The sequence below is a fragment of the Platalea leucorodia genome, assembly GCF_965183815.1.
Source record: "Platalea leucorodia genome assembly, chromosome: 9".
In the NCBI taxonomy this organism is placed as follows: Eukaryota; Metazoa; Chordata; class Aves; order Pelecaniformes; family Threskiornithidae; genus Platalea; species Platalea leucorodia.
The window spans coordinates 36,434,148-36,578,326 of NC_138831.1; the positions used below are offsets into that span (position 1 = coordinate 36,434,148).

General features: G+C 38.1%; 3 protein-coding genes across 21 annotated transcripts; 2 read left to right on the forward strand and 1 right to left on the reverse strand.

Moving 5' to 3' along the window:
* The first annotated feature begins 4,710 nt into the window (after window positions 1-4,710).
* ZNF280D (zinc finger protein 280D) lies at window positions 4,711-59,779 on the forward strand. Of its 14 annotated transcripts, XM_082322629.1 has the most exons (21): window positions 4,738-4,854; window positions 10,099-10,244; window positions 14,074-14,139; window positions 14,248-14,618; window positions 20,553-20,670; window positions 25,210-25,377; window positions 27,793-27,902; window positions 29,452-29,681; window positions 32,154-32,311; window positions 32,748-32,848; window positions 32,945-33,091; window positions 33,699-33,833; window positions 35,318-35,562; window positions 36,761-36,901; window positions 38,472-38,534; window positions 39,099-39,217; window positions 39,409-39,445; window positions 47,743-47,788; window positions 50,414-50,469; window positions 55,712-56,383; window positions 58,068-59,779. In XM_082322629.1, the coding sequence occupies exons 2-20, from the start codon at window positions 10,106-10,108 to the stop codon at window positions 56,346-56,348; spliced, it is 3,087 nt and encodes a 1,028-aa protein (XP_082178755.1). In that variant the 5' UTR covers window positions 4,738-4,854; window positions 10,099-10,105; the 3' UTR covers window positions 56,349-56,383; window positions 58,068-59,779. The 14 variants fall into 14 exon arrangements, 10 of the variants coding, with proteins under 10 accessions (XP_082178762.1, XP_082178756.1, XP_082178755.1 ...); XM_082322636.1 differs by having other exon boundaries at window positions 4,711-4,854; window positions 55,712-59,779; XR_014229289.1 differs by lacking the exons at window positions 55,712-56,383; window positions 58,068-59,779 and adding an exon at window positions 42,139-42,236 and having other exon boundaries at window positions 50,414-50,454.
* A 34,061-nt stretch (window positions 59,780-93,840) lies between these two features.
* MNS1 (meiosis specific nuclear structural 1) lies at window positions 93,841-102,663 on the forward strand (the record flags this gene model as incomplete). The annotated part of the gene is made up of 9 exons (XM_082322049.1): window positions 93,841-94,056; window positions 94,284-94,411; window positions 95,289-95,391; window positions 96,250-96,479; window positions 97,233-97,449; window positions 97,528-97,635; window positions 99,156-99,413; window positions 100,351-100,476; window positions 102,142-102,663. The coding sequence occupies 9 exons, from the start codon at window positions 93,841-93,843 to the stop codon at window positions 102,211-102,213; spliced, it is 1,458 nt and encodes a 485-aa protein (XP_082178175.1). The 3' UTR covers window positions 102,214-102,663.
* Window positions 102,664-103,420: 757 nt separating this feature from the next.
* TEX9 (testis expressed 9) lies at window positions 103,421-128,864 on the reverse strand. Of its 6 annotated transcripts, XR_014229293.1 has the most exons (13): window positions 128,553-128,864; window positions 128,349-128,440; window positions 127,323-127,386; window positions 125,678-125,748; window positions 121,890-121,938; window positions 120,743-120,828; window positions 119,054-119,220; window positions 115,086-115,168; window positions 112,555-112,728; window positions 108,129-108,263; window positions 107,519-107,653; window positions 107,223-107,350; window positions 103,767-103,834 (listed from the first exon to the last, which is right to left on the reverse strand). XR_014229293.1 is itself a non-coding variant. In XM_082322648.1 (12 exons), the coding sequence occupies exons 1-12, from the start codon at window positions 128,601-128,603 to the stop codon at window positions 103,757-103,759; spliced, it is 1,185 nt and encodes a 394-aa protein (XP_082178774.1). In that variant the 5' UTR covers window positions 128,604-128,863; the 3' UTR covers window positions 103,421-103,756. The 6 variants fall into 6 exon arrangements, 4 of the variants coding, with proteins under 4 accessions (XP_082178774.1, XP_082178776.1, XP_082178777.1 ...); XM_082322648.1 differs by lacking the exon at window positions 107,223-107,350 and having other exon boundaries at window positions 103,421-103,834; window positions 128,553-128,863; XR_014229292.1 differs by lacking the exon at window positions 107,519-107,653.
* Window positions 128,865-144,179: the final 15,315 nt, after the last annotated feature.

The following is a 144,179-nucleotide window of genomic DNA, read 5'->3' on the forward strand; positions in this document are numbered from 1 at the left end:
CGCCTCTGTTGTTTGTGGAGAGAGTTGGGGAAGTGAAGACTCTTTCAATCTATCTAGTGACACTGGTTAGGTCATAATAGCAACAAAATGGATTTCCTAAGATGAATGTCAATAGCAATAGTTCTAAGAATTTCTTTATAAATTCTTAATCCAAAGATAATGTAATTTGTAATGTATATCTGATTTTGTGAATCTTTAATGGCATAGTTAAAGGTTTTCCAAATTATCCTGTAACTACAGATGAATAAAACATTAGCTTGTTTTATGATTTCATGGTAAGAGGTATGGTGGTTTATATGCTTTAAGCACTCATTTTGCTGTTCTTGCATAGCAAGGTTTCTGAAGTATCAACTACATTTCCTGGTTTCCCACTATCTAGCTCTTTGGTCTTCATCTGGAAATATAAAGCAGTTCAACCAAACTATTTGTGTTGCTAAAAACCTTGATGGAATGTTTGCCTTTTAGCTACATATGGGTGGGATGGCTGTAGTTAAAAATCAAAAGGATCAATAAGTTGAAAAATATGGTGCCAGGGTGAAAAGTAATCATCCAGCTTTTGCAGGCATTGATGCATTGTTTAAAGATCTGCTAATTGATATAAAGAGTATGAGGATCTTTTTTTCCCAGTCCCAAGCTTTTTTCCCTGTAAGAGAAAAATGGATTACCATCTTGAGAATTATTATACTGGGCCTTTTGGTTACAGAAATCAATAACAGATAGACATTTGCTTGCCTAATTCTTTTCTAGTCTCTATGAATCAATATGAGGATTTTTTTTTTGTTAACATTTGAGCTGAAGCAATCGAGAGCAACTGCTGTCTTGCAACTTGCTTGTATCTAGTTATTAATTACTACTTGAGAAGACATGCTTTGGTTTCCAATTTGCCTCCCCTTTGCCTATCTCAACTGCAAAATCCTCATGCTTAGCTGACTGACACTCTTGCCTCAAAATGCCTGAACATGATAAGTAAAATAAGAACAATATGAACAACTGCTGGTTGATATGCAGAATAAAGCTGATAGTTGTATTCATAATTTCTCACTTATTGCACTTGTCCCTCTACCTGCATAAAGTCAGAGGAGTCAAGACAGGAAGTAAGTTATACCCCCCGATGTTGTGAGCAAAGCAGCTACCAGTTTCTGCCATTTCTTAACAAACTTCTGTATGCCTTGTCAAAATGAGACTGTTCAGTGGTTGATACAGGGTGATGTGGGGGAATAGACCCCTGGGATAGAACAAATGATAGTTTTGTGGGCAATTTACAACGAAGAAACAGCAGTAAAAGACCTACAGAGCAGAAGGGGCAGATCACAGTAACAATATAGCGAATCTACACTTAGAATGAATCTATGAATCTATCACTGCAATTTTTTTGCTGAGGGGAAAGAAAAAGAATGGCAGTGGAAAAACAAAATACAAACAGCTAACAGACTTTGTTTTTTGATTGGACTGGCAGGTCTTACAGCTGCCAGAGCTGACAGTATCAATGTAGTCTAGTTGCCTCCATCCATGAGTCCATGTTAGCAAGGGTCTTCAGTTTACAAATGCAACTCACTTTTATTTGTGGTTGTTTTGTTTTGTTTTGTTTTGTTTTTAACCTGCAGCAAGCAATAGGAATATTTTGGACCATTGAGGGATATTGCAATCAATTGATTTCTCTGGCACAGACAATGCTTTTGAGACAAAAAATAGAAACTGATGAGAGATTACCGTCAATAACTCTCAGAAGGGAAAGGAATGCCTCTTTAGTAATTCAGTTACAGGCCAGTAGATCTAAGACAAAGTAATTCAGACATGCTAGATTTCAAGCTCAGCTTTACCACTGCAGCCAACAGCGCATGCATGCTGCCCAACTGCATGAAATACAATTGTTCTCTGTAATCAGCTTCTGCTAAGTTTCTCTTTCAGAGTATATCTTATGTTTAGAGTTTTCTCTGTAAGTTTTCGGGCATGGTCCTCCTAAAACCTCTTGTTAGCTTATCAGTACCTCCTTTGACACATAACGCAGCCTTCCTTCATGGTACTTAATTCTGGCTGGCATCTCCAGAACTTGCAGTTTTTTAGACCGCATTTTAAAGTACAGCATGTCTTCCACCATACTGGCCTCTCCTATAGGAGATACAAATCTTCCTGTGTGGTACAGCTGCCTATGCCTTTCTTATTGCAAGGACACCATGGAAGAGCATGTTCTTTAATCGCCTGGATCTGCTGGCTCACTGCAATGATAACTGCCAAAGACTATTACTAAATGTGGAGGGTAGAATCATAGAATTGTTAAGGTTGGAAAAGACCCTTAAGATCATCGAGTCCAACTGAAATAGGTAGGAATCCCTGTTTTTATTTCCCCCTACCTCAGCAACTCCTATGTCATTTCCATGGCTGATGAGGAACATTAGAAGGGCACCTTCATTGTTGATGCAGTCTATGAAGTCTCACATCTTAACGTCAAGGAGACACAGCTCACCTATATCACAGTACACTGACTTTTCAGTATCTTCTTTATAAGGAGCTTTTTTAGATCTCATTAAACTTTCTAATTTTTTCTTTATTCACCAATTATTCTTTGCAACACAAAGTTTTACAGCTTTTTCATTAACTATCTACTAAGCTTAGCCAAGATGCTCATCTATAAACTGAGGGAGCCCTGGAAATAACTATTTTTTCTGTCATTATGGGGGCTATTTACTATCCTTCATTCATTTGTGAGTTTCAAAGTTGTGAACCTATTAATTCTCACTTGATAAACTTGTTTTGCTCCTATGGCTTTGTAGGATAATGTAAAAACATGATATTCAAATAAGTTTGTCCAAGGACTTAGGCAGGGGTCTTGCAGAACAGACTATGCAATTGTGCACCTTCAGAATGCACAAATTTAATAACTTAAATATGCAAAGTTGATCTTAATTCTGTTATTTCACACTTTTTCAATGTTTTACTTTATAATCTTAATATTCTCTTTATACTTATCCTGCTTTAGAAAGAACATAAACACCCACAACGATTTCTCAGTAGGTAAATGAGTAGTTGAAAATACATGTTTCAAACAACTGGACTATACCTCTCTCTTCCCAGGCACTTTGTCTAAAGTAAGTTCCCCTCTCTAGTTCCCATTCTTTTTCTCCATTTTCTGCCAAATATCTAGAATATTTCTTTCTCTCTTTCTTTTTTCCTCCTACTTTGGCAGGATGGCATAGTTTAATAATTGTTTAATTACTGAACTGTAATAACCAAATGATTTAATGGCATAATCACTAGGCAGCAATTATTTAATTACTCATGTTGTTTAATTTTTTCTTCACTTCTCTGAGGTTCCAAAGTACTCTGGAAGCATCTCAAGGCTAAAGATAAAAGTGAAAACGAACAGATTATTTTCCAGGCTAAACACAGTAGTCAAATCTTTAGAGCTTAAGTTCACAAAGAGAAGGACACCTCACTTATTCTTCTGAAAAATACCTATATTTCAGAGAGAGTTTACACTAAATAAATTGAGGATGTCTGAAGGCAGCTATGGCAGATGTCACCAACAATAAGTTGTGAGAAGTATGGGCTGAAAAAGTTGAGAGATACAGATTACATTTGGTTAAGTTCTTTCCCATTATTTATCTTCAAAATTCACCAGAAATATTTTCATATTTTATTAAAGGAAGAATCACAGTTTCTTTTTGATTAGGGTAGAATGGACAGCAAAACTGAGAAAAAAAGAAAATCTAAACTTGGGAGCATTCTTAAGACAGATGTTGCCCAGGGTGAGAGAGCACTATAGACAAAAAGGCATGAGAAAAACGAATTTCTTAGTCTCCTTTTGATCCAGAGATTTTCATATGCAAATTCTGAGGTGAGTGAAAACACAGCTCTTTGCGGTACTGTGCTCCAGGACTGTTTTCCCTAGCGACCGTGGCTCCACTGCCCAATTAGGGCCTTGCCTAGCAGTTTTGCCATGTCCCACTGAAAGTAATAGGAATGCTTTGTTCAGTAAAGATTTGGAACAGTTGATCATACGTTCGATTATGTTATTTAATCTGCTGGGTAAATGGCTATTAAAAAAAACAATGAAAACAGGTGCACAACGAACCTGCAGTCTGAAGAGCATCCAGTTTAGTATCTTACGTTTCACTGACTCCAGCGACATACTCCGCATTATATTCTCAGTTGTTCGTATGTAACGTTAACTTTGGGTAGAGCTTTCCCTAGCTTTTGTTTGGCCGTACGGCTGTGTGGAGTTACTGGTGTTTGTGATCGACTGTACCGCAAGGGAAAGGCCTGGCCGCCTGTCAGGGCCTACCAAGGGCCGCGCCCGCCGTCCCTGCACGCAGAACTGACAGCGAGCGGGGCCTACTTACGGGGCACCGAGGAGGTGAAGGCTGCTGGCGGGGCCCGCCGCGGATCTGGCGGGGTCGCGGCTGGCCCTGGCAGCGCTCGCCAAGGCGGCGGAGGGCAGGCGGGGCCGGGCCGGGCGACGGCGGCTGCTGAGGGGGCGCGAGGCGGGCGGCGCGCGCCACGCCGCTGCCCGCCGCCGGCCGCGGGGTGTGAGGCCCGGCACATGGCGCGTGGCACCGCCCCCGCGCGGCCCCGGCCCGGCCCCGCCCCGCGGCTGCCGGAAAGCAGGCGCCGCTGTGGGGCTGACCCGCGCTCTACCCGTCAGGCAGCGCGCCGGGCGCCGCGCGGCCACCCCCGCCTCCCTCCCTCCCTCCCCCCTCGCCCGCCCTCCCTCCCCCGGCGGCGGCGGCTGAGGTGGGGCGCCGCGGTTCGGCGATGTGAGGCGCCTCCGCCAGCGCGGCTGCCTCCCATCCCCCCGCCAGCCCGGGAGGAAGGGAGCGGGGCGGCCTGCCGCGGCCTCTCCGGACGCGCAGCACGGTAAGCCAGCCCGCTGCTTCCCCCCGGCCCTCCCCGCCGGCGCGGCCTGCCGCCTCCCCGGGAGGAGGGAGCCGCCGCTCGGCGGCGGGCGGGCCGCGGGGGGATTGTCGCCTGCGAGACCGACGCCATCTTAGGTCGGAGCGCGGCCTTGCACTCCCCCCTCCCCCCGCGTCTGTAGAGCGGGGGCCGCGGGCCGTGAGGGCCTCCTCGGGCCGCCCGCGGGGCCCCGCTGGGAACCGGGGGGTCTCCCCGCAGGGGCGTCCCGGGCAGGGCTCGCTCCGCCCTGCCTCCGCCGTCCAGGGGCCGGCCGCGGCAAGGGCCACCGGCAATTGGCAGCGGATGCCGGGCTTGCCGCCGGGCCTCCTCCCCTCCCGCCGCGGCTGTGGTATGCGGGCCTCGTCCAAACGCGAACCTGCGGCCTCAGTCCAGTCCTTGCGGTCACCCGGCGCGGGGGAGGCGGGACGCCGGGCGGTCAGGCTGCGGCAGAGCCGGCGGCGCCAGGGGCGCTGCGGGCGGAGCGGCAGCTGCTCGGCTGCCCGCGGGGACTTGGCTTCCTCCCGCGGCCTCGCACCCATCGCAGCTCGGGGGTGTGAACTTCTGACTGGTTTGCGAAGGCAATATTGGCCTTCCCGAGGCGGAGCTTATACCATCTCGGGGCAGAGAGGGTAGCGTTGGCTGGTTTACTTTGGTTTTGAAGGAAGTGGGTTTATACTTTGGCTTTTTAAAACTTTCAGGTTCAGTTTCAGCTTGGTTATCGTTTCTTCGCTGCTGAAACAAATGCAGCATTCAATAAAAATGTAACTGCTCACAGTCCTGATGAAGCTGTGGGTTGCACGCTCTTCTACAGCTAACATGAGGCAAAGTTATGTACATGTATGGGAATTCATCTGAAAAATACAATGTGGGTGCTCTGTGTGGTCTGTGTTGTAAATAATATAATTTCCTTGTTTATTTCAAGTGCAGCTATTCAACTGGAGAAAATAATGTTTGAATAATTCACTGACAATACTATTATTGGAAAGATGACAAACAAGGCTAGTCTGAGAACTTTCTGGTTAACGTAGATGTCTTCACTCTTTGCGCTCACTACCAATTTCGTACTAGTGATTTGATTTCAGTTATTTTAAGCCAATCCAAAGAAGTATTGAGTATTGGAAAGCTCACTTGACTTTGAGCGGAACAGGTGAATTGCATCTAAAGTAATAAATGGGTTTTCAGTAACTCTAAATCTTACTGCAGCTACATTTGCCACGATTTCCTATAGTATTGATTTCTGTGTCTTTAAGATGCACTTCTACAGATCACTTTCTGCTGTTTTCACCTCAGCTGTTACATTCTTGTTACATTTACTAATGTTTGTATCATTTTTGTTCATGTGAGTGCTTTTAAATGCTAACAGTATAAAAACAGGTTATGAATACAACTGGCTTCTAACAATCTTTAAACATAATTGTCATGATAAATAAAGATGTCCAAACTAGTGCTTTTAAAACACTTATTTCATCAGAAGCTTATTGCTCTTTTGTGCAATTAGTTAAATTTTTTTTCTGTCTTGTATCAGGTTTTTAGTTCGTTGCTTGTCTAGTAACTATAATAGTGTTCCATGGACTTCTGTCTTTGCAGGTTGTTGATTATCTGTGCCTGCCTAATGGACTTCATGACTAGCCTTAGCTTTTGCTGGGCAGTTGCCTTTTAAAGTGATATCCTGATATAGTCTAATGATATTTTTTTTAAAGTTTTTAAGAACTTGTTCAGAATTTTGACGCTTTTTAGCCTAGAACAATGGTTTAAACACTTTCTGTGATTATATGCATATAGCATTTTGTTGGAGTTTGCATATAGCATTTTATTGGAGTTTTGTACCTCTCAGATGCATGGACTACCTTTAAGGAGATGTGCGTATGAATGTGTATATATGTTTATATGTATTAAAAAATTAGGAAAATAAAGTCTATTGTCAATAGGTTTACCTTTCTTATACTGGCATCTGCACCTCCACTGGGGAATATTTGGTGAGAGTGGGGGAAGGATTCACTGTTGGTTTTGGCTTTGAGAGCAACCACCAGCAGGACTCCTGGAATGCATTTTCTGCATTAATGTAGTTAAAAAAGCTGAAAACTTGGAAGCTAGTTGTACTCTAAAAATGGATTTAGATGTTTCCTTTGGCAATGGAGACCATTTGAGCAGTTCCTGCACACCTCCTGTAATCAAATCCATTCTCCCTTACTGCAACTCTGATTGTTCAGGCCACAGATTTTTTGACCTCTCAGTCGTGACGGTAAAACTGTTAGTGGGCCAGGTTATTTTTAACCTGCCCTGGTTCATGTCATAGTTCCACGAAAAGTTGCACTAGCACAGCTGAGGGAGCAGTGCAGGAGCGGGGTGGGAACTCATTAGGCTGGCTTTGTTGCCAGGAAATAAGTCAGTGAAAGCTTGGCTTCAAATCATGGCACTGAAATACAAAAAAAATAGATTAAAAGATTTTAAATAATCTTGATACTTGCCTTTTAAAAGCTGCCATATGTTTTGAGTCACCTTTTGAGAATACCTTAGTATGTACATCCTGATTCATAAAATGAAACGTCCATAAGAGGTGTCATCAGTTGGTGTAACTTTCTAAAAGTTGTTATCAAATTACTTTTAACTGTATTAAAAAAAAAAATCAGCTGCATTATAGTGTAGCTGAGGTTATCACATGTATTTGATTTAGAATTCTGCTAACATATAGATTGCTTGTGTCTATTTTGTGTTTTTAATATCAATTACACGTGCTCTCATTTGCATTCTCTGAGCACATTTTGTAATTGATTTACTTTTTTCCCTGAGGTCAAATAAAACTTTTTTTTTTTTTAATTAAAGAAAAACAACTCATGTTTATGTTGTCAGTTTAATGAAAAAAGTCTCTGACAGAAGTCTTTCATTTTGCCTTGAAGTCTAATAAACTTTGACTCTGTGTTATAAAGAAAAGGCGTTCTAGAGAATGTCCTTCTACAGAGGAGAGTCAGGCTTCTATTTCCAAGACCTGGCACATGGCCCTTGTTGTCTGTCAAATGGAAATTGGCTTCATACTCTTCCTCTTTTCCCGCAACAAGAATCTAGTTTAGTGTCTTATTCTCTTCTTTCCTAGCACCATGTTTAACTTCAGCACCTTAAGCTGAGGAAGGAAGGAAGGAGTATAGCTTTGCTACTTTATATTATCCCCAAGGCTTAGCGTGTAACACCAGCAGCGTCATCCTCATGCACTTTAATAAAGGTAGGGGCACGATTCTGTCTGCTCCCCTGTGATAAGCTATTACAGACTAATTACTTCTACAGTCCATCACCAAATCTAGCAGCTCATTACTCCTGTCCTGAAATTGTCTTCTCTTATTAGATATTAGAGAGTTTCTCACTGCGTCTGTGCTGAAGACTTCCATTTCAAACACTGTTGATAGATAATGAGGGGTATTCTTAGTTTTGCAGAATTATACTTTCAAAAAAGCAACTTGACCCAATATTTAATGCATATGTTGCTCTCGAAATATTTTTGGAAAGGAGAAAATCATGGGAAATTGTACAGAAAAATGTGTTGAATAAACACCCTCTTCATCTTACAAGATAAATAATTTAGTTTAAGAAATATTAGTTTATCATTATGAATGTAATTGTGATTTTGTCACCTTCTGTATAAGGCGTGATAGTCTTTAATGGCATAATCATATATGTTAGTGCTTGTGTGTTGTCCTGGCTATTAGGTTTAGGGAGTTAAACTGTCAGAGAACTATCACTGCATAATAGTGGGAAGTCAAGCTTCCTTAACTAGTTTGCTTTGTCAGGTAAGTGTTGCATCAGCACAAGAATAAGAGAAGTATTGGTAATGTTTTTTGTTGGCAGTGGCCTGGTAATAAGACTAGAAATATTCTTTTGTTGATTGTGGCCTTCATGAAAGAAACTGTTGCTCAGATATCCTTCACTTTTTGTCAAAGCAGTCCAATGATAAATTGAATTTCATGTGCTTAACTGCTCATTAATTTCAAGGAATTCCTGTATTGACTGGAGTTACTATTGGGTTCCTCATCCAAAATTGTATTGTTTCCCCTCTGATTTACCAAAAAATGGAGACATTGGATTTTGTGAAGCTCTGTGTCTTAGGCAAAGCAAACACTGTTGTTTTGGGATCCTGATCCTGGTTATTGCTGAGACAGCCCTGTAGTTTTATGAAATTACTGGTCTTGGTACAAATTAGATTATTGGTAGTGTGTGTAAAGAAATATAAAAGTTTCTTATTTCCTGTGTTGTTCAGAAATACTTTCAAGATTATGTTAGAAGATGTGAAAAGAAGGAGGAAAACTTCATTGGCCATCACCATTTATTTAAAAAACAAATAAAACCAGTTGTGATTAGAGATGCTGATTGTAATTTGGTTAATTCCAAAAGCTACATATTTTCATACATGACTTTTTTTTTCCTTACTGCAAGAGCAAGTCTCCAAGCATGAGGGACATCTATGCAAAAATTTTATCAAGTCCTAACTGATAATGAAAACACTATGCAATGTGTTGTGGGTATGGTTTTGGGTGGTTGTTGTGGGGTTTTTTTGTTTGAGTGTTTTTTGTTGGTGGTTAGGTTTTTTGTTGTGTGAGTATTGGGGAATTTTGGTTTGGTTTGGTTTTGTTGGATTTTAAAGAGAATGTGACTATATGGGAAGCCCTGGCAAAATCTTACAAAATGTGTGGGGCTGTGGTAGGTTGTGGGTTTGGGTGGGGTTTTATTTGGTTTGGGATTTTTTAGATGGAAAGAGAATAAAGCTGTAACTAGTGTTTCAGTAACTCAGTTGTGCCAGGTATATTACACACTTCATAGTAGGGTCTTCACATTTCTTGTGAATCACTTACCTGGAATAGGAGTATTTTTTTAAAGATACCTTCCACTGTCATGTCAGAGGCTTCCTGTGATAGTTACTGGTGGATTATACAAAAATAGTTTAAATTATGTGGAGGATATCTTTGGTCTTTTATCATCTTTAATAGCAAAGATGAGAATTCAAATAATTATCAGAAAGGTGATGTGGTGTCAATCTTTGAAAATCTTCTATATCAGATAGATAGAACCTGTATAGAACGTGGCGGGGGGGGAGGGGCAGGGAAGGAAGACTGTTCTAGGGGAACTATCATCAAGTGCAGTAACCTTTACTGAATGGTGAAACATCTTTTTCATGAAAGTATTGAATGTTTTGGTATGTGTGTTTTGTTTTTTACTGTCTAGTCTCAAGATGGCAGAATTATTTATGGAATGTGAAGAAGAGGAGCTAGAACCATGGCAAAAGAGAGTGAAAGAAGTGGAGGAGGATGATGACGATGATGAGCCAATCTTTGTTGGAGAAATATCAAGCTCAAAGCCGGCTAGTACATGTAAGATAACATTTTCCATAATTTAAAACAGGTATTTCAAGGTGTAAAGCTTTAAACTTACTTTGAAAATATAGAATTTTTAACAGTAACACTTAAGAAATTCTACATCTTGAAGCGGTTCTGTAGTTTGCTGTCATACTGAAAATGGGAATTCTTAAGAAATTCTGTCCTAAAACCCAGGTTATGCACAGCTGTGTCTACCTTTAACATTAAATCTCTGAAGTCAAAACGACGACGTTTGAAGGTTTTAGCAGTAACAATACGGTTAAAAAGCCAATATATACAGTGCTGAAACCATGCATGCAGTTGCTCATAATATAGTTGATATTTAGTTAGATACTTGGAAGTGTCTCCCCACTGAAGTAATGTGCATGAATTCAAGTCTTCATGTTACAGTCCCTCTTTTTTCTCCACCCCACATTTCATGTGTTGGTGGACAGTCTGAATGGGTGGACATCATTCTGACAAAACCAAGGTAACTGTCTTAAGTGTCTATAATAAAAACACAATCAGGAAAAGTGATTAATGTAGAAGCTTCTCTGTTAAGTAAGAGATTTCTATTAATAAATTCACTCATCCCCTGTAAAATAAAGAGTTTTTTTTCATCAAGTTCTGTAGTTTTCTCCTAATGCAGGCAGTGCAGGGAGTGAGGTTAGGTGGTTGTGATGACAGCAGATGTGTCAGGATTCCATGTTTGTCCTGTGCTTGGGATTTGGCAGGTAAGTAAAGGAGAACATTATTTTTGTTACTTAAATTAATTTTAGTAATGAAACTTTTTGATTTCTGTATGCAGCCATCTTGTCAATTGTTAAGAGGGATGGCCTAAGGTTTCTCTAGCTATCAAATATACAAGACTTTGCCTGGTGAGGTTTACTGCTTTCAGTTTCTGCCTCATCTCTGCTATGCTTGTACCCAAGATTTCCATAGTCATTTTCTGAAGGTGTATAGTTTGCAGTGAAGAATCTCAAGACAAAATGTTAAACTAGGCTCTCTGTCACGCTCTGCTGCATGGACTTTGGAGCTATTATTAGCCGTTCAGTCATTTTAGTTCACAATACTTTCATCTTGCATCTGAACTCTATTTTATTTTGTTACTCACTGGGATAGTAAGTCTAGTGCTTCTTACACTAGCTTAAAAAAGTTGAAAGTTATGTTTTAAATATTAAAGAAACACTGAAGCTGATGTTAAAATTCTCTCACCTGAAAATAGTTCTTAAGGGTTAATCTTTTTTAATATTTTAAAAATATTCTAGAGCCTCTTGAAAATTTGAAGAATATTTTAAAATTACTCTAAGAAGTTTTCTGCAGTTACAAACTTCTAGAAGGACTGAAAAATACCCTTACTGTCTTCTGGAAGGTCCAGAGACCTCTGGGTTGCTCTTGGTCTTTGGCAGTAGGTCATGGCATAGAACAACTATTAAAGCACTAGGCATGTGTTGAAACAACAAATATGCCAAGTTTCATTGCAGTTGTTGTAGTCTCAAGATTTTTTTGTAGTCATAAAGGATAGAAATAGTTCAGGTGAAAACTATAATTTTGGTATGATTCAGCAACTTCAAGAAGTTTGTTAAAAGATAGGGACTTGCAATGTATGCATCTTACTCTAGTGCTGTCCATACTCGGTCCTGACACAAGTAAAATCACTTATTGTATAACTTTTTACTTTATCTCTTTTCCTTCCCTTTCCTCAACTTTTCTCTTTGTAATCTTCTACTTCACTATCAAAAACAGCTATGGGAGAATGACCTCAGTTCTTCTCTGGCTTGTAAGTAGTACTACCTGGCAGTAGTCAGGCTTCAGTTTGTTATTGGTGATAGGCAAGACACAGTGAATTCAACTTTGCTTATCACTGTTGTTTAGTTTTTACCTGAGAAAATTCCTGTCTGATCAGATGAAAAATTAGATGACAAATGGAGACTCGCATGTAGTTCTTAATTTTTCTGAGAGGTATATTTTCTGTAATACATAGCAATTTTTTAACCTTTTTCTGACAATGCAATTATCAGTTTTTATACAGACTGGTGTGGAAAACTTGAAGGAAATAGTTAAAAACCCAACTTTGACCTGCTGGCACAGTGTCATGCACAATAAAGTGCCTCTTCTGATGTTCTGGAGGATTAATTTGACTGGGATGAAAAGTAATTCACACTTTGTTCCCTTTACCATTTCCTGCAACTGCTCATTTTTTGTACAGTTACTGCTCATTTTTCTTGCTTCCTTTTTCATGATACAAACCTGTAATTTGTTACTGCTTTAAAATGTTGTTCTGCATGTTAGCTTTCTTATACTTCAGTGCTGTTTGACCTAAACAGGACAAATAACGCTTTGATGGGGGAGGGGAAAGGGCACATCAAGTCTATGATGGATCAGCTGAGTCATGTAAATCTAGTTTACAATTTCAAATCACTGCCTTCTTGAAATGTTCTTTTTAAAAAAAGTAAAATCTATCTTTGTATTTTAGGATGTGAATTGTGCGCGCATCAGACTGTCTGAAGCTGAATATGCTTTGTGAGACGTAACTTTTAGGATAGCTTTTTTTTTTGTAGGTAAATGAAGGCTTTAGTTCCATTTCACTCTGGAATTCAAATGTGAGGTCTAGATTTACTAACAAACACAAAGTATGTGTTCAGCATAATCCTGAATTAAGTTAATCCTTGCTCTTAGTGTTGTGTTCAAGTAAAAATAGTATTTCTATTACAGGACAAAATTTCATCATATCTTAAAAAATGCAAACCTGTTTGAATCTGTTGGTTGCAGCTGCTTTTTTATTAGTATGATCTAAATGCAGGTGACAGGTTGAAAGCTGTGATCTTCTGAGCTCTACTGCTATTAGATTTATTTATCAACCTGAGTAGTGTATACTAATGAGCCATTGCTGGTGGAAACAGCCTTAAGGTTGTTAAACACAATGTGTAGATACTCTAAGCGCTATTGTTTGAGATCCTGATGTAATTTGACCCTGGTTTGAGAAGGTACTTTAAATCTCGTTGGTTAGATATTGGAGGATCTATCTAATTTCATATGCATATTTTCACATGTCAGAGCAAGAAACTTGACAGCAATGTTAACAGAATTGAGAATCTGGTAGTAGAAAAATATTTTGATTTGATGAATATTTTTGTAAGATTCTGCAATGATCAGAAACTCCAGACTAAGACACAAAAAGTCAGGGAATGTCGGTGGCATTGGTTAGAGAGTAAACATAAAATCTAAGAAATTCCATGTATTTCTGATGAGCTAGAACTCTGGTCATAGACTACCACATAGGATATGTAAGAAAATCAGTCCTCTTGTAATGCAATTCCAGCACAGCTCCTTTGATTGCTGGTCTGTTGATTTTTCTTTCACATTGGAAAATGGAGTTCATGAAGTCTAAAAACAAGGTTGTAAGTGCTGTGTTTTCCTGTAATACAGAAGCAAATCGCATAGTTACTGGTTTAGAGAAAATGCTTCCTTTAGTGTGGAGCAGTTCTAGTATTTGGGGAACTTACTATGTATATGAGAAACAAGTGAATAAATGCATTATAATCAGCAAAGCTAAATATTTATGAAATGTTCTTTTTTTGTTTGCACTCTTATTTGTGTGGTAATCTATCTCCGAGAAAATAAAAACTGAGATTCTTAGGTGAGCTTGCTTAACCTAAGAGGAGAGGAGTAGAACATATCTTAATTTGCTTTGTTTTGCCAGGTATTTATTTTAGAAATAATATTCTAATTTGTAAGTCAAATCCTAATTGGCTTAATTAGTGGATATGAATGCTACTTTTAATTTGAAAAGCAATTAAACTATTAATTTAACTGCAATTAAGATAAATGTAACTTTTGACAGATATATTGAACAGAGTCAACCTCAGCTCATCACGAAGGGGGATACAGAATGGTGCACCCAGTAGAGGTACTTTATTGTCCTAATATGGTAATTAAAAACAAAAAATCCACAACACTTATGAAACATCTGACTGCAAAATTTATATAAAGGTAACTTTGGAATCCTTTGCAACAGGTACAGTTACTGCATTCAAGCCTGACAGTCACCATTATGCGACACCTGCCTCCAGCCCCAGTGCCATGCCTGTGTCATCAGTCTTTCAGTCTGTATCCAGACCTACAACTAGCTCTGTAGCAGTTCAGCCATTGTCTATACCAGTGAATGTTTCAGGAACTTCACAAACACTGCAGAGACCAGTTGCTGGATGTTTATCAACACAGCAGATGCCGGGGTCAAGTTCTGGAATATCACAGCCTGTTAGCAGAGCTGTAACCATTCCAGTGACGACACAGCCAGTATCAAGAAATACCACGGTTCCTGTAGTGGCTCAACCTGTATCCAGGCCAGTGACTACTGTAACAGCACAGCCTGTAATGCTTGATCAGGTAAATTTTTATTCCCTTAAACTGTAAAATACTCGGGTGCGATTACTTTTGAATAAATTAATGAGGAACATACTGACTCAGTCTAGTAATTTGAAGACCTGGACTAGATTATAGACTAACATTATATAAACTGTAAAGATTCTAGGACCATAATGTTGCACTGGTGAATTAAGATATATATTTAAAAATAGTGATTTGGAAGAGTCAAAGATGATAGCTTTAGTAACATTGGAATTACATTAAATGAAAATCTTAAGCATAAGAGAAATCAGTACTGTTTAGGTTGTGTGGAGAAACGATGGAAATTCTCATTCTCTAAATTTTGCAGATTTCTCTGCTCAGAGACAGATCCTCTGTATTGATAAATTAATTTAATTTTTAAATAGCTTGCATTTGGTGTTTAAAGTAACTTTGTGGTTTTCCCACCTGATTTTTACAGCGCCTCTCTTGGGATTTTTCACTTCTCAAGAGAATGCTGTAGTGGTAGCTCCTTAGGTGTTCTTGCTTTTTGGTTTATGTGTCAATTGTAGTGAAACAATAGTATGGTAAGGAGGACTTAAGCAACCAAAAATTGCAGGGTCAGTAGATGAAACAATTCGGCAACATACTTGTTTTGCTTGAAAAGCCCAAGGGAATTATGCACATAGATCATGTATCATAGATCTTCCTGAATTGCCACAGAACCTCAGAATGTTAACTTTAGGGAGTCAAGTTAGATGCTGGTTTTATTGCCTTAGCTGTTGGACATTTGTGAGAGAGAAAGAATTAAGATTAAAATTTCATATTTGTATGAGGTAAACTATGATGTGATACCTTTATTGAAAATAACTTAAGCTGGAACTGTTTAGACAGCGTGCCTATAATGTTAGCTACTACTCTCAGGTTAAAATGAAGACTAAGAGTAGGCACCATCTCCACCATCCATGCAAATATACACACCTGCAGTTGTCCCAGCTGTCAGTCTTCTGGTATAAATACAAATCACGCAGCCTAATGTATTCTGCATTTGCTGAACAGCGGTGTTAGTCTGAATCAACATAGTTAATAAGGCCATTAAAACATGAGAATTAGATGTTCTTGTGAAGACTTGTGGCTAAATCATTGCGGATGGAGGGTTGTATTTTAAGAAAAACAATGCAATGGAATCATTGCCTATCAACTGGGTAGCTGAATCTGGCAGATTCATTAGGAAAGTACTCATACTTTCCAATTTTGAGTCTTCAGCAGTTGATAGTTTGCAGAGAGAAATTGTGGGCATGTCTGGTGAAGCAGGTTAGCTAAATCAGTCTGTCACTGTATCTAAGGCGGCCTAAAAAATGATACAATCAAAAGTCCAGATATCGGTAGGATATCTAGATTGCCTCTGGAGTTCTCTTAAATCTGTCTTTATACGGCAGGACAGTTTAATACAGAAACGTCTGCTCCTGCACATAATGTACACACATATTTCAAGTCTGTGAATTTTATTTTTATAAATGTTTACTTATGACATAGTATGCTTTATTAAATCCTTCAAAGGAGTCCTAGGACGTCTTGCAGAATCTTTACTGCAAAAGAAAGTCCCCTCCTTTGCTTCCCTCACCCATACATATTTTTGTTCTGATAGACAAAGCTGCTAGTGGCCTGTACATTGTTTTTACTAGAAAATCTTAAAACAGACCTAGGAAAGCTGAACTTCTCCAAAAGGTATGTGTAAGCTGGACATAACTCATCAAGACAGCGATCTCCTTTAAAGACACTATACACACAGCGCTTCTTTTTGTGAGAGTTCTTTTTCATTCATTGAGTTTACTTTCAACAGGAATGTTACAGATGAGACTTAAAGTTTTATAGTCTTATTTAGCCAAAACCTGCAAGTTGTTGTTCTTCCCTGTCAGAGTAGAGAAACAGCTATTTGAAGAAGTTGCAGCCTGAAATATGACTTTCAAGGTACACGGCATGGAAAGGATCTCTAACCATGTATTAGTCACTTCTGTCTGTTCCAAGTTAGGCTGACATGCTTTAGAAAGTAATGCATCCTTTTCTGGGATATCCAGTGCATAGATACTCCACTGTTGAAATTATCATATATTATATGGTTGCTTTACAGTGTTGACATTTTGATCATGGCTTTCATGAGCTCTTAATTTTTTTAAGTTATCCTAAATGTAACATCCTATTCTTTGCATGTTAAGAAATTCTTGAGTACCTTTAGGAAGGTTTTTCTGGTTTTTTTTCCTTGCTTAAGACATGCTGAAAGTGAATTGTCCATCTCTTCAACTTAACTTTTCTAGATTCAGAATTTTATTTCGAATTTTAGCCTTATCTATAATAATTTGTTTTCTTGGTTTTGTATTGTTCCTGTCACTTTATTATGTTATTTTTTTATGGGGAAAGAGGCTTGTTTGGTGTGCTTTTTTTCAGTGAGGTACTATAGTTCAGCTTCTTGGGCAAAGTTCTGTGACTTTTTTAAAATCACTCCTGCCACATTATGTCATTTGCTGTTCTTAGTGTCATATGTATACTACCTGTATTTTGGTTCATGTCCTTGGTTTGAATTGTCTTCATTCAAGAAGAGCTCCTTAGGTTTTTTGTACTTATTTTTCCCCCCTTTATCTAGTCTTCATTTCACTTGAGACCACTGTTTTATATTGATGATTTTCTGCCTTGGGCTTTCTGTGACATTTTCATTCACGCATTTTTTGTTTCGTCCCAACTTGATTTTCTTCTGTGGCAAGGGCTTCAAATAAGTTTTTCTGGGAAATGCTTGATGTTTGGATTTTCAGCTTCCAGATGTTGAAACTTGCCTTTGAAATTAAAATATTGTGATGTGAAGATGACTGTGAGGTATGACCGGACACTGTGGCAGGACCCTTCTTTAGCTGAACATCCTTCAGAGAGCCTTTGCATTCCTAATATGGTGCAATATTTTTTAATCTCAGGATGTCAGAGTTTTTCTGTGGGAACTGATTGCTTTTGACTACCAACTGGGTTGAAACACACACTTCCTCAATTTCATAACATGTAGGTCTATAATTTACCTTTTGTCAATGTTTGGTATTCCAGTTTTATCATTGAAATACCCCTTTCCAATCACAGGCTTGATTCACTGACTTCCTGTAAAAGTCTAGCTTTTGTGTTCTTTTTACTGCACTACATTAATGCAGTTCCAAAAACTGAGTTGAATTTGGCTTAAGTCGTACTGTTTACAGCAATTCTAATTCAGTCAGAGCTACTGCTGTTGTGTATGATAGCATAGGGCTATCTGCTTCTTTACGAAAGATTTGTTCTTAGCGGTTAAGTTCTTCTATAGTTCAGTGCTCAGAATGCTCTCCAATAAGCCTCAGCCAATTCTGTCCATATCTTTCCCCTACTTAATGGGCACTTTCCTCAGTCTGAGTGTGATTCAGGTTCCAGTTCCTACTTAATTTTGGGAGAGCAAAGGTCTGATACCATACATTGTAATTCCTTTGTGTGGATTTGGTTAGCAATTATCACGTTGGTTTCCACAGTTAGGAAATCTAGGATGGATAGTATGAACCCAGTATTTTCACTAGTTTCCTGGAAAACTAAAAGTGGTGGTGGGTTTTTGGGGTTTTTTTTGTTGTTTTGTTTTTGTTTTTTTTTTTCCACTTGAGCCCTAGGAACTTAATTTATAAAGGTGTTGGGTTTTGCCTTTCTGCATGTGAGAGCATATTTTTTTTTCATTGATGTGGTAAAGCTGTTTTGTTTTTTTTCTTTAAAACGTTTTTGCTTTCTAAAGCATAGGAAGATACTGGTTTTTTTCTGTATGTAAAATGGCAGAGCCAAACTGTATGAAAGGAGTAATTGTAAACAGAAAAGGATACTTTGAAAATTATGAGGCTTTGAATTTCCAGGATATCTGTTTTTACTAGCTTACTTGCCAGATATGTTTAGTGTATATACTAGGGAGATGTACATATGCCATCAAAATACCCAGGCTATTATTTTGAAGAAAGTTAAAATGTTAGCAGCAGTTAAAAACAAGCCAACCACAGAGTAGTCAGAGAAGCAGATTTTATGTGCAGCTGTTGTATTGGTCATATTTCAAATGTAGGTGGTGTGTGTAGTCCTTGACAGTAAGAGCCTACCACAGGCTTACCACCTGAGCATTAGTTGTGCTTGACGTGGGGTTTGCAGGCTAAGCTGCTTTGCTTCTAATTTCACTGGCTAGTCTGAAACAATTGTGGCTACAGCAACACCTGCTCTGTTGTGACTGTAGCTCATGTGGCTGTTACTCATAACACATAGAGCGGAGAAATTTAGTAACTATTTCCACAACTACTCTTGAACATTTATGTTTAATTTGGTTAGATTGGATTGGGTCACTCACCAGAAGAAAGAACGGCTCTTCGTTATCATTAAGGTCCTGTAGGATCTTCATTTAAGAGATGTACAACAAAAAGGCAGGATGGGGAGAAGCATCTTCCTTTGTGTTCAAATCTTTTCTGATACTTAGGAGTCCTGAAATAGATTATCATACTTGTGCTCTTCTTTAGACTTCTTACCATCACGTTGCCTAAACTTGATGGAAGTTATAAATGCAGTGACTTCCACAGGGATGTTTTCCAATAAGCACCACGATTGTGAATGGGAGCCATTTTGTGAGATTGATCTTTAAAGCAAGAAGTGTTTTGGCCTTTGTCTCATGGATACACTGATGATGAAGCCTGTATGTGTGTATTGGATGATTTTTTTTTTTTTTTGAAAATGGAGCTACTTTTGTCAAGTTTTTTTTCACAATACAGCTTGATGAAGTGTAACCAATTGAATTATTTCAGAGTAGAAAGATCAAGTGCCAATATTTTGCTGTTCATACCTTAATGTTGAAATTAAACCTAACTCTATTATAAGTTTTCTTAACTCCTTATTGCTATTGCTGAAAATATTTCATGTTCCAGATTGTGTTAGGATGAATGGCCTATTAAGATGTGAGCAGTATTGATGAATCTTGGAAAGTGTGTTTCTCCTACCTCACCCCCAAACCTTGAATATCTGTAAAGAGAATTAAATTTCATGTTTCTTTTCCCTCCAAATTTTACCTGTTGAGTGATCAGTGATGGTGTTTAGTTTTAACAGTTTTCAGTGTTGGAGCCAAGAAATGTGGACTATTTAATTTTTTAGGTTATATGTAGTACTAAAGGGCAAACCTTTTAAACTGAAGGGTAAGAGAATACCTGTGCTTGGAGGCGCTCAAAACTTAATGTAACAAGACACTGAGAAACATGAACCAACTTTCGGGTTAGCTGTGCTTTGAAAAGAGGGTTTGACTATACTATTTCTGGAAGTCCTTATGAAATTACTCTGCATGAAAGAAAAAAAATCTTCAGTGATATAATGAACTTGAGTGCCATTCCCAGTCAACATGCTGTAGATACTTTTTTCATTAAAGCTTGACCACTTAGTAGAATTTGATTGATTTAATATCATCTTGCTTTGAGAAGGCTTCTGCTTGCTGCAAGTTTGTGCTACTTTTGACTTTGGTTTTCTGATCAGCAGAATGCAGCTAGCTGTTATGCAAGAGTAACAGGCAAATGCCTGAGTTTGAGTTGAAGGAAGAAAGTATTAGAGTTTTTTGAAAAAACAATTCAAGTATTTGAAACGTCATCAGACTTTTGAACAAAAGCAGTTATAATTAGCAATTCAAACAGGTTTAGTAATATTTCATAAAATGGACTTTCCCAGGTCTTACCGTTGCTTTTACTATTCTGATACGCAGCTATGAATAACTTAACCACCACTGAAAAGAGTTGCAAACTTATCAAAATGTCAAAAGAAACTATTTTGGGGAGATTGTAATTAACTTGATTTACAGCTGAGTACTTATTAGTACTTTTAAGCAATCATATGTTTTTAAAATAAACCCTTTGAAGCCTGCAAGTAAAAAAATGTTAAACCTCAAATTTCTTTTCCCTCTTGAAAATATCTTATTAGGATTATATTATGGATTCTCCACCAGCTGCACCAGATAATACATCTGGTATACTGTTTGGTGTGAGACAGAACTCGGGAGTTCCACAGTACCAGACTGGGCCAGCAGTGAATGTAACAGGTGGGTATAACTGTAGTAGTTGATAAGAGAAAGAAACAGCCTAATGTCATTTAACTGTAGTGCAGATCTTTGGGTTATAACTTTAAATAGGCTTTCTAGAACATAGTATAGCTACTTTTTTCTTCCCCCTGTACATAATGCTGTATAATGTTGAATGAAATAAACTTTGGAGCCTTTTGTTGTCAGACTTTGCTTTTCAGCACATTAGACTGACTGTAATATCAACTGATGTCTTCTTATGATGCTCATTTAGATGGAAAAAAATATTGCCAGATCCACTGTAATTTTTTTTGACTGATAAAGGCTCATTTTCAGTATATCCATCACTCATTGACTAACATGAACAGGAATGGCTGTTAGCAAGAGAGGGGCTGTGAACAGTACCAGAAGAACTTCCCGAGTCTGCTGAGTTGATTCCCTGTGATGATGATCCTGGTTTCCTGACTGCTATATATATAGGAGTTGGAGTAGCTGGGATCAAAAGGATTCTGTCTGAAAAGGAGGGGAAGAGAAAGAATGTGTAGTTTGGGACAAATAAAACATTTTTTTTGATCTAGGTAAATTGTATTTCAGCAGAAACTTTAACCTACTTAAAAACAAACAAAAAAGTGCTTTTTTTTGTGTCACAAAAATGTGATGAAGTAGATCTGAAGCATGCAGTGCATTCAGTCTTAAAGAGGCTGTAGCATGGGACTTCCCTTCTCTTTTGTGAAGGATTACACTTTTGTAATAACTGTCCAGAATCCTGTCCTTCAATCTGTAACTTACAGATGACAATCACTTCTGATTCTTCCATGAGATAACAGGTTATGTACAACAAATAGCCTAGCTAGTCATACTAACTAGTTACGTAGAACAGAGTGATTGCTAGTTTATTCTGCTTGATGTGATGATTTTGCCTCTCTAAGCATTCGCTCCAGATACTTATCAGTGAAGGGTTGGTAGTGTATTTCCTTGCATGTGTCCGACTATTCTGTGATCTCATTCTTGTCTTATCGGGTTAAAAAGCTTTTTGTAAAGTAAGCAAAGCTTTTATTTCTTGCAAATGGTTCAGTATTCCAGCCTTGTTCTCCAAAGAACAGGTATTAAAGTTTAATAGTTTGTAGGTTTTGGTTTTGTTTAATTTAGGAGACTGGCTTGCATATTTAAAAATTACTTGTATTAGTCTCTTATCCAGAAAAATTAAATACTTAGAAGCATCAAGGATTGTAATTCAAAGCGTCTTAAATTTACCGTACTCTAGTCTATGTTTATTTATGTAAGATGGCAATAGGGTTTAGACATTAAAAGGTTTATAATTGTGGGTTGAAACACAAGTATCTCTATGATACAGAAGGCAAATTTAAGATACATTTAACTTCACAAAAGGAAGTGTCTGCGTATTTTGTGGTTTGGCTTGCATGGTGAGGTCACATAATGTGCTTATGTTCGTGTTGTTCCTATGTGCCAATACCTACTTGCCTGTGTTGGTGCTATGCTTCCTCTAATTCATGTGCAGCACTGGGCACAAGACATTCCGGAATATGGTATTTAAAAGCAGAATCCTTTTGGGAACTGGCCTGTGATACTCTGCAGGACAACTTAACTTCTCTATGTGGATCATTAAAGACATTTTTTAGCTCAATATAGCATAAGTTTTTATTTCTGAGGTCTAAGCAGGGAAACAACAAGCTGTTAACGGACACTAACAAACCATTTTGTTAGGTTGCTAGATAGATAGGCAGTGGTGTTAATTTAAACACCATTGATAACTCTTAACCTGCAGGTTGGATGGGCACTGGGGATGTATGTAAAACTGTAGTTTGCTTTCTGAGACTATTTTGGATTCATTCTCCCACACACTTTACCCACTTGGAGGAACCAGAAAATGTCATAACCAATAGAAGAACTGTTCTGTGGTATTTAGGAGTTGACTGGACTGTATATGTGCATTCATAGCACTAGATTAATGGGAGATCTTGGTGAGGGACAATGCACTAGAGGCCTGAAATAAATTGGCTTTCATGTCCCTGTTCTGGTAATTTGATCTGGCTGTTACCACAGTGCATTTGGTGCTTTTATTCTAGGTTACCATTTCTAATGTCTCTTGCCATCATTCATAAAATCAGGCCCAGCAAGCACAAATGCACGTAAGTGTTAAGGATTTTATAGTAGTGTTGTAGTGTGTGTTTAGAAAGCTGTTGGCAAGGTGGTACTGCATCCAGTATACTTTGCTCCTTCTTGCAATCATTTTAGATATTGTACACAATAATACTGTGTGTATGAGTATAGCCAACTCTTTCGTAATAGCTACACAATATTTACAAAAGTATTCACTAATAGCATGAAGTGAAAGTAATAGACTCCTGAGCAGCCTGAAAACCAAACAAGAATTGTTTGGCTTCTGCTTTTCTCTGCTCTGTTGAGTACGTGGAGTCCCTGACAGTTTTGGCGGTGTGATCTGCTGGGTAGAGGATTGGACAAACTAGTCTAGAACATGGGCAATCCAAGGAATCCTTGTGTCCATGCACCAGCTGAGAGAGGCTCTTTGATGAAAAGAGGAGTCAATCTAATTTATACCGGCTAGATATTAAATAATACTTGGAATTGGTTTGATTATTTTTTCAAAATAGCCTTTATTTTTTTTAAATGAACAAAAAACAGAATTCAAATGCAAACCTATCTATATTCTCCTAGTATTATTATAATTCTTCTGAAAGATGAAATTTATTATATCAGAGTTGTATAAACTGAGTTAAGAATTCTCACCTTTATAAATGTATAAAATAGTCTTCAAATTTTTTGTCACAGACGTGTCAGGCTTTTTTAATTGAAATTATTACCAGTTTTGTTAACACATAAGTCCTTTTTTCCAAAACAGGTTTTCTACAGTAAAATAAAATACTGAAGATTCTTGTAAAATCAGTCAGACCTTCTGTCTTTTCCCTGGCCCTCATTACACAACTACACATAATTAAATATATAGCAGCAGTTCCTGCTGTAGGTTGATGGCCTGATGCTCGAATAGCCACAGTGGTACAGAAGAACGCTAAAGTCATACCAGCTCTATAGAAGCCTTTGCTGATCAAGACGCATGTGTCAATATAAGCAGCTCATATACCTAACAGTGCAAGTATAACTAAATTAAAAAACCATAGGAAGTGGTAGTATCCAATGAATAACCTGTTTATTTTGTGAATGTGTTCATTACCTTAGGCAAACAATGCATAGAGTGAGACATTTGAGCTTAATATGTTCATTTATCTCAGAAAGAAGGAAAGGTGTGCTACAAAGGAGAACATGAGGATGATTAACTACATATATAACAAGTGAATTATGTTTTCCTGTATATGAGGCATAGTGTGCTAAATTCTCCAAGATGCTCAAATACCAGCATTCCCTCCTGGGATTCTTTACCTCTGTGGATTGAATGGGGAGACTATCCAGACTGTTTGCTAGGTGTAGATAGTTATCACTAAGTAAACACAACTTGGATGTGGGAGGGAGTTGCTTTGTTTCTTCTCAGAAGTTTGGATAATTTTACATGACACAAGTTATCTCTGCTTGTTGAGAAGACTTTTGAAGATATTAATTCAGTTTCTTATTAAACCCGAAGAAATCATTTGAGCAGCTAGACTGTTGGGAGGGGAATATACAAGAATGTCCTTAGTTCAGATCATTGTGTCCGGAACTAAAGTCTAGTCCTTGTCATAGTTTATCATAGTCTTACAGCTATTTGCAGTCTGTGATTGTGAGAGATTTACAAGGCCTGTGCTGGCACTTCAGACTTCTTGGTATGTAGCTGTGCTCTTTCAGGTCTACTTGAGGATTGATCTCTGTATTGAGATTACATTGTCAAGGGTAATCTTATGGTGACAGAGACATGGGTTTCAGGACAAGATGGAGCCAAGTATTGATGGGCACGTTAATCAGGCACCAAACCTCCGAATTTCCTAGTTATTTTTTAGTGATTTTCTTTTTTTAGAAGAAATATTGCAAACAATAAGTGAATCAACTGTTCTTTCAGAAGAGAGCAAGTAGGTGTGCTGTGATTGGTCATTAGAAGTTACAACACTTTTCATTTTGCCTACAAACTAAAGTCTCAAATGTTTTACAGAATGAAATAACAAACTAAACCAGCATTAACATAGGACCAAAAAAAAGAGAGATGTTTTTCAGCTGAAGGGCAGAGGTTGTTCCAAATAGTGGGCATTGCAGAAACCAGCTGCTTAGCTTAACTTTATTACTGTGAACTCACCTTGTCTCAGTGTGGGTCAAGATGTGAAAAGCAGGCCAAAAATTCACGTGCTCATAGTATGATTTACTGGCATTGAGGGATGGGGCTGTATCTCTTTGCATTTACCTTTTCCTTCTCCACTGGCCTTAGAGTATTCAGTCTGAGTTGGATATTGTTTTCTTAACTTTTGTATGGCTTATTATTTTAGGGAAATTTTAACTGCTTTATGTAGACTTGTCCATCTGTTGAAGTATAGGCATCAGTAATGTGTTCATAATATACTATGGAAAAAAACTGAGGTTCTTTAATTTAAACCACTGTAGGTCGGAATGAGAGTGTTTTTGTATCTAAGCGTCCTGCTACTTCTGAAGGCAACAGTGTAACTCCAAAAAAGGCCAAGCCTAATGAGGTTGGTGCTGGAAGCAATTCAGCTGTTTCACCTACAGTTAACTCTCCAACAGTAACACCATCACAAAATGTATCTTCAAAAGGTAGGGTAGATCACATGGTCTAGCTGTCAATCCATGCATCTGTTTCATGGAAAAAGCTAGCACTCCTGTAATGTTTAAGTTGATCGGTATTATTAATGCTATTAAGGCAATGTAAGTAAGTAAACTCTGGTTTTATGCCTTAAAATAAGAAAAAACTTTCTATGCAAGGATTTATATACCTTTACAAATTAATACATCCTAGGTTATTACCTATTCAAATTTTAGACCTTTGTTGTTTGCTAGGTATGTTTGAATTCTGTAAAGCAATGATTAGTTAAGTCATTTAGTGGCTGTGAAGACAGATGGTCAAAATAAATACCCCTAACCTCATACTCTTAGTTCAGATTTTCTATGTCAAAGAACTGAATAGAGAGTTGAAACTTTAAAGAACACCCAACCAGAAAATCAAGATTGAAAGAATTCTGTGACTGCTGAATTTATCAACTAATTCTGCTTAGATAAAAGGAAGAAAAAAAAAAATCATTGTAGGAATGTCAGGCAAGGCAGCAAGGACTCAGGTTGTAGAATCTCCATCCTTGGAGATATTCAGAAGTTGACTGGACACAGAGCTCTGAGCATCCTGATAAGGTTGGACTTGCTTTGAGTGGGAGGTTGGACAAAAACACCTCCACAGGTCCAACTTAAATTATTCCATGATTCTGTACTTCGACTAACTATTGCAAAGTGTGTTTTGCATTTTCCCCCTTTCTTTTGTAGCAGTGTTTTTGATACAGTTTTAAATAGTAGTGGTAAAGGAGGAGGGGGATCTAAGTTTCAAAGAGAGGATGTTCTTTGAAAGACCTTTCCTTCCATACAAGAAGAGAGGTAGTCTAGCTGATTCAGCGTATTAATAATTAGGTGCATTTTCCTCCTGAGCCAAAAGGTGCTTTCCAGCTGATGGTAATGGATGAGGATTTATTCTTGACTTTGAGATATTTCTAACCACATACTCTCTCCTATAATGGTAAAATGAGGAGCTACCTACAGTGTGATTCTGTGTTTGGAATAATTTCATATTTGGGTTTTTTGCATGTCTTGTTTGCAGCTGGTTTGCTATCAGACTCTTCCTCAGCAACCAGAAGGAAGTGGCTATAACATGAAACATTGCAGAAAAATTTTCTTCCACCCTATGTTGGGTAAAACAGATACTGTGCTGCAGCCTATAACATACAAAAGATAACTGGAGGATCTTACTAAATGCAGTAACAAAGGAGTAGATTATATTCACTGAGAACCATATTTTTATGAGTTTGTCTCTAAGCTGTCCCATGCTAGCATAGCGGTTTCTAATCTGTCACAGAATCCAGCACTGAAGCACCGCAGAACACTAGGTCTTGCTGCAGAACCTGTTTTCTTCCAACTCAGCTTGCACTTTGCTGTGACGTGTCAAAATGTCTTACAAACTGTAATAGGGAAGACTTGCAGCACTGTTTTGCAGTACGTCTCTTGCATGGCCATCCACTCATGTGAAGGACTTTCTGCTTAGTTATGGTTCTTAGCAATACTGTTATCTTCAGGGAAAAATACTGTTTGATCCATGTCTACCTCATGGACTATGCAAGACTATTTCTGCGAAAAAATGTATAAAGCTATTGCATGGTCATCTCTTAACTCATATACTTACTCATTCCCTTGTTATAAGGTGGATGCGTTTGTGTGTTTATTTTTATTACATTTTTTTCTTAGCCCTGGCAGGGTACAGTTGACTCTACAGTTGAGATGTTACTTAAAACTCTTCCTGTGTTTAACCGCTTCTTCTAAACTAATTACTTAGCATAGAGTCCTCCAGATCTGTGAATGACTTGAGAATGCAAGAGAACTTCATCTGGAAAAGTAGCTCTTGCTCTGATATTTTTTTGGCAGTTTTGAGAAAACAGGAAGCCTGGGTTTATTCATTAAAGTTTAAGCTAATGCAAAGCGGTTTTGGTTTTGCTCAAAAGGTATTAATCATCCTATGTTGATGAGAGAAATACTATTTCCTTTCAGTACTGGGAGTAATTATTTGGAGGATTTATTCTCCAGGTTCTCCAAAGACACCTTTGCTCAACAGGAATGAGGCATCTGAATAGGCCTAGGTTCCAGCTGTCCAGAGAGAAATATTCTCATCATTGAGAACCAGATGGTGAAATTCCTTTCCAAAAACAGTTATCTGAACCTTATTGTGATGATGATCAGGTCATGGCATAAAACAAGTTTTACATGTTCATTTGAGAATTAAAGTTCTTAAAACACAAACATCAAAAATCCATCCTGTGGGGGGGTGGAGTGGGGTGGGGGATGGTGGTGCACAGAATCAATGTTTTGTATTATAATAAAATAATAATAAATTCATAATAATAATAAATTCAGAAATAATAATAAATTCAGAATTCACAAACAGAATACTCAATCTTAAACATGTTTTAAATTTTACAGGTACAAATGCTGCATCAAGCACCATTAAAAATGGAGGACCTTTTCCACGAGCTTGCCCGAAGTGCAATATTCATTTCAATCTTATGGATCCTCTAAAAAATCATATGAAGGTAAAGTATTTTGGGGTGGTAAACATTATAAAGTTATGTGGGCTTCTGTTTGGTTGTGAGAGTGCCATGTTTTGATATGAAGGTAGTCTGGCTTCTGGCTATGATCAACCAGACCCCAAATGCTCGATGTCTTGCAGTCATGGAGAGGAAGAAAGGAGCAGGGGAGCTCTAAATCTTGCCACTTTTTGCCTTATTTTCCCAATGAATTGAGGCATCTTTGCTGTCTCTATATGATTTCTCTCTGCCACAGATTCAGGTGAATTTGATGAAGGTAAGTGCCTATGATAATAGGCAGCTAGTTGACCCGCATCTGTTAGATTGCTACTGAGACAAAGATGACAGTGTAAACTTACATTTTTATCTTGATATATCATTTGATAGCTAAAAAAGTTGTTAAGCTGAGGGGAAAAATTTAATTTGTAGTTCATACTCCAACACTGTGAGAAACAAAGCTTTCAGAAACTAAGCATCACTTAGTCTGCTTATGAAACTACTTGTTATTGTTTCTGGAAACACTGTTTCCTGCAAAGCATTTATTATTATTTGGCAAAGATTCGTGCAATTCTCAGGCATATGTGTTCCACTTCAGGGAGTGGAGAAATGGCTTTACACTCTATATACAATGTGAATAACCCATGCAAAAAGGAGTATGAACTACTGTGTAATAGAAGTCTGTGAGGCTCTGAGTTACTGTTAACACAGATCATTCTGATTTACTGCACTTAAGATACCCTAAATGGTAGCTACTGTCCTCTTCAGCGTCAAAACACAATTAAGAAACATACATAACAGTGGAAAAAAAAAGGGTGTTATTTTTCTTTAATCATTATTTGTAGAGAATAGCTTTTGCACTGAGTACATCAACCGAATGAAAGAACTATAGAAGAAATGGGTTTACTTAGTATTCTTTAATTAAATTTTTAGTTAAACTACATGGAATAAATATACGGAGTTACACTTCCACAGTAGGAAATGAACTCCTTACTGGTAGGCTTATAGAAAGCACTCCTGCACAATAAGAACATTATTCAGCAGTAGAAAGATCTGTCCTCTGAAACATGCTAATTTTGTTCACTGTTGGAAACTTCATAGCATCTTCTGTATGAAGTATTTCATACTTTTTAGGCGCTAAGTTTCATATTATAGCTATTGGGTTAAGCATTCATTACGTACACTTTGACATAAAGAAGCTTGAATACTGTGTGTTGTGTGACTTAGAATTTCTGAATTTTTCTAATGAGTAAGGCAACACTGGGATTCTGATTTCTAGCTTAAATTTATCTTACATGAACCTATGAGAATAATCCCTTTTCAGCTTTTATAATAGATAGTGTTTTATTAGCTAAACACTACCTAAAGATCAGTTACTGTTCAAAATCCATATGTGAATATGAATGAAGTCAGTGTGTCAGAGAATTGAGCTTTGCATCTAACTCTAGTTAGTGAGCGGCTTCAGTTTTTAAAATGCTGCTGTTATTGATGCGGTTTTGGTAAGAGAGACTGATACCTTTGTCTCTGTCTGTCTCATCTCCTCCCCCTTTCCATCCAGTATTGTTGTCCAGATATGGTAAATAACTTTTTCCTGGGAATGACCAAAACAGAATGTTCGAGCACAGCAAGCAAGACTGCTGAATCTGAGAAAGGAAAATTGATTATGTTAGTTAACGACTTTTATTATGGGAAACATGAAGGTGACACCCAGCAGGTACAACAGGAGCAGAAGACTCATACAACATTTAAGTGCTTCAGTTGTCTGAAAGTTCTTAAAAATAACATAAGGTATTTGAACTCACTTCCTTACCTGTTTGTTAATCACTTACAGCCCATAGCACTGTCTCATGCATTAAAAATTTGTCTCTCTGGAATAGAATTTTTTTTCTTATTGAAAACTGATAATATTGGGTGACTGAACAGAAATTGGGTTAATTTTTACTATGCATGTATGGCCGTAACTTAAACTTCTTACAGATTAGAGTACAAATTTTAATGATGTAGAGTTTTAATGAGAGCAGTTGTAGGACTTTGGGGTTAGAAAGGGCAACAGAAACTATTTTACAATTTGCCATCTGGATTGATGGTGATATCAGTAGATGCGAGTGTTAATTCCCTTTAGGGACGCACAATGACTAATAGTTGGTGCTTTACTTATGTAACATCTGTTATTTTGATGCAATAATTTTACTTCCAAATGCTGCAAAAAAACTTCAGTAAGCTGTTTTAATAGGTAGATGAGTTCATGTCATTGTTCCTTTGGAAGTTAAGGTCATTGAACTCTTTCACATGCATTCTTCAAAAGAAGCTGAAGTAGCAGAATGTAAAACTGAAAAATGAACTATTCCTTCAAAGGGCACAGTCTGCAAATTAAAATGCACAGGTTTATGCTAACATTAAACCCATATTATTGAACAAAATAAAAGTTTCATGTAATTACAGACATTAAATTTGCTATTAATCATTAAGTATTTGTAAATCCTAACTAAAGATGCCAGTAATTTATCTTGTGTGTTGTTAGAGTTTAAAAGAATTTATTCTCATGATTTTATAGTTCCTGTGAATTATAGCATTTCAGAGTGTTTAAAAGTTAAACCTTTTTAACACTGAAACCTTTTTAACACATTGCTCTCTTTAAGAGCAATAAACAATGTTTGATATGGGCCGAGAGGTTTTTCTTCTGGTTTTGTATGCATAATACTTTTCAAATAAGCCTTTTTTGCAGTATCATGAAAAGTAGTCCACAGAAAGAATACTTTATTAAGATACTGGGTTCATTTTAAAAAGTATTTTTCAGGCACTATTTTCTACTCAACATGATATTGTAAGCTATTGGTGCTGTGGTCCTTGTGTTCCACAGCAAGTCATTAAAAATGAACACTTAATTTTTTTCTTTTAATTTCTCTAGAGTCAACTTTCAGCCATATTAATTTTTGCTGTAACTTTGTAGCTGTATTCCATAGTTCTGTAACTTCAGAATTGTTATTCCAAGGTATATTTTACACCTTTAACCATTTATAGTGGGCAAAATAAATCCATAGTACCTCTCTACTTGTAGTGGAAGTTTTCTGGACCATAATTCAGAAAAGCACAAAGTGATTAATCAGGGTAACCCCCTGCTTCCTTTAAAAGATCTGTGGTTGAACACACCATTGAAATAATGTTCTGTTAAGGTAATATGCAGTAGTAGTGTCAAGTCCTTTCTTCTGCTTAGGTACCTGGATATCTTCATTTAGGGCTTTTTTTTTTTTTTCTTTTTTTAAGCAACTGCATGATATTAGAAGCTTGAGTTCAAGAGACTATTCTCCTTGCTCATTTGTTTTTTCCAATTCCAAGGTCACCACTTTGAGAACCACATTCCTTTTGTGAGTGTGACCTACATTTAATAGTTCCACTGGCTGTACTGAAATGAAGCACATTTGAAACAGAACAGTTTTTGAAGTTTAACAGTAGTGGGTTGTGCAACTAACCTGTCCTTGTGCTGCTCCACCAGTAACTGTGGCCCGCCAACGTTGTCATGGGTGCCTAGACTTCTCAGCCAGAATAGGTTCCTACTACAGATAGGTGGACATATTAATGAGAAAAAGGTGGTAACTTGAAGTAGTAGCGTACCGCCAAGTTTCTCATACTCTTTTGATTGTCAGCTGCACAGTGGCATTCTTTGATAACTGTCCTTCGTAATTCAACTTCAGTCCTAAATGTTTTATACAAAGAAAGCTCCTGGAACCTTGCCAGTTTTGAATGGAGGTGGTTTCAGAAAAAGCTGTAATTTCCTAATTGCAGATATGTTCTTGCTACTTAATAGTTTTCAGCACAGCTAAAGTTATATTTGCTTCAGAATGTGGCTTTGAGACTCCAGTGGCGGTGGTGAAGTGTGAACAACTGACATGTTTCGTTGCTGTTGCCTTTGCTAATTTCCCTTTATTTCAAGGCAAGATTTTTGTCTAAGCAAACATGAAAAATGCAGCAGACTGCTTAGTCCTAGAACACATTTCGGATATGTTGCACAGTCCTTGTAATAGTCAAGATTTCTTTTTAAGCTTTGAAAGATGACTTCTGGCATAGTCAGCTTGCTTAACTTTGTTGCCTTTTGGGTTTTTTTTAATGAACACTTATTCCTTAGATTTTTTTTTTTTTTTTAAATTGAGAAGTCCTTACAGAGTAAAGTTTGTAAAGAATCCTGTACGTCTTTCATGTGCTATGTAATGTACAGCGAATGTTAAAATGTAGGTTTTTGCACCTGTTCACTGTCATTTAAAGGTTTATGAACCACATGAAACATCACTTGGAGCTTGAGAAGCAGAGCAGTGAAAGCTGGGAAAGCCACACCACCTGCCAGCACTGTTACCGTCAGTTTCCCACCCCATTCCAGCTGCAGTGCCACATTGAAAGCACACACACGCCTTATGAGTCATCTAGTAAGTTGGATTGTATCACGTTGAATCTTTTTGTGACCTAAAATTTTTAGATATTTTCTGACTTGTACTTTGCTGGTTTGTAACTTCAGAATAAAGCTATTGTACTTTAAGAGCAATAATTGAGATTTAATATAGAAGCTGAGCACTCATTCAATTTATATTAGAGCAATGTGTGTAGAAAAAAATATTTTTAAAAGCCTTTTTTTTTTTTTTTTTTTTAATTGGAGGCTTGATTGCAAGAATTCATGTTGTTTAAGGGCCGTGCACTGCTGGCTTCCTGAAATTGTACAGGGAATTTCTTCTGAAGAGTAGAATAATGGTTAGATTGCTTTACCTTTGTAGGTTTATACAGTTCACATATACATACTTCTTATAATTTATCTACTTATGACCCCAAATGAATTTTTACTTTATTCTTGTTTTTCACTTTTCCTAGCAATTTGCAAAATCTGTGAATTATCCTTTGAAACAGAGCAAGTTCTTTTGCAACATATGAAGGACAATCATAAGCCAGGTGAAATGCCGTATGTTTGCCAGGTATCTCAGACTGACTGTTTTGTATTTAGATTACACCACCCCTCTGTCTTTACTGTCAATAAACTTTTAACAAGAAAGTCAACCTTTTTGTTTTAGGTATGCAACTACAGATCCTCAGCTTTTTCAGACGTAGAAACACATTTTAGAACAGTTCATGAAAATACAAAACATTTGCTATGCCCATTTTGCCTCAAAGTAATTAAAATTGGAGCACCGTATATGCATCATTACATGAGGCATCAGGTAAGCAGGTATTTTCAATCCTTAATGCTAGAAAAATGCTAAATATATGTCCTGAATATCTCTCTGGAAAAAAAAAAAGTGTAACTGATTTGTATGGTTGTTGCTGGATAAGAATAGTTAATAAAATATGGTAGAAGAATGATGACTGGGTCTTTTGAAAAGTCTTTAAGGGAATTGTTAGAATTTGTCATGTTTTTGTGTGACAGCAGCTCCCTGTTTAAAAAAAAAAAATCTCTGAATATCCTTGAAAGAATATCTCTGCTATTTGGTTTCGTCATTAAGTTGTAGTGATGTGTTCTGCTTTTCTTGAGGTTACTAGCAAACCTTTCACTAGTTCAAGCAGAGAAAAAGATTATGAAGTACTGTGTTGTTTTGTAACTGGTAACCTGATCCCTCGTCCTCTTAGTAATGATACTGCCTTGCGTTTTCAAGTATTTAGATATTCTGCCTTTAATTACTACACAGTATCTTGGCTTTGTACAATATCAGGAGTTTGTCCGGTTGATGTTTTAGAAACTGGATGACCATTGCTTGAGACAAGCTAGGGTTGGAGTTTTGTTTATCATGACATTCATGCTTACTATAGATTGTCTTCCATTTTTAAAAGAAAAAAGGAATATACCGTTGCACTAAGTGCAGACTGCAATTTTTGACATGCAAAGAAAAAATGGATCACAAGACTCAGCATCACCGAACATTTAGGAAACCCAAACAGTTAGAAGGATTGCCTCCTGGAACAAAGGTAAATGTTCATATGGGAAAATTAGAGGGGACAAAGGAAAAAAGGTAAAAAGGTATTGGTAGAGAAAGGGGTGGAATAGAAAGAAGTGCTTTTCTCTTTTTCCAAAGCAAAGTTTTTTGGGGGCTTGGTTTTGCTTTGGGTTTTTTGGTTTTTTGTTTTGGTTTTTTGCCTCTAAAACGAAAACTCTAAAAAATACTCCTGTTGCAAGAATTGCCAGGCACAGTTTATGGTTTCTTCCTGGTGATCTGTGGTGGTGCTCTCTGTCCCATTCTTCCATACAGGCATATGTCCAGTCAGTGCTCCTGCTTTCTTGAGCTGTTAGTTAATATAGAGTGCGAGACCTACTTCTCCATAGACAATATGTGCCTAAAACTGAGTTCACCAGGTCTTTTTTAGCTCCAGCATTTGAAGGGGAAAAAGCTCCCACAATTTTCTGCTAAGTGTTTTATGAAGTAAACTTGGGTCCCCTCAGAACACTTAAGCTATCTTTAAATCCTTCTTCCATTTCTTGAGAAGGAACCACTTAAGACTAAGATTTTCCTGTGGATTTCAGGACTTTTTCCTACAGTTTTTTAATGAAGTGTGAAGTTATATGTCCTTTCAGTTGAAAGGAAGAAGAAAATTAACATTTTGATCAGCTCTTCACAGTTCATCTGCTGTAGAATCAGGAAGGGAAAATGACTGAAGTTGTTGTTGATTGTGTTGCTTGGCAGAATGTAAAGCACTGATTCTCTATTCTGTGACAATACCTCAGTTTTGTAAAGATTTCAAGGTCTTAATGATCTAATAAAAGCTTAGATTATGTTAAAATGTTGGCGTTAGTAGAACTTGACAGGATGTAGATGATGTGACTGAAGAGCTTGGAACCAGGTTTAGAAGGTTATGTGCTTCTAAACTATGAGTATGGGCAAGAAGTATAATTAGGAGTCATGCTGCAAGTGAAAACTGGAGAACCAAATTTAAGGGCAAGACAAGGGAGTGTGATAATGCCAGATGAGATGTCAGAAGTCAGAATTAGTCCTTGGGGGTCTAGGATGAGGAGCAAAAATATCTGAAGGAAGTAGATTGGCTAATCATGAGGCAACGAGACACAGGGCTTTTGTTAAATCCACGCACTGATGAGATTGTTTGATATTCTTCTTAGTGGGGCTAATTGGCCTGACCTTTCTGTTTCTTTTCTACAGCTACATTTTTTTTTTTTTGTTTTAAGAAAGCAGGATGTAGCCAGTTGCAGGTCTGAAAAGAGAGCAGTGTGTTTTGTAATGGCTATTTCCACCAAAACAAGAGCTTTTTAAGCATCCAATAGACTATTGAGGCTAGGTTTACTCTAGTCAACATTATTTCATATTTTTCAAAGCAGTTTTTACTGAGAAGTGTTTCTCATGCTATGATTTTTGTCCTAAAGTGGCTTAAATTTTAAGACAAATAGAAATGGGAACTTAGCTTAAATCTAAATAGAAAAATTTTTAATTTCATACTTGTAGGTGACTATTCGAGCATCTGTTGGATCTCTTCAATCAGGATCATCAGCTACATCTTCTGTTAGTACAAGCACTTCCACATTTCAGTTATCACCTAAAGCTAAAAATACAACCACTAAAAATCATAACAGATCTAATACAAGTAAGTCAAAAGCAAAGTCAAAACCGACTACATCAAAGAAGCAAAATGCATGGACCAACAGCAAAAAAAAAAAAGAAGTTACAAATACAGCATTGCATAATCTAAGGTAAAATATTAGCATTAAAAATATTTTTAAGTATACTTTGAATATAAATAACAGATCATTTAATTATCTTTTGATAACTTCTAATACGGCAGTGCAGAAGACTTTACACTCTTTACACTTCAGCTTTGCAGAAAAAGCAGGCACATAAACTTTCCACAGACTGGTACTGTGATTATAATTATGAATCTTCACTCACCAATTTTGTTGGTGGTAGACTACTTTATGATGGAAGAATGGATGTTCTGGAAACTTTTCTAAATTTAGAATTTGTCTCTGCACAGAGCCACAGACTCTTGAAATACTGACTCATTAGGCAGATTTATGTTTAAAAGTGACCTGTGGAGGGGAATACATCTGCCTGGGTGTTCTTTGCAAGTTTTCTTATGGAGGGAAAAGTATTTTCCTCCTTCAATTTTTTAAGGGCTTTATTTGAACCCGTTATTTAAAAGGTTAAGTCTTGTCTGCCTTAGGAGATACCTTAATTTGGGGAGCTACTGAAAAAAAAAAAAATCAAGAAAGTAAAAGCAAGCTGTTGGGAGAATGCTCTCCTTATATTTACAATTTACTGGGGTTTGCTATCCTTATATTAATAATTTAATGGGTGTTTTATGGACTAGAATATAATTTCATTGGCTAAGATGAGTTAGCAGTTTTCTTTGTCAAAGATTGTAGATGTCTCCCTTCTGATAAGGTGCTAATGCTCACAGTGTGTAGCTCTCCAAGACATCCAAAACCAGCCAGCAAAACTGGGGAAGAGCAGGATTACATTCTTGCTTTATAGATATTTTGGAGCTCGTGGGGGATATCAGGGGTGTCAGGAAGACCAAAGGGTTTTTTCTGTGCATCGTGGTGGATGAAGCATTTCTTTGAAATGCTTCTCAAATACATAGAGACAACAGCAGCAGCTGAAGTTGGAGGATCTCATCTACTGCAGTATCTTGTTTCCAGGAGTGGCCAATAACAGATGCTTACATTAACTTTCACTTTTTGATTAAGGTTATAATGACAGTGTAATTCAAGAAAAAAACCAAAGTTTTCTTCATGTGTGCTAACATAACCTATAATAAGTATTTAACTGATACATTTTTAAGTTCCTCATTTTTTCCCTAATGTAGGCAAGCTTGCTACAAAAGTTTGAAATAGTCATCTCATCTTAAAGTGTTGATGTTACCTATTAATTTTTTCATATTACTGTTAGGTATCGTTTGGGAGCTCACAAATGCATTGAGTGTTACTCGGAAATAAAAGATTTTGCAAGCCATTTTCCTGCTTATGTGCACTGTAGCTTATGCAGATACAACACTAGCTGTAGCAAAGCCTATGTGAATCACATGATGAGGTAAGAACTCTTAAAAAATTTTATTGGGTTATCAAATATTTCCTAAATTTATATAAGGTGTGTTAAGTGTTTCTGTTAGCTGAATTTTGAACTGGCTCGTAGGACTGTGGTAGGGAAATGTGTAAGGTTGGTTCCAGAATCATTTCAGCCAGACTTAACAAATAATGATCAAGTTGCATGTTCTCTGGGTTTCAGATTGAATACCTCATCTGATTTTCCAATTGCTGAATGCATACAGCCACAGCTATTGCTAGTGAAACTTGTTCTCGGAATACCATGTAAAGAATGTCCCAAATGGCATGCTCAAGTGGATACTTTTTCTTAGCTACTTCTGGTCATCCGTAAAAATAACATCTCATTTTGCAGGAGGTTTGCCGCTGATTGTGAGGCAGTGTAGGGTATTAATGATGACAGCTGTAAAAAAAAAAAAAAAAAACAACTGTTAAGAAAACAAATGCATTAGTTTCCAGAGCAATAGAATTATACTATGCAATAATTAGACAGAGATCACGAAGCAGTGATGGTAAAACAAAATTAAGGTTAGTCCTGTGCCCTGAACAAGCCAAATGTATTGCGGAAAAATACAGAAAGCAGTTCTCTTTTTAAATACGTGTATGCATAAAATGCCTTGGCATTTTTGAATGCTAGTATTCTTGAATTTATGACACAAGTTTTTGTATATATTTTATATGTTGGCCTATTCATATTAATTTCAATGCTCATGTAAGTCCTAGGCTGAAATAGTTTACATGCTTTTATACATATCATCTATTGGCTGCATGCTTAAAAAAATAATAAAAATTAATATGCTTGATTCTCATTGTACAAGAGAAAGTTTACTCCAGAAGGGGAGAGGGGAATCTAAGGTAAACTGTTCCTACTGTTGCCCATGTTCTGGGTGTTGTCAAATTTACCAATGCAGTAAAATAGCCAGTCTTTTGTTCCTTGTGTCCTTGATGCACTAATGCTCCCCCTACTTTGACCCCTTGCAGCACCTATCATCACCTTTCTTGGTGAGCATAAGGAACAAGGGATGGTGAGGAGGAAGGCTGTTACAGGGAGGGTGTTTCTGCAGTAGCAGCCCCTGTACTCAGCTGCTCGCTTTTTGTTTCATATGGGAGTACAGTGTTGGCACATACTTAACCTGCATATGAGAGAACTTACAGGTTGTCTGAAAATGTGATTTATCTCATTTAAAGCCATCTCTGTAGGAAGCATGAGTTCAGCAAAGCTTCACTTCTTTTGTGGAGTGCTGTATAGCCACAGCCATGGAGGCTTCAACTGTTCTTGAAGCAGTGTAACTGTTCTTGCAGTACTGTGCTGACAAAGTTAAGCCTTGCCTCTCCCAAACTCATTACTTAGAGAGCCAGTGTTTTAAACTACAGCTGAGATTCACAAGCCTGTAAGCTTTCAGCAATTTAATGTTTTAGAATAATACCAGTCAGTAATTGAGCCTTCTATTTTCATGCCTTGTCATAAGCAAATTACAGTACCATGTACAGTGTAGGGGATATGTGGAGTAATGTACTCAAGAAAACCAGTCTAAGTGGTGATGTTTTCTTATATTTAGTTTTCACAGTGCTCGTCCCAGTAGAAGATTTTGGATCTATAAGAAACATTCGGAAGAGCTGCGGTAATTCAGCTTTTTTCAGTTACAGATCATTGTTTTCACTTTCTGATAGTGAACTGATTAGTGAAATGAGATTAGAGCCTCTTGAATTTCCAGGCTTCCGCAATTTAGAAAGAGCAGGGAAATAAAAACATTAGCCCTTCCACTAGCAGTGTTCTGTTCGGTGGCAAATATTTGTTATTTGTCCACATTTATTAACTTCGTTCTTAATCCTGAGCAGTTTTTAAAAACATTTCTGTGTCTTTATTTTCCAGTTATTCATAATGTGCAAAATGGAGGGCAGGGAGAGAAACAAAACAAACAAACAAAACTGAGAAACTCGCGCTTTACAGCTAAATTTCTGTCTAAAGTGGTATTCTTGGTACTACATCCAGCATGGAGATGCCCTGCCATTGATTGGGATTTCCAGGTGCTAGCTGCAGTATAAAAAGTAACAAAGTGTTTTTGTGAGTCATCTAAAGTTGAAGGAAACTTTTTTTATATAATCTGTCCAGTTGCTGTAAGTTAAGAAAACTGTTTTCACAACCATGTTGTATTTATACTTCCTTTTTACTTTCTCTTCTCTAGAGGTGTGACTGTAGTATGTCTTAACTGTGATTTCCTGACTGATGTTTCTGGCTTAGATAGCATGGCCACACATCTGAGTGAAAGCCACACTCATACTTGTCAAGTTATCATAGAGAAAGGTGAGTACGTATAGTGTCTTTTTCACATAGTATGCGTACATAAATACTTACATGTGGATGTCTCTGTGTTATTGCAGTCCTTTTTTCAGTTGTATTATCGTTATTTCTGTGTACTTGGATTTGAAAGTGAGTACTTCTGTATTTCTGTGTTTTAAAATATTTTTAATTAAATCCTTTATTTTTATTTTCAGTTTCTGTAGATATCCCAGCTGCTGAACAAGTATCTGAGTAAGTTTTGTTTTACTGCTCAATGTTTATTTCTATTAATTTAGTGACAGATGGCCAACATTTGCACTTTGAACTTGGGTTTCTTTTGAATCTCATAGAATTTGAAATGTATGGATGAACACAGACCCTTACTTTCCTAGTGCTTTTTGCTCTTACCATGTCCACAATTACAAGAATGGGGAGATAAAATAATTACCTACTGCAGCCCAAATCAAAACCAGGTTTTTGTTCAGTTTGGCTAAAGAGACATAAATAATTCTTGCAGTATTAGAACTTCTCAATCCTGATATCTAAGTCTAGACATAGTGAGACTGTTACTTCAACTTGCTTTTCATACTAGCTTTATTAAATGAGTGGTTTATGTTCTTTAAATAATATTAATGTGAATTTTTAAAAGTTACCTTTATTGAAGTAGGACAAACTCAGTCTTAATCTTCTATAAATATTTACAAATTAATCTTCAAAATGATGCTATTTATATGACAAAGGTATACTGTTTTGTATTGACTTTTTAATTCTAACTTTTAAAGAAAAATTAATATGAGAATTTTGGCTTTTAATTTTTTTAAGGATTTGAAAAAGAACCTGCAGTATTGTGGAGATTGTGTTACAGGGTTTGCCTGGCATTGTTTTTTAACCTTAGAAGAATCAGACATGCCAAGCCATCCCCGATTATCCTGGAATAGTACCTGAGGCTTTACAGTGTAGCTTGTGAGCCTACTTGTGCCTTAATTGAAGGTTCAGAGGCGTGTCGGTTGAATCAGACATTTGAGTTCTCTCTAAACCGTTTCAGAACACAGGAACAAAAATGTCAATTAGACTGCGAAGAAAGATATTTTAGAAGATGGAAGAAAATAGTTTAATTTAACAACAAAGTATCACTGAGTCCATCTAGCCCATAGCAGGATTCTAAAAGAGATTACATATTCTCATGCATGATGAGAACTCTTCCAACAGAGCAAGAAGTTCTTAGGCCTTTAAGCCTCAATCACCCTTCACTAAGTGTTGGCAATATCCCCAATAGGTTATTTCCTAACTATTAAGTATTTTCTTTCTTAGTTTCCATAAAGTGGCCAGTAAGAGGGGATACTGGAATAATCTGTCATCTGATCCAAACATGGAAATACGTATCTTTGGCTATGAGTAATAGTTGAGCAAAATATATGCTATAAACTTCAAAGCTCTACTAGTAACTGTTTAGCATGTGATGCAGTTGAATAAAACTGGTGGTCTGATGGGATGACTAATAGGCATTATTAAAAAGAATTGAAGATATTCTGGCAGGAATGAACAGGGGAAGGAAGTTAATTTGGGAAGGCATTCCAAAAAGCCATTTGAAAAATGAAATTCTGGTTTTGGAGCACAGAATATTGAAATTGGACAAAACACTGGAAAGAGTCATCTAGGAGGGTGAGCTATACTCCCTTCATTATTCCAGGGTAGCTTGTGTCCTTTAATAGTTTAGATTTCAGTGAAACTCAAACAATGATAAAATGAAGTGTTGAGCTGTGATACAACCTTAGCTTTTCTACTTGGAACTGGCATTAGGTGTTGGGAATTAATACTTGCTGAACAATATATAAGGAAAGGTTATAGATGTATTGAATGGTGGGGAAAGAGGTACAGTTGTGGGAGGCTCTTGTCAGTACTGCACAAGGATCTTGCTGTCTTGAATATATTACAGAGATGTCATAAAAATATTTAAGAATGTTGGATGTACCAAGTATGTATTACTCGGAAACAGAGGGGTGGGCGCTGAAAAGATTTGAAGTAGAGTCAAGAATATGTGCAGATGTGTTTCTGTAAGCTGTTAGGACAGATGCAGATAGCCATTTTTTGAGAGTTCTGATGTTGGCATAAGATTATTTATTGGTACTACATGAGGTGATATAATCTGTGATGGTGCTTTTTGAACCTGTCATGCTCGTAGACTTCATTAATTTCAGTAAATCTTGTCCTGTACCATATACTAATTCTCTGACACTTTGGACAAGAATATATCATTGCTAAACCTAAGAGCATGAATATACCCGTGTAGTAGATTTTAAAATTCATTATTTGCAGTACAGAGTACACACAAAAATGTTCATCTCTTTGCGGGATGGTTCTTCACGGTACTCTGTGGTTTGCTTTGGAAGAAGAGGAACTGGCAGACAATATTCATAACTTTTGCTGTGTAGTTTCTCCATGATCTGTGAATGTTTCTTCCCATTCTTTGACCTATAATTCAATGAGGTATGACTTGTTTATGGGGCTCTTCAGAATCACTTCATCGTCAGAAACAATGACTCACAGTTACAATCTTCAACACTTTTGGATCTTCTCTTGCATCCCTCAGATGGTATCTTTTGGTATCTTTTATTATGTATCAGACTGTCTGTATGTGTTGTACAACTCATCTTTATTGCTAATGACCAGACGTGTTCTATGAGCTCTGTGTAGTGTTGCTGAGACTCTTTGGACCAGAATCCTGCCATTAGTAATACAGATAACCTAGCTGGAGATGTTCCAGCAGGAACTGCTTTTTAAATTGTTACTCTACATAAAGTTGCCTTGTTTGTTTAGTGATCCACCTTGTGCTGAGGGAATAAGGCTTAATAATGATGTCAGTACTCTTCTAATGCTCAACTCTCTGCTTTGCGCAACAATTAATATATTTTTAAATGAACTGACAGCAGACATTTTTGTTGCAGGGGAGTTGAAAGTGAGCAGGTATCCTATACTGCCTTGGCTCACTGATACATCATTGTGGACCAGAAAATTGAACCCAGTCCAGCTTGGGATTATTTTGGTATGTAAGCAAACAAGGATCTGACCAGACCTTTTCCTTTTTCTTCATACATTGAAGCTGTGGTATTCTCTTCTTGCATCTTTTAGGCAGCAGGTCTGGTCTTCTCTCCCAATATTGTAGTCTGGCAAAGGCCCTTCTGTGATAATGTTCTCTGCTTTGCAGCATTGACTTGCAGCTTTTTGGGGGCTATACTCCTTTGAAGAGAGGCTTACCAGGAGTTTCACTTATGTGATGCACTGTTTCTTTGCTGATCATTTGCAGTGTTTCTTTGCTGCTCAAGTCTATCAATATCATCCCAAGCTAGAGTAGTGTATAAATGGTGACGTACATGTGTTGACATCAAAGCCCATTTTGTTCTGAACTCAATCCTAGCTTCTGAAACTAAAGGGCTTTGTCATTCTCTTTGGGTGTTCACTAAAACATACAAGTCCTGATCTATTTAATATTCAAGTAAGTTGCATTTTTGTCTGCCAATGACTTTACAGTATATGGTGGCAAAATATGCTTTGAATGACTTCTGTCGCATGTAACTGCATAAACTGAATCTTGGCCAAAGGAATTTTTTAGCTGCTTTGCTCTGGTAGCTAAGCTTCTTTTTGTTCCTAAATACTGTAGGAGGAAAGCATGTGATGGAAGCAGATACATTTATTGAGCCTTGATTCTGAGGGTGGAGCAGCCACAGTTCATTCACACCTTGTTCTTTTGGTATCATCTCTCATCTTCAAGGATGCTCTACTCAAGCTGCTGAGACATCTGCTGCTTTTGATTTCACTGCTTCTGACTTCATCTTTAGTTCTAGATTGTCTATGGCAAGTTTATCCATCAACAGGTTGTCTGGATATATGATGGGCTTTCCTTTTGTTGTGGTAACCATCTAGTGTTCCTCCAAACTCAGCCTCCTGCTTACAGTGGAAATGTGTCTTAGGTGAATCTCTAATTTACTTGCTTCCAAGCAACCTAATAGATAGAGCTAATCTTACTCTGAGATCAGTCACTGTTATAACCTCCTAGTTATAAGAGATTATTTCTAATGAATGCAAGCTGTTCTTGATTTGCAGCACTTTCTTTTTCTGCATAATCAAATTCTCTGAGATTAATCCATTTTTACCAGTATTTTGTCCTCTTTACTGTTAGTATTCAAACAGTAGCAGTTTTGGTGATAGTGAGCTTCTACAACCACTGGGGTATTGCTAATAATAGCAAGGATCCTGTCATCCATTGTCTCTTATGCATATTTTGTGATTGAGCATCTGCACGCTTACTCGGTACTCTAAATTCTCGTTGTTCTTTGCTACTTTTTTTTCTTCTGACAGAAGCTATGTTCCATCTTGAATGCTGCTGTTCAAGCATCAGTTACCTACTACAGGTTTTTCTTGCAGGACTTACTTCTGTTTCGACACAGCAGCATTCAAAAAAGCATAGTGGGTTTGTGTTTTCATTGTGAACATGCTGTTGCATTTCAGAGGAAGTTGAATCTGCGATATTTCACTTTCATTCAGGTTTCCGGCAACAACAAAACTGGAATATGATTGCAGATTTTTGTGACTTTCAGAAATGTTCTCTAAGAATTTCCCAAAAATTACACTAGATTGACACTTCGATTTGAAGTTATGTGAATTATACCTCATTTGAATGCTCATTTGGAATATTATAATTTCGTTCTTTTACAACTTTGCTATGGAAATTTTTTAAGTTTCAGGCTTGCAGTTAAAACATTTGAAAGCTACATTCAGATTTGCCAGCTTTGTGTAAATAGTTCTCGTAGAATCAATTGGCATTGTGGCATCCTGTTTCCATTTGTGTGAGGATCTCGGAAAAGTTACTTATGTGGAAAACTCGTAACGTAAAAACAGTACTAAACCATGCAAGTAAACCTGCCTGACTCGATATTAAATATCCCTGATGGTCCCAACAGCTACCAAGTTACATGAATAATGCAACATATTGGACCACATCTGCAAGGACAGAGCATGAATATGCGTGGTATAACCAGATTAGCATATGGTCAAAGAACTACGATTTCATTTGTATGTACCTTAACCCGTCTCTTTTTTGTTATTTTTAGGACGTTGAGTGTCACTGCATTATGGGCTCTTAAAAGACATGTAGTTGCAGGGCAACCTTGCTTGATTAGCAAATTCTATATTACCTTTGTTTTGAAAGTCTTTCTGACAAGAAAGTAAACGTTTGTTTCTGTTATTCTGTTAAATGTTTGTAACCGCAGCTTTATGTGTAATAACAACTGCTCACAATAATAGTTATTATGTAGCTGTCTTCATTGCTAACCCCATCTTACAGGTGAGAAACTGGAGACAGTGTCAAGTAACATGAATGTCACCATCTTTCCTTTCCCATTCAGTCATTAACAGCGTAAAACACCATAGCGTAGAAGCAGCTTTTTCTTCTCTCTAACTGTGTATTCACATGTACATTCCCAGTAAATGCTCATACAATCAGATATTTGGGGTAGAATTGTGCTTTATGAATCATTTGCTCTACTTAGAGTTAAAATTTTCAAAATGGGGAATTTCTGCTAAAAGCTGGAGTTCTTAAAAAAACAACAACAAAAAAAAAACAACAAACAAAAAAAGACCTTTCCATTCTTTTGGTTGTAAAATAGATTTATATTTATAATGCTGAGTATGGTTCAGTTGAGTGGGTGGAAGGTACCTTGAGCCACTTAAATAACATAAAGTTGTTTTCTAGAATTTCTTGAAGCTATAGTCGTCCTAGAAAAGGTTACTTTTGGTAAGGGATGTTTGGCAAAAGATTCTAGCTGAGTTTCTGCTTGCCCAAAGAAGCTGTGGGAGTAACTCTTTCGTTGTAAGAAAACATGACAAATCGCTGGACAGACAGTTGCTCATGATTTCAGCTCTGTGTGTGTGTGTGCAAATATACATAATTTCATAAGTAAGAGCAGGGGAAGCAATGAGACTGTATGAATTTCAGAAATGAGAATACTTCCATCTGTGCTTGGACTGTGCATTTTAGAGTCTACTTGTTTCACTGATTCCAAATCTCTTCCATTAGTTCTGGGTGACTCCTCATGTATCAAATAAAGTTTTAGATCAACCTGAATTTAGACTTTAAGGTGTCTAAATTAATGTTCTTACTTACCTGGCTTTTATTCTGAGTCTCTTTGGTTTTATGGCCAGTCCATTCTATTGAGTATCTCAGTCAAGCTGAAATTTTGTGCTCAGCTGCTACATTTTGGGGCCTTTTTTTTTTTTTAAGGGATTGACAATTAAGGGGTATTTTTTCATTGTTCTTAACTAGAAGTTTATTTTTATGTAGAATAAAGAATCTTTGGAGAGTTCTAGAGATATTTCAAAATTGCTCGAAATTGTGGACCAATAGGCTGTACTTATGGTTTTTGTTTTATTGTCATAATGTTCTTTCCAGAAGCACTGTAGCTCAACAGATGTAAGGAAGTACATTGCCTTTGTTGCTGTTTGACAACTATGGGATTTAAGATATCTTAGATCATAAAAGTGTTGGGAACATCACAAGGTGATAGTTGTCTGTGGTTTCATATCCATTTATGAAACTTCTGCTAATTACAAATTAGAAGGAACTACTTCGTAAAACCTATTCCTAAACAGAATGAAGATTGAGAATATATGTCAGGAATCCAAGGTAAACCATATTAACAAAGATGTGGTTATCACAAAATATTATAAACCCTGTTCAGTTCCAAAACAGCATAAATTAGCCAGTTTGAATCTGTTGTATAAGCTATAAAACATGACCACAGAAATCTGTTAGAATTTGATGATGTAAAATAACATTTATAATGTATTTAAAACAATCTACAGATATTGGATACAATTTGTACCCATTTATTTTGATGGTAAAACTTACATTGATTCAGACAAGAAGAACTATGTTTTGTCCTTGGATATATAATATCTGATTTATTTGTGTCTAAATTGTTCTGCTCTTTCAAGAGTGACTGTTTTTAGACAAATTACTATTTCCAACATATTTAAGTTCTTGCATAGAAATCATTAAAGCAGTGAAGCTAAGCTAAATATTTGGTGTTGCATCATCTTTTACTGGTGTTGCTACTCATGATTAAATACTTCAGAGTATTTCACGTCCCTGACCCAAAAAATGTGTTGTCATTTGATTTACCCTGATAATTTTTCTTTGTTAATTAGATCAGCATTGTTACAGTGCTATCATAGCAATGTTATTTTAAAACAATCCTTTTTTTGAGGTTATTTTTGCCATCTTTTATTGCAAATTAAGATATAATAATTAAAGTAGTTATAAATGGTTGCTTATACTACAGTCCAAGTTGTTGGTTACCTGCTACAACATTAGTGTTAGAAGGTGTTTATGGTGTATTGAAAGTGTGTGCTAAAATGATTTAAAAGGTCTGGTTTTAGCACTGCTTTCTTGGATTAAATTAGGAAAATACATGTGGTAGATACCAATCTAATATTAGTATACATTTTTCATAAAATTTAAGTTGATAAAGCTGTTTCTTTTGTCAAGTATTTTGTACCTTGTAGACAGCCATTAAGACTCGCTGAGGTCGTGAATCATTTAATTTATGATTAATAACATTATTTAAATATAACAGAGGCAGCACCATACTTCAGCAGATTAAATTTGCCTTTAATGCAGCATCAACAAAGAAGATACAGGCATAAGCAATTTTGACGGTTTTGTTCAGTTTTTCTTTTTTTAATAGGAAACGTTTGAAAGGTTAGATTTTGTATTAGAACTGATGACTTCAAGGTTTTGTAGGAGACATACTTCTTGCTATCTCTGCGATAGCATTTTCTTATATAAACACAGAAAATCAATTTTAGTGATGTTGTGATAAGCTCTTTAATTAATGTGGTTTTAAAAGTCAATAAATTTAAATAATTTATAGCTCATCTAATGTATGGACTGTGCCTGTGAAAGTATTTTGAGGGAAGTATCTCCTCCAAATAGAAGTTAGAGGTCAGCTGTAATGTTTTACAGTTGCCCTAAAGTAAACTACAGCTGTGTTCTGGGTATTTGGGTTATGGTAGACAATTAAAAGAAAACTGAGGTTTTTTGCCGAATGTTTTTGTTGGGTCGTAATGTAGCTTTAGGCACTTTTAAAAAGTGTGTTTCAGCAAATTTATTTCAGATCTTAAATACTGCAGTCATGGTTTAAAAGGCCTTTATGATGAGGAGGTTATTTCTCATGTAGAGTTGCAGTAAGCGCTAGAATAAAAGTATTGCTAGCTTAAAACTGTTGCTTCCTGATTTTCATGAGGTGAGATAAACTTGTTTCATGTAACCCATTCCAGTTATCTTATAATTTCTGTATACCCAATAAAACATTTTAAAATCCTGAAATGCTCTTCTGGAATTCTGAAGTATGTTTAAGCTGAAATTAAGTATCAACTTTAAAAATTGATTTCGGATTACCAAGCTGCTTTCTTACTGTAAGTATCTTCATCCTTATCTCTATTTAAACCATACAGTATTTTAAAACATTGAATCTTAATTCATTATCCACTAGGTTAAAGACCGAAATCTCCATTAGAGAGAGAGAAGCTAAGTTGGAGGTAATGTCTTTTCTTTTCTCCACACAGTCTAACAATATCTCTGAACTTCATAACTAGTTTGAAGATCGAAGACAGTTATTTTTTTAACTACACATATACTACTGGGTCGTGGTGTTCAGAAGATATGCATAGTGCAAAAATCTAGCTTTCTGTGTTTTACTACAAAAAGATATGGCAGTGTTGGAGGGACACCTTTAGTATGTCTACCACACCCAAAAATTTCCAGTCTGTAGTCAGTCCATTCTGGTTGGTTTGTATGCCAGGCTCCAGGGAAGGAATGGTTTAGTTGCCTTATGTATCTTCATCTTCAGGGAACCTGTAAATTGACCTGGAATATAACCTGACATCTGGCTAAATATTGACTCTGAACTGTAACTTTTTTTTAGGTTGTGTTGTGGTTTTTTTTTTTTTTTTACCTCTTTAAAGAGGAAAATCTTTGGAAATGCCTCTTCAGGCCTGATTTTTTTTTTTTTTTTTCCTAGGCACATGTACAAATTTCCCTCTGCTTTCTGCCTGTCAGGAAGATAAATAATCTCACAGTACATCTTCTTAACTTTTTTCAAAAATATAATCTTTGGATTCTGATTTTACAGAATTTTCTTCTGTAAGAAGTTGTCTTTCTGTTGCCCTTCAAAAAGGGCAAACTGTTACAGAAATCCCAGCTGGAAAGAGAATGGGAGAAGTCCTCAGACCTAGTAAAGATTTTTTTGTAACACTGCCTACTTTCTGAAACACAATTAAGCAAGATTCTCAAACATTCTCAAAACACAATTAAGCAAGATTCTCAAACACACACAGTAACACCTTTTCATAGACTCCATTACCACTTCAGGCGTGTTTTCTCTTAGTTTTTCATTTCTTTTTCATCCCATATTGTGTTTCAGCATTATAGAAGATGTGGAATTTGCATTTTTTGCTCCACAAAGTTGTGTTCCGTAATATTTGCTTTCATTTAAAAATAAAACAAAAAATGCAATATCCCTATCCGTCCCGTGTCCGTTCCCCCCCCCCCCGATAAAAACGAAACAAAAAAGCAACCCACACACCCTAGCCCTTACGGTTGGAAAAGATGGAGAATACAGACAGAATAGACTACTTTGGTGTTAGCTGTCTGAGCTTACAGGACATCTGAACCAAGACCTTTCAGAACAGTCAGCTGCCGTTCAGCATGGTCTGGGCCATGTGGAACTTCTGGTTGTTTTTTCCAAGGTGCCATGGAATGCCTGTTATTTCGCTGCAGCCAGATGCTTGACATTTTGGCTGTTTGTTGAAATACACAGCAGGAGGTCAAAGAACAGACCTCAGTAGGGTGCTGAAGAACCAAAAATATGAATCAGGTTGTTTATGATATATATTTATACATAGCATTTAAAACTTGGAGAGATAAGTCAGGACGTCTTCCTTTCCTGAGGATTCCCAGGGGAGAATATGGTCAGCCAGGGCAGAGGAGGATGGTGGATAGGGAAGGAGGTTCTGTAGTAGGAAGTAAAGTGCAGCAATTTTAAGTCAGAAAGTGTTTCTTAGCATGGGTCATATGTGTATGGGTTTTGTATGACGGAAAAATAACAGTGTAATTGAAGTATAGCAAAGGGTATTTTAGAAGATAGAATAAGCTTAACTTTACCACACAGTTTTAAAATACTTACTGCATGATTTGGCCTCATTGAAACAAAATATACCACCTCTGGGGGGGAAAAAAATACTATGCTAAGAGTATGTAACATTGTTTACGCCATTTTAAATATTAAAGAGGTGGCAATACAAATAATCATTTAAAATGTTCATCTTTATGTGCAGTGATCAAAATTAACTTACAGTTGTATTCAGACAGGAAAAAAAAGTTTAATTTCTTAATTTTGTCACTTAGGCACTTACAATTTCCTAAGTGAGAATAAGATTATATGGGCAAGATGCCCTGTAGCATAGGAGACTCTTTTAGAAGATGGGTGTGGTTGTTTCCAAATGGCAGTTTTCAGTCACTTGCTTTCCTACTGTTCTAAAAACTCGGTGGGGGGTGGGGGTGTGTGTGAATTGCCTTTGTTCATGTTGTTTAGAGTTAAAAAGTTATTTCACTGGGTAAGTTTTAATAGACTCAAGAGTTTCTTCTGTAGCAAGCATTTTGTTAAGAATCTTCCTTATGCTTACACTTAATGTAATAGCATCTGTAGGGCTAAAGCACTGTGTAATGCTTAAAAAATATATTCACCTCAACTTTCTTTCTTAACTTTCCTTTGCTTTTTTTTGGCCCTTTTTTTTTTTGCTAGCAAAACACAAGTTTAGTTCAGATTTTTTTCCCCTCCAAATAAAAACCTGTCCAGACTTTGCTTCCTATTCAATAAGGCATAATTGAATTATATATGTGAAAAAGACTACAAGAGTTGCTTTAAAGTTTTGCTTTGTTTCTGGGTGTTTTTTTTTTTGTTTGGTTTGTTTTTTTGTTTTTTTTGTTTTGTTTTTTTTTTTAAACTTGGAAGACTATTTGCAAATGTCAGTACTAAGATCCATGTTCAATCTCTGCTACATAGCAGATTTATGGGAATGTCAGTGTGAAAATATTTCTACAACTTTATATTGTATCAGTTGCTCATGAATGTAAAATAAAAGAAATATCATTGATTATTACAGAAAATTTCCAGACCTAGTATATCTGAAGGAAAAACAGAAACACCAACTTTTGAAAGGTAAATACAATGATCAGCTGCATCTTGAAATCAGGTACATAAAATAACACATGCTGTGTTATTTCTTAGGTAATTGGGCAAAAGTATTGCATTATATTTTCATAAAGTGTACTTTCTATGATAGAAAATTTTGAATGGTGGTTGTAATGTACTTACTCAACAAGACATGTAGAATTTAGGCTCCAAGTGTCAAAACACATTCTTAGTAATGCTTAAACTGCAAATTAGTCAAGATTCATAAGACATTAAATAAATTGTACAGATTGTTAAAAGAAGCATTTTTTAGTAATATTGCGTATGAGTTAACAGTATTACTGGCACAATTGGGAAACAGTTTTAAAATACAGTATAAAATGTTAATTCTTGGCAAATATGTGAAATTGTTGGGTAACTAACAGTTACAGCCCTACACTTAAAAAAAAAAAAAAAAAAAAAAAAGGCAAAATTGTGGAATTTTTTATGTTAGTCTGGGGAAATAATTGAAATCTTACACATTTTGTTTGACGCATATTGTGGGCAGACTTATACTTCACATAATTCATCTAAATAATTACTCCAGATCCCACAGCCTGAAATGTCTTATTCCAGTTAGTGATCTTTCACAATTGTTGGTGTAAATTTAACCTTTCAAAGCTTAGTCAAAACATAATTGTAGTTATTTGTTATATATGCATTTATAGTGCTAAAAAAAAAAAAAGGCAAACTGATTTCAGAGTCTCTTTGTAGGTTATTTTTCTTCTTAGAAATGGTTCTGCTTTCTCTCTTTATTCTAGTCATATGCAGTGTGGGCCAAATAATTTGAAATTTTACTTTCACTTAAAATGCTTGCTTAAGAATTGAGACTAAATGGTTCAGGTATTAGAGGCTAACACTATCTTTAAGCTGCGGATTAGTAAACAGTCACTGTAATGTTGATGAATATGATGTACTAGTTTCTCCTATCCTTGTGTTTAAGTAGACAAAAATAATTTTAATATATAAATCTGTTCTGTGTTTTCTGTTAAAATTTTGTTTGATAGTACTTTATGGGCTTTAAGACAGACATGTGGAGTATCATAGCTCTAGCACCAGAGATTCTCAGTCCTCAAACACTTTTCTCTGTTATTAAGCCAAGGTGGCTATTTTGATATTAGCAAATAATCAGTGCTGCAGGAGCAGATCAGTAGATGAAAGCAGTTGATTCTGAGAATCCTGCATGTTCACTGCACTGTGGTTCGGAGATGTTTTTAGACCAGACTTGTGTTCCCTGGACAGAATGCCCATCCTGTGCACATATTGAGAGCTGTGTGGAACATCCATTGTTGGTTTGGACTCTTGAGAACCCAGCTGCGTTAGGAGCTGGAGCACTTGTGGATCAGAGCTTCCAGTTCTTTCTCCTCAAAAAGAAATCTAGTTTGCATACCCCAGGACTGCTCTGTAAACCAAACCAGTATGTGGGAACAATCAAGGAATGCGCCTCAAAACCATGGTGGTGTTTCACACCAAACTGTTAATGTAAATGCAGCTGCAATACAAGTTTTGTTACCTGGAAATACTTCTCCATAGACTGAAGGTGTGTTTGCACATGCTTTGCAACTACTCTGTGTGCAGATGTGTAAATGTCACTTGTTTACAGTTCTGTTCTGAAGTTGTATGATTTTTTTTCTTTATTGCTGAAGAACTTTTCCCGGAATGATTTTTAAAATCTTAATATAAAATACCAATATAAAATAATAAAATACTCTAAATAAAGTTAAGTGAATATGTATAGCAAAGAGCAGCAAAAAAACTTGACATAGTAGGATTACAAAACAACAAATATTCAGAGCCTAGCATCCCTCAGCCTTACTTGGCACCCAAATCTTCCTTTTTCTATACAATGAGAAAAAAAAGAAAAATCCCTCTAATTTCTAGGCTTCTGTAGTTTGGGATGGGTGTATGTTTGCACCTGGTACACTCATCTCTTGGATTCAAAATTGTGTCTTATGCTACTCCTGTGAAGTAGTCTTATTCTAAAAGCTGTCTTCATATAGACAATACGGCAGCTAGTTCATTAGTACAGCCTATGTCTGATAGTCTAACCATGGTTTGTATCATGCTTTAGAAGATGGGTTCATTGTTTTTATTAAACAGAAGTCAGATTTTACATTCCAACTGTTTACTGAAATCCTCCTTTCTATATAACAGTTATTATCATTCTTGCATTTTCCGGTCTTTTTGATGCCTGAATTTTTAGTTTTCTTACACTGTAACGAGTATTGTTTGCACATAGACTAGTAAGAGTACGTTTCATTCCTAATATTGGATGGAAGGCTATTCTTTTTCAGCTACTGACTTTATTAACAATGATTTCTTTAAATCCTATATAATTTTTCTTTTTATTGTGGGATTTTAGTGCTTCACAATTGCTAGGTTTTGTTTATTCATCTGCAGCTCTCAGCAGAGGTAAATTATCTCACTGGAGAACTGTTCTATCTAAATGAACTTACTGTTGTGCTTAGTGATCTAAAAGGTCACTGCTCTGTGGATAATTGTTTTTGTGACGGTGATTGTGGTGCAAAAAGTTGTTCAATTTTATTTTTATACTGTTTTATTGGTATAAATGACTCACGGGAAGGTATGCTGATGAGAGACGGAATGTTTCTGCATGAGAAATTAATATATATTTTTTTCTTTCTTCCTCCCCACTTCCCCTCCCTCCCTTCCTGTGTTTTGCAAAAAATGAGTGAGAATGAGAGTCTGGGTTTGGATGAAGCTAGGATTTTGGTTACTAGAAGGTGAGGGAGATTGTAATGGATTCCTTCTATATATTAAGGGCAGATTTGTCCTTTGAAGAGTTTCTTGGTATGAATCTTGTGTGTGTGTGTGTGTGTGTGTGTATGTACATATATCTAATCCATTTGGGATTTCTAGTGTGGAAACACTGCTCTGTGTGTGTTAATGAGGCATTAGTCATCCTTTTATTTAACCCCTTTTTTGCATATCTGTGTTCAAAACTTCCCACATAGAGCATAATACTGTGCTTGTTAACTCTGCAACTACACCTCACCCTCAAGCTGCTTGTTGAAAAGTAGTTGCTGAAGGTTATGTATATACACTGTTTCAGACAGTTGACTGGATTTTCATGTGAAAACAATTCTACATGTTTACTAGTATTTATATGGCTCTGCATAGTTTAAGTGTTTCTCTGGAATAGATGGGGCAATTAGGAACAGTTATGGCAGGAACAGTCATGTCAGCCACAGCTGATGGATGGTTGTGAGTGTTGGCTTTTGTGCTGGAACTTAGTCTTGAGTCTTCCCTCAAATGTTACCCTTTTCCCCCTTTTTTCTACAAGTTTGAGAAAAAGGAGAACTTGGATAGAAAATTTGTTTGTATGGGTATGTCATTTACTGGTTTAGATAGTCCAATAAATAAAAAGAAACTTTCTGTTTGACACAAGTGGCAAATACAGGTTGTAATTTGGTAAAGAGGTTGGCCTATCTTTTAATTCCTTATTATGAATGAAAAACTGGTGTAACAGGATGAAAAGATTCTTATGACTACCTCAGTGACTGGTAAGATTTCACCACTCAAGGATATCTCAGCAGTCTCTTACCCCTACTCAAATATTCCTCTGACTTAAATTTGAAGTAGGAAAGGGAATATTCTTGGATTAGTTTAAGTGAAAGTAAAACTTGAAAACAGATTTCTGAATGTTTGTAGTATGTAGCACCTCTTCCAGAACAACCATTTTCTGTAGAACTCAATATCATTTAGTATATAGGTGAATCACATGAATTGTTTTAAATTAGTGGATCAGTAGAGCTACGTGTCTAGACTTTCAGCTTGAAAATACATCATAAAGATATAGTAGCAGGAAATCAGTTATTCCTTTTAAGAGTCCTGTAACTATCTGTTGCTTAGGTAATGTTAAAAGTGGTTTTAGCCAAAAATTATTTCAAGCCATTTTTAAAACTATTTGAAGAAATAAAGTACAGATGCATTTTGATTAATGAGATATTTGGTGATACTATATCTGTCACATCTTTTGTCTGCTTGTCACTATTCAGACACTATTTTCAATGTAAGTTTTAAATTTTAGAAGTTAATTTGGGAGACTTATTTGTTCCTAATTTCACTTCCTATATAGAATTTATATCTGAAATCAGACCAACTGTTGTTCCTCCATCTTCCCCCCCTGCTTTATTTTGTCTGTCACCATCATCGTTTTAGGTAATTTGAGCTACTTCTCACTCTGAAAAATTTTGGATGGGTTAGAAGTTATATTAAACTTTTACTAAATTTAAATCTTTACAGCAAAAATTGAGCTCCATCATTGAAAGGATGGGAGAAGCTGGTGTTCCTATAACAAACTAAGAGAAATATTAGAAACTAATATTTAGAATTTGACTGTTGGAATACGAACATATGAGCAAATTGCACATACCAATATGACCAGACTATTTTGTATTTTTGTGGGTACAGATGGCATTTGAAGTATACAGTTCCGTCTTTCTGATTTTTTTTTTTTCTTTCCCTGGTTACCCTAAAGTACTGCATGCATGTGGCTTTATTGAAATAATGCAAGGTTTAAACAATCAGTTTGTCTACAAAGTTTGTATGCTGTGTTTTAGATTATACAGTAAAATTCTCATTTTTATTTGCATAATTAAGTACTGATCTATATTTTCTTCTTATAAACATACAGTTTTACTCTGAAAAGTGACTGAAAATGCTACTTCACAGGTTAATTTTTTCAGTGAATCCAAATTCGTAGTTGCTCAACTAAATTTTAGATTTAAGTTAATTTAGGTTTCCAACTGTTAGCTTTTTTCCTCGCTTTACTCTCATTAGTATTGCAGAGTCAATTTGACAGTATAAAGGTACAAACCGGCTTCTTTTTTCTTGCACATCATCAACACAAGTTTCCAAGTAGTTGTATCTGCATCTGTGTTGAAGAGGCTGTGCAGGTAGTGGAACTTAACATTGTATTTCGGAAAATTCCATGTGTCACACAAAGGGGATGACTTAACCTTCCTTTCTGGAGATGAAATGCAAGAACTAGAGTACTAATTGACTACTAAATATAAAGCTGAGTTTGTAAATACGTAAGAAAAATGCAGCCGTTAATTAAATTCAGCCCATCTTGCTATGAAAATTTGGGAGAAATACCAAATAGGAAATCTACAATACCACTTTCTCAGTGTCACTTTGCAGAGTACGGCCATGTGTTGCTTTATTTCATTTTTTATAAAAATAACTTGTTTTGGTTTTTTTTCAGCAAACAAGAGCGTGACTCTTCAGACGAAACAAAAGAATGCAATAGAAATCAAACTAAAAAAGTTGCATCAGTTGAAAAGAATGAAGAAAACTCATCCTTGTCAAATGCAGAAAATGTTCCTAGTTTGGAACTCCCTGACAACACCTCAAAGAATTCTTTGCATGAGAAAGGAGCGTGTTGTGATTCAGATAATAACAAACAATTAGTAGATGAGAAACAAAAATGTATTCATGATGAAAGTGAATTGAAAACTTGCCAAAGTTCAGATAATGTTATCTTGAATGAGCAGACTAAAGTACGTAGCTTGGATGAAACTACACTTTCAGCAATGAACGCAAGGGACTTAAAACTAACATTGGGTGAAGATGTTAGTTTTGAGCAGTTCTTGAGAAAAAGAGATGAACCTGAATCCGTTAGTTCAGACATTAGTGAACAAGGCAGTATTCATTTGGAGCCTTTGACTCCATCAGAGGTACTAGAGCATGAAGCTACTGAAATTCTTCAAAAAGGTAACGTTGCACCTTCATCAAAGAAAGCTGGACAACTCTCTGAACAAACAGATGAGACTTCTAAAGAAAGCAGTCCCAACAGAATGGAAACAACTGTAAACAAGACAGATGAAAATGAAGCAAGCTGAAATTATGTTAATTTTATTGTTTGTTATAAACAATGGTAAGAACACCATGGACCATTCCTGATGAGTGTGCTCATTGATGCTAATTATTAAAAATAAAAAAGGGGAAGCGGAGAGGGAGGAGAGAAAGAGACACTAAATGGAAGTTTTGCATATGAAGATAGCATGTATGTGTATGTACAACTAAATTTATGAAAGGTAACACTTTCAAATATATCTTCCTGTCTCTTGGATGTGATGTACCTTATTAGATTGACATTTGAAAAGAGGAATAAATTCTAATTTTTATAGTTAACTAGCCTGGGATAAGATGATTTGTTTGCCAAGAAAATATTTTTCTAAATCCTTCAGTGTGAATATCATTAAAGAGTGGAATTTAATATGAATTCACTTCTGATGCTGAAATGGAGCACACTTGTAATGATGGTTATTGGTCTGCTGATAATTTGGGTAAACATAACCCTTTGGACTTGGTGTCACATTCCTGTCTGTAAAAGCATGTAAACAGAATTATATGAATCTATGCACCTCTGTACAGGTGTAATCCTGCCAGGCTGTAAGCTTACCTTAATAAACTTTCAGTGAAAGTGGAATTATTACAATAAAAATATATATTTGTGGGGTTTTCAGTGTGCAGGCTGTGCAGAAATACCGAACATAATTGTATAAAGTAGAACATACTGCTAAAAGTACTGTAGCTGTTAGGCTTTTACCATTGTTTTAATTATTCTTAGCTGTAGACCCATAGGAATGGTCTGTAAGTCACACCAAAGTATGGTTTAATGTAAAAACTGTTTTAAGCAAAAAGAAGGAAAACCCCAAACTGGAAACACCGACTGGCATGCATTCTGCCATTTTGCAGCTGCTACTGGCTAACTGTTACAAAAAGGACACAAGGGCATATAAAGTAGAATTGTAAAGTTCAATTTCAGGACTTTTTGTAGTCTAAATTGTGTACAGAAAGATGGCTGCTGGCTTTGGTTTGGTTTTTTTTTTTGTTTTTTTTTGTTTTGTTTTGTTTTTGTCTTCTAGTTAGCAGCTAGATGTAGGAATGCATATGATTAATGGTAGCTTGCTCTTATGAACTCATTGCTCCAAAACATTCAGAATGTGCTTTTGACTTACAGTTTTGTTTCTAATGAATGTTAAATGTTTTGAACAGCTGTTAAAGCACTGCTGTAAATTATTACTTTTTGAGTAAATATTTGCAACAAAATTTTGTCTTTGTGCATAATTTTATGCTCAGCTTGAAACTTTGGCATAGTCTTCCCACATTTATTTTAAAAGATTTAGTGACAGTTCTCCAAAACTATTTCATTTTAAAATTGGGAATTTGAGACTTATGTGGGGGGTTTTGTTTGGTTGGGGTTTTTTTGTTGTTTTGTTTTGTTTGTTTTTTAATTAAATGAGCAAGTGCCTATGCATAAACATATTTTTGTAGCTGTGTATTGTGGTAAGATGTGCTAACTTTTCCAGATTATATAGAGATATTTTTCTGGGCCATCAGCATGCAACTGAAGTCTACTCTGTCCTCCTAGGTTAACTGGGCTGAGCTGCTAAATGAATCTAATCAGCAACAGTATTAAAATTTAGAGATCATCCAGCTTATTGTTGGAGCCTCTTAAGAAACCACATCAATCTCAACATCTCAAAAATTGCTTGAAACTCTAAAGAGTTATATGACTTAAATTTTGAATTGCATCTTAATTTTCATCCATGCAGGTTTAGAAGACTTTTAAATGAAAAGTGGAACAGTTTACATAGTCACAGCTCTTCAAGATCTGCCACTTTAAGAACTTCACATAACAAGACACACGCAAAAGCTGAGAGCAATAAGTTGCAGTATTCTTTTGTTCTTTAAAGATTTTAGTGAAATCGTTAACTCAAGGTATGATTAACCAGTCTGATGTCTTCATGCATGTACACGTGGAAGATTATAAAATACAGCATCACACTGAGGACAGTTTAAAGGACTTAATCAGCTATGGAACTTGATGTGTATGTTACTGAAGGAGTTCCTGAATGCATCTGCGTTTAAACCCAGAGAAACCGCTATAGTATTTTTAATCTGACTGATGATCTTCCATGCAAATGATATATTTTGAATAATGCTCTGATATGTGGTGTTGGAAAAGATAAAGTTCAACTGGAAACAGTTGTATGATACTTGCTTGTAAATTCCTTATATTTGTCTTTTATTATGCAATTAAATTTTTAAAACATTTACCATTTTAATAATAAGAATTTGGAAGAATTTGGCCACATACTGTTGAGAAAAGTTGGAAAATAAAACTTGGATTGAAAAATATGTGTATTTGGCAGACGTGTATATATATATATATATATATATATAGTCTCAGATACTTAATATGTAAAGCATTGTTTGTTTCAAACCATGTAGAGAATGCTTACACAAAAGGTAATGTTAGGTATAAAACACCCAAATAACTAGTAGCCCTTCCAAAGGAAGAGGTGAGAGAGGAATAGATTGTTCTAGCAAGACCATCAGATAGATTTAAATAGGTAAGTAAGGTGTATCATGAAAACAGTGGCATAGTATTTTTGTGAAGGAGAAAAACTAAAAGCTATTACAATTTTTCCTATATGAAGGAATTCAGTTGCTGACTAAACACTGTAGGAAATGGCATAATTATGAAGATTACTCTCTCATGTTATTTGGGAGGTTTCCTAGAAATAAGTTAGATTGCTACTTTTGGCTCCAGAAGATCAAGTTATATTGAATGCATTTTGAGTTATTTGAACATAACTGCACACAATTCCGTTTTTTGTTTGAGTCATTTGAAAGTTGTTTTTTTTTCCATCCAGCTGTCAGTAGTTCTTATTCTGTGCCACCTCTCTTTTTGTACTTAGGAAGTAAGTACATTTTACCTCCAGTTTTCATTGCCTTACCAAAAAACCAGTAACTTAAAGTTAATTCTTGTTACCCATACTAGAATCGCAATTTCCCCTCATCTCAAGAGATTTACCATATTTGCTTGAATAATCATTTCAGTTTGTTTATATAATGTTTATTTTTAAGGAAATCACATGTGTATGCTATCTTCCTTATTTGCATTTAACGGAAAACTTGTCATTATTAGCTTATGGTCAGTGGGTGTTCAATCACTTGGAGCTTCCTCAAGTGCTGCCAATGTCTAAGTTTGCCTTGTGCAGTTTGGGAAAGAAATTTTGGCTTACTTGCTGTTCAGTTTTTCTTTAACAGAATAGATGAGTAAAGCCAGGAAAAAAAGATCAGATCAAATCATAGCACATACTGAGTTCTAAGTATTGGGTAATGTATTTTAAACAAGAAAATTTTTATAACAAAACCATGTCCACTTTTCTTTTTCTGGAAATGGGGAGAGAGAAGAACCCTGGGCAATAGGTGTTAAATCACGTTCTGTGGTGCTTTACTGCCAGAAGGCATTAGAAACTGAAGGTCAGGGTAAAGAATCTTGAGTAACACTTAGTATTCTGCAAAACCTTAAATAAAAGATCTCAAAGCTTTTCTGCAGGCATTGAGCATTGTTATTTATATGCTGGCATGTAGAAAGCAGTTATTTAGGAAATTAGTTATTAGGAAAAACTTCTTCACCGAAAGGGCAGTCAGGCCCTGGAACAGGCTGCCCAGGGAAGTGGTTGAGTCCCCATCCCTGGAGCGATGGGTGGATGTGGTGCTCGAGGGCATGGTTTAGTGGTGGACTTGGCAGTGCTAGGTTAACGGTTGGACTCGGTGATCTTAAGGGTCTTTTCCAACCTTAATGATTCTATGATTCTATGAATTGTTTTATGCTGTAGGGTATACTAATATTCCACCAAAGACTGTGGCCATAAGCTGTCCCAGTAGAGTTTTGTTAGGGACTGTTTAGAAATTTTTGTGTAGGGCAAATTTTCTACCTGATTGTTCTTTTTTTGTTTTCATTAGTGTTTGATTTTTGAGGCTTGTGAGCTTATTTTGTCTAGTTGCATCCTGTATTTTTTTTATGTATGCTTAATATGCCTCTAATAAAAAAAAAAAAAAAAAAAAAAAAAACTTGGTAAGTATGTTTTATGATTACTTGAATGATTTTTGCTTTTAATAAAACCTTTACTCCAGTTTTACTGTAGCTCAAAAGGACAGTTCTTAGATGAAGCCCGGCATGCTATCTCCTTTGAACACTACATTTTTATGCATAATTTTGACTCTCTAATTTTTCCCCATTAATTCAGTGCTAAAAGGGAAAGCATGTTGGCTGGTATTTCACATTAGTTTACAGACACTATGCAGAAAGTTCTTTGCTATGTTCTTTTGAGTTTTGGATCAGTGTTCTAGCTTCAAGACAATTAAAATTTTGTATTCAGTCATTTCATTGACCCAAAGTAACCATGTTAAGTTGATGTTTCCTGTATTGCACCAGATTTAAAAAAAAATGTGGAAAATGTTTAGCTGTGAAACACTTCATTTTGAGGGAGATTCATGTAGCTGTTATGCCTGCAAGGTGCTATAAAGCTAATGTGTTTATTGATGTAAAAATGTGCTGGTTTTGTTGAGGTTTTCTTACTGTTCAGACCGTTATTTCAGAGAGGCTGAGGTTTTCGTGACAACCACAAGGATAACTGTGATGTTATATGTATATCTGCATTTAAATTTGGGCAAACTTAGCTTCATATTAAGAAAATTAAATGCTCAAATTACATGTATGGTCTGTATCAAGACAATTTAAGATTAATTCCATGAGCAAAAAGTGTTAGCTTGTCAGCAACCAATTCTCCGTTCTTTATGCATTTTCCAAGTATCATTGCTAAACAAATCCATTATGCTATGAATTTAATGTAAATAAACTTCATTTTGTATTTTAATTTACTAAATTCTCAATGTTAGGCACTTAATTCAAAAGAGCTGTTTTCACCAAAATTTTTGGTGAATGGGGTAGCATATAGTGGTATCTTTATAAAGAAAGTTGTCTCATACTGATAATGTGGTAGCCTTGAAAATGTAACCTGCATATGTTTTGCTCATAGATAGTATAATTAAGAATTAATCCTTTTGACTAAAAGAAAGTAACCTGCCGATCTGTTTCTTACAGCCTCTTGTGACTTTTTCATTCTGATCCTGTCATGATACTCTAGCAACAAATTGAAGTCCATCCTTTCCTCTCTTCTAGGGCTGTAGAAAAAGTGGAACATGAATGCTTAATAGTTTTTTAAATTATATATATTTGAATTACTTGGGTGTTTGCTGCCTGAAATGAGGATTGAATTTCGTGTACCAGTTTCTCAGGTTTTCAGCTGAATTCAGCTGAAATTTGTGTCTTTCCACTTAATCTTCTTGGAAAGACTTCACTTCCTCTTTGACCTAGCAAGTTGATGGCACATGGTGTAATTTTCCCAGGACAGTTAGTGAAATGCAGTGTATTCATTAGATACCATTTAAATGGCTTCTTTTTTCCTGTCACAATCCTTTGTATCTTGGAACATCTCCTTCACTTGGCGGTTGGTGTATAATCAACTTTTAAGTTGTTGGCTGGTGATGGAAAGCAAAAGACACTTCTACAGAGGAGAAGCAAAAGTAAGCTCAGAATTCTAATCATGAATAGTAGTGTGCAACATGCAGGATAGGTTGGTTAACCTGCTTTATCTGATAAAGTGAAGCGCTTTTACTGATTCCTAAAATTGCAACTTCAGGAACCAGAGCAGTTGGGCACATCCAACTTTAAGATAGCAAAAAGTTTTATATGTCCTATCAGATCAGGATTACTAAAAGGAGCCTAAGGCAGCGCGTTCATGCTAGGGAAGCTTTTCTTCTATTTGTATGACTTTCCACTCTCTTCTTTCACAGATAACATATAATGAATGCCCTCTTGAGACCATAGAAAGACCAGTTATCCTAGAGGAGACGAGTGCTTGTATGATCTTCCTTGATGGAACCAAGAAGCAGATCTTAACATGTGGCATGTATGCTGTTTTATATTAATATAGTAAGATATGACTTAGTGTTGAATAGTTGCATTTTATTAATCTTTGCTAAATATTGAAGTTCTGTCAGTTCTTCTGAAGAGTCTTTTAACAATACTGTTTAAAATAAACATCCTTTTAAACTATAGCTTGTCACTTTTCAGCGACCTTTGTCTGAGACAGCAGGCTACTAAGTACCACAGCAGAAAGGTATCAAGGCAGCCTGTGTCATCCTCTGTTTTAAGGCTGATAATGACTTAGCCTTTCTTGAGGATAACCTATGAAGTTTCTTTGAGTTTGTTATAAGAGAAACTTCAATCCACAGAACTTCTATTCTTTATAGACCTGCTTGGAACTTAATATTGATCCAATTTAAATTAGTAAGACAAACTTATTAAAGCAGAACATACTTTTTAATATCCTAAAAAGTATTTCTATTTGATAAAAGAAATCTGTTGTCCTCTGGGTTCCTCAGAAGGCAGTCTTGATGATGTAAAAGGAAATGAAAGTACAACCTGTATTTAAAACACAGTAAACATACCAAAGTTTTTCCTAGCAAAAGTAATGCAAGTTACTTGTGGATGGGAATGTATAATAATCCACTCTGTCCAGAACTCTTCTTCTCAGTTTTATTCAGTGGAGTGAAAGATAAAGCTTCCTCCCTTCCCTTTGCAGTTGTTGCCCGTAGCATATTCAAAATACTAGTGAGGGTGTAGTGCCAATATCAAACCAGATGTTACATTTGTATGGTCTTTAAATATCAGAAGCAATGTTATCATGAAAGATGTTTGAAAGATGAGCCTGGGAGCTAAAATTCAAAGCTTTCATGGATATTAAAAATAACGCACTGAGCATAGCATAAAACTAAAATATACTGCAGTTAGAATTTTGGCATCGTTCCTCTAGTTGAGCCCTGGCTGTTTCGTAGTGATTTCTTTGTCCATCCTGCAGAGTTTTAAAGCCCTCCTAGTTCCTCCACTAGATAGTCTTGTGCTCTTCACTTGTTTAATCTGCCTTTTCTCTCAAATTGGTGAATTAACAAACATAACAGATTTCAAAATAATTATTCCCAGCTTGTACTTTGCTGCAGTTTGTTGCTTCAGTTTCACAACCCCAAGAAGGGCTGTGTACCTGAAAGTTTATCTTTCTATTATAGCTACAGGTACGGTTGAGGGGGAAAAAAAGATGATTCTCTTCCCTTGTAAACTGGCATCACCAACACCCTTTGGACTATCATGCCACACCACCACAAATAGAGTTAAATGAATTTTGCTTTATAAATAATTTCTTTTACTTAGCCATTACAGGTTTGTTTGGTTTTTTTTTTTTTTAGATGAAAGTAGCTGAGTTTTACAAGAGGAGACCAAGTTTAATCTCAGAAATTTGCTAAACCGAGGCTTGTAAGGCTTTGACTCTGTAAGAACGTTTCAGTGACTGAAGCACCCTTTTTCCCCTGTAGCTGCTAAGTCGCACTTAAGTTTTTGCGGATACATGCTGAGCTAAATCACAGAGCTGATCAGGCTGAAAAAACACCTCTGGCAGCAGCAACAAGCAGCAGCAGAGAACAGCATGGCCAGTTTAGGCCATTCAGTTGCTGCTGAATGGGAAACCACAGCCTAAGAAATACAGCCTTTGGAGTAGTCTGTAGGGAATTGTAGACAAATTCCTACTTTGTCAAGGGGAAAGCATTTCCATAAGAGGAATAAACACAGTGAGCTTTCAGTATACCAAACAGCTGCAAGTAATGAAGCTATTGGATCAGTTCCTTTGGAAACTGTCTGCTTATTATGGCTGGATCTCCAGAGATGTTATTAGTTGTGTATATTTCAATTAACTGCTGCCACTGATGGTAGAAACCTTTTTTTTTTTTTTTTTTTTTTAGTATGACCTATACAGCCTTCAGTGTAAAGACGTAAAGGTTATAATACAACTTTTATAATTTGCATACATGTGATGCATGTTTTTATATCTATGCAAATTCAACGTATTTGGTTCATCAAAGCAAGCACATTGCAATAGGGGCACCCTATTGCAGTTACAGAAGACTCATTTTCAATATCAATTCTGAAAATTCAAATGTTATTGTGTAGGATTTTAGAAAGTAGAAAGCTATTCTGTTACCCAGAACAGAATTCTGTCACCCAGAAAGAGGTTCAGTACTCACACTTTAAATTTTAATTATTTATATATGAAATCTTAGTAATAAGTAAACTTGGGACAGAATGGAGGGACTCAAAATGAATCCCAGTACTGTGAGTAATTAGGAAGAATTCAGGCTGAAAGGAAACATTTAGAAAAAAAATGAACTTGATAGAGGGTAAGTGGTGGCAGTATAGGAAGCCAGGTGTAGTCTTAACTACATTGCACTGTTATTGCATTCCCATTATTTTTTCTTGTACACACATATGCATGCTTGTTTATGTGCAACTATAATGAAAGCATAACTTGGTTTTATTTTCCCTGATGTAGATGAACAGAGTAATAAAGAACAAAAGAGGTGTTATTTTTTATCACATTAAAAAGAGGGTAGAGTTCAGCAACAATCCTTATGCTCTCTTGAGCACAAAGTTGTCTAAACAGGTTGTTGTAAAATTGCCATTATACTTGAATTCGAGCATCTTGCTAATCCAAGCATGCTTCTGACTAGGTGAGCTACTCAATGGAGGGAAATGGGATTTCATGTCCACTCTCCATAAAGATAGGTGAGATGTGCATTCAGTCAGCCTGTGCTAAGAAGCAGGGCTCCCTGAGAGCTCTGGGAAGCATTGCTCCTGTCCAGGACAGCTGTGCCTCTCGAACTGTTGCTAGGCTTGTGCGTTTCCACCAGGCTAAAGCTGGCCTTTCCTAGTACAGTTGATCCATAGACACTATTATATATGGGAAAGTTTATTTATTGTTGAAATGAAACAAACCAACCAACAAACAAACAAAAGAATTCTGCATGAAAGTGGACTTCTTTTCTTGACTGTGAGCTTTCACAGAGTGATTTAACTGCACTAGGGAACTGTTGTTTAGCAGTGGTATCTTGGAAGCTTTTAACATGCTGTAACCTCTTATTGCCATTTGTATTTTAGCAGTAAGAAAAATATATCTGTTGTCTTCTTGCATCATATGTGATTTATATGAATGCATTCTTTATTTGATGTGTTTACACAGTCCTTACAAATACATTGGTTCTTTTCATCAAAATAAAATGTATTGTTTGAGAGAGCTTACAATCCACTTGCACTTTTATGAAAATTCCTCGATCACATCTCTCTTATATCATTTTGTGTGTGACCCTGCATAAAATAAATTGGGGGGAGGAGGGGTAGGGAACTATGAAAAAATGTTTTAAGGGTCAGTCTCTTGCTTATCCCTAATTAGAGTGGGTAGAATATATCTACCCTGAAATTCTTACTCCCTGCAATAACAGCCATATTCTCTTCCTTATAGGTGATGCTAAAGCTGTTAGGAATTCTGCTGAACAGAATCTCCAGAGAAAATACAAAGCAGCAAATGAAGAGTGTCATTGGATTGTCAAGATGCCTCATTGCAATAAAAAATCAATAAGAAGCAGCAGCAAATGGGAACTTACTGTGAGTGGAATATAGAACATGTACAGGCAAAATGCTTCTGCTTTTAGTCTTTTCGTTAATCAGAGTTGAGGTCTCTATCAAGAAACATGAGATTATGTGCAGTGTCTGACCAAACTGTCTGTGATCAGTCGCTTCACAGCACAAAGACATTTGACCTGACTGTAAACTGATATTCTTGAGTATAATGTACACCAATTGGATGAAGGTCAATAATTGACAAAATTCACTCAGTCCAAGCTCAGGTAATAATTTCTGTCTGTCAAGCTAAATACATTTCACTGCCATATCTGGTTCGGGGGGCGGGGGGATGAAAAGCACTTTCTGCACCTCACACCTATTATCCACTAGGGTCTCTTGTCTTTTATTTAATCTGCTGAAAAGAACACACACAGACTAGGAAACCTTTATGCTTGCTGGAGACCGTATTAAGTCAGTACTTTTTTTATTTGTGCAACACCTCGCATTTTGGGGATGCTGTAAAAACAGTTTCAGTTTAACTATCCTTATGTTCTTTCTCCTAGCACAGGAAATGGACTTCCTCTCCTGCATTTTTTTACACAAACATACCTTTACTGCTCTGCAATCAGTTTGACAGTGTGTATTTTACTTGTGCATAGTAAAGTTAGTAATGCTGAGATATAAAAATCAAAGTGTTTAGAAAGAAGAAAGTTCTGTGTATTTATAGATCTAATATTCACCAATTTCATGGCGCCTCTCTAATACCCTAAACTTTTGAATACTATGCCAGATCAGTTCTAAGATCAGGAACATAAAGAACCTCACTGGAGAAAGAATTTTTTTTTTTTTAATTTTCTTTTTATTTTTTATTTTGGTGATAACTGGAAATCCAGAGAAAAACCAACAAAGATGTAGATATATTAAAAAAAAAAAAAAGTTCATTCTCCCCACTGTGACAGCAGGCAGAACACTCTGATTGTAGAGGTCATGTCACAGAGCCACTGATCAGGCTTTTCCACACAGTGCCCAGTGGATGCTCCAGAGGAAGTTACTGAAGCTGAAAACAGCTAAAAGAAAATCAGATTCATCCGGTTAGGTTTTACAAGAGTGTCCTTTAAAATTCCAGTGAGTTCTGCGTCAGATGTTTGTATTTTTACCATTCCCATCATCAGCAAGTTCTGTGTTACAGATTGTGCATGACTAGAAAAGTTAAAAGGTAAAAGTTGGTCAGAGTAAGTTAAAAAAAGAACTATTTTGTTCTGTGCAGAGTTGTGCGAACAAACTTAATTGACTGGGAACATGCATATCTAAGGAAAGGTTCTCAATGCATGTGCTGAGCTTGAACAAAGAAATTAGCAGCCCTTCTGCTGATTGTGGAAAGGCTCTGTCTGTGCATGCTGTTAAGGTGAAGCAGACAGGCCATTACTGTGTTTGTAGATGGATAGCTACAGTAGTTGCCTATGAAACCATAGCTCATTAATCTTTGTACCCTTTTATGGACTGTTGGGGTATGTGGTGGGGTAAATGAATTGCAAGGTTAACCAGCTGCAGTTGTGAAATGGAGATGTGCTTAACTAGATGTGATTTGAGATATTAGAACTAGAGTCTCTACAGGCAATCCAGGCAATGATTCCTCCTATTACTACAGAAGCAAGAGGGTAATTTTTTTTTTAACAATACAATATATTTTTCAAAGTATACGTGAAAATCTGGATAAAACTCTCTGAGGTTCAACTAATTCAGTAACGAGCTAAGACAGCTTGGCATGCAGTAGCTGTATTGATGATTGAGTCTGTAACCACTACAAGAAGATATTAGAAAAATTTAAAATAGGAGTAATTGGACCACCTTCAGACTTTAAAAACCTCTTTGCAAAAGAGCAGAGACAGCAACTGTACAATATTCTGGTCTTCCTAAAATTGAATTCAAGAGTCTTCTTGTCAATGAAACATGATAGGTTTATTAAATACGCAGTAGAATATTGTATGAGAAAGTTGGTTTTATCTGCTACAGTTTTTCTCCTTAATTTCAGCTATATGTACGCTACTGCAGCTTCAAAACATCTGGGTACAGCAATTTTTTTCTTTTCTGCACCTGCAAGTGTAAGTACACACATAAACAAAAAAGATATTAAATCTTTCACAGAGCCAAAGAGAAAGAAAAAAACGAACCAGCCATGAAGCTCAGGGGAGCAGTATGACAAGTGCCGAGCTGTAAACAAGCTTGAGAGGGATTTAATTCTTATGACAAGCGCCAGTGGTAGCGTCTCACATGGACTCAGCATATGCACACATTTCAGAGGAGGAATCACAGAGGACTAAATGCAAATATAAAAAAGCTCAGAGCACATCAGCCTATACTGTTCTAAAAATAGCCTCACAAATCAGGATGAGCTAGGGTTGTAATTATCTTGATTTTTCAGAATTTTGCCACTTGTAAGAGAGTTTCTGGTTTACGCTCACGCTATAATTAGACTTTATAACATATAAACTGCAAACTCTTTGGGGCAGGGGTTGTGTCATGTATTTGTAGGACAAGTACAACAAGACCTCGTTGGGTGGTGTTTTCAGGGTGATAGCACAATATAAAGGCTGAGTAATAGCTGCTGTACTCAGTTCTAAAGAAGCTTATTTTAGGTCAGAAGCTTTTCTGTTGTTTGTTAAGAAAAGAGAACTGAAATGTAATTTGGTATCCAAATTAAATTTTAAAAGCCTCTAATGCACACTTATTCCTTAATTACAGTCAGGTCCTTTCTCTTTCAAGTATGCTCATAACTGCCTCATTTCTCTAGCAGCATTCTAAGAAGCACATACTGCAAACCATACCCTGCAGTGTGTACTTAAGCAGATTTCCCCATGGCAGTTGATGAGTTAGTGCTGCAAGACGTAGCCAGTTTTCATATAACCTTCAGGCAGCTTTGAGATGAGTAGTGTGCTCCCTGTGCTCCAGCCACTACACAGGTTTGACTCATTTAAGAAACCAGAGCAGTGCTCTATTCACCTTAGATCTTCAATCCAGCTGCTTTCTTTTCTGCTCTCCTCAGTCTGCAATAAATTAATTTAAAGGTTAAATTTACTAGCAAAGGGTTAATAATCCCTAAAGGTATGGGTTTGGATTGTCTGCAGGCTCAGCCAAATGCTATTGTGTTGGGTTGTAGTTAGCTAAAAAACTGTTTTCAACCATAGTTTAGATTTTGTTGCAAAAGGAGGCAGTCTCTAGGAAGAGTGTCTCTTGGACCCAGTCTTTCTTGCTCACTTAAATGATTGACAGTTGGAAGGACATGTTATTTTACCAAAGTTCTATTATGTTTTAAACATACTGAATTTTAAACACAGTTTTACAATACTGATATTTCTGGATTTAAATATGAGATTTTTTTGTGTGTGTGTGCAAATTACCCTTCATTTGTATGATGTAAATACTCTGTTTCTTAACCTGTTTCTGGATGTGTGTTTTAGACATCCAGTGTACTGCAAATGATTGAAAACGGCCTTGCATTTGCAGTTGGTATGAATAACCTTCAAAATAACAATTAACAGGCTTGACTTTGAGTGGAGTAGTTTCCCACCTTTGGCATGGAAAGCTAAAGCTGCTCTTTCCCTCTCTCTCAAACACAGTAACATCTTCTGTTTTAAAATGATTTTTTAATTCTGATTTTTATTTCTATATTTTTTCTTTTAAGGACAAGTAAAAGGAGCTAATTTTGTTTTGAAGTTAGTATTCTAATGGTTTGCAAAACTGTAAATAAGAATTATGTCTCCTAGGAACCTGTAATTATTTGCTTTACTGATTATAAATTACCTGGATAGATCAATGTATGGGAGAAGAGCAGAATATCAAAATCCTTTTTTTACCAGGTAACTAGAAAAAAAATTTTTTTAACCAATTCTTTTGTTACCAGAGCAGATGGAAACTCCCAGTCTGAACTGTCCGTTATTTGTAGAAGTTTTGAGAATCATGTCTAAAGGATTCAATTAATGAAGTAAGTTCAACAAGCATTAAAATTCAACCATCTCTGAGTCTTGAAAGCCAAATCCCAATGTAGTTTGGATCCTGTAATATTTGTTTTCTTTTTAAATGTTGAGCATAGTGCTGCATATTGCAGAAAGCCACATAGTTATTTGCCAAAAATTCAGAGACTTTAAAGAGCGCTTGTGTGAAGGTAAGACAACATGATTCCCTCTCAAAATAATCTTTTATACAGGTCAAAGGCTTGTATCTGGTTTAACAAAACAAGTTGTAGTGACTCCATTTACGCCACAGTCCTTTGAAAGAAGCATTGTACCCCTGTCAGCAACTTGTTCTTTATTTGTGGCAAGATATAATAAATTTGACTTTTCTGAAGAGCTTCTAGAAGAAATGCTACATAATATGTTTGGACCTAAAGGGTCTTGCATTAAAGTAGGCTGAACTGTTACTTTGCATACTTTATGGATTCCTAATTTTCAAATGTCATTAATCTTCCCCATGAAGATAAGGTCTGCATTATGCTAAATATCTCGTAGTAATTTTTAGAATTATAATGGATTCTCATGTTCTACTTGTCTTGCACAAGTAGGTTGAAAAAAGAGGAGGGTTGTTTGGTTGATTATGGGGTGATAAGCCTCAATGTCTTTTAACTTGACACAGGTAATCCATGTAACGGTGTTGTTTACAGACCACTGGGTAAGCATCTCTGGCCATCATTGGTTTTCTGTGTTACTGCTGTTTGTAGGGAACGTGCTAAATAACCTACATCTCTCTTGCAGACTTCTTTTGCTTATTTTATTTTTAATATCCTCTGTTTTGTTATTTTTCTCTTTGTGCAATAGTAGTTGGAAGGGTCGTCCTGGGAGGACATCGGATACTGTGGGTGGCAGTAGAACTGCTCATTTTTATTGTCCTGGGATTATGATCTGTTGAAGAGTAAGAATGAATATAGATAATAGACAAGGCTGTGGTAGGCTGCTGTTCCTGTGGGGTTTCTATTAATTTTGATATCTTTATATAGGTAGTGATGCCTAGGAATACACTTTATGATTCTTTATGTCAACCTTGCCCTTCTTGTTGGGGAGGGCAAGAAAGTCCCTCCTCACCCTAAGCTCTGAGTAAAGACTAGTTATGTGAACACAGATATGTAATAACTAAGCCCTTAGGCCAATTAAAAGGCAACTGTATGCTACACTATATTATTCTTATAATGTCCCTATAATATAGGAACAGGCTATGACAGATAACGTATGTATATATGGCTGGTGTTTTGTAAGCTTTCTATGCAGAATGTTTTGCTTAATTTTATAACTTCAGTGAACCAAAGTTGTGTGTCTCTTTCAAAGGTAGAAGACTGGATTTAGAAGATGGGTTACTGATGTAAGAGATAGTTAACTGTTATTCTAGGCTTCCTTGTGCCTGAGTGCTTTGTAGCTGGAGCAGAGTGTGCCTGCCAGGCTCCCTCTTGCACCGCTCCGCTAGGAGTGACTTCAAGCCCATCCTACTGCAGATGTCGTGGTTCTAATAATTGTAGCAAAAAGACTACTGCTTTCATAGTAGTGGGGAGAATTTCTACAAACAAGGCAAATATCTGTTTCCTAAGGGGGGGGTCTCCATTTTTGTGTAATCAACAGAAATTAAGTTGATTGAACTTTGTCGTATGCTCTATTATTGAACCTAGTTCACCCTTCTAGTGCCGTAACTAAAAGCAAGTGAAGAGCAAGCTGACAGTTTATATAGCTTCTTCAAATAGCTTACAATTTAAATCTTGCTTGTGATACATTTAAGAGTGAGATGATACTTTTAGTCCTCTGGTTGCATATATTGATCTGAACATTCAGAAGGTTAAAAATACTACATTTACTAGATTTCTCTTAGTAAAAGACAGAAATTCATTCTGCATGATGAAGATGACATTCACCAGAACACAAAATTATCCTAAACACATTGGCTGAGTTTAAACCTTGCTCCATTAATTTCAAGCCTCTGTGGATGCACAGGCCAAACATCAGTAACCTGCAAGATTTGTTAAAGGCTTTACTCTTCTAATTCCCACTGGAGTATTTTAATGTTGACAGCTGTTAAAATTCTCAAACTGGAGCTTCACATCCATATTCTCTTCCTCACAGACACCTGTAATGGGATTCATCTGTTTTCTTTGTTATTCCCTCTGCTCATTTAAATGTAATGTGCATTTCTCATCACACCACTGGATTAATTTTTATATAAACTACTAAAATGCGCGCGCGCGCACACACACACACATATTTGTCCCAGAAGAACAGAGCATGGGATTTTGGTTTTGAATATAAAGCTGGCCAAAGATTAATACAGTATTATAATCTTCATGCGTTTCTTTAAAACAAAAGAAAAATTTTATTGTGTGGCCTTTTGAAGCTCCTCTGGAGATATTCATCTTCCCTATCCCCTCATCATTGAGCAGTGTTCCAGGAGTGGAGGAACTCATTCCAGTTACACTTCTGGTGTTTTACTACCAGTCACACGCTCCCTCCCTGCCCCTCCAGTCCATCTCTTCTGATTTATATTAGCTGGAATTATGGCTTTGCTAATTTTTTTCCTGTGAGGGGTTAGCCAGATATCGGGTGGGTATTGTATTGCTTCAGGGATTATTCATTTCCAGGGCCTTTGTTCTGCAAATGATGTGTTAATGGGTGTTTTAACCTGATGTCTGATTGAGATTCCTATTGAACCAGTCTTGTCACCTTGGTTCATCTACAGTGCAGGCAATTCAGGATGCCAGCCTTGTATTTGCACTTGAGTTAACTCTAAAATAGCTTGGGTACAGTCGTTGGTAAAGCTGCAGGAGGGTGGCTGAACAGTATGAGACAGAGCTGTTAAGTCATACAAAATTTGCTGCTGCCACAACTATGCTCCTTGCGACACCTTACTCGGCCCATTTAAAGTCTTATTAGTGAGTCTCCACTGTATTGTGGTCCCAACAGGGATCATCACAGAATAGATCTAGCATACGAATTAAAAGTATGAGATTAGTTGAGATGTAGTCATTAAGAATCTAATCTGCAGAAGATGCATGCTGCAATGCTGGTCAAATTAAATTCTAGTAGGAAGTCAGGCTTGTGTGTATCTTATTTAATTCCCTTCCTCAATGAGCAGGGAGCAAAAGAATAACTTAATCTAGATGAGTCAGTGTTATCTACCCCTCCGCAAATACTCTTCCCGTACCAGCAGTGTTGCCCATTTGCTGGAAGAAAGGCCTGCTGGCACGATGACTCTGGGTATCATATGTCTTTTACAGCCTGTATGTGAGGCTGGCGGTCTGTTCACTCATCAGTTAGGGGTAGCTTTTTGGGATAAAGTGACACTTAAGTTCTTAGATGAAGCTGTGGTCTTTGTACCTGTTGACAAGGATGGGGGTTAGACCTTGGTAATTTAGTAATTGGTTCAATGGTCTTGTGAGGAAAAACAGTAATGTAAAGAAAAGATGTAAAATACTTCATTTGAACAAAATCAGTTCTAGTCTGCCCTGACTTGTGATTTTAGCTGCTTAGGGAAACAATATGCTGCTATTTTAACTGTGCAACTTCGGCCTTTTAACTCCAACCCATATGGTAATTTTTCACTTCTACTACAGCTGCATGCAGAAGCCCAATCCAGACTTCTAGTTTTGGTATATATGGTAAAAATATGGTAAATTTTTTTGTTACCTAGTTAACAAAAAATCCTGTAAAAAGTTTGCAGTGGGAGGTTGGAGAAAGGAAGGATTTTAATGAATCAAAGTCAGAAATACGGAGAATAAGCAACTTTCTAAAATTAGCCCTCAATGAAAATCAGATTAAGCAGAGCATATATAGTACTTTTAGCAGAGCTAGAAACAAAGTATTTCCTTAATTTCCATTCCCGTGTTTTCGTTTACAAGGCCTTTCCAGAGCAAGCAACCAAGGTGTAATACTCAAAATACACAGGGAGAAGCATCAATCAGATAGAACAGAAGATTTATTTTGGAACAGTACACATAACTTCAGTGTTACAAAAGAAAAAAAAAAAACAAACTCCTGCAACATACTTTGTATGAAGAATGAAGGTATGTTTTGAATCTTGTTTTTATTTTCGATGGTGTAAAACTCAATCATATTTGCATATTTGAATAGGAAGATTTTGGCGTCTCATATAAAGCGTTTTCCTGTCGTACCTTAAAAGCAAAGAGAGTGTACAATTTCTAATAATAAAAATCTTTGCTCTTTTTTTAACAGACACATACTAGTATAAAGATGTTACCTGTGCATCAACCATAAAGAATAATGTTGTCTTCTTATAATGTGTCAAAATATCCTTTAATGAGGAAAGGTATATAAAACGTACAAAGCAGGGTAAAACAGCTACTAATACCTTCATTACTGTCTGTCAAAAAATGGCAGTCCTATCAGTAAATGAGTGAGCTAGAAGGAGTAAATGGACAGCTGATAGAAATTGCTTTCACAGTGATCTCTGAAGACAGAAGATGCAGTTTTAAGCCTTCAAATTTCAATGCAGTCACTTTAGCAATAGCAACATATGAATGTGTTAGGTGTCAAAAATGTTTTACTCTTTATATTCCATAGTTAGGCTTTGGAGTATTTTTTAGTTTTAAATACCTCTTGTGAAATATTAGTGCATTCTACCCTTTAAAAATTGTTTAGCCACTAGCATTATTCTGGACTGTAGAATTCAACCTACTAATTACACTTCTAACAAGTATAGTTGTTGGGGGTTTGGCCTTTCAGAATTAAAGGACCTCTTTGTCTTGCTTGAGGCATATCAAAGCATAATACCACGAACAAAATGCTGTCCTGACCGTTGGTTCCAGCACACGATGTTGGGCCATAATATTTTTGAGGCTCATTCCAATAATAAATTACAGTTTTAATTATGGTTCTGCTAACATATGGCAAATAGAAAACACTTTTCATAGATTAGGCAACATAGCTTCCATTAAACCTCTGCAAGGACTAAAGACCAGTAAGTTGACCACCTAAGTGTTCATTTGTTGTACCTTCTGTTGAATTATTTAACATTGTCCTCCCTCCTGCTTTAAGGTATAATCTGCATTAGAAATCAGGTTACCAAATCTTAAATCATGTATACTGCTCCTGCTATTTTAAATCTGTACATGATGTTTACCTGAGAAGCAGTGAAAGGAGACTATATTTCTCATAAATTAATTGATGAATATTTATATACCAGATGGTTTTCCAAGTGCTAGCCAAAACTGATGGTGTTTAAACCAGAGCAATTGACAAAGATTGAAATAAGAGACTCATGAAAATATCTATGGAGGGGTAGTACATTTGTGACTACTAACAGCCAAATCATTTATGGATTTGGAAGTACAGCTTGCCTACTGCTGATATGTTCTTGAGCTTCACGTTCCTGATTGTGCATCTGATCCTGTAGTTAGCCTGTGCTTTTAAGAGAATGCTTACTGCTGTACATAGCACAAGATTAGCAAAAGCTGAAAGTATGATGACTCCAGTAACATGAGTATCTATACACAGTATCCCTCAGAAGTAAGAATCTGACTCAGTGTCTCATTTTACTGTGCACACTTTGAAAGGCAAAAATCTTTGTTTACTGGTTAAGGATTGAAGTCTGAGACATGGCGGGAAGAGGGAGCAGGGGAAAGGTGATGGTTTATTTTAAAAGGCGCATTCCAGCCTTTACTTAGTTTATGTCTATTTTATACAGTTTAAATTAGCTAAATTTCAGTACATTTGTTTTAATGTGTTTGTCCAAGCAATCTGTCTGTTATCTAGTAGCGTTTGCTTACAGGTTGAATTTTGGTGCCATCATCTGTTGACAGTGTATAATTGCAACATGGGCAGACTGGGATCCTAAAACATCTAAAATTACAGGTTTTGTATTGCTTGTTTCACATAACTTCAATTCTTGTACTCACAGAAAGACCTTATATATGCTGCTTTAAAGAAAAAAAAAAACCACAAAAGTCTATACAGTGGAGCAGCTGTTGTCTGTTGGGTTGGTTGGATGTCATATGTGAATACTAGTGCATACAAAGCAGAAATTTTACAGGGAAATAAACTAGACGGTATGAACTCTAGAACAGCATCTATAAAGCTGGTTTTATGTAGCCACTTTATGTCAAAAACTACAGGTGCTCCTGAGATTTTGCAGCAAGAGTGTGTGTGCGTTGTAGTTGTTATTCTGTTCGGAAACTTCTGCTCTTTTTTTTGGTGAAGAGGTTTGTCCGACCTGCATGAACAAAACTATCTGAAAGTAGTTAACACTGATTTAATTCTGCTGCTCTGGAAACTAGAGCTAAAACTCTCATTCACTTTTCTGGAAATAAAGTATCTTGCCACTATTCTGTGTTCTCTTCAATACTAGCATCTGCAGAAAGAATAATGATTGGTTTCTTTGCTTTACCAAAATGGTGTATTTAAAATGCAGTAGATCATCCAGAGACAAGAAGATTTAACATGAGTCTTACTTGCTGGTAGTAGATTCCCACACTGTAATCAGGCTTTTCTAGCTGTGAGGTGGTGTAGTAGTAAGGTTCCTTTCCACATTTGTAGCTCATTATCTCTGGGTGAAAAACTTCTCTCCATTCATAGCCTCAGTCTCAACCTCCATTTATCAATTTCTATCAGAGTCCAGCAAAAGAAATAAGCATGAAGATGCTGGAGAGATGTCTGGAGTAAAAGTCACACTTGTCAGAATGAAGAATGAGACTTGGCTGCACCTCAGGGCTACATGCCTGATGTTTGTGGGTAAAAGTCAATGTCCAAACTTGTCTGTGTCTGAGTTGATCTTTTTCCATTAGCAGCCAGCGGAGAGAGATGCTGACATGATCTCACCCTGAGGTAGACATTTATAATTGGCAGGCATACCTGCTTCTATCCATTGGCAGTAACAGGACCTCAGACTCACCTGGAGATGCTACAGTCTGAACTTTGCTAAGATGGATCCCATACAATATACCCACACTGTCACCAGATTTCTGTTGCAGAGAAAGAAACTCTGTGATGAATATCTACAAAAGGTTGTCATCTAAAAAGGAATTATTTAGAAAATCCCAGAGCCCTGAAACCCAGAGCAACATGCTGGAAACTGGCCCAGCTCTGAGCAGGGGGTTGGACCAGACAACCACCAGAATTCCGTCCACCTACAACTTGTAAGTGTTTTTGGGTTTCAAGCAGGTACCCTCTCTCAAGGGTGAGAATCAAAGGGAAAGCTTTCTCTTGTAATGTGTGCAGGATTTTTCTGTGCAATAGGTGATCCTTAGCAACCGAACAGATATATAACATTTATAACTCAATGACACATCTGTGCTGCACAGTAAGCTGCCCAGGTGAACTCAAAACTTGTCACTGATTTTTGCACTCTCTTAATCTTCCTGTTTATTCTGTGCTTCATTAAAGTCAATCTCTGCTGGACAGACTGTCACTCAGGCTAGGCCTGTCCTGCTGTCTGCGCTCTCTGGGGAGCACCCTTCATCCTGATAAATGGTCTATTAGGAGAGCACGTGTCAGAGAGAAACCCTCGGTGAAGCTAAATAGATTAGAGTTTCTTCCCTCTGAACAGTCTCAGTGGAATGGGGTAGGCATGATCGTTAAAGCGGATTTAGAATTAGAAGATACTTTTTCCTCAGGACAGGAAATTGCTCCGAGTTTAGAAAGGTACAGATTAGTTCTAGTAAATGTATAAAGGGAAAACTCCCAGCATTAGCACTTGCCACCAGAACAGATGTGGTGTTGATGGTCTGGAAGTTGCTGAACTTTCTCATGGTGCCCGCTTGGGAGTCTGTGGAGGTTTTGTAATGCCTTTCTGTAACTACAGCAATTACTAGCATGGAAGAGCGGTACTAAAAAAGCATTTAATATTTTTGCAGTGCAGTTTAGCAGCTGTAGCTATGTTAGTAAGACCAGTGTAATGACCAGCAAACCTCCAGCAAAGGGAGGGAATTCCTTCTTACAGATGTTCCGTCCCCCTAGCTGTGGCATTGTAAGCCATTGCTGTGCTGTCCTTGACCCTCTAAACACATCATGGTAACAGCAAGGCCAAAAATTCCTTACAAATGGAAAACCTGCCCTTGAAACTATCTGTTTACAAGTGTAACTTAGTATAAGGTATCACACACCCAAATGCCGCTGGTTCATCATCTGGTGCTGTTCTTTCCCTGGTGCAGGTTTCCTCAGGCACGACATGGTGAGGGGAGAGAGGAGCTGGGGTTGCTACTGTTCGCTTCTTCAAGGAGTTCTGGAAATTCTAGGGAGAGGAGGACGAGCTCAGTTGTTTCTGAGGTTAGTGGACGTTTAGCAGAGGTTGGTTCTGTTCTCCTGCAGACCCTCAGAAGCAGCTTTGATCTCCTGAGGCTGCTACTGCTGCTTTTTTTTTTTTTTTTTAAAAAAAAAAAAAAAGTTTTTTTCCTTCAATGTATTTACATCTTCCCTTTCTCTGTATTAGTGAGTGGGAATGAAGGGAAAACTGATTTGGAGCTTTTCCCCACAACTATTTGTGTCCTGAGCAGCCATTTCCATTAGCAGCAAAAGTCTCCATTTCTCTGGTCTTGAGCTTATTCAGTGCTCTGTGGATGTTTGAGGTGTTGCAGGGGTGCCTGTGGGAAAGGGAAGGCCTATGCAAAGGGTAGGCAGACGAGATCTTGGTGCTTCTTTTTTGTTGCTTACAGGAACGTGCAAAAGCTCTGATTTTCACCCTTGCTGGAGCCAGTCCAACAGAAACATCTCAGTTCTGTTGGCACCAAAGAGGGTGGCAGGTCCACATTGGTGGCGTTTGTACCAAAATGGGGAGGGAATGCTGCCAGAATACGACCTTGTGTGAAGAGTGGCTATGGCCCAGAAAGAGGATAGAAAAACATTATGCTGAGAGAAGCTAATTTTAAATGAATTAAAGGAAGATAAATTCACATTTTCTGGTAGAGCAGGAAAAGAAATCAAATAAAATAACATATAAGTATTAAATGGCAAATTCAACATTGGTTTTAATGAAGGACTAAGCAAATATTGTAGATTTTTTAATAATAGTAATAAAAAGTACAAGTATCATAACAATATGCATGTTGTAAACTCATGTAATCGCATGCAGTTATAGTTCTTAAACCGCATCTTGGTTTTTGCAGCAGTAGTATATTCTCTGCCTGCCTGGGAAGATTTGGTAGACAATGACTGCAGCGATGGTACAAAAGTTGAAAGAGGTAACGTGGGGGAAAGGGAGTTCTGGAAGACTCTTTTCAGCTCTTTCTTTTGTTGTTATTTATTTAAATGCAAATCTTTCAGCTAAAAAAAAAAAAAGTCCAAAATCTGATAAATATTCAGTAGCCTTGGTGGATTCATGAATGTAAGGCTGAAGTTACAGAAATGGTGAGTCATACAGAAACTTGTTCAAGGAAACAAGGCACTTCTGACATTTTGAAGTTAAAGGAAGAGCAGGCTACAGCAAACTCTTAAAATAAGCCAAGGCCTATAGTGTATTTTAGTGTCTTCTAACAGTGTACTTCAAAAGTCATCTTTTAAAAATAAACTATGTAGGAAAATATTCACTTTGGTCATCTTCAGGCAGACCTAAGCAGTACTGAATTCAGACAGCTATCATCAGTGCAGCCTTCTGCTTTCAGATCTGTGAATGACAAGTGCCTGTAAAGGCATAGCATGTTATTGTTAGAGAAGCAGGTTGTTACAAAGTCTGGGACCAGGTCATCATGTACAATTGTAGTTGCAAGCATGGTACCTAGAAATGTCGTTCTGCTGTGAATGCACTACTTCAAGTTCTGGTTTGTATCAGTGGAAGTAGCCCTCCCTGGGCTGAGATCCTCTCCCAGGGCTGGACATGGTCTGATGCAAACTGGTGCAAAAGCTCATTTTCCCTTTCTGTCCCTTGGTAAATCAGTGTTTATACAGTGCGGTTTTCACTCCCTGGGCAAAGCGCAGAAAAATGTGGAGGCTCCACATGACTCCTGTGAGAGTGGTACTAAACCTTCCTGCGGCACTGGGGGGGCCTGGGGATACCCCACACACACACTTTCCTCTGTCAGTCCTGAAGAGGGTATGAGAGTCAGCTCCTCCACCTGAACAACATTATGGCATGCTATAAATATGTTAATTCTTTAATTTATTAAGGTTAAAACTTACTTGACCTATTTAAAAAATGTCACTGTTTCCAGAGTATCAACAATAAAAATAATACCTGAAAGAGACCTACAGAAAAGCTTGGATGCATGTCATGAATGTCATGTTATTTCATGGCTTTATGTTTAAGCATCTTAGTTACTGTATCTACTTACACTTAGAAGATTACCAACTAGAAGGGGTTCAAAACTTTGTTTAAATGAAACCTACATAGCATAAACAAAATTCACAGTAAACATCTTTGGGATGTAGGTAGAGATGACAAAAATGTGTGGTTCGGTATTTGTTGTGTACTGGTATTGTTATTCTTGTCTTATTTTGATGTTTCTACCATACCTCATTATGAGTTCATTACAAGGGCTTTGCCTTTAGAGTACAACATGAGTAAGCTTATGTTTAGCATTATTATTATTATTATTATTATTATTATTATTATTATACAATTCTTTATTACAATTGCTTGTAAGCTCTGCCTATTTTATTGCTGAATTATAAATTTCTAGCAATATTATTTAGAAAATAAATGTCAACAAATGTCTAGGATTTTTTCTGGTTTTACTCAGATCAGTTTAAATTAAACTGTTCAAATCTGAGATAAAATACAGCTTAGTAGAGTCTATATATAACCTTAACAGTCATTTAGCACTGACTAGGACTGGCCAGAAAATTAATATTTAGGGAGGGCTTCATACATTTTGGATTTAAAAAATCTCGGGTTTTTTTTTCACTGCTTCTTGAGGAAAAAGAGACAAATTTTCTATCTGATGTAGCTGAGGGCATGGAAGATGGATCTTCTACATCTAAGACTACTGGGTATTTAGTATTACATATTATTTAAGATACATCTCACTATATAGTCTCAACTGCCACATTCCTCTTTGAAAGCACATTTGGAATATTGGTGCTTGTTTGTTTTCTTGCTTTCAGTTGGAGACAAGGTGCTACAAGGACTTAAACTTATGTCCTCAAGCTCAAGGTGTCCAGAGAAGGACTTGTGCAGGGGGACTCCATTCTACACCTTAGGTCTGGACTGGTTGGGCGCCATTGTCATCCCCCGGGCTGTATGTAGAGAAACAGGATCCTTTCCCATGACTTGCTAATCCAGCTTGGGAGCCAAGCAAGGTGGGTATTTGCTGACAAGCTGCCTGGAAGGCAAAGAGAATCAGTTTTTGAAATACTGACATTCATAAGAAGAAAAGGCTTGCCTCTTTCCACCCCACCCCAGTTAGATATAAAATTAAAATCTATAGTCCTTCAGGAAACTGGCATATTACGTAACAAGTAGGTGAGAATGAATTGTTCCTTTCAAGTCAGTTTTTAAAAGAGGAGAATATTTAGAAAGTGAATCTTGCAGTCTAGGTAACAGTAATTTTGTTTTATGCAGCTGCCAGTGAAGAGTCTGGTGTCAAAATGCAGTGGTACTTGTAAGTAGTAATCAATAAACGTGAATTATTTAGGGGAGACAAGATAAAAATGGGCGAATATTAAAATACAATCAATCCACTGTATAAGTACTAAGGAATGCGTATGAATTCTAGCAAATTGATAGTGACATCCATTTGGAATCTCAGTTTACATGCATAAAAATGAAGTGGAAGTGAATATTTCATTATCTACATGTAAATAAATTATATATAAATTTTAACTAAGCTGCATGACCTAACTGTTAAGGATCAAGTATCTTAAGTTAGGACATCTACAGTATATAAAAGCAGACATGTCTGGCCAGATGGTGTGAGAATAAGAAGTGACTGCATTTCAAATAAATAACAAGCACCTAGAAATCATGTGAGGCCAGTCAGGAAGCAGAGGGATTCAACTGACGACCGCATTTTAAAACAACCCGGAAAGAAGAGATGAGACAGTTTAGGAGTGACTGCTTTCCCTGTGCGACTGGCAGAGAGAAGATTTTAACACCATTCCAAGGTGGAGAAAAAAAAAAAAAAATCTATAGTAGAAATGGCAACACACAAGAGACAGACTGATTCAGGCAATTTACTCTGCTAGACATCAAATGCTTTTTTGAGGCTGTAAGTGATAATTCAGAAAATGATCTCGGATCAAGCACCCATGGCCAAACAAAACCAAGCAGAGAGGAAGTCTCTATGTTGGAGGGGCAATTGGAAAGTCTCATATAACACAGACACTGTGTTACTCACATTTTTTGCTTATTCTGTCTGCAGAAGGAAGGTCCCAACAGAGCTCTTGGATCCTGGAGAAGCCCAATAAGAGATGTCGTTCCAAACCCACCGACAGAGAAGGCACCCCACACAGAGGAAGAGGGGCAATAGTCCTCACATGTAAATGAAGTGAGGCAAGGCCTGAAAAATGCTTCACAACAAGAGAAAAATTGAGGCCAGGAACTAGGAGTGCCTGAAAAAGCACTTTGGAGAGCAAGTGCCTGTGGGATGGTAAGAAAATGCCGAACAGGTAACAGATACAAGACAGAAGGTAGAGATAATCCCTCTGAAAATACTAAAATGAGCTTCTTAACCTGCAGTTGTATCTCTGTAGTACATGTCTGAATAGATATGGGGACAAGAAATGGTTATTTATAAGCTAAAGCAAGAAGTAATATGGGGGGGTAATTTTTTTTTTTTTTTTAAAGCAATGTGACATGCATAAAACGGGGAGTGAAATCATGACCTTGTTTAAACTAGTGGCAAAATCCCTTTGACTTCAAGTCACAATCAAAGCTTTTTATTGAGTTCCTGGTCACTCCTCACCCTGTCACATTAGTACTGCTTTAGTGTTAGAAGTCAATACTGCGCCTTCAGTTGTGTGGAAAGTTACATACACATGTATGCAAGTGCTGTATGTTTTGTACACTGAAGTGTGCATGGCTGACCCCCATTTTGTTGTTAGAAAAACAGAGGCACAGAGAGCCAGAGACAGGACTAAGTCTCCTGACTTGCACACAGCACTTTGTGGCTGAGAGCATGGTGCTTCCCTCTGCTCTGGGTGTCCCCGAGAGCCCAAACTGCCCTACCGACCTCCTGGGAAGATGGGCCATCACTTGTTCCTAGAAAGCTTGTATCAGTCAGGGCATGAGACCCATACTGCTTTACAATTTGCAATGAGCAGAGAGGCTGATGAGAATGGCAATCATTCATCTGGGAAAGTGCGAGCCCTGATAGCACAGTGATAGCCTTTAATAGGCAGTCATGTACGCATTCAGATGCAGTACAGGTATAAAAATACTAATCTGTATGATGCTTCTCCTCTGTAAGTATGACAAGCATGGTTGCAGGCATGCAGAAAGGCAGTAAGATAAAATAGTTTTCCAAGTGCTATGCAGCAAATTACAGACAAAGCCAGAATTCAGGCACACCTAATCCTCAGTCTGTGTCCAGTCCTACTAATTGCTCAAAGTCTCTTTGCTGTTGTCACATACAAAAGGTAATTAAATATTTGAAAATATTCCCCCGCTAGTTGCTTGGAGAGCTATTACGTGAGGATGCGAGGGATGAACAGAACAAGACTGTAAGTTTCTCACTGTTTAACAGAAATGCAGGACTGGCAAACTCCCCTGTCACATGCAGGATTGGTGCTCTGAATCACAGAAGAAAGACTTTTGTAGCAGTGTTTAAGTGGAATTGACAAATCTGAGGATTATCAGTCCACAGACTGTAAGAAAATTAATCTGAATATTGCAGCCCTTCAGTGTTTGGAACTTCCATTGCTTTCAGGGTCTGCAAGACTAGCCCCTAGTTTGCAAAGGAAAAGCCTTACCTGACAGGCTTTTGAGGAATGTTCCTCTTTGAAGAAATAATTCAAACCACCAGTTCATTCTAGAGCATTATTAGAGATCTTCATCCCTGTGCTGCAGTTACTGGTTTCCTTGTGCATGGAGTGAATTAGTGCCATGTTTCAGCTGGATTTCATGATGGTATTATCCAGTCAGTAGTAAAATCCATTCACGTCAACTCTTTGAAAAACCAGCCTGTTGTGGATGCAATGTCATGTTTCATGGGAGCTGGTTACATTATGAGAGAAAGAAAATGTTTGCATAGAAGGCTATTTAGCTCTTCTTTGAAACTGAACTTCTGGACAAGCAGGAGGAGGTAAAAAGGGAAAATAATCCTGAAAAATGTCTGGATGGGTGGAAGTTTCAGGAAATTACTGATTACGTAACCATATTCTTTGGCTCAAAGGCAAAAATATCCTGTGCCTTCATTCTGCTGTTATCCTGCTGGAGTCGATCAATTTAACAAAGTTGTTCAAGCAAAGAATTAAGCCTACCTGTATGACTCTCACCACTGGCCACTGAGTTTTGCAGAGGCAGAGAAAGCACAGTTCTGCTTCCTCCACCTGCCTGATTCTAACCCTGACCCACCACCACCTTGCACTTGTATGTATGTGTTTCGCTGAATAGGCAAAGCATGTGCTTATTCTCTTCTTCAAGTTTATGAATTTAAACTTTACCGGAGCTAGAAGTTCCTTCTCCTGTTATTTCCTTTGCTTCCTCTCCTGTGACACTTTTAAAATATGTCCTGCCCTATAATCAGGAGTAAAAGAAGCCCATTGATATTGCTTTCAAACGTATGTATTATCTAAAAGGTAAGCCCATGTAAAATGTTTTCCCAATGAACTTGGTTAAAATTTCAAAAGTATAGATGGATGGAGAGTGGGAATGCCCAGCATATCCAACAGTAGAAGAAAAGTAGAAACTGCTCATCTTAACATATCCTATAAAATTCTGTAGGTCACTAGCTTCAGGTGATATGCCCTTATTAAAGCACCAAAAATATTTCTAGACTCATTGCAACGAAAGCAAAGTTGTCTGACAGCGGTGTTCATCTATTAGGACAGCAAAATTACCACTCTTACATGAGTAACAGGAAGGTTACGTTAAAGATCTTCAAAAGGAGGACTTTTTTAGCCACAAGGGACAAAAAGAGGGGGGGAAAAGGACTGAGGAAAGTTGTATACAAAGAAGCCATTTAATGCAGATTTGCCATAAGGCAAGATAATAATGCTTGAACGTTATGAACTGCAGAAACTCCATGAACACATTATATTTTAAACACTTAATCTGTTTTACAAACTATGTACATTCTTCTGCTAAATAAGATGAATTGGGATTCAAGAAGCAGCACATCCTGACAAATCTCCTCCTAAAGGCATCCATTAATATAAATCAACAGTAGCAATTTTGTTTGATCATTTATTTGCAAGAATCATTAAGGTTTATTAGCATAATTATTCCCTGTGGGACTTCATGTCACATAAATGAAAAATGGCGTTATCAATATTTAAAAGATAAGTGCGTAACGTTCAGAGTACTTAAACAGTACTCTGCAGGTGGTGTCCAGCTGTAGCAAATTAGATTAGGTTTGATTTCTAAATTGTAGAAATATAATTTCAGTGCAACTGTTTATTTCAAAACTATATTTGCTTATTGTGCAAGGCATAAACACAACCAAACTCTATAGTTACTTGTTACAGTAATGTGTGTACATTGTTTTCTGATTTCAAGTAAGCAACTTGTCTGAAGATATCAAATGGGAAATGAATGTTGCTTACTAGTGGAAGTCCTTTTATAATCTTGTCTTTTTTACTTTTGACAGTTCTATATGATGGCCTGAAATTTTCTCAGTGAAACGAGAGGACTTTCTCCCTCATCCTCCTATCTTCTTCCAAGCAAAATAGTAGTTAGGGTGTCATTAGATCGCCTTCTCTACAGAGACACAGAGTAGCTCTGAGACCAAAATCAGCTGGTGCCTCAGTACCAACTCTGTGATCCTCTCAGTACTAAGAATGAGCTTGGCTTACATGAGCACTTTTTGAAGCAGACACAGGGACTGATGCATAGCAAAGCCATTTGGGTAAGAGCGCACCGGTCCTGGCGCGGAGCGGGCAGCTGCCTGCCGTGTGGCACGGGCCCCACACTCACAGCTTGCAGGGCAGGCACTTTCAGGTTTCTGAAGGATGCCGAGGAGGTCAGAGTTAAGAGAATATATGGGAATATAATTATAACAATTTGAGGGAGGTCAGATGAGTGAACTGCCTGCTTGTCATCTGCTTAAGGGAAACACTGTGCATCTTTGGTTCCCCTTGCTGCTGCTGAGCAAGTGCTGAGCAGCAGGCGTGAGCAAGAGCACACGCTGCTTTGGGGGAAAGTTGCCAAAGGTTCCTGCACAGATGAGCTACCATCTGGGCGCTGCTCAGAGTGAAAGCCTCTGATTGAGGGAAGGGACTAGTGAGAGTCCAGCTGTGGGGTGGCAGAGTAAACACAGCTTTCAAGGCTGGGTGAGCCCCAGTTTTGGGCAGTGGATCCACGGTGTGCAGAGCAGCGTGGCGCGAGGCAGGGAGCATGGGCACTGAGCTGCAGCCACCCAAGAAAGCCTCTTGAGCCCTCTCAGCAGCTGCTGGTAGTGCTGTGATCCCCCCAGCTGTGCAGTGCCCCACATCAGTGTGCCCTTTCAACAGACCTGGCATGCAGGGTCCCAGCAAACAAATCATGCTGAGAGGTAAGAGACTGGGAACGCCTCACAGACAGAAATCTGTGGCTTTGTCTGGTCCATAGCAATACAGAGGCAATTCACCACTTCCCTGGTGAATTTTTTTTTGGAGCACAAAATTGCTGTCTTATCAGCAGTGAAATGTATCATTAACCACTGTGTGCTCTTCTCCTGTCTAAAGGCTCTTGAATAAAACATCAGGGATTTTACTAAAAATGCCCCAGGACTCCTGCAGACACGTCCCCATGTGGGGCAGGGAAGCAGAGCCTTTGCCAGCCCGGGGCTCATCACGGGGCTCTGCCGAGGCTGATGGGCAGGATGAAGTGGCAGCGTAAGAGATGGACAAAGGCAGCGGCATTACTTTCACGTTGCCCTCAGCCCTTTCTGGGACTGATGTTTGTTTTCTGTTATTGCCTTTCAGTTGCCCTTTCCGTTGGTTGGCTTAAGGTTACGGTTGCGGATTAGTTTGTTAAATACTCTGTTGTTTGCAAATGGCATCTATCTTCTTAGTTTTCCGCTCTTTGCTAAGCTCCCCTTTGGAGCTCCTCAGTTTTTAAATTATTCACAAATGTTAAACTGAACTCTTTGGAATTAATTGTGTTTGGTGGTATCTTGCAGCAATGAAAGCAGTCTGCTTTCTTCTAAACATGTTTCTTGGTGCTCTCTTCTGCGCTCAAGTTGAAATTATATACTAACACCTGGACTTGGTGCTTCCAAGGGAGTAGGCAGTCCAGGAAGCATATGCCATCTCACCCTTTTACCGGGTGTATACTTTTCTATGGGTGCTGCTATAGGGAGAAAACGAGTAAAGCTTACTACTTAACAGGTTTTTTTCAATATCTCATTTGGCCTTGGAAATTATGAATCTTCCTTCCAGAGGTGTACATTCTGATGGCATTCATACAAAATACTGCAAAGGAAACCATGACCTGGTCAAGTGCTTAAATGATGGCCAAAATCAGCTGAGGTGGTGATGATCACTGGATTGGGGGTAACAACCGGTTTCCCTCTGAGACACTCCCTTTAAAAGCCCCATTCAGTTGGGCATTTTGGCAGATGAGCTCGTTGCAGGTTTCCTACTCAAATGCCTCCTCTAAACCCCACACAGGAAAGACAAGGATAGGATAGAGCAGGAAAAAAAAATATAAGTCTGGTATTTAATCTTTCTCCTTCCAAATTAAAAGCTGCAAATGGAGCTTGTTATCTTGAGGGGCACTTTTTGACAAATAATTAAATCAGAGCTCACATGTAAAAATCTGATTAAGCTAGATATAATTTTTTGAAAAGCTTTTACAAACAGAACTTTTGTACCCATAAACATTTAGATTCTCAACTAAAAATCATCACAGTTCATTTTCTTAAGAAAGAACTGAGTTCTTTTGCTTGAACTTATGATCTCTGTTCTTCTTCATGGGGGGGGACAGGAGTTTGACAGGTAAGTGGAGAAAGCTCTTGCTGCACAAACCAGAAGTGTTGTAATAGCAGTGGTTTTACAACATTCTTTACATAGAAGAACTCTGCCTCGAACATTTGCTTAAAAAATGATTACAGGTGAAGCAAAAAGCCTGGTAATTGCAGCTTGTATTCTCCCCAGTGTTTGCTAGTTGGATTAAAAAGAGCATGGTGGACATGGCTCTCTAATTGTTTTTTAATCACTGAATGCTAGCAAAGTTGTGCCAAATGCATAGGAGAAATGCCCTGTTCCATAACCCAAACAGATCTACTAGCCAGGCAGCCAGTTGGCCAGAAAGTTCAGACTTTCCGGTGTGCTATAAAAGCTCCTTTCCCAGCTCACTGAATGGGTGTTGGGTGTTGTACAAAACCTGGCTGATGTTGATGGTGTAATTGCTGCCTTTTTTCAGGTTACCTGTAAGAAGCAATTGAACTGCAATATAGATTAAAGAAGGGAAATAATAAGAAACTATAGAATATGTAGGACACTTACAAACTATGAAACAATGTAAATAATGTTGATCGATGGGAGACATGCAGAAAGCCACAAACTTGGTATTGGTTGGAGTAACAGGAACGGAAGAGAAACTGCAGAGAAACAGAAGCACACAAAGAAAATATGAAAGAAACAGTCAGAGAGCCTAAGGCAGGCTTCCCATCTTGACCCTGAACAAATCCTGACAGGCTGAGTGCTGGCTGGAGAGAGACTTGCAAATGAGTGATGAAATAGCGTCCTAATTCCCTACTTTTGTTTTACAGCGTCAAATGAGTTTGGGCTGCATGTTTCAAGAAGAACTTATGTTTTCTGGCATTGCTAATGTGGAAACAAAAAAATGACAAGGATTGTGTGGAGGTAAGAGATTGTGGGATGAAAAATGATTTTGTCAACACATAAGCCTGGAAGGGACTGCCTAATCCTTCTGCCTGCACGAAAGCAGAATCTGGTGTAGTTGCACTACACTACAATTTTTATTTTTAAAGATCCTATCTACAAACTAGGAGTCTGTTTTGGTGTCACCCTGCCTTTTTAACTAGAATAACAATTATTTTATGTCCAACCAGCAAAAATACCCTCTGTAAGAAACACTGGAGTGTAATGTCACTGTGGAGTAAAATTCATCTGTGGTCTTTGGAATTTATGTATTCAGTTGTTAAAAACAGTGTGTCTCCTCAAAAGAGTAGGTGGGTGTTTTATAAACCTGAATAAATCAGTAATAAATATTAATAGCAAATGCTAAGAACTCTGAGGTTACCCAGAAATACATGCCATACGATGCTGCGGATTTAAACTCATTCTAATAGTTTTAGTCACGTCAGCCTTCCGATGCACAGCTCACAGGTTTTACTCTTGACCAGTAGGACTGAGCAGAGATGGAAGCCCAAAAACAAAGCAAAGAACGTGGTGCCCCTAAAAGACTAATTTCTGATCTTCTCAATTACACAAACATCCTTTCTGGCCTGAGACACTCCATTTATTCTGTTTATTCTTTGAAAACTCAATACTGTGGCTAAGTATTTATTAAAACCGCATTTTGCTTATCAGGAACAGCTGCGTTTTTGTTGAACACATTTGAAGCACTGAGTGTTTTTGTTCCTTGTAATATTTTTGTTTACGGTCCACAATGTCATAAGTAGAAGATCACTTCTACCTACCGCTGCCGTGGGACATATTTTCCCTACTACTGCAGGATAATTTTAAAAAAAAAAAAAAAAAAAAAAAAAAAGTGCTAAGATTTTCTTGACAGTGATAGCCCCTTAGCTGCTAAATCTGCTATCCCATCCATCACTAATCTCAAGCAAAGCAAGCATTAGTTTCTCTGTGACTTATCTAGGTCTTTAGTAGATCAATAGCACAGCTCAGATGTTTCAGACTCTTCCCTGTTAATTCACATTTATCTTTTCATCCAAAGAAGGTAAATTACCTCACAGAGAAGCTGTGTTATCCCCAACAGTGGTTTATAATGTTGCAAAGTCAGCATGACCCACATATCTTATCTCAGCTGGAACGCATTCGTCACTGTCTCGTGTTATGATCATCTGGTAAAATGCACTAGAAAAGAGGTAAACCTGCAAAATGGCTTCACCATTTGCATTTAATGACCTTTTCTGCTGGGTGCTCCTGCATCACCTTCAATTTAAACTGCTAAAATAAAGGGAACTTTCTTTTTCCCTTTAATGCTCCATTTCATCATTTTTATCATTAGCAAAATTTTCATTCCTTCGCAGTCTTCATTTCTGCCGTCATGAGTTGATCAGTAGTTGGTGATATCGAGACTGAGAATTGAATCATTTATTACTACACTGTGTTAACCCTGAGAAAGGACTGCTGAGTTTAACTCTACATTTGTACGGGGGGCTGCTGGTTACCTGAAGCTTTCCGGGCCCTGGGAGGGTTTAATGCTGTTAGGAAAAAGGAATGAGCAGCAGGTCACTGACCAGTCAGCTGTAACCAGGCTGCTGCAAGAAGAAATGCTGTATGAAACAAGAGTTTGATAGCAATTATGCAGCTGGGACTTATTCCTTTCCAAACTACGGTAAAGTAGATATTTCATTATCTGTTATTCTAAAAACCTTATCAATTATATTATGGAAAGAAAACTTAAATAGAAACACACTCAACTTTTAAGGAGTCTGACCCGCTGGTTGCAAAACCAGTACATTTTTATTCTGTTCCTTCATAAGAGCTGAGCAACTCTGCCTGGACTGAACTCTGTTCTGCAAGTGTTAAATTCTTAGGTCTTTAACTGAGAAATTAGTTGGTGCCATCAAGGAGATCTGCTTTTTGACATGAGGAAAAGGTAGGTCTGTTTTCAACACAGCGCTGGATGTCTTCCCAAATAAGAACGTATGAGGGAGGCCCCTACGTGGAGCAGCGCCTTGCTGTGACCGCACAGCTGGGAGGAGCAGCAAAAGCAGATGCTTCCCCCGCAGGTGGAGGTGGATCATCCAGCGAAGACGACCTTGGTGAGGAGAACAGGGCGTGCTAGGAGGGCACAGGACAGAAACGCTTGCCCAGGTGCAGGTGCGCTCCCCGTGTGCCTGCACCCCCAGCAAGTCTGCGGGCGATCCAACCGGGGAGGTGCAGCCAGGGCCCCGGGGACCGAACAGCAGCCCCCGGTTGCTGCGGGGAGGGCACAAAGACGACTAAGCCGGGCTCTTTGCCGAGAAGCACAGTGGGAGTCTGAGAGGCCAACGGTCGCAAACTGGAAAAGGGGAAGTTCTGGCTGGATGTAAGGGGCGGGGGGGGGAGTTAAGATGACCAAGCTTTAGGACGGGAGCCTGCAGTTCTTGGGGGAGCTCTCAAGAAGAGATGAGACCAGCAGTTGTATTTGAATTGGGGGAGATGATTGTTTTCCGTCTCCAAGTATTCAGTTTAACAAAAGGAGCAGGGCAAGGGTGTATTGGGTGTTTCTGTGGAGTTGCTGGAGTATTTTCTCCTCCCTGTTCTCTACATGGAGTGACTGCACACGCTGAAAGGTTACTTATCTTTCTTTGGAAATCTGCGCACACAGTATGTTTACTGAACTGTCCCTGTGGCTTAATTTATGCTGGGGAAAACCATCAGGGCATTAAAGGTAAGGGTTTCTGAGCACAAACGGCCCTAAGTTATCCAGGATAAAAGAATTCTCTGGTTGCGTTTTTTTTCTTCTTTGCATTTTGAACACGCTGCAGCAAATGTGAAATGTATGGGAAATAAAAGAACAATGAGGCACCGAGGACTGGAAACCTCAAAATATTTTCCCTTTGGGATCTTACTGGGTATCAGTGCTGTGTTCTGTCCCTTCTGTGAAAGATGCACTGCTCACAAACACTGTTTACATGTAATTACAAGCCACCTCTTAATTTTAAAAAGAACTTTGTGAACTGACTTGTTGGCCTCTGATACATGTGTGTGTTTTCAAGCATTTTTACTCCCACTTTTCTGTCTGAATGCCTTGCTGTCCTGAAGACAATGAAGGTATACTTATGTTCTCATTTTAGAGTGTTGCTCTTCTAAATTAAGGACATCACGTGAGCAAAGGTGAAATTTTACATCTGAAGGTTATTTGCTGTTATTTCCAGAAGTGAGGTGAGGGGACCTGATTTTGTTATTTTGTTTGGTAAGAAAGAAAATTCCATTTATTTCCAGTGAGGCATATAGTTGTTTACTGAGGAGAAGGGACAGCAAAAGTATCTTTTGCACCTTCATCCCCTCACCCCCACCACCTCCAAGCCTCGAGCACTGGAAGTCAGTGCTGTGCCAGTGTAGTTAAAAGCTTCCTTCTTTCCAAGGCAACCCCTTGGAATCAGCGGGGGATAGGTTTTTTCACATTTACTTGTTTCCTCGCCTACTGTTGAAGAAACTGCCTTTTTTTTGAGAGAGCGAGCGAGCGAGCAAGCGAGCTGTAGTGGTAACACCACTTGGAAAGAAGTAGGGGAAGTTAATTATCTTTTTCTGTCTCGTCTCTCTCGGCTTGTATCAATTTGGTTAAAGACATGGTCTCCTATAGCTGACTTCCCCCCCCCCCCCCCCCGGCATTGTGGGAAAACATTTTTCTCATTAAAAGGGCAAAGAATAACCAAAGCTTCAGAAAGAAAGAATTCCACTGATTTGGGAGATTTTGTGAAAGATTGGGAACTGATTTAAAATAATGAGTGTTCTCATCCCATAAATATATAGATATAGGCATATCTAGCACAGAATCAGTAGAAACATGCAGATGACTTATTACCTAATTGAGAGGTGTTCCTCTCTTAAGCTTTATTCATTTTAATTAATTGTATAAAATAGGGGACATTCATGAATTTTAAATACTGCTTTAAATAAGCTTAAATGTCTTTTAGTTTCACAGAACTATGTAGAAAGGAAAATAAAGGTGAGAAAAGTGGTGAACGTGAGTGGGTGAAGTTGGGGGAATCGGGTGCCACAGTGTCGATTTCCTTCCTGGGGTGAAGCCAGTCTGGAGAAACTCTGAGGGAACAGCTGTGCTCTGTGCAAGATCCGTCTCTCTGGAAAAATTAAGGGCTGGGTTTGCCTTTTGCCTATCATCAGGCTTAAATGTGAGGCATACTATATGCCAGAATCATGTAGAATTATATATTTTGGTGATGTTTGTGGTTAATGTTCTGGCTGTTGATGTCTCCCCTGTGACTGCATCCCCCGTACTTGTTTGGGATCCATTATAATAGGAGAGAAATTCTTAATTTAAATGCTGCCACCTAGGTTTTGGGATTATAGATGCATTAACTTAAAATAATAATTCAGGAAATGCTCTTGAATAGATTTTTTTTTTTTTTTTTTAAAGGTAGTTGGGCGATTCTGTTTCTTCCGACGCCCCGTGCTCAACTTTTCCCGATTCCTGCTTCTCCAGAGGGAGGATGCCAGTGACCTGGCACGGGCTGCTCCTCGGGCTCTTCTCTCCCGGAAAACTGCGTTTACCCACATCTGTAACGTATGTGAATGCATGGAAACGTGCAGCACCTACTGCTCATTTATGCCCGACTTCCAAAGAGGCCGAAGAAACCCCATTCCGGGCGCGGCTCTGGCCACCGTCCGAGAGGGCCTCACCCCCCGGCGCGCAGCCCGGCCGAGGCGGGCGCCGGCCTGGGCCGCCCCTGCTCCTTCCTGCGGAGCTGCACCGAGGCGCTGGGCCCCGGAGGCGCCCGCCCTGCCCGCGGGAGGCGCGCTCAGGCGGGGCAGCGCCCAGCCCGCCCCAGACCCACTCCCCCCCGCCCCGGCCCCGCCTCTCCCGGCCCAATCCCCCTCGCCTCGCCCCTCGGGCTCCCGGGACGCCGCCGGCCGCTCTTGGCAGCAACCGGCGCTACCGAGAGCGCGTGGCGGCGCGGGGGCGGTGCCTGTGCCGGGGGCCGGGGCCCGGCCGCGCTGCGCCCGCCCCGAGTCACGTGCGGGGGTGGCGGCGCCGCTCGGCCGCTCAGCGCGGCGGGGTCCCCCGGAAGTTCCGGCCGTTCCCCGCCCGGCCGCCCCCCTCGTTGCCATGGCAGCGCGGCGCGGCGGCGCCGGGGCGGGCGGGCGGGCGAGATGGTGAGCGGGCGGCGGGGAGCGGGGCCGGGGCCCGGGCCCGCGGGCGGCGGCTGCCCCGCGGCGGCACTGCCGCTCTCCTCTCGCCCGCAGGCGTCCGTGCAGCGGGGCGCGGGGCTGGCGGCGGAGGCGGAGGAGCGCGGCGGGCGGAGGCGGGCCGCCAGGCTGCGGGCCGCGCTGGAGGGCGAGCGGCGGCTGGAGGAGGCCGTGCTGCGGGTAAGGGCCGCGGGGCGGCGGGAGCGGGGCCGGCCCGGGGCCCCCAGAGCGCCTGCGGGGGTGCGGGAGCGGTGCCCCGCCGGGGGCTCTGCCCGGCTTTACCTTCCAGAAGCTTTCTCCCTGCAGAATTCCTCCCTGCCTCGGCGGGCCGGCAGCCGGCCCGCTTCCGGGTGCCCGCGCAGCGCGCGGGGGAGAGCTGTCGTGGAAACGCTCTGCTCTGGTGCTAGGCAGAAGAGGACAAAAAACTGAGGGCGCTGCAGCTGGAGCAGGAAGAAAGGCTGGCGGCCGAGCTGGCGAGGCTGAACCGCGAAAAACTGAAAGATGAAAAGATGAGGCAGCAAGTAAGGGAGAACAGGTAACGCGCCAAAAATCTCACTACTTTAACTCGCTGTTACCGTCAGTCAGTCCCAACTCCGAAAAGTGTATTTATGCAGGTATTCGGTCAGTTGTGCACCTCCCGCTCGTTTTTTATTTTTCTCAATCACGTTTGGGATGGAACCTTGCGTGCGGTAAGATTCTAGCATGAGATGTTTTCAAGCAATAGAGAGGGAGTTTTAGGATGCTAAAATCAGATACCTAACTTATTTTGTAGAATAGGCTTTAACGTTTTGAATTTGTGGGGCAGGGAAGATCACGACTGGAAGAAGCACAGGCAGACCCAGGAGCGCTTAGGAGAGGGCTGCGATCCGAGAGGTTACTGCGGCTGGCAGCGGAGGCTGTCAGAACGGGGCCCGGGAGGTGAAGGCCAGGCAGCGGGGGGGACACGTCCCGACAGCCTGAGGTGACGGCGGTCCAGCGGAGACAAGGCAGGCTGCAGGAAGGGTGTAGCGGCAGTTGAAAGGAGTCTGACCTGCAGGGAAAACACTTAAGATCGAGATATGATAAAAAATTACTTCTAAGCAAATTTTGTCAATTAAACTCTTTCTGATCCACAAAATTTTCATTTTGAGTATATGCTTATATATATATATATATGCATTTATATAGTTAGACAAAAAGTATGCAAAACTACTGACAGCGTGTGTACAAACATAGATAGTTCCTGGTTTGAGACAGGTTTTGTTTTCTTTTTCTGCTCTTTTACTAGAGCAGTATTTTTCATCTAAACTTGGGCTTTTCCCTTCACTTGTGTTTAAATAGCAATGGAAACTTCATTTTTCTCCCATAGGTACTGACCTCCTTGTAATAGTATGAATTTCTTTCTTTCTTTCTTTCTTTTTTTTTCTTCCCAGTCTTGAACTTCGAGAGTTAGAAAAAAAGCTGAAATCCGCTTACATGAATAAAGAGCGAGCTGCACAGATCACTGAAAAAGAAGCCATACAGTACGAGAAAATGGTAATTGGCTTCACAGCGTCCCCCAGCACCTGAGTGCTGTAACGCTTTGTACGGATTCCACTGCCAGTTTTTCTGTGTCAAAGCTGGCTTTTTTTATCTAAAATATTGTTAGGTTTAGGCATTCAGTGTTTATTGGAAATATGCTTTGTGTTACGAAGGGCTAATTAGCTGGTAATGACTAGCAATACCAAAAAGGCTTACTTTGCCATTGGAATCAAAGTAGTAGTGAATTAAGCTGTATGAATGGATATAGTTTTTATTTTACTGGTTTGGTAATATTTATCTAAGTTAAAACTATGATACGCTTTGTACGGCAAGTGCTTATTGTGGTGAATCCTTACCTCAGAAGCAGATTGCTGAAAATGTTGTTGCTGCTATTAAACATATATCTGAATAACTTCAGAAAGAATTGTGAACTTTTATTTATGTATAGGATAATATCGGTGATCAGGCAGATGATTCTGATTACGTTAACGTTTTATGCAAAATTCAGTTTACCCAAATTGCTGTAAAGACAACAGGTTTATTGAGGATGTTCTACGTAGCGAAACCACGTTCCAGTCATTACGCCGATGTGAGCTGCTTTCGAGTGCGCCACTGCGTCTTCGTTCAATACGTGGCTTCCTTTAAGTATTGTTAGTTCTCCTCAAGTTGTTTAGATATTGAGGGCTCTCTTCAAGGGTTCCACTTACTGAATTAAGCTATTAAGCATGTTAAGGCACTGTATTTATAGATTGAGGTAGAAAACATTCAATTTTTGTAACGCAGTATAATTCCTTTTTATACCGTGTATTTTTTCGCTACAAGTTGTATTAGTGGGAGTAAAAAGGAATCTTGCATTGCTTCTTCCCCCTATAGAAATGTGAGGCTGAAATAGCCCAAAAGATGAAAGAAGAGTACGAAAGGGTAATAGAAGAAGAAAGTTCTGCAGAACTGAAGCGAAACAAGGAGAAAATAATGTATCAGCAAGAGCTGGAGAAGCAGCTCGAGGAACAAGAGAGGAAGAAGCAGGATGCTTATGAAGAGTTTCTGAGAGAGAAACTCGTGATTGATGAAATTGTAAGAAAGATCTATGAGGAAGACCAAATGTTAGTTACTTTGAATTTTTATTATTTATTAACTTAAAGTAAACTTACAGAATCCTGCAGAGAACACTAATTTGTATACGTTTATTTCACAGACTAAGGCCCATGTTAGTTTTCCTTGGTCACTTTTCACTAACGGAGACTGACGTGCGTGGATTTTGCTGTTTGAACACCAGAATGTTCTCATTCCAGTCAGTCTCGCGTCCTTGTTCCCCAAATGTGAAAGCCACCTTATTTCCATGAGTGCTCCCATTGGGCCCATCATGCTGGAAATGGCAGCGTTTCTGCCTCACCTCGTGTCCCTGCCTCTTCGCGAGAGGCGGTGTGTGCCTGTCCTATGGACAGGGAGAGGAGAGGAGGCTTCTGAGGGCGGGGTGGTAGGGGGCGGGGGCGGGGGGAGGTGGCTTAGTATAAAAAAATAAAAAGTTTAGGAGGTTCTGGTGCACTGGGCTCTTGGGCTTCCTTCTCCTCCTCTTTCTGTTTTGATGGAGCGTGTATAAAATGGAGTAGTAGTCAGTACCTACATCTGCAGTCTGTTCTTCTGAAGAAAGGTGTTAGACATGAGATTCCCTTTTTGGGGCAATTCATTAATGAGTATTTTCAGTTTAGGCATCTATTTTCCAGCTGAATGGGTAAAGAGAGTCATTCAAGCCTTAGTCTCTGGAATATATTGTTAATGATGAGCGTATGGTCTGTTTAATGTTACTCTGCAGTATGTTAAATAACTATTTAATCATTTTTTTCCATCTTCTACAGGGAAAAACAACTGAAGTTAGATAAAATGAGAGCAACTCAGACATATATTGAAGAATTCAAAAAAGAACAAGCTGTCTGGAGGAGAAGGAAACAGGAAGAGATGGAAGAAGAAAATAGGAAAATTATGGAGTTTGCCAACATTCAGCGCCAAAGAGAAGAAAATCGAATGGCTAAAGTTCGAGATGCTGAGGAGAAAAAACAAAGACTTCAAAGCATGGTATCAAAAATAGAAATTGTACAAGAAGCTATTGTACGTTCTTGTCTTTCGTTTAGAAATCCTTCCTTCTTGTAATAGATTGCCCAAAATCTGGAAAGAGAACAACAGAAGCGTGAAGAACTGGAACAAATCCGCCAAGAGCTCTATCTGGAAGAACAAGCAGAGACAGAAAGGAAGAAGGAGCTGGTAAGCGCTGACAGGTAGTTGTAGTAGTACCTATGTATTGGGGGGGGAATATTTCACTTTCCCTGGACGTCTCCTGCAGATGCATACGTGGATATTTTGGTCTTGTCAGATAGCAGTTTTTTTCATGCGTCATATGTACGTTATAGGTACCTGTGCATCAGCTGTTAAGGGAAAATGCAAGTGGAGAGGACTATTGCAACTTCGCCATAGTTCCCGCAGAACGTTCAGGATAGCAGAGCTGGTCTGGATGAAATTTTTATAAAATAAAAATAGTAGCGTATATGCAGGAAAACATATAATTTATGGAGCACTTGTAGCTATGGGTAAGCTAATCTAATGTAAACAGACCAGATATTAAAATTTAAAGAGAAAATGAAACCGTTTTCAGTCACTGATCTAGAAAAATAAGTAATAAAGTGAAGACAGGGGACAGTATTTTACGTGCTCTTCCTCTGTCCCTTCACTTCTCCTGATGTCTTTGTGATGGAGCAGCGCTCCTTCCCTCTTTGGGAGTTGTCAGTGGAGTTGTGGTGCTTGGAGAACGCTTAGTGAGAGTACATCCCACGTGCGGTTCCTTCGGCATCCGAGGGTGCTCTTCAGGGGCCAAGTAACAGCCGTTTCCCCAGCTTTTCCTCTAACAGTGCCGGCAGGGTTGTTCGGGGACTGCCTTGGGCTGGGGTTTCTTTCACACTTTGGATTTGCTAAGTCTGCGGTGTTATTTGTAACTGGGGGATGTTTTCGTGGGGCTTCCCTCAGCCCATTTTGGTCTGTGAGCTGTCTCAAAGCAAAAAGCTTAATTCTGACATGGGTTTAGGTGTATTAAACGAAACTTGAATTGTTTTCAGTTCTGTTCTGGCACAAAGTGTCTATTTCCAACACTATTTCCGAAATGTTCTTAGTCAGATGAGCAGTTTGTATATTAACTTAGGTTCTGGAGGGAGAATTCTGTCCTTTGAGTTTCCTTTGCCACTCCTAATGTATTTATGTTTTTATTTCAACCAGGAAGATAATCGAAGGTTTTGAATACCCTTATTGTCCCCTTCATATGTTTGTTTCTCTCGTGAAGGAGAATGCCAGTAACTTTCAAGTTCAGGTTTAGGCGAAGCAGGTTAATTAACTGCTTGCTTTTTGCATGTCCGTTTGCTTTTTCCTGTGGGCCCGCCCACGCTCTCTTGTCTTGCTATGGGTGACAAACGAAACGTAACACAGGCTGAGATACGCAACACCGTTATTTTTAGAGAGTTGTTCAGGATGACTGTCTTGTTGATTCACTTCGTGCTAGTGGAAAAAATAATCTCCTTTTGGTTTGGACTTAATTTTGAGGATCTGGAGACATTTGCCAAACTGGTTAATACTGGAGAGCACTGTCAGATACGGAGTGTTTGCTCCAGTTATTTGTGCTAGAAGGCAACACCTACAGTAAATTTATTCCAAGATAAGTCACGTAGATTGGCTGATGATGATCAAAATTTTCCAAAGTATGTTCAATAATACAGCATTTCATTAAATTTCCTTTATAGGCAGAAATTGAAAAGAGAATAAGGCAACGCCTAGACTTAAGGCAAACATATGAAGAGCACTTTGCCTTAAAGAAGGCAGCGCGACAAGCTATGCGAGAAGAGGAAGAAGCCTTCAGACAACAGATGTTGGCCAAGTTTGCAGAGGATGATCGCATTGAACAGATGAATGCTGAGAAACGAAGAATGAAACAGCTTGAACACCAAAGGGCTGTGGAAAAACTTCTTGAAGACCGTCGCAAACAGTTTATTGCAGATAAAGTGAGAGTTTTCACTTTTGCCTTTGGTTTAGCCAGAATGTTTCAAGACGAGAATACTTTTGCTATCCTAAGTGACGAGGCTATTGTTACTAGGGAAAGGTGACAGGGGAATTGCAGAGAAACGTGCAGGGTGGGCAGCAGGCCTTTCTTTTGGTTTGCTAACAGGAAAAAAGTCTTTTTAGAGCTAACTTTTTTTGTAGCTCAAGAGGGTAGAGTCAGCAAGATCCCTAGACCCCCGTATACCTGCCGTGCTCTGCAAATATCTCTTCACAAGCCGTGGGATCAGCGACGCAGCTCTTGTCCAGTTCAGCGTCCCTGACCAGCAGCGCTGATGGTGATGTGTGAGAAGGGGAAGTCCCAGCCTTGATTTTAGATTAAGTCTCTCAAATTATCATCTGAGGAAGAAAAGGCGTAAACTGAAAATAAGTCATGGAACCCTATATTGCAGTTTTTGGACCTGTTTTATAGAGTATAAATCACACGTGTAAGGTGAATTGCAATTCCTAGTCACCAGCATAAGAGTACGTGCCTATTTCTCCTTTTCCTGGATTAGAACAGTTGGACAGGGACAGACTAACTCGTCTGAGAGTCGAGCAGGAACCAGAACCTAACACTTAACTACCTTTAAAAGGGCTTATTGTATGAGACCAAACACTTACACAGCAGATTAGCCCCATGTCTTGCCATTCAGGCCTCTTTTGTGTGAGGTTTTTTTCTAGTTACCAAACATGAATTGTTTAAACAGCGCTTTGTGGTTTTTTACATACACTTTTCCATCCTTTTCAAATTAATTCCCTCTGACCAGGAGTTAATAAGTAGAAATTCAAAATTTACTCCGCTAAAAAAATTTTCTCTTTATACTATGGTGGATGTTGGTGGAACCAGGTGTTCAGAGAGCTGACACTGAACAGGTACAAAAACGTGCTTGTTTACTGTAGGAGCGTGAATTTGAAGAAAGACAGCTAGAGGAGAGAAGACAAGAAAACATCCGTGCGATTGTTGAAGAAGAGAGACAGAAACTCTTGAAAGAGCATGCGTCTAAATTATTGGGTTATCTTCCTCGAGTAAGTGAATTGTATTTTAAATGCTTTCAATGTTTGTCCTGTAAATCAGCGTTTTCTTCGATAGTTTAAGGCGAAGTTGCAGAACTGTGTAAGTTCCTGGAGTCAGTGGGTGTCACTGTGAGCTCTCCTGTGCTCTCCTTTTCCGTTTTTCTTTTCTTTTTTTCTTTTTCTTTTTTTGAGTTGGGAAGCAATTTACAAAAATATTCTTTCTGTATGAGGGGCTTTGGGCTCTACTGCAATATTGATGCCTTGTCCAGAACTTGCCGACAGCTCCCGCAGCACTTTGCACATCCAGTTTTTGGGATATGGAACCTAAGTTCAAAAGCAGGGCTTTTCTAGCTAGAAAAGGGGTCCTCCGTATGTTAAATGCCGTTTCCAGCCGATTTCTCAGTTGGGGTTTTGGGAGCAATTTCTTACAGCGTTGGCTGTCTTCGGAGTCTTCTGTTACCATGGAGACAAGGCCTCCTCGCTGTTGCAGTGCAATAAACTGCAGCGCTCACGGAAGCATTTCAAAGCTCACTCTCTTCGTCCTTGTGTTTTTAAAAGTTAAAACGATGGAAGCACTTATTGTAAAAGGAATGAGCTACAATTTAGTCTGTATTATACTTCATATTTGGAAAGATCACCTGACGGTATGCCGGTGAACAGAGAGCTGCTTTAGGGATGTAAAAATGCATTTACAGTAGGGAGGGAATTATCCAACTGTTTAAAGAAATGCTTTTCTGCAATACTGGAAAATATTGTAAATATAGCAGAGTAGCATATTAATATGCTAATTTGGTACGTGAATTTGTAAAATTTGGAGTGAGTTATTTTCTAATGCAGATTTAATTAAAGGATAACTCAAATTGGCAGTATTTTGACACAGTTTGAATTTACTGCTGTAGGAAGTCTTGGCTACTTCAGAGTGTCCACAGCTCACACCTCTTCCACGGTATCGATGTTCTTGTCTCTGCTTCGAGGCTGTGTCCGAATCGTGTGGTCACGCATCATGTTACCTCACTCAAAATAGTTAAATAGAACAGTGCTACCTAATTCTAAAGTCTCCAGTGTAAACGCACTTTGTAATTTATGTTTTTTTCCAAATGCTGCAAGGTATGTTCTGCGGGTCACACACATTTTTAGCCCTAAAATGAATTTAGATTTAGTTAGAGATTTAGATTTCTGGGTTGCCCTGCTTCCCTTCCCGAAAACATAGTTTCTGATTGAGTTGTTCAGTATCAGCTGATTTCCAGAATGATTTCTTTGCATGGGCTCATTTCAACACAACTAAAGGGGGAGGCAGAGCCCCACCCCAGCCAGTGCCTCTCTTCAAGGCAGTTGCTTGATTTTGCTAAACCTGCCCCTGTGCTGCGCTGACGAGAATCACTTTCATTAGAAAGGGAATGCAGATAAATGTTGCCTTTCGTGTAGTGCTCATGTTGGAGTCTTTGCGGGGTTCTTGCCTGGGGAACAAAAGGGGCAGTTCCAGGTCAGCAGCAGGCACACCGATGGGCAACTCGCCTCTTGAAGTCCTGTGATGGTTTTCAGGGCTGTTTGTTGTAAAGGTAACACCGGTGCCACGGATACCAGCTATTACATCCACTTCCATTGAAAATTTCAGGGATCCACAATCATCTCTCTACTTTGTTTACCTCCTGACGTGTTTCTTTCTCCTTATTGCAGGGAATACTCAAAGACGAAGATGACGTTAACATGCTTGGGGAGGAATTTAGATTGGCTTATCAGAAAAGATGAGGTAATGCATTTTCAGGAGAGCTGAAATTTCCCCCAGCTCACCTCCTGGTTTGCCACTAGGTGTCATCTCATTTCTAATGAAAACTTCCACTTGCTGTTAACAGTGAGGAACTCCTTTTTAATATCATTAAAAGTCTCCATTTTAAGACTGGAGTTCTAAACTGATGAGCAGCTAGTGTTATTTAAGCATATGTTGTACTTGCGTTTTTCATCAATAAACTGCAATGGATTTCTAAATTATTCTCAGTGATGTAGCAATGTTAAAAATGTTTTCTCCAGCAACTCTGCAGAAACCTAAGCTAGTGTAAATTCACATGCGTATTTCAGTATGGACTACAAAATTCTCTTAATGCACTATTTCTGGTTGTAATTTAAAGATTTATCCGCATTGGCATTACACTAATAAAATACTAATCGAAACCTAGTTTGTCTCATCTCAAAGGGGGTAGGTCTGAGTTCCTTGTTTCACGGTTAGTTCATGTTAGTTTGCTAATAGAATCTAAGCAGAGACATGTTTCCATTTTGAGGTCAGAGTCACCGTTTGTACCTTTCAGTGCATAAACTTCCTACTTGTGTGCCCTGTTCCTATGCGATTGCTCTGAGGGAGGGATCCATTGGAACAGCTGAGGTTTGACAGAGGTTCATGCAAGCAGCACGGGCTTCTGTTGCTCCTGTTCATTAATGTACACGTGATGTGCTCAGCTCATCTGCACTCAAACTTTTGTCTCGTTCTTGATGGTAATGATGACATAATTAAATCTTTAAGGATGTAATGCTTGTAGAGCACCTGTGAATATGGAGCCATCGCTCCTGACTGCAGCAGCCGATGGCCAGGGAAAGATGTGATATTTTCACCTTGACGCAAGTAGCTGTTTTAAACAAGACAACTGTATCAGACTGTGGAGTCTCTCTGGATAGCGAGGGGCCAGTCTCCTCTATGTTTTTGCCAGCCAGGGGTGTAAGATGTAGTACTAAAAGAAGTTATGATCATTTCTACAAAAGAGCTGTTGGTGCTTAAATTAGACGCCAGGCCAGCTAGCTTTGAGGGGAGATCTGTTACAGAGAACAGACAAGGCCAATTTTCCAACCACGTGTTTTAAAAAGGACATGACATTTTCTTCTCAACCGGATCACTGGTTAATTTATTTCTGTTGCAACAAGGCATTTTATGAGACTAAACCCGGACTTCTTTGGACTGAATATTACCTTAGATAAGGTATAGTTTGAAATGCTAAAACAGAGCAAATGGATAACAAAGTTCACTTGTTGGAATATTTCTTGCACGGTCTGTGCTTCTCCGCTCATTACAGAATGGCCAGTTTGGCCTGAAACTTCAGTCGAAATGTGTATTTCATATGGTATTACAACACAAGCTATCAGGCTTATAAAAGTTAAATGATCTAAACATAAGCAAACTCAACAAAATCAATTCACTGGGATATACAGGTATTAACTATTATTATTAACAAGCATTCACATACAGTGCCAAAATAATGTACCATCTGACATGTATTTCAAATAGAAGTAATTTTTTTTAATGGAATCAGTAATTTCCCCATTCAAGAGCTTTCATGAATTCCTCTTCAGTAAAAGAAAGCATCTTAGCAGCTTCAATGTGCATCTTAAAAAAAAAAAAAAAAAAATTAGGAGCAGAAGGTAAAATAGTGTGAATGACCAATACAAAGTCCTGTATAATTGGGAGAGCTGAAAGGGGCTTCAAATCTGTCATTCTGTTTTTTTGTTCGCCTGTTTAAGCTAAACATTGCAACTTCATCTCTAGTAAAACAGGACCAATAGCTTTTCTTAGTTCCTTATATTGCTTTAAAAATACCTCAGGCTAGTGCCTCTAATATGCGAGATTTAATGTTAAATGAGGATTTTAACAAAATAATATAACACCATTCAAAATTAACCATCAGCATAAAACAAAGAGTAACTGTAGTACACGTTAACAAGAAATACCTGGAGCTGACCATGGGTAGCTGTGTTGCTGTGTATCACACCATACATCTACGGCGCATTATGGCACATACACACCCCCCCCCCCATATGGGTACATATGTATATGTTGAAAAATCATTCAGTATTCTGAATTTGCATTTCCACTACATAGGATATAGCACATTACTTTAAAGGGAACACTGAAAGGAACAAACTTTTTAACTTAGAACAAGTGAATTTTCTGTTCAAATAATGCAATTGCTTGGAAAAACGTCATCAGCGTTGGATGAGAAAACAAGCACTAAATGTCTGTGTATTTGCAGAGAACTACCCATCAAAAAGGCGCAGCAGCGGGAAAGCCCGGAAAGCTCGCTGGGTTCCAGCTGATGGCGCAGCAGAGATCACAGCTGTGCCACCCGTCCTCATCCCCACACCAGAGTGTAATCTCTTTACCTATTACGATCATTCAAAGTGGAAAGGAAAGTATCCCAGCAAAACAGTTTTTACTGCAAATTTTAATAAAATGGCTATGTTTTGAAGAACAGGAAAAAATTCATGTCTACAAGGAGTCTGTTGTGGATTTTTTTTATATATAGACATATTGCCAGTTCAAAACAACAACAGTGTGTTGCAGTTCCCACAGGCAGTGTAACACCCTCCAGCTCTGTAAAGCTCAGAGTAACTTCCCTTAATCCCTTTTAAAACTAAGATTTTTCTGTTAAATGTTCTCTCTCAAGGCAAGTAGAGAATGGGCTGAAGAGACCAGCTGGAACACCGGCAACTACTTGCTGCCAGCTGCAACTCATCCTACTACTGGTATTTAATACCTTTTGGGGATTTTTTTCCTCTATCACTCTGCATGCAGCAGCATATCCTCCCCTTCAGGCTAGCTGTACCTGCTACGTGCATCTGAATCTGCCACACAGATACTACGCAAATGGCCCAAATGAGGTTTTCCTCATTTATTCAACCAAAGGCTTGTGTGAAGCAGACTTGGAAGTTCTTCAGGTGATTGTGTATATTAAGCACATGCGAGCCTTAGCGGCCCTTCCCCTCTGCCAGAAGCTATAAAAGGCAGAGTTGGCGCCCTTCTCTTTCAGGTTCTTCCAATCACGGCCTGTTCTGAAAGGAGAACTAACAGCATCCTCCTTCTGTCAGTAAATAACGTTTTAATAAGAAAAGGTAAGTGGTTTCCTCTACTATCTGCAGTCTGATACAGTATTCATAATTCTTTAAAAATATGTTTAATGAAGTTTTGTGAAGTTTATCTGAGAATATGCTTTTGGTTCACGAACAGAAATACTGCTCTTTGACACCCATTTCAGTGAATTCATGTTCCAGAGGACAATGAGCTACCTCGTGTATAGAGTATATTTTGAGTAAATGCTGTATTCTTTTCATTCTCAAAATAAACTTGAAGAGCTAGAAGGGCCAGCCGAAGGCTAAGCTAGCACTATGCCCGTTAGATGAGTCCCCAAGACCTCCTCTGCAGCCTGTTACTGCCAGAAAAATTCTCTTCCACTGGAAATATAGGAGCAGCCCCAGTTCCTCTTATCCCAGTTACCTACCCTCCTTTGCCCTGTGTCGGAGAGGCATTCTAGATTGAAGGCGTATTTCCGTATTGCAGTTCCCAAATCTTAGGATAAGTATGTGTATTTTGTTACACGAAGTTGCCACTCCATACAGAACCATTCTTTCTCTAGGGGGGCTCAACAGCTTCAAGAGTGTTTACAAAATGTCTGGTGATGACTGCAGTGCTCAAAGGGTAAATCAAATGTTCTATTTTCTTACCTCAAAGGCTGGCCCTTCTAAGGTGCTTCTGCTCAACAAGTCACCATACATTGCTCGCTTTAGCTCTCTTACAGCTTTGGTTTGAGAGCGCAAAAAGCAGCGCATTAACTCCATCCCGAAACGAATCGCATTAGATTCAGCAGAGTAAGCAATCAGAGGTGAACCACTCTGTGATGTTAAGATCCTAGCTAGACAATTGTGAAGCCCATAGCTCTGCACGTCTGCTGCAGCCGCAGAAGGAAAACTGATACAAATGATAGCGCTTAATCCCAAGTATTTAGTAAGTGAAAGATGTGATGGAACTGTAAGACCTAAATGCATCAGTAAGTGGGAAATTGTTTGATTTGGGCAACATCTCTTAGTATACGCTCCTCTCACTTTGATTTCCTTTCATGTAAACTCACAGGTTCTTTCAATTTGTACCATCAAAGCTCATTTGACAGGTCTATGCTGAAAATATATTTTGAGAAACATATTTACCCACTCTGCAGTGTTCAAGGTTTCTCTTTCCAAGTAAAACACCCCCGCTTTTTGGGACATCAGTACAGCTTTATCAAATAAGATAGCTGAATACATTTTTAGCTACATTCTATCTGAAGTATTAATCCACTTTTCGCTACAACACTGTTCTGTGAAAGCTGTATCACTCATTGTTCAGCATGAATTGTCAGCAAGTATTCTACTACCTATCCTCTTCAATTTCCACTTCAGCTGCTAAAGAAACTAAAAGGCAGCAGCCCCTGCCCTCCCTTTTATGCCCTGAGGGGGATGTGAAATGAACGTAGAATCAAACAGCTTTCAAAATAAGGCTAGCTGCGAGTGCAGTGTGGATGGGAACACCCATGCAGCCATGCAGATGTTACTACAGTGTGTGTGATTCAAAGTATGTGTGATATTCCAGGAATTACAAAAGGAAGGAGATCAACTCCCCTCCTTCAATCTAGTAAATTCACAGCTAGGATAAGTACTCGCTCTCTTATTGTCTTTTTTTGTCTGACACACACAGAGATCTGCACCTGGGCAGAATTGTACATATATAGAACACCTCAGAATATAAATAAAAAGAAACACTGTTAATGCAGAAGAACACACTTTGAGAACCCAGGAAGACTGTAGGTCTGAAATGTAATGGCTCACTCCTGAGAGGGCAGGCTGTTGCGGCTGCCGATACGACAAGTAATAGGCTGCGGGGAAAAAAACTAAAAAAAAAAAAAAAAAATCTCACATGCTAAAATGGATTCCACTGACACAGCACCAAAGGGAGCTGCTGTTATTACCTGAACAGTATTTGTTCTTGAACAAATAAATACTCTCGGTCCTAAAGCTTGTCAGTAGTAAACCTTCACCATGACAGGATGTGTTCCAAGTTAGGAATGGGGTCAATTCAGAAGGAGATCAGCCTTTGCTGCAAAGCAAGATGTTAGCAACATGCATTAATAAAAGTGAGGCTGCTGCTTCCTTGCATTGAAACTTCCCAGTCTTGGGGCTCTAGTTCACATGATTACCTTACTTGACAACAGGCACATTTAGCTAGAGGTTGTTAACTGAAATGTAACAGTACTCTGGTCCTTACCTTTTGTCTCTTTAAAATATCAATTAACTTTAACTGCTTTTTAAAACCTGTCATTAGCTCTCCTTTTTGTTTCTGCAGTTTCTTGTTTTCTGTTTTTAATTCTTCAATTGTTTTGAGTTCTTGGTTAGCTACATCCTACCATGGGAAGAAAAGGAGAAAAGTATTGTTTATGAAAGTGGTGCTTTAACCAACGAAACTTGGCATTACATAACAAAATGACAAACAGTTGCCACACCTGACATATCTGAAAAGAAATGGGATTAATCAAGATATTCCCACATCAAAACTTAAAAAAAGAAAACTCTCAAAGATAACACCCATGGTTTGCCTGTGTAGATGTACTTCTCCATTTTTCTAAACACATCTAATTTTCACACAAATGGGGAAAATCAGAAAGGCTATAACTTTATTCTGTACATCTCTTTCTCCTGCATAGGCTGCAGTAGTGTCATCCGAGATAACTTATCAAGCCCTTTGGTGACTTGCCCTAAGTTAATTTTGGGACTGTCTGTAAGAGACACAATACTTCCAAAGCTGATCAAGCCTTTTGTCTCATTCTAGCATTACTGAGTGATTACAGGTTGGAACTTGTTTTCCGAAGCCACTGTACCTTGTTACTTTGCTTCAGTTTATTCAGCTCCACTTTATACCTTTCTGCTTCTTCCAGAGCCCTGTTTAAGCGAACCTCTGTTGCACTCTGACTGCTTGCGGCCTGCTTTTGTACACGCTTTAGATTCTCCAATTCCTATTTAAGAAGCAAAGGATAAAAACAAACGTTATGACTCATGGTATTTTAATCAATCCCATATAGACAATACATTTACAGCAAGGTGCACCCTTGAAAACTTAAGCAGCTGTGGACTTCTTTGGCCTGCAGATAGAATCTGTCTCAAAGACTGTTAAAACACCCCCTTCTCCTTTGAAATCTTGGAAAGGGATCTTTCTCATCTTTGTTTTAAACTTTTCTTAGAGTAACCGTGGAGCTGATCATGTAAGACCACAGGACTGACTGAAAAACCTTGTATGCTCAGTCAGAAAAAGAGAAAAAATTGTCAGTATGTCCACTCTGGCCAATTTGGAATGGTGGCTAGTATTCCCAGCTGCTTCTTCCTACCTGTTCCTTCCACCTCTTTTCCCCAGAGATTACTACATGCCATTACCAACAAAAAGCTAAAACAGCCTCCTGAAGATGGCTGAGGGTATTTCATCTAGCAGAAAATACTTCATCAAGTGTTTATGGCAACAATCAAAACAGCTCCCTCTTGTCTCTGATCGTAGTATTTCACAGTGCTGTAAGTGGGGAAATGAGAAAAAGAGACCAAGTTGAGGAACAGAATAATGAGATTAAAGATCAGGGAATATAGATAAAAGACAAAGTAGAAGAAATAAACAATTCTGGCAGAAAGAGCACATTTTGTCATTTGTGAAAAAGAAAGAAAGAACTTTTTTTTTTTTTTTTTTTTTTTAAGACACTCAGATTTTTAGTCATGGGCACAAAAAGATTCTTTTAACCAAAGCAAGATAGAGAGGGGGCTTGTTGTTAACCTCTTACCCTCAGACTACATCATTTCTGAGTAATTGTTCTATTTTCTCAATTCCACTTCTAATTTCTACATCACTTATCCAAGAAATACATACTAATTGACAAGTGTATGCAGCAAAGATGCTATGGTAAAGTTATGACTGGAACAGGTATTTCTGGGAAGCTTTGAATCTTCTCCAACATGGATGAAGAAAACGGAAGAGGAAGATGCATCTCACTAATCCTCCAAAATTGTGTTGGTGAATGTGTCTCCTCCAAGAGTTCACAAGAACAGATGTTGCTTTAACATTTTTATTTTGTCGCTAACCCGTCCACCTGATTGATTAAAAAAAGATGGGTAAAAGCCTGGCTAGTAGGGCAGCGGAGCCCCTCCCTGGTACGTGTGCACGTGCATCACCAGGGAACGCAAATTCGTTTGCTGGAAACTCACTCCCATGTTTCCACAGAAAACAAGCTGCACAGCATGCAAACCTCTTTGTCTTGTATCGAGATGATGGAGGTATGAATAGGGTCAACTAAATCTTTTGTGCTATGTATTTTATTCTGCATTAATATGAAAAGTTCTGGAATATAGCCTTTCAAGCATTTAATGACCAAAAAAATAGCCTGCATGCAATGCAAACTACGTATCAGCTAAGCATATCATTTAATGGAAGAATTCTAATAATTCCTTTAGGGCTTTTTGACATTTAGTGTCATACGTAATATCTTATCAAGGATTTTTTGCAAGTCATCCAGTGAGGATATATTGTTAAATATATTCAACTCCAAGTTTTTCATCTTAAAAATGCCCAAAATAAGTCTTTTATTTTGTAAGTAGGCAAGGTTTCTGCCAATTCTTCAACACTTTAACTAAAAGTTATATTAATCTTCTCATATAATGTTTCTCTAAGAGGGGAAAAAAACTACTATGTTCTAAAACTGCATCCCATTTCAATCTCTGGATTTCCGCCACTGTTCTGGAGTGGCTGAGGCACTTGAAGAGCAGCAGGGGGTGTGATACCAGAGACCTCGTGTATGAGTAACCTTCCCAGCAGGCTTTCTTTCCTCCCAGTAGAAAGCATACACAGCACTTCTATCTTTAGAAAGCTCAGCAACACCTGTCCACCCCCAAAAACATTTGAGAGATAATATTTGTGTAACATCAAGCCCTCCTTCAAGGCACATTATAAAATCCCTGCACATAGCCTTAAAAGGAATAAGAGCACAACTTTGGTGTTTCCCCGACCTTTATCCAACATTATAGCTAGATTGAATTAACAAGTGAGAGAGAACACAGAGGAAGGAATGTTCTTATAGACAGGTGATGAAAAAAAGACATGAGAGGTGGTATAATTTATTAGATTAACTAGATGGAAAAAAAAGCAGAATGCTGGAAAGAAGAGGACAGAAGTTTCAGGGAGCATCAGAATTCAACTGCTGCCTGAGGTGGGTGCTCCAGCAGAAATGTTTACAGAGACCAAACGCCGAAAGAATGAAATGTAAAAATAACAAATTACCATGTTTCAGGTAAATTGTGAAAACGAGGTGAGAATCTTTGCCTAGGCACATACAAAAAAAGTAGCTGGGGGATTAATGAAACTGCATAAATTGTTGATAATCTAAGGAAGCTTGGGAAAGCACGTATCACAACTTAAGTCTTCTATTATTTATGTTACAACAGAAATCGCGACAAAAGCAGTAAAAGCCCCAAAATCAGACATTACATTTGTGCTATCTCAACTATACAGAAAACTTTATCTAGACTGAATGAGTCTGGGAGTTTAGTGGCACAGCAGTACAAATTCAGGCCTGTGTTCACAGCAAATTTTTTTTAAACATGTCTAGAATTAAGCTACAACTACATTATTTATATAGTGTTGAATAATACTTCATACCTAAAGAATAAAACAGTTTTCAGATTGCTCAGTCCATAGGAGATTGAAGCAGTTACTGCAAAATGATCTTTAAATGCATGTTTTTGGCAGTTAGACAATTTTTTATATCAGAAATATATGTAAAATAACTTCTGAATTAGCAGAAAACCATTCATTACATACACCTGCCTTTTTTGCCTTCTCAGTATTTTAAAGAGCTACCACTGTTTGTCATGACCATGTCTCATCAGTAACCTTGAGAAATTCTAGACACCACCACCTATTGGGAATAACTGAAGCAACTGAGGATGGTAAATCCAGAGCAAAGAGAAGTGAGGAAAGCGACCATATTTTGGATGTGGTAGCTGTACAGCAGAAGTGAATAAACTTTTCATCACAACAGACATCTCCTAAATACTGGGATAAACTTTCTAACTGTGACAGTATACAAGTACCAGCATAGACTGTCTAAGGAAATTATGGAAATTGCCATTACAGAAGGCTTTAAGTACAGGTTAAACAAACTTATGTCCACGATGGTTTGGATGTGATCTATCCTGTCTTGGTTTAAGAGAATGGACTAAATGACTTTGTAAGTCTCTTAGCCCTATTTACCGTGAGCTGATGAGTAGTATGAGTACTACTATTGAATATTTTTCCTGACAGAATCAACAATCAGGGTTCTTAATTAAGGGAACTTAAAACCTCCAAGTACCTGCACAAAAAGAACACACAAACTTCGAACATTTTAGTTTTAAAATGCCAGAATTACATAGTGTTAAGATGAAAGCATGCCTATACAAATGCATAGCATGATTTAATGGAAGTATAATGAGACTTTGTTAGGCTGAGTTGTGTCTGTTTTCCCCAAATTTTTAAGTGAAACATTCTCCTGGTTGTATTAATGTACTACACAATACTATATGTATTACATGATTTTGAAGTCAACCTCTCTAGCTCTGAGTAATTAAAGAAAAACACATGCTGCTCTTAGATTAAGTTCCAAACAAACAAAGCTGTGTATGCAGGCCATCTGCTACAACTAGGCATGTATACAATTTTGCATATGTGGCCTACAGCAGGAGCCAGGTTAATTTTGATTCATCCAAATTGGAGCGGCTGGTTTTCAAACAGTCCTTTTTCAAGAACAAAGACTCATCCTTTCCTCTACCTGCAGAAGATAGTAATATAAGCTGCAGGTGGTTTTTTTTTTTCAAAATGCTCACCAGGTTCTACAGTTTACAATAAAACTCTTATTACCAGAAGTAATTTTTAACAATTATAATTAAAACCAGAAAAATAAAATGTCTCTGTATTTTTCAAGATTCCTTTGTGAATCCGACAGCAGTTTCTGAAAAGGTTGTTTTCTCTCTTGCGGGTCTTTTATACAAGAATTTAATTTTAAAATACAGAGATATATGATTGTAGAAGCAGAAGAAAAGCAATTAGAAAAATATATTATTTCTTCCTTTAAAAAAGTGATTAGACCATTTAAAAATACAATTTCTGAAACTATTATCAGAGATTGAAATGCTATTGGGATCATTGGATATTACTCTATCAAACTAGAGTACAGAAGGTGATTTGACGCATTTTTTTCCTTTTCATGAGATCAATGAGACTCATATCTGCAATACCTTTTCTAGTGCAATGACCTCTTGCTGTAACCCTTCACTTTTTTTGTTTGCTTCTTGTGACAACGTTTTGTACTTTTCAGTCTGGGAATGTTGCATACTGATTGTTCGTTGCAGTCTGGTGTTTTCTTCTTCAGCATCTTTAAGCCGAGATTTTAAATTCTGATTTTCATCATCCTGTTTGACAGTAATTAGCAAAAAAACCCAACTAAATTATTGCAAGGAAGCAGTAAGATAATGCAATAGTAATGTTTTGTAAATAAAAGGCAGTAAAAATATACACATTGTCGATACGGAGATAATGATTTTAAAAAATTATGTTACTTTTAAATGTTTAGATCCTTCATGATGGATTTTACAACAATTTTAAGAAAGGAAACAACTAAGACAAACTAAGAAAACAGAACACCGGTTTACCAGGACAATACTTCAAAAAACAGTAACACTTTTCTCATTTAATTTTCTGCAGTCTTTTACTTGGAACTGCCTTGTGGTGGTATGTAAAACATTTGATTTCTCAGAGTTCAAAGGTTTTGAGAACTAACTATCAAAATGTTATAGAATGATATGACTAACAGTGGCACATAAGACGTTTTGTGACATTTTTGTGAGAATAGCTAAATGCACACATTAGGAAAAATTCTGGGGAAAAAGAGAATATAATTACCGATAAATCAGTCCATTATGTTTTAGGAGATTATCTGGTTTTGACTTAAAAGCAAGCTAATGATCCAGGATACATCAAGTATTCAAATTCAAGATTCTCTTAACATCAAGTGAATCCTGTATTAGCTTCATGACCTACTGGCAATTACATCCCACATTAAGCATTATAATTTCAAGGCATTTTTCTTTTATAACCTTTTAAACATTATAAGTGAATACTAGTGTAGGTTATTTCAGAGATATGTTATGCTCTTCATTCTTTAAGGAAAAGAAATCAAGACACATACAGAAATGGAGTTTCTATGAAAATAAGTCTTTCTCTCCTGTCCTCTCAGCCCCTAGGAATACAGGCTTCTCACCTGGGAAATATATGTGCTTAACCCTAAGTTTCATGTGACCGCACGCACCTCAGAAACTCCCACTTCTTTATATTTAAAACAGATTTACTGCTTCCTTATAATAATTGGACTCTGCATTGGAACAAAACCCTGACTCTATCTCACGGCTTTGCCCATATGAAATTTTTGTGACCTTTTGAATGTAATAAAGTTATTTTCACATCAGAGAAACTAGTACCCAAAACAATACATTTGCATACAGAGTGCTATGGGAGCAGAACATGAATCGGTACAAGGTTGTCTTCTGTCATCTGCTATAGTAACTGAATTCTGTAGTATTTTTGGCATGGAATGATGAAGTTTAATAGCTACTGACAAAATTGTATTTGATTTGAAAATGAAAATGTCTTTAAAATCTAATGTAACAAGTTCTGATCACAGCATAAAAGTATTAAAATGCAGAACCAACTGTACTGATAAAAATTAAATACAGATATAAAATATCAAAATCTAATTCCTTCTAAAGATTTTCTCCAGGTACCTATCTCAAAAACTTATTTAATATCACCCTGCTCCTTAACTCTAAATTAAAAGCTTGAGAGAATACATATAGGTGGTTTGCCATATGTTCTGAATGTCATCATCACATTTGAGCCTGGGGAATAGGTGGAAAAACGCATTCTGAAGTTGGGACCACAACTAAGAATAATCTAATTGTGTAAAATGGAAAGTTACTTCAAAAGCCTTGCTTGATTACAAATGCACGAAAAAGAGGTGATCCCTCTGGCAGACAGACACAAACTATTTCAGGTTTTACAGTTCAAGAGATGTTTAAGCATCACCTGAAAACACATTGCCAGACAGTGCAGATCATAAAGCTCACTTGTAGTACACTCTAACGGTAAAATATCAGTGTAGCTGATACAGTCTTTCGCAGCAAGTGTAATCTTGAGAACAGAGAAAGCCTGGTTCCTGTTTTGATTACAATACTCCACTTAAAGTGGATCACAGATCATTGGTTTCCACACTTTTTTCCACCAAGGATACCCAAAGCACCTGATTAAATTTCTCTAGCTTTTTTATTTCTCATTCTGCCCTAAACATTCCTCTCCTCCCATCACCCAGCTCTGGGCACCACTCATCTTCATTCTGTATACCAAAATCTGTATTTGACTGCTACTGTATTCTCCTCCTTTTTCTCAGGCTCTGGAAACGCCCTCCTTCCCAGCAGTGGTGGCTAGGGGACTCTGCAGCAGCTTAACGTCCCTACAGCTGGAGCACGTCTTCGTTCCTAGTGGTTCTTTCCTGCCCCACATTATTTTTAATTAAGTATATTTATTTCACGAGCTTTTAGCCCAAGATCACATTTATAAAGAAATTACTATTCTTGACTCTAAATTCTTAAGAAATTTAAAAAAGTAGAACCTTAGTTCTTAATACTTGCAAAGGAAAGATGAGGGAATTCTGTTGTGATTATTTGTTAAAGGGGAACCTACTCCATTTCTACAGATAAGAAAACTCAGCTCTTACCTTGTTCCTGCATTCACACACTACACTATCCAGCTCTTCCTGTGTAACACGTAACTTTGCCTTAAGAAATCTGATTTGAGCTTCTGTGAACATAAAAGGTTACATTTAATATACACAAGTACTCGTTATTCAATGCAGAAAAGAAGCAAGACTGATGTAAGAACTCACTTTCATCTTCTTGTTTTTAAAAACACACTGTTGTTTATAATTATTAAAGAGAAATAGGCAAATGAAAACTCAGATTTCTAAATAAATGTTGCAAGTTTCTCATTCTTAGGCAAAGCTTTGTATACATTTTTGCTTTTAATGACTGAACTTTAAAATGTAAAAGATTCATAATTCTCAAAATTGAAACTTATTAGAAACTTTAATCATACTATGCTATACATTACAGCATTCCTTGAGATTGATGTCATGAAAACTATATTGTAGGGTATGTCTACATTGCAATCATTCTGTAGCTGCAATTCGTGTAGTTATACCCAAAGTAGTTTTAAACTGCTCACAACAAGGAATTAAATGTAGACTGCAAAACCCTCCTAATAGGTAAATACCCCTCCCACACAGTAGTCTATGCTTTTTTAAAGTACACTGCTAACATTATTCAGTTAATAGTTTAAAATTAAACCAATTTAATCAGATGTTTTTTCCAAACAAAGTACATTCTTGCTTTTGGACAGCTAAGAAACATACTACTGTCACGAGAAAACAAGCTGTGTGTGAACAGTATGTTCTTTTACTCCCTATTCCCCACCCTTTCCCCAGATCATTCACAAGGAACTCCCCCTGAACTTCCACAGGCACAAAGCATGGAAACAGTATGAGGATCAAGTTAACGCAGGAATAACCATTATTCACAGTAGGTACAAAGGGAAAAGAATAAAGTGGAGGAGGAGTATCTGGAGCAGAACGTGAAGGGATGGATGGGTACATGTGTTCATTTGCTGTAATAGGAAATCTTTTTATTTCACCCACCCTCCCGTATCAACTGTCAGTTGCAGCTGAAGTTGTAACTCTGCAGAGGCCAATAGTAAGTAGGATTTAGGAAAACACCATGAAAAAATAAGATACAGACTGACTTTCTTCCTCCTGTTACATCCTTGCTAGCTTCTGGTAACTAGTGGCTATCCTGAGATGGAGACCCTATTGAAGCCATCAAGTTTCATGCTCTTTCATGTACTTCTATACTATTAAGTTGTTTGATTTTCTTCATAAAACATATGGTAGTTTGGCATTCCCAGTATCCTGTGGCAATGAGTTGGCTAATTTAATCATGCATTATGTGAAAGAAAAATTTTGTATCACTTGCTTTAGATCCAATTTAATGTGGCATTTACTAGTGTCTGCATTACAAAAAGACAGCTTTCCCTTCACCATCACTGTTTTCATTACAAAATCTTTCACATTGCCCTCAATTGTTTTGTTTTCAAATTGAAGATTCAAATTCAAGTTGCTCCACGCTTTTAATTGCTACTATATACTCTTTCCTGTATCTTTCCTAGTTCTACATCCTGGTTTGAGATGGGGTGTGCAGAACTGTCTGTCATACTCAAGATGGGGTAGCATCAATTATATAATAGCATAATGATAACAGTACAATATTTTGTTTTCTGTTATCTTCTGAAGGATTTCTAACAATCAGTTTGCTTTTTCCACTGTGAACAAGCAATAAGTTTATGCTTTTGGAGACATCGTAATTAGTAATAACTAAACAGAGTCCAACTTAGAAATAGGTGTAATTGGAGTTGTTTTTTCTATCAGCATTACTTTGCACTCTTTAATGCTGACTATAAACCTCCATTGTATCACCTCACGCAGTACTATCAGATTCTTCTACAACACTACAATGTCAATTTTAATTATCCTAAGATCATTGTTTCATATACAAATTTCTTTACCAGCTATCATTCCTTTTTTTCCAGAGTAGTTTTCTGTATATTGAACAACGTAAGCTCTGCAACAGATCACTCTAAGACTATACCACTACCTGCAAAAACTGGTTTTTTTCTTTTTAACATTTTGTTTCCTCTTTTACTCAGCTATTAGTCTGCAGACAACTTCTCTTCTGTCTTAGATGGCTCTGTGTCACTAAGAGCACTTAGTAGTAAACCTTGTTGAAAATCCAAGAGCAAAACTATGAACCAGAACAGCCTTGGGAGGTGGCTATGATGATCCAAAATGAGTTTGAATGCTCACAAGAGGTAAAGATAACAAAACAATTAGCTTCCTAATTGGTCAATTTTAATCACTTGATGCGGCTGATAAGGGGGAGGTGCATCACTTAATAGGATGGTCTTAGGCTATAAAGTAACTAACAGTTTAGGGAATGGTAAACAAGAAAAGGACATCTGAGAGACTCTGATACCCTACAAGAAAGAATAGGTGTCTTGAACTCCTGAGATAATCTGAAGATGAACACGAAGTGTGACAACACATTCAGGTATTTTGTTCGTATGTATGAGGGGTATATTAGATAAAAATAGAGCTTCATCTTCGGCCTTCTACATGTCTGTGTGCTTCTATCCTTACTTGTTACTGCAGAGTTGAGTTATAATCCACAAAAACAGCCCCTAAGAAAAATAATATGTAAGCTACTGTGTTGGCAGAAAAATGGCTGCACTGTGATAACCTGTGATCATAAAATAAAGATACAGAACCTAAATCCAGGAAGAGCACTGCAAGAAGCTCAGGGAAAGGACAATGCTATGGAACCTTATCAGCATGTTGGCCTAAAAAGTCTAGCACAGGCACATCAACCTAAGGAATCCCTTACTAGGAGATTCCCACTAAGGGATCAGCCCACTCTGTAACAGGGCCTATTTAGTATCTACATCTACTTCCTTGTGAAAACTGTAACTGTTCTGAGAGTTTGACACTGCTAGCATGCTCTGCAATAACTTATCTAGCATAATAAGGAGGCATTCAGAGTGTTCTAAATAGTCAATATCAAATTTAAAAAGCAAAAATCAATCCAGAGTATTTTTATTTCATCATTGAAGTTATAGAAACAATTCTCAATACTCAAACACATGCCCTTGGTCCACAAGACCTCATTACTAGACATCGGTAATAATTCTTCTTGAGTTACCTTGAATTTATTTGGTCTAAGCTTCCAATGCAATCCAAAGCAATTTCTGTTTAGGTCAGGAAGAAGAACTATAAAAAAGGTATCTGACGATCTGTTTTGGGAGGCTTACTAACAGAAGACTTGCACAGAATTACATGAGGTTAGAAATCAAGCTACTGCTGTGTTGGCATGCTTGTTGACATCAAGCTGTTAGATTAAAAGAAGAGGGTTTTGGCATTTTGTGCTACTGCAGTGAATCTCTGACTTCATGCTTGCTTTAGCATTGTAAGAAACTACATAAACCCACTTTTATCACACCAGAGCCAAGAAGACAAATGTGAATCATGCCTTTAGCTTCACTGGCAAATGCTGCAATCCCCTTTCCCACTCTATTTCTAGGACAAACATAAAACACACCATTTGGAGTGGGAAAGTATCTGCAGGATTCTCTTTCAAGCACTGTAGCCGAAACATTACTTCATTTAAGCCACGTACTAAGATCCACAGCATTGATCTGAGGAAAGGCTTTTTCCTCTAAAGGCAGAATCTGTGCAAAGGACTGAAGCTCATCTTTTTGGAAATACAAGCTTAGCACCGTGTATTTCTGTTTCCCCAATGAAATGAATCAAATGTTATACACATATTCAACATATGTAACCACCCAAATGTCTTCCTACAAAGATGGAAATCAAGATAAAAACTCACTTTTTCCCATGATTATTTATATGTGACCTGATCTTCCTCTAGGACTATATAAAGAAAAAAACCCCTTCTTTAACTTAAGGGCTTTAGAACTTTCCCTGTAATTTCTACAGAAACTCTTCCTTTTTTCCCCAGGAGAACCCATTTCTAACAGTCAGGAAGTAAGAATAAAAGTACTTAACCATGGGAGGAAACCTACCCGCTCCAATTTCATTTCCAACGCTTGGAATAATATCATCATCTAGACAATCTGGTAAGCCTCCTCTCTCTAGTTTTTCTTCAATTTTGCTCATTGTTTTTGCTAAAGAAAAATCTATACAATCAACATCATCCGTGCCTTGTACTTCCAGGTTTCTTATTTTTGGACTAAAAAAAAGCAAACCCGAGATTTTAAATTTATAATACAAAGAAAAATTTACAAAAATACAGCATATTTGCTTTTTTTAAGAGTATACAGTTATTTACGTAATGCAACTTCATTGCTCGCATTTGTATGAAAGATGCATTGATGACAATTTCTCATTTTCTTTATGTAAGATACCTTTACTGTATTCCACATAAACAATTACAGAATTTTACGTATTATAATGTAGGAGGCAGAGAAACAGTACCATTTTCTGTTGAGAAGATTTTGGCATGGTCTTCTTATCCAACAACTTCATAATTAAATCAGAGTAAAAGAAAGAAACAGAGGAATGTTCTCTTGGCTTTAGCTACTATACTCTGCCTTAAATTCTGCTATTTTCCCCCCTGCACGTTAACTTTTCTACAACTTTGTCCTCTCTGGCTATACTCCTGCCTTGCTACCACAATTTCTGTATCATTATGCCTGGCCTAGGAATCTTCATCGATGCTAGAAGTTGCATACCTAAGTTTTCATAAAAGCAAAGGACAAAGTGTGTAACACATCTGCTACATACGGTATCTTCTCAGCTTTCTTTTATAAAAAGATGACATTAGTTCCCACGGGATCTGAAGCTCCTAAGGTCTTATTCCAATATATCCTCATCTCAATGCAACCTCCAAACTCCTCCTAGCTGCTAGCTTTCTCCCACAACTTTGGGTTCACCCTGCAGGTCCTGTATCTGCATTTCTAAATCTCATGATGTGGTGCCAGCATGACAGCCTCCCCTGAACTGCCCAAGGGAGGTCCAAAGGGTCTACAAGTGACTCCCAAGTCCTGAAAGACAACCTCGGCCTGTGTCAATTCCGTGTTCTGCCACCTTGCAGACAATTTTCATCCTGTTTTGGTATTTGTCCGTATCTTGTGGCAGTTTTAATTTGCTCCCATGATTTTATGCATTTCTCTACTCTTTTCTTTTGTCCAGATATTCATTTCTTGCTTTCATAACCTTGAATTTGCTATCTAGAGAGCTGAAGCTTTTCAGCTTGAAACCCCTGAATGCCATGGTACTATTACTGATTCCCTCTTGTCCTGTGAGCCCAAGATTCAGCAAAATAGGGGAGACCCTGGAGGGCCCCATGTTTCTCATCACAAGTCTGATCACAAATCAGTCTGCACCACCTAAGTGTGCACTCTCATGTTGCCTCAGGTGATGTATTTCCCACATGTATGCTCATCAGGCATCCTTTTACTGAAGGAGTTAACAGAGTTTAACTGTCAGCCTTGACAAGTGCTTGAGCAGAAAGCGACAGTTTCACTGTTGTAATATTAATCACCTATGTTCACTAATACTTTTTGGTGCTCTATGGAAGTGAACAGAGATAGCTACATGGTGGAGCTGACTGAGAAGGACCAAAAGTTTTATACATTTATTTATATAAATAAATCTAAATGTAGAAGCATACATGAATAAAAATAACCTGATAGACAAAAATAGCAACTAAAATATTTCATTACAAACAAAGAGAGATGTGTATAATATACCTTGAAGTCGTTCTTTTTCCCTTACTTCCAGAGCACGGTCTGTTCTGAGCCATGGGCATGGAAGCACATTTCTTCTTGTTTGCTAGCTACAAATTTTTTTCAGAGAGTAGTGATTTCGGGTTTTTAATTAGTTAGGAATTACTTTTTTCTAGTCTTTTTTGTGTTGTGTTTTTTTTTTTTTCTTTTTCATATATTCAGACTCAAGGATACTTTTCACAGTATGCTTTTCAAACTTTCAAAAGCACAATTTTCCAGTTTTATTTGCACTCATTTTGCAACTTTCATGTCCAAAAATTATAATACATCCCAATGTATGCCCAAATTATAATACATCCAATACTCATTTGCTTGTGGGAGTTTTTGCACGCATAACAAATTCATGCATAAGCAAGGCTCTCAGCTATTATCAAGATATTAACTACTGGACTTTCAACAGAGTGCATTTCTTTGAAAAATGCTTATCATACCTTCAAAAACATGCTATTTTTATGCATTATTTTAACCTTATAAATTCCCTATAGAAGGAAGATCAACAATATTTTTGTTACTTTCACTCAAATAAACATTCTTCAAAAAGTAGGCTTTTTTTTTTTACTGTATTCTGACAAATAACTGGAGACAGTATTTGGGAAGCTTTAGCTCACACCTCCTAAAAGATTCAAGGTAATTGTAATTAGAGACTATTGAGTTTGGTCCTAATCTCAATCTCCTTTCTCCACTATATTTCCCTTCCTGTATTCAGTTATTTTGACTACTTGTTTATTATTACATCTAGAAGACAGTAGCACGGTCTTTAGTATTATACTGGTGGGGGAGGGAAGGGGTGAAAGGAAGAAATGAACTATATGTTCTAATGTTTTGCACTTGGCATTCTTAATTTGATGTTCAAAACTCTGAACAATTCTGTCAATGCTTTACAGACTAGGAAACTTAGAACACAAAAATTAAATGTGATGTAACTCCACTTAACCACCAGTGGCACTGAGAAACCCTGGTAACACTGTCACTGTAGCACTCCTTTGAACATCATTTCCTTTTGGCTTCCCAACCATGGAAGTCCCCAGTGTAGCACAGCCTCAAAACCAGAAGTAATATGTGGAAATTATACTAGAAGAGAAATTAACCAGGATACTTTTGACTTTGATACCTTGGCATGTGACTGTGTAAGAGGGGATACTTCAGGACAGAGTGGACCCCTGCAGAAAAAAAAAAAAAATTCACTGAACATGTATAACAAAATAAACATTTTACAATAAAAATTCAACCCCCCCATCAGAATGAGGAGAATAACATTTTATATGTCTAGAATAAACAATATAGCTAAGGTGGGAACATATACTAAGTTCAGTCATAAATTCAGTCTCATTCTCTGTCTTTCCCTTCTACCTCATTTGCTATCTAAATCCCCTGGTGAGTCCAGGGTATCTAATACAATAGTTTACTTATGTACCAGAACCTGAATCTCATCTCTTGCAATTCGGGTAATTGCTGCAACTACTGGCTTATTAGATCAATGATTCCCTGCACCAGGGAGTACTTAGCAGTATGCAGAGTGTTATCGGCTTCAACGAGAGAGACTGACAAACCATTACCAAAGATCACCAACAGCTCTGTGGTTAATACACCTACCTGACATACAAATCCCTGAATTAATACAAAGGAAACAAAGATATAAACCAGTATCCTCTACATCCTAGGAGGGAATGCAATTGTATGTTCAGATTGACTGTTGTCAAGTCAATTGACAGGGACTATCAACTGAATATGAAGTGGCAGCAATTCATAAATTAAGCCTCACAGAATTTTCTCTGAAATACATATTACAAATATTGTATCCATTTTACAGATGAAAAATCAGGAATAAAAAACCAGCTTTTTTTATCTGCTTATTAGTAACTGAACTTCAAGTTAAACGATTATTTTTAAAATCTGCTAGAAACAAGCAGAAAGTTTTAGCATGTTGTGTACTATTCAGGTCAAGTTTCTTGTCATATATATATAACTTTTGATTTCAGAATGAGTTATGTGAATCTGTGTTATTGCACTGAAAGGCTACTTTTTTCACTACTCTCTATGATTTTTTACTTCAATTAAAATGCTGGCTTATAAAAGATTTAGAATAAAATTTAAATTTCAGGCATATCAAATCACCTCTATTTTTTTGCCCAGCTGATTTGAGCAAATGTTTAGATCTTGCCTTTAAAAATTTCACAGACATCCATTCATCAACAAGAATTATCTGCACAAAGCTCCAGATTTTATTAATCCAAAAAAACCTGGAGAAATCATCTGTCTGTGGTTGGCAACAGACTTCAAGAATAGGATGATTAGGTTTTGACTATTTACCCTATTTTCCTCATGCTTCCTTCCTATTGGCTAGTTTTAGGAGCATGCAGAAGGTGAGGATTTGCTGCCACAGAAATAGCAGTTATATGTTATTCTGAAAAACATGAGAATACAACACTTTCTATACCCAAGAAAACAACAATGTTCTTTCCATCAATGGACTAACTTGTTCCTACTGTATCTGTTGTCTCACGGCCTTCTTTTTAAAAAAAAAAAAAAAAACAAAAACAACAACAACAACAAAAAAACAACAAACAAAGCAAAAAAAAAACCCACCCTCATTGTTCACTAAATTCCTCAAACTTGTTTAACCTTAATGGTTTCTTTCCTCTTCCCCATACATGAAAACCCATTTTCAAAACCTCATAATAGAGTTCTATAGTTGTTTGGTAAGTGAAATTAATGTGTAGATCCTGAAAAGGTATACAAATAAGTAGCTAGAGGATTGTGGCAAGACTGAAACAGAAGCTAATGTTTAACAATTCCATCTCTGCATGTAAACACGAGATGCATGCGCATGAGCAAACCCTTTGTGTTTGCTAATCCTATTCAAAGCCTATAGCATGCTTGCCCATGCGCGTACAGTTCCCATCGCCATGAGCCTGGCAATGCTCTGAAGAGTGAAAGTGTAAACAAAAGCTGATTTCAGTGCGGTGTCACTGGAGCTGCTTTGTCTCTACGTAATTCAAGCTTCTCTGCAAAACTTGTGCTATAAAAACTCCAGAACAACTTATTTTAAAATATACACTGACTTGGAGAGTGACTTAAATATTTGTTGCCTTTTTTTTTTTTTTGCTTTGCTTACTCTTTTTTTTCCTTTTAACCTGTCTTTTTTTTTTTTTTTTTTCCTCCCTGAACTACCTCTTTCTTTGCTTCAATTTCTTCCCCTCTTTCCACTTGCTTTAGTGTTCATTCTCCTTAAAGGAATCAATGGAAATTTCAAATGGATATTTCAAAAAAGTCTCAAGTGCTTCCTTTAGATTTATGGCCTATCTGCTTGCACAATTTTGAAAGAAAAAACATTTTAATTAAATATTAAATACTTGGAACTAATCTAATTGAATAGCCTCAATGTTCACTCATGGATAATCAGTGTGCCTTATTCCTAGCACACATTTCTAATTTTTTTCACTACAGCATGGGATTTCAATTCTTCTCTCACATGAATGTTTACCAGAACACAGACTGTGCTTGTTTTAAGGTGTTTTAATTTATGTAGGTAATTGGTAGATCAACTGCTACTCTGACATGCTAATTGCCCATATTTTTTTTTTAATTCTTCCAGCACTCCCATTTATTTCAAATGTATACCATCAAAGCTGTTAACTCCCTTTGTGGGGCTGAATCCTCCAACCACATTACTTCATAAAACAGCCCTATAACTCAACTCCAGTTTGAAGCTCTTAAAAATCTTCTGTCTACTGTTCAAAATCCATCTAACAGAACATAAAACTAGAGCCAGATCCAGAATTTGTTTGCAAAGCATGACTATACTGATAACACATGGAGTTACTTTTTTCTCCCCTCTACAACTGACAGATATGGTTTTAAAATAGCTCAGGAATAATTTTAACTATAATAGCAAACTTTTGCTGGTATAGCCAGGCTTCTATCACGTATTTCCTGTCACACCTTTTTGTGTACTGAAAAATCCTTTTACGTTCATAAAAAACCCTCACTTTTTGTTTTCACTTTTACTCTGCACAAAAGTAATTATTTGATCATCTCTAGCAGACTTTCATATATACTATTTCAAAACAGTTTCCCAACTGCAGTGTAACATTTGAAGCACCTTGTAGTCTGGCCCTGTATCTTTGTTATCCAGATTAGCAGCATCATAAATTTAGGAACCCACCAGATCAGTTCCTTGATAAACTGTGTATTAATCTATCTTAAATTCACCCACTTCCTGTACTATCAATATACAAACCCTTGAACAACTAAGTAAATAATAATGCCTTTGAACAACTAAGTAAATACAGCTATATATCCACTCTAGAGCTAATGGGTTTGAACATATAGGCCAAAACCCACAGTTGTACGTATGTTCATACAGGCCAAAGGTATGTCGGCCTCAGAAGTGTAGTGACATCCAGGTTCCAGAGGGTGGCAGCTGAATGTTTGTCTGTCTTAGGTTTTTCTGTTTGGTTGTTGTTGGTTTTTTTTTTTTTTTTTTAATCAAGCACTTCCTGTCCCAGGAACACTTAGGCCAAGTTAAATGTGAACCAACCCGTATCTATTTATTTGCTTTGTCAGCTGAACTGGTTAAAAACCATCTACTTCTGAGTGTCTACTGTTTTGTACTGCAAAGAAACCTGTTACCTTACCTTGCTTTTTTACAGATGTCAGCACTACTTAGCATCCTAGATAGAACATTACAGCAAAATTAAGACTTCCATGAACTAACAAGAAACAACACTGACTTAGCATCAATTTTTTCAAATAATAGGAAAAGAAATTAGACTCCACCAATCTAGTATGCTGCAAAGATAGATAAAACAGTAACACGACTAGGATGCAAGTCAAGGTGTGCAGGATCAGCGTGAAAGATTGCCCACGAATTATATGCAGCAGATGTAAAGCACATACCTCTGTCTGTTGTCTTCACGTGACTTAGTCTGTACTGAAACTGGCCTAGATAGTATCTCCCGTTGGCCCTTCTTTATTTAAAAAAAAAAAAGTAGTCAATTTTGGGGGAATATAATCCATTAAAGATGAATTACATGTTGTGATCTGTGATTTACGAATAACTATAGTCTACTATGGAAAAGAACGGAAAATATAGTCTACCATGGAAAAGAACTTCTCAAACACAGGAAAAGATGGCTAAAAATTAAAATGCCATTGCTATCCCCCAACATTTATTTCTGCTCCACAACATGTAATTGCCTTTTGCCCGTAAAACTTTTGCCCAGCTTAACATCATCTGACATGCTGTTACCCCCCTCCTTTTTCTCTGAAATATAAGAATAGCAAATGCATAGCAGGTGGAACAAGTTTTCCATTTTCCATAGTGCACAATAAGCCTTAAAAATAAATCCTTATTCATGCAATATGACCATAATCGGACACTGATATGTCGTATGTACTTTAGAGAACAAGTCAGTCTGGATGTTCAGATAGCTTCTATGTTGCTAAGTTACAGTTAGAAAGCATAATCCAGAACAAAATGCAGTTGTCCTGTTTGGTGGTTTTGGTTTCCTTTTTGTTGTTTGTTTTTGGTTTCTTTTTTTTAAACTTAGACTGTTTTTCTTTTGTTGTTAAATATATATCTCTGCAATCTGGCAGTGCCATGCAGTATATTAAGTGTCCTAAGAATATTTGATCTTCTGCTGTATTTACAGAAGGAAAAAAAAAAAAGTGGTTTTGTTGTTGCTGTTTTTTAAAGTAAAGAGACTAGATGCTATTTTGGACACTTCATCTGCTTCTGTTCAAATGCCAAGCAGTTAGCCTCAGCTTACCATAGCTCAAGAGAAGAATATGTTTTCACAGGACATAAAAATGAAGCTTCTGCATGTAAGTATAGCTTTCCAGAAGATTTAGTAATTTGCTTTTTAAGCCTTATTTATTTGAGTGAGTGCACTTTCAATGAATGCATCTAATATGCAGAACATCACCTCTAAACTGTTTTGGGTATAAACCATACCTCCCCCGTTCCCTTTTTTTAATTTGTCCAATTTTCCCATAAAAATTTGACTCTATCTGGTACACAGCCACACCAGTGTTAAAACATAATACTGAAAATAATCAGGAAACTCTTCTGTTATAAGAAAGTTTCCTTCTTACTAACTCCATATTTTCTATTTATGTTGTTTGTTCTTTGTATTTCTTACAGCTTAAACAGTGTAGATCCTATTTCACTAGGATGTTACTGCAACATTATCTAGTTTTCAAATACTATTTTTTTTTTGTATTTAAGACATAAAACCACCTACACATACTTTTTTTAAACATCATAAACAAGTTTTTTATGTGGTTTCTTGTATATATCTGCACAAATGCTCTACGCATCTATGTGAACATCTACCTACCTGATGAAATTATATAAAAACTACTTTTGGATGTGTTTTTAGTAGAAATTTACAAATTTGAAAAAAATAAATTAAAAGCTTAGATTGCATTTGAACCCAAAATACTTTTAGTTGTCATGGTCTAAATAATTTCTTTTGAAACTTGACCCTGTGTGCATGTCAACCAAGGCTAAGTTATGTAACAGTCTGCATAACCTACTCACCATTACTTCTTCAGCCTGACGCACCAGTTTTTCTGTTTTTGCTTCTAATTCTGCATTCAGTCGCCTAAAAGAGTAAGAATGCTTGTCACTCAGTTTTTGAAAGATTTAAAAGAAATAAATGTAAGCATGACAGTATCTCTGCTTGAACTAAGTGAAATTTTAATAAACCCTACAAAGGAACACTGAAATATACTTCAGGGTATTATCGAAGTTACGTTTCAACCATTTCTGGGGTTTCTGTCAAATCAACAGTAATAAAACACCTATGCCCATTAAACAGTAAGGTTTAGACTATAATTCACCAAGGATGTCCTTGGTTTTGGCCATGTCATTGCTTAATACACATTTTATGTCTTTATTTCCTCAATGCTTTCTGTTTTTAACACAGTCCTCACCTTCAGTATACTTAGCAGCAGGGGTTGGGGAAGGAGTCTTGTACGATTACATTATTTGATCACATAATTAAAATGTGTCGCTACCTATATATCTACAGGTTAAAATAAGCTTGTGTTCCTGCATGCTTCACTTTATAGCTTTTCATGCAGTGTGACTAAGTGAGTTTGAGACATGGCTCCTTGTACATCCTCGCCATTCACAGGGGCTGAGAACTGACAGGTAACAGAGCGAGTGCTTTTAAATGTGCTTTCACTGCATTTGTCACAAGCTTTAGAGCTTTTAAGCTTTTTTTTTTTGACAGGCTTAAGCACTTATATATTCATAATTTAAAAGTAACGTCAGAGTTTTAAATGCAGAAGAATCTCATGCCGAATGCCGCAGGGCCGAAGCGAGGCCCAGGGCAGCACCGCCCGCCCCGCGGCGCCTGGGTAAAACGGCGGCAGGAAGCTGCACCGTGCCGGCAGAAAGTTAAAACGTTGCTTTTGGTGCTCCCATCTGTACCCTGTGGGCGATCGAGCCGAGGGACGCGGACACAGGGGATTAACTGTAAACTCCGTTATGGCAGCCAGCAGCGAGCGGGGTAAGGCTGAGGTGACAGGGCCTGGCCGCCGCCCCCGGCCGCCTCCTTACTTGTACTCCTCCTCCTTGGCCAGCAAGTCGCCGCTCACCACGCCGGTCCCCGCGGCGGCGGGCGGCAGGGGGCCGCCGGGCGGTCTCCGCACCTGCAGCGAGGACGTTAGTGTGCGGGGCGGGCACGGCACGGCACGGCCGCCCTGCCCCGCGCCCCTTCCCGCTGCCCCCGCTCGCCTCCCCGTGCCCGAGCCGCCGCCTTACCCCGGGCAGGCCCCCGCCCCGCCGGACCCCGCTGCCGCCGCCCGCCGCCATTTTGTTCGTGCGGAGGCAGCTGCGTGGCGTCGCCTTCGCCAGGGCAACCGGCTGCCGCCGCGGGGGTGGCGGCTGTGCCTCCCTCCCCTGCTCCGCCGTGGGGCCGAGGGAGGGCCGCCCTCGCGGCTCGCTTTGCTCCCCACCGCGGCCCGTGGCCCTGGCCAAGCCTCCTGGCACTGCCCGGGACGGAGGGCAGGGGCAGCCGCGTTTCAGCCCGTGCTGCCAGGGGGTGGGAAGCTGAAACGCTTCGTCCGCCTTCCCCTCGCACAGTCTGGTGCCAGGGTGGCGCCATGTCAGGACCCCTGTGACAGCGATTGCAGCCCGGGGACGCGGGGACAGGACCCCTCACCAGAGGCCGGGGATCAGCTGGCTCCTGGCTTGGCGCCGGGCCGCCATGGGTGCGGGTGAGGGGGAAGTGATAAGGTCTGAGGTGGCATTACACTTATTATTCTAATAAATATTTATTACAGCCCTTCTGTTTGAGCCTTTTGGCCTTGCTACGTGTTGTCCTGCCACCATCCCTTCCTTTCACTATATTAAACTTAACGTGTTTGCAGCGCTACGGCAACTGTTCCACCCTATTTACGGCTCTTTTGTGCCGTCGTCTCTCTGCATTTTCTGTTGCCAGTTTTCCGTGATTGTTGTCTGTTTTTAGCCTTGTCCTCTGCCATGCGTTTGGATCTCTCCATTATTTTTGTCCCTCACCCCCGCACTGTTTGATTTTGCTGTGTTTCTCCTTCCCAGTCACCCACGAGCCCGTTCCCTCTCTCATCCCTCACTCTCCCACTCACCTGCTCATTCACTCCAGTTTCCTTTCCCAAATTTCTAACTGATGCTGCCCCTCCATGCGACAACAGCCCTGCTGTCCTGCACCCATATAGGTAGCTGCGTACCTATTTAGCAAGAATAATATGGTTCTATACCCTGAGTTACATGGACTGTATATGATTTTAATGAAGAGATTTGCACAGGGGAAATCAGAAGGGCTTAGCTGACTGGAAGGAGAAGGTCTGTGCGGACTTGAAGGATTTCTGCAGAAGTATTAGTTGCAAAACAGAAGAAATACTTGGAGGAGATTAACTTAGAGCACTGAGACATGCAGTATAATGGGATAAATGGAGGTGAAATGAAAGACAGGACAAATGTGATTAGTGGAAGGCAAAAAATAGAAATATCAATATAGAAAATGAAAGTGCTTAACAGTAATGTTGATACAAAGGTATTGACACAAAGAGGGAAAAGAGCAAGCCTATGAAAAAAGTTATGGAGATTTTGAAAAAATTGTCAGCCAAGAAGTCAGTCCTTTACAATATTTTTAAAATTTTTTTTACTAATAAGAATGGCAAGAGGTTAATGGTGGCCTTTCAAAAAAAGATATGCAGAATTTACATCAGTTATGCTTTTGATTTGGAGAAACAAGAAAGGGTGAGGTCAATAGCAGAAACCAAAATTCCACAGGGGGGAAAGACAGATTTTGTTAAGAAATAAGTTGTAGATTCCATGAGAGATTAAAGCATCATAGCCAAAGCAAGGTTTTCGAAACCTCTCTAGTGAGGTTTAGTGAGGTTCTGGGGGATTTTAAGAGAAACAGAGGAGCTAGAGAAGGGAAACGAGGTTGGCAGGATGAAAGCCACAAGGAGAAACGTGCTCTTTCCAAACAGCAACAAATATTTTTTTTAAAATTACTATTTCTTTTTGCAGAACTAAAACATCATCTTAGTAATATTATACTGATTTTAAAGTTCTCATCCAATGTAGCTATAAGATCATAACACATTAAAAATGCTAGAAGTATTAGCTAGAGGATCTCTGCTAGTTACATACTGAGGCAACAAAATCACTGGTTGAGATTAGAGAGATTAGAGCCACTGGTTTTCTAGCCAGCTTTTAGCTAAGTCTTAATTAACAAAAGAGGGGTAATTGATTATATCATAAATGTTTAAATATGTTAACAAACACAGTAACGCAAGGTTCTTTTTGTTTAGAGCCCTCTGGGAGTAATAACATACATGTAAGGCGTATATGTAATAACATGTAATAACATACATGTGAGGCGTATATATTAGGTGGAGAGGCACTGGAACAGGTTGCCCAGGGAAGCTGTGGATGCCCCGTCCCTGGAAGTGTTCGAGGCCAGGCTGGATGGGGCTTTGAGCAACCTGGTCTAGTGGAAGGTGTCTCTGCCCATGGCAGGGGGGTTGGAACCAGATGATCTGTAAGGTCCCTTCCAACCCAAACCATTCCATGATTCTATGATTAGGATTGCAGTTTTGCACAATTTTTCTAAGATCCACAACATGATTTATTTAATGTGATTTATTTTATTGAAATACCGTATTAACTGGATTTAGAATTCAACTACCTATATTTGAAATAATATGAAAAGATTAGTATGTTTAGGTAAGTATTTCTTAGTGAACTTTAAAGTATTTCTCCAGAGATGTAGAAAACAGAAATAAGAGATTTTGTTACATTCTTGATCCCTTACTCCATTACGGTTTTATCACTTCAAAGTTGACCTGATGTGACCTTAACAGTTGTGGTTAATTCTCTTATACACAGTTGGTAACTGGGTAGAGAATAGGCTTATATTAGAGATGACAACCAATAGCAAGATAGTTAAGGAGCTAGGAAAATTTATCTCGGTGTTTATCTGAAAAAAAAAGGCATTTGAAAGCATAGCATTGGTATGGTATAAGACTTAGCTGACATTATTTGTTAGCAGATTCCCATTTTCCATTTAATCATTCCATTTTAAATTTCACTCAAACATCATGCCTGTAAAATCAAAATGTTTTTGTCATTTTGAAATGAAGCGTACATCAGATTAGATGCAGATTTCAAACAGATCAATGTTTGTGATCATGATGGGCTGTGCTTGGGACCTCCATGATCAGAGTAGTACATCATCATTCTGTATTTTCCACGTGTTTCTTTTTTTTTTTTTTTTTTTTTTTTTTGAGAATTATAAGATCCCAGAATTAAATGGCTCTAACAGAAATGTTAGATTCCAAATTAAGTGGTTCACTGCATTGCCATTGTTGGTCTTCCAGCAAAGGAGGAGGTAGATCACAGAACAAGAGAGCTCAATCAATATAGCTGGTAAGAGTGGTTCAGGACAGAAAGGTGTGCATAGGTGGTATGATAGAATAGTTTATTGCAGAAGACCACTGAGGATCAATATACAGTGTTTACCTTTGATTAGACCAAAGAACATGCATTATTTAATTGTTACCTATGGCCCTCTTCCTTCTGCAGGCACACATTTTGTGATCTCCCTTTCCTCTCCCAATAAAAATATAAAAGCATGAGATTTTTATCTTATGCTATTATCTTTACACTTTTAGACACATTTTTTGCTCTTAATATCTTCTTATTGGCTTAAAGATTCATTACACAGAATTTTCCATGCTTCTCATAAAAGTTGTGACATTTAGTAGAGACCTAGAATACAACATTGTAGGAAGGGACAGGATTTCACTCTATATCACATTACTTGTCAGAAACAGAGGAACAATAGGGGTTTAGGACAACATTTTCTTCCATAAAAATCAAATCATTGCAAACGTATCAGGCCAAACAGACAACAGCTGATACACTTGCTCAAGTTTTTGTTCTTCCTTTTTTTTTTTTGTTTTTTAATAAGGCCCATGCTAAACAAATAAATATCATCATATATATGCAAAAATGCTTACCATTTTTTAGACCAAGAATCATATTAAGAGTTATATATCCTCTTTGGTATGTGGTAGAGCTAAATTCAATTAAACTTCTATATGTGAGAGAGGTCTGTAGTAAAGTATTACCTCTGTTGGTTCCACCTCTAGAAGGAAAAGTCTTTTGTAGGACTTGCTGCTGCCTGCTGTACCTTCCATCCTAGGAAAGAGGGATGCTTCACTGAGACAGTATAACACAAAGTGTGTCATCCTTCCTTGTACGCTAGTTTATTTGACCAGGACAGTCTTTACTGTTTGGATTACCCTGCTTCAGGTTAAGCGGTTGTGGAGAGTCTGTTTATGCACCGCATTTAGACTCTTAGGTCTGAACGCTGGTACTTTTCTCAGTCAACACCCGTGTTTTTAGGCCCGAGAATCCGAAGCAATCCAATCCACACTCAAAGATCTGTGTTGCCACCAGGGCTGCCTCCGTTGCAGCAGTGTGCCACGCAGCGCTGCCGTATCTCATGGTCCACGTGACATCGGCTGCCATTCACACCATGCCTCTTATCGGTGTGCTTCACAAGCAGGGCATGCACAGGGAGCCTCACGCAGAACAAAAACCACAGCCTGTGCAGGCTGAACCCAGTCATAAGGAAGTCAACCAGAGGCAGGCTGACTGCAGTACCCGCAGATAAAGGCAAAGAATTTAAAGCTAGCAGGCAGTTGTTTGTTTGTTTACTTATTTATTCTAAATGTACCAGAGAGGATGTCAAACTTACATCCAAAGCATACCACCATAACCTAAGCAACTGTAACAATTACAGCCCCTTCACACTTGAATAGTTTCCCTGCCTTAAATTTCTGCTTCATTTTTCTAGTTCCAGTTTCCTGGAGGTGAGAGAGGGAAGAGCAGAATTTTGTAATGAATTGTAGGTGACATTTAATACTTAGCAGCTTTCTGAAAACTTAGGGGTTTTTTTTGTTGTTTTTGTTTTTTTTTTTTTTTTAGCTCTAAATACTTATCTTAGTTTTTACTTAAAAAGATACAATTGCTGTTTCATATTCCTATTGTCTGGAGTGGAAGTAACAGCTAAGCTTGAATTCACCTAAAAATCAGACTAAAATACATAATTTTTGTGCAATGATTGATAGGAAAAAAAATAATGTAAACTCATGTACAGCATTTTCAAACATTAGTGGAGTGCTGGGATCTAGACAATGTGTAGCTATTAAATCAATAATCCAGACATTGAGGGAATTCCCTAGACAGCTGTTGGATTTTTTCTTCCTAATCAGTAATAATAATCCAGTGGTGTTTGAAATGGCATGATTGTATATCGGAATGTCTTTTTGTGCTGATATTTTCTGATATGTCTCTAATGGCTCCCTAAAATACAAAGGGACCAAGTATTATTAATAGCCATGTATTTCTTATGAAAAAGCTGATAGCTGTTTGGATATATAAAGTCTGCAAAAAATCTTTATACCTTACTGATGAATATCCTAAGCTGGTTTACCATCAGTATAGCCCGATATCTTTTGTTTTCTAGCAGAATGACCTCGATGGATGTTAGTTGCTTCTGTCAAGTTTTGTGTGGCAGAAGTCGGCGAGGTGTGTGGGAACCGAGCACGCAGATTTTGAGGGACAACCGGGCAAGCTGACCTAATAAGTTTCTTCCATCTCCAGTGTCTCCAGTTTTGCTTTCACATGGATTTCAGTGCAAGGGAAACATTTATTCTGTTTCTAGTAGCTGTGTAGACATATACCATACCTAGTTTCTAGGCTAGTCTAAATTATTTTTTTATATAGCTATAACCAGCATACTTAGGCTATCCAGATTGCTATTTAAAAATACAAACATTTTTCTTTGTTCTTCTCTGCTTCGCTGCACTATTGGGGCTTACTTATTTCAGTGTCATCCTCCCCAACCTAATCCAAACAATAACCTTGGCTCAACAATTTAAACATGTTGAATCCCCAACCAGAGTAGTTTTCCCTAGTAATACTCTGATTACAGCAGCTTTTATGTCTGAACAGGAAAGGACCTTAACCACTAAATCTCATCAGCACTGTAAAAAATAAGTGGTGAGCATCAGTCACATTTTCTTGAAATACCACAAGTCTTTCTTGAGGCCTAATCCTTTAATCTCTGGATTTTGGGCACTTCTGTTCTGATTTCTAGGGATCAAAAGGTTTGGCAAATACTCTTCAGACCACTCTTCAAAGTGGCCACTGTAATATTACCAGGTTGTTATGACAATTGTATGATTTTTCATTATAGTAGTAGCTGGTATTTTTGGAAAAAAACAGAGAAGTTATTTTATCAATGCAACAGTCTGCCATATTGAAAATTAATAAAAAAGCACATCGTCCTCCAGTACAGTGGTTCAGAGGATTTCAGAACACGACAATGTCAAAGTAAAAGGGAAATATCCTTCACTGATGATGGAAATCCCTCCTACTGTGCAAGACACAACATTTTCTAATGGAGGGTACCCTTAAAGGGCTGCTGCAACATACACAAATGCCGTTTTCCTAGCTTGTTCCCAAAGCTACAAAGTAATAATTTGTTTTACTAAAACTAGAAATCTTATACCATTTCCTATCTGAAATACTGTCATGTGTGAAGTTACATTAGAAAGAAAGAATTTTTCATGTCATCCATAGACCAAAATCAGTCCCTTAGACCCTACTACCAGATAGTCTTGTCAAATGTTCATTGCTCTGTTCTGGAAGTATATAGTTTTTTCCTAAATGAGATGATTTTCTCATCCTATTTCAAAGAACGGCTACATAAGTTGAAACAAATCAATGCCTCCTCCTCCCCAAGTTTCATTTTACTTATTGCAAACTAGAAATAAAATTGGGCTAAATATTTTCCCCTATATTTGATCACTGGGACTCCTAAAGACTGTCACTTTACATGTTAGATCTCTGTCTAAAGAAAAGCCCCATCTCACTTAAATTTAACAAGCTGCTTTTAAGAAGAAATCACTCACTTTTCAAGAGAGAGGCATGCTACTGACAGGGCAGATTTTGAAACAGAAACAATCTTGACACCTAGATGCAGAGCCCTGCAGTTATAACAGGAGCAAGTGCAAATCTATCCATGCCATTCCTGTTCATCACAGCCTTCATTACTGGCCTGCACTTATTGTCCCTGTCCATGCGGTTGTCAGTAAGAAATCCAATCGTGTATTTAGTACCAAAAACCCTGGAGCCTGAAAGAGCCAAATACTCTTCTGCTCTTTTAATGAATATTTTATTTGCATAGGTGTGTCATCACTTGTATCCAAGTGCTTTTCACTTGGAAAATTATGTTCTGCTACACAGCACAACATTAATTTAGAAAACACTTTTTTACACTGTTGCATTCATGGGGCTTGCCACATTGTATATTTGAGCATGCATATCAAGGGTGAATGCAGACGAGGTCTTTCAAAATTACTTTGCTATGTTGACAACACCACAACAGATATGGCCTTTACTATCAACTTGCATATTTTTAATAATTTTTCATTCAGTGCAGAATAAGATGTAATGGTTCTAAAATATGCAGTGAATATAGTGTGGCATCACCAAGCAAATTAATATTATGTAACAAGTACAAACAAGTTCTAACATTTTAAATGTGTCAACGTTAGCATTCAATGTTAGCCTTAAACTAGAATAACACATGTTTTGGCATTTGCTCATTCTATGTTGCTTGATAAAAGAAATGCTAATTCAGTCTATATTGTCAGTTCAGCCCTTGGCTTCCCTGCTAATGCCTACTCTCTGTTAGAAAACTTGTTCTGGCATAATAAAATGGATTAAAAGTCAACCTACATGGCCCCGTGTAAACTGCCAGTATGAACACACTTGACTTGGTGCTTTAAACTGCATTGGAAAATTATTTCAGCTTAGGGGAGGTACAGACTTTTTCGCTAACTGTAGTAAAAGATGTGTAGCTCGGTGTTGGCTGGGGGGAGAAGGTTAGTTTGTTAGCTTTTGCCTGTTTTCATAAACAAATGCTGACAGCAATTGTTGTTATTGCAGAGCCAGCAGAAATTCATAGGGGTTTTCTTTTTGTTGTTTTGCCACACAAAAAAAGAGATGTTATTTTAACAACAGAATGTTTGATAGCTTTTAAAAATACAAGGCCTAATTTTTAGGCATGCTCAGCCCCCACAATTGCCACTGAAGTCGGCTCTTACTGCAGATGCCCCACTAAGGAGTCCCTCAGATTCGAGATCCCAGTACAACATTAGGGAACATCTCTGATGTGAGGATAGCCACCAGGAAAAGCACAGGGACTTTTGGTTTCTATACATGAACTCAAATTGGACTGAGTCTTTGGAAAGGTACATATATTGAGTGTGTTCATAAACTTTGCTGAGGTATCATCACAGCAATCAGCCTTAGTAGTAATGTGCAAGTTAGCTTAAATGAAAGCAGGGCTTCTCTAATGGGAATTACTTTGTGGGAAGGAATGCAGAGCTAAGATTTGGACATAACTACTGTGGGACAACCAGGCACAGTGAAACATCTGTCTTTTGAAGAAACCACCTATGGCAAAAATAACTCTGGACTGAATACTGAGCTAAATTCCGAGGCTAGGTCCATCTGACAGAGATTTAAAGGTTTTTGTTCTGTGGTCACAACTTTTTTTTTCCCTTAGAGCAGCTAAGGTTTTCCCAGGATTCATGCCTCAGCAGGTAACGGTTAGCAGATAACTGAGAAGGCCGCCTGAAAAAAAAAAAATCAAACAAACCAACACATAAGATTTCAAATCCCTAACAAAAACAAATACATAAATACAAAATGTATTTGTTGCATATGCAAAGTGGAAAAATGCCCCTGTTTCTGTCCCATCACTCCTTACTGTCCTCTTTCCCAAACAAAGTTGAATCCCTACTTTAATTTAGGTGTTGTATATTCATTGAGTGTTATAGGACAGATGTACAAGCAATGCAGTGGCAGGTAAAAGGCTGCACACTCCTTTAAAATTTATTGTCAACTAATTTTATTAGCATTATTAAATGAATGCCTGTGTTCAAATGCTCTGAACCTTTGGTTAAAAAGGTAGGAGAGAAGAAAAACTGGCTGATGTTAATTTTGAATGAGTCAGCTTTTATGCCTTTGGCTGTCCTGAGTAAAAAGAACACTCCAAAGGCGTTTAAGTTCAAAGACTAGGTTGTGGGTTCTTTTCCCTAAAACCTGATCAAAAGAAAAAGATCCATTGGAACAGCTATTTTGTTTACTTGGATTTGGACATTCTTCTCCAGTGTTGGCAACTCAGATTTTGCAAGATCGTGCCACTGCATAAGAAGCAGAAAGTGGAATGTAGAGATGAAAGCAAATGTTTGCTATCAAAGAAAAGTTGAATTCTCACTGTAAACAGATAGCTTGAATAGTGAAAATATTAATTGTAAGATTATTGCTGGTATCAGTAAATTAAAAAATTTGCACTTAAGCATTAAGTGTAAAGTTACATTTAATCATCTTTTAAATGCGAAAATCAGCATATTAAACAGCTCTGGTTAGAAACATGATTCTGTAGTGCTTCTTTTCATTGTATAGTGGGTCTTAAAAGGTACTTAGGTAGAATTTAAACTTAAAATAATAAAATTCTAGTCTGAGATTGTCATAAACATATGTCAGACCTCCAGAATGGTGACTTCACTTCTGTGAGGATCACCTGCCTATCATTTCTTAACCAGGCTGAACTAACAGCTACATTGTAGATGATAGTCTTAGTGCAAACTTAAAGTCCAAAAGGGCACTAAAAAACCCACACAACTGATACTGTGCAACATGAAAAGCTGCTGTACTCACTGTAAAAGCATTATTTACAGAGGAAGTCATTATCTCTGATGTGAATTTTAATGCATTCAGTGACAACAAACATATTGAATATCTTTTCTTAGGGACTATCTTGTTAAAAGTAATGTGTGATGCTGGTCATGTAAAGTTGTTGAAGTCTATTAATTAATCTTTCTTCTTATTTTAAATATTAGAAGATGAATTAATTCAATTAGAAGAGGAATAGTTTCAATTTGAAATCACATTAAGGAGATATTGAATACAACAAAATCATCTTAATATTTTCTAATAAGCTAGCTCTTAGCAGAGGACTATGGGTTTCTGAGACAGTATCAAATTCTGAGGGGTTTGCTCACAGCATTCCTGTTTTCTGTTCTCTGCTGTGTAACAACTTTGCTGTAGGCCTGAGTAACTCACGTGTGTTCTGTTCCATTCACTGGCCTGAGGCACAGTAAAATAGTGTCTGTCCCATGTGCAGAGGAAATCAGAGAAGGAACTTTCTCTGGCTGATTTGGGAGATGATGCTAGAGATCACACGAACTGAGGAAAAGGAAAACAAAACAAATCCCCAGAAAGAGTGGTCAGAGCTCATTGAGCCTTGGTGAATGATCTAAAGAAAGGGTCTCCAAAGTCAAACTGGGACAGCAAAGAGAGAGCTGTTGAGAGGCTAGCACAACACTTGTGAACGAGCAATGAGCAGAGTTAGTGGAGGTTTGTCCGAGGACTGTCTTTCAAATCAAGCACATGGAAAGACGAAGAGAAGAAATCACTTAACCAGCACACAATGGGAAATTAAGGACTGGAAAAATCTTTGTAACGTATTGCTTGTGAAAGAAGAAAAAGGCAGGTAATGGCAGTGAAAAATAAGTTCCTTTTTCCTTTTCATCTTTGAAGTCAGTACAGCATGAGCAGCAATCATGCATCCTGCCCCTGTGCTACTCTGGCACCATGACTAAGTGCTGGCCTGTAGTAGAGAAACCACCTCCACTAAGGTTGTGGTTTATTTTCCATGCAGCTTTTCCAACTGTGTTGACGTTAACTATAAAGCTGCACATAATGTTATTCCATGCCATGTATAATTGTGTTTTTCCTTATGCGGTCAGCTGTCCAATAGGAAATGAAAATAAACTGCCTCTTTTCTGGGCCACATTGAACAACCATTAGGTAAGTGCCGAGCATTCAGTGTTTCATAAAGCAGCGTCCAGGTTTGTGTCAGTGGAGTTTTACAAAGCTACCTATGTGACAACAGCAGTTGTTGATCTGAGGGGGCTACACTGAAGAAAGCACTACTTGTGTAAAACTGAAAACATGTTTTTCCCAATTTGCATAATATTTTTGTAGATCTCGTCTGACAAAGATTTGAGTTTTGTTGGAGATTTATTCTAATGTTGGAACTCTGTTTCAGGAAAGTGGTTAAGCTCATATATAGTGCTAAGCATGTGAGCTGTTATCTAACTACATTGCTGAATCAGGTTTCTAAGTTTGTTTCATCTCCTTTTGAATGGGAATTGATCCATCTTCTGAAATACTGCTCATGCTAATCAAAACATATTTATTTTTCCAGAAAGACATGCTAGTTGAGTTAATATTTGCCTTTAAAGTTTGGTTTCTCCTGGCAGAGGGAACAGTTTAAATTATGTCTGGGCTACAGTAGAATGAATTTCATGATGAATATATAAAAGATGGGAGAAGCATATCTAGCATTCCTGCAAGTAATATGAAGCGCCCTATTTTATTGTTTGATCTATGGCTATGCTGTACTGTTTGAGATTAATAAGATTTCTTCTTTTGCTTTAAATCTTTTCCTAAAGTTTCAATCCCCCAAAGTATTTATCCTTTAAATTAGCAACATGGTATGAAACCGTACTGTCTCTTTCCAAGTTCTTTTTGAATTTACTTTTATACATGAGTTTAGCTCGATTTAAAAAAAAAGCGTTCGTTAGCCCTTTCCAGCCTGTACTCCTTCACTTGCCTTACCTATTTTTCAAGTTTTTCTAGTCTGCATATTATTTTTATGGCAGATACCACCTTTGGGACTGATGCTGTGTGGTCTAGAGTCTTTGCAACATGTATTGCAGTCATTGACACAGGGTAGACCTGAGCTTTCCACTCATGCTGTGATATTTGTGTCTAGGTGGCTTTAACCTTTTACTCTTAAAATATCCCCTTGTTACCGCCTCTCGTTCAGCTCCGTGAGAGTGCTAGTCTACAGACAGTTCATGCAACAACCAAGCTTTTGTGTTCTAGGTCAACTAGTATTCAGACCTTCATCACAAAAGCAGACAAAATAGTGGCAGAAATGGTGAGAAGTTACTCCTTTGGTTGAGGGAGAAAAACTGAGGAACGGAACCCACGTTTCATTATCTCAAACACCAGAGAGTGCCGACACTGTGAATCTGTTAGCACATAGGCACAGTTTGAGAATAACAGCTATCATGCCCAAATTTCCATGGCATCTCTTCATAGTAGTCCCTCTTTCTCAGTAAAAAGGCAAGGTTTTGGTGCCTTTTCTGAATTTGTTTTCTGCTGAAAACTATGTATCTTAAAATCTGGATGCAGCTGAACTCTCTGGCTAAGGCCAATTCTTTTGTTTGTTTGTACTTTGACCAAAGGATTACATTGACAGTTTCCCAGGATCCAAAATTTTATTTAATATGTTTACAGGGCTACGTACATTATTTGAATGAGAAAGAAGGAAATGAAAGTGGCCGTATCTACATCAGCTGGTAGCTGCTCACAGGAAGCAGCAAATACTGTCTAGCCTTCTTCCCTGGGAAAGCCCTCCCGATGGCTTCACGTACCACGTAACTGCGCGGTGCATGGACATGGAGCGTTGCCACCCAAAATATCAAAAAAGCATCGGAGAGCAATAAAAACTAATACACATGAGTAAAATAATAGGAATTAGAATAATTCCCGCATGAACGTAACTGAAGGTAATTTCACTTGCAGTCGTCAAACTGAGCTAAACTGGCAACTGAAGCAATGTGTATTTGTAATCAGTAGCTGTGCACTTGCATCGAAGGAGAGACTCAGGCGTGGCACGCTCAGACAGTATCACCTCCTTCAAATTCACTCAGCCTGTACAGTACCCTGCATTTTTCCTCTTTGCTTTTTTTGGTCACAGCTCACACATCCGTGAATCATTCAAGGGGAAAGTTTGAGAGATGCTATGTGTCAGGTCAATCCAGGTTCATTCACTGTATGTCCTTAGAAAGCCAGAAACACTGGTGTGTAAACAACGGGGGAGGGGAAGGGAAGGTTTAACAAGACAACCAGGGTTAATATTTTCTTTCAATATTGCATATAATTTGGTTTTCTGATTACACACTAAACTACAGTTGTATTTTCTTTAATTTAGTTATACAAACACAGCAGACAAGTAATATTCCTTCACTCTGTGTGTTGTGAAGGATGCACAGAGAAAACCTTTGTTATTTTTCTGGCGCTAAAGGAGCTGTTCAAGTTAAATCACCTCTACACAGCAACAGTGAAGTAAATGACAGCTTTCATTCAATCCAGAATGCTTGATAAATTGAGAGGGGTTGTTTACCTACTGTATGAAAATGTCTCTTGGGGATGGGTTTTATTGCGATCTGCATAGTCATCCATCTTCCTATACTGTCTGTGCTCATGTTTGTGAGTAAAACATATACAGTAATTTAGCATTCAGATAATCCCACAGCTATAATCCAGACAGATTTAGCTCAAATTTCTCCAGGATTTCTATTATCTAGATTTAGCAGCGTGGTGTTGACTGGATATTTTAAATTGCTGCAAATGCTTTTTTCTGCAATAAACAACATATTTTGATGTTCTCGTAATTGAAGCTGTGTATTCTTCCTGGCATTAACCACATGTAAAAATGTGTCTTTGTGAGGACAGTGATTGCACAGCTGGAGCATGGGTTTAATGGATTCCAGCTATTTGACTACATACCACATAAGATCATACGATGTTTATATGAAAATCAATGTAACATATACGAAAGTACTCATGAGGACAATCTGAAGAACGTTCATCTCCACACATCATCTATTTGAAAATGAACTCAACTGCTTCAATTTTAATGATGTTTTACTACAGTATATTAGACAATATAATAATATAGAGCCTGGCTCTCTCACAGCACTTTTCCTAAGCAGATCGGAGCTTTTATTGTTTTCGGTTTCCTCAGACAGAACTTCTAGTCTTCCTCGCTCAGCACTTTTGAGGAAAAGAGGGAGTCCAGCGGGAGAGAGCGCATCATTATCCGCATGAAATGAGGGGATATTCAGTCCAAGTGCACTGGGTACCTTTCACAGCAGACCACCCTTTGTCATATGTTCCTCTGATTAATTGCAAATGTATTCAAGGGAGCAGAGCAGACACTGTAGAGAGAGTCCAAATATTCGTGTACCAAAAATGCCAGCCCTCCCACACTTGCTAGCATTGGTGGAGCTGCATGAGTAAGAATGCTTATGTGGGAGATTTTTAGGAGGGAAATGTACTGTGGGGAAAATTGTAAAGCTGCTTCTTTTACCAAAGTAGCTTGAGTGAGAGTGTCTGAATTGAGGCAAACTGCACAGCAGGGCAGTGCATGCACTGTGCTCTGCCTAGTAATTGTGTTGCAAATGCACAAAGTACACTATTCACCCCCAGGTCAGATCTTCTGGGAAGAGCCTTGTGCACACTTGGCAATAATTTGATGCTAAGATTATGTTGTCCATAAGTGTCTGAGAAATTCAAAGTAAGCAAATCACATGGAAATGTTTGGAAAACAAACTATCTGGAACAATTTGTGGGATTTGGGATGCCTTGTGTCATATTTTTGCTCCCTGAACTGGAGGATTCAGATGCCAGTTCACTAGGTGAATTCAGGTATGCTGCCCCTGAGAGCACCTCCATCGTGCTGTGTTCCAGATACCTTCTCTGACTGTGCAGTATCGCCAGCCCCAATAACAGTAAAAATCTTAAGAGATATTTTCAACATGAAGAAAGAGAGAGAATGGTCATTTAACCAGTTGTAATAAAGCTGTTCCAGTTATCAAATTTATTTGCTTAGTCCCCAAACTGCAGGTTTGCCAGAACAACGGGGCAGGGGGGAAGCATGAATGAGAGAGACTTTTATAGCTAACAATCACGCTTCTGGGTAGAAACCTTCTGAAAGAAATATGCTGCATCTATGTGGCAGTACTTTTGGTTTCATACTCGCTCCGAGTTATTCTTTGCAATACTATAGCAACTGGGTTTCAGAAGCGGCAGTGCTTACACTCTTGCAACGAAAAAGAAACAGAGTCAGAGCATTCATTCGCCTCGCTCTGATGCCCCTGCTAAAGCAATGGGCCTGCTCCTCTCACACTAAAAGCCCCCACTTCTGATTTGAGAGATTATATATATGCTGAAATATCTATCAATATCCAAGTTTGATCCCCAGTAAGTCAGAACTATGAAGCTGTAATGCCAGTGAGATGGAAAAGCAATCTGATCGCTCTTAAACTGCTCCTTCTTCCAGACGGTGCCTGGGGCATCAGCTGTTGTAGCTGGGAGTTTTCAAGCCCCAATCCTCTTCTTTCTCAAAAGGATTTCCTTAGACCCCTAAAAAGTGGTATCAAAATACCACAGATGAGCAGAAGATTTTAAAATGGACCTGACATAACTATGTCTTAGCTGCATCTTTATTTGAACAGAAGTATAAATCAATTTAAAGTTTTACAGTCAGTGTCTGAGGAAGTTGCAAATGCACCCATAGGCCTTCTCATTGCTGCACATAGCTGCTCAACTCACTAGCTGGAGTCTGGTTGCCTGCTTTTTTTTTCTTTGTTTTTTTTTTTTCTCATCCTATTATATCCTGACCTCTCATTCAGCAATTATTTTGAATCATGCTGAGGACACTTTTCCTCACTCCCTTTGGATTTTCACTTGCTAATGCAAATGCATCTCAAAATATCATCTTCCCAAGTTATTAGATCCAGGGCTTGATGATGCATACTGGGCTTAGTTGAAGTATCAAACCAGCAAAGAAAGACCAAGAAACGAAAGAGCACCATGTAAATATTGACAGATTGTTTTTATGACTAAGCTATGATTATTCTTCATTAATTTGTCTGTGGTTTCAGAAAGGAAGGGAGG

What these genes read in the sequence shown, in the direction of transcription:
- ZNF280D (XM_082322636.1), top strand. Translation starts at nt 10,106, where the DNA reads ATGGCAGAATTATTTATGGAATGTGAAGAAGAGGAGCTAGAACCATGG. An exon ending in AAATGCCGTATGTTTGCCAG is followed by an intron (nt 32,849 to 32,944) that starts GTATCTCAGACT and finishes TTTTTGTTTTAG; the next exon opens with GTATGCAACTACAGATCCTC. An exon ending in GATTGCCTCCTGGAACAAAG is followed by an intron (nt 33,834 to 35,317) that starts GTAAATGTTCAT and finishes TCATACTTGTAG; the next exon opens with GTGACTATTCGAGCATCTGT.
- TEX9 (XM_082322648.1), bottom strand. Translation starts at nt 128,603, where the DNA reads ATGGCGGCGGGCGGCGGCAGCGGGGTCCGGCGGGGCGGGGGCCTGCCC. An exon ending in GGAAAAAGAACGACTTCAAG is followed by an intron (nt 119,221 to 120,742) that starts GTATATTATACA and finishes GCTTTTTTTTAG; the next exon opens with TCCAAAAATAAGAAACCTGG. An exon ending in TGGAAATGAAATTGGAGCGG is followed by an intron (nt 115,169 to 119,053) that starts GTAGGTTTCCTC and finishes TTATGTTCACAG; the next exon opens with AAGCTCAAATCAGATTTCTT.